The sequence below is a fragment of the Oryza brachyantha genome, chromosome 6, assembly GCF_000231095.2.
Source record: "Oryza brachyantha chromosome 6, ObraRS2, whole genome shotgun sequence".
NCBI classification, from domain to species: domain Eukaryota; kingdom Viridiplantae; phylum Streptophyta; class Magnoliopsida; order Poales; family Poaceae; genus Oryza; species Oryza brachyantha.
In genome coordinates this window covers 14,943,081-15,062,010 of record NC_023168.2, presented here as the reverse complement: position 1 = coordinate 15,062,010, position 118,930 = coordinate 14,943,081, and the positions used below count along the sequence as shown (strand labels likewise).

The following is a 118,930-nucleotide window of genomic DNA, read 5'->3' as shown; positions in this document are numbered from 1 at the left end:
GCTGAAATTCTACATAATTTTGAACTGAAAATTTTAAAAGTTAACTAAGGTAGTAAAATAACCTAAGGATTAGGTCCTTTATTACCACATCTCAATCAGTCATAATCATTCTTCATTTAATTTTCTTCAAATATCTATCTTCTGAACCAATCATTATTTTTCTCTAATTATTTTCACATACTTTCTTAATGTCCATGTCTAGTCCAAGAAATAGTTATATTCTGCGACAGGTAAGAATGAAACTTTAGTTTTCAGTAAGGGCTCATGAGAGAGAGTATCGTGCTTGTGCACGTATGGAACCATGCTGGGCACCGCTACTTCCTGCTATAGCTGAGAGCTAAAGGGTCTGTCTGAGAAGGTTTAGATTATGAGAAACAACTATAAGGTAGCCAGCTTTTTGAGAATCTGAATTACTAAACCCAACTCTTCCAGCCTCTGGATTATTAGTTCATTTTTCTAGAATCTTTAACTGCAGACTCTCAGAAGCAGTGAACCGTTTGGGATACCTTCTATCAGAAACAGCATTTAGAAAAAGCTGCAGCTAGAAGAAACTCCCTCAAACATGCCTATAGTCCGCCACTTGCCGAGTGGCATGACGTGGTGTCGCTCGTACACCATATTGGACATTTGAACTGGGCCGCTCCAGTTGTGGCCTTTGCCGGTCGCACCTTCCGCTTAGGCCTAGAGCAAGGCCGAGGGAAACAAGGCATCCGCTGCTACGATTACACGATGACGGTGGCGCCACTACTGTACGCGTTCTCAAGCATACATCAGGCAAACTATTTTCTCTTTTCTTTTCACGCGTATACTGCTAAACTGTGTATTTTTAGAAAAAATATATAAGTTATTTAAAAATCAGGTTAATCCATTTTTAAGTTTATAAAAGCTAATATTCAATTAATCATGAGCTAATTGGCTTTCTTGGTTTTACGTGGCCGATTAGATTTGTTGTCGCAAGCAGCCACGAACAAGCCTGTTCGCACTACAACTCTGGAATGCGGCCATGGAGTGATGCCGGAGGTGAGTGACACGCTTATATGAGAATATGGAGAGAGGGGGAGGGTGGGGGGTTTGAAGAAGAGAGATAGAAAAGTAGGAGCCACGAATAATAAGTGGAGTAGGATCGCCAAAATGATCCTGTTTAGTTCCTAAAATGTTTTCCAAAAACATCACAACATTCGTCTCAAAAGATGTATTGGATATGATTAGCCATAAGTGCTACAGTAATAACGTATTAATTAGACTCAAATGATTCGTCTCGTGGTTTTCAGGCGAAATCTGAAATTTGTTATGTAATTAGACTACGTTTAATATATCAAATATGTGATTGTATGCATCGATATGATGTTTTTGCAAAATGAACATATCCTTAGTCAATATGGAGAGGAGTTTAAAAGGCAGGAGTAATTGGCTTGGCTAGAGGCTAGCAGAGGATTATTTCTACTCAACCTTAGATTGAGGTTGTCATACAGATACAAGTCATACAGCCTCTACTCTAAATAAATTATTTTTTAGTTTTCGATAAAATGTTTGCCTCTTCGTCCTATTTAAATTTTTATGATTAATATTTTCATTATTATTAGATGATAAAATATGAATAGTAAATTATATGTGACTTATTTTTAAATTTTTTAAATAAAACAGATGGTCAAACGCTTAACAAATAAATCCAAAAATATTTTTTTCGAGCCATAGTAGTACTAACTATAAAACTAATGTCGCAGTAAACAAGTACACAAAACCGAGATACGCTTTGTGGAGCACAGTGCATGCACAGCCACTGCAGCAGAGCAGCCGCACGGAGCTTGTTTGTGTTACTGTTTTGCCCTTGTCGTCGGTCGGCCGGCCGGCCGGCCTGGGTTCACCGGGCCTCACCGGCCGTGGGTGTGGTTGGCACGTGGCCGCGGCCGGAAAGGGTTGTGCTCTGCTTTTCAGAGCTCGGCCATCACCAGCTACCACCACCACTCGGCCTCGTCGTAGGCGTCGCACGTGCTAGTGCCACCCACAACCAGAGAAGAGTTGGAGAGATATGTACAAGAAACCAGGGGAATTTATCTATTTATCGCTTTTAGGTTCGATAATTAGCTAAATACCCTTTTAGAATACACTTATTATTTTATCATTGTAGGGAGAAACTTTTCTATTTTTTCACTTTTGCACTCTACATTACCACATGTGCACGACAGCATAAAATCCACACGCGAAAATTACCACTTCACCGTAATTGTCATACCATGCAATTAGCTATAATATAGTGTTGAATAAAACATTATTAAAGGATTATTTACTATTTAATATCTAAAAAATTGCCAAATATGTCAGTGGGGACATTTTACCCTTCTATCGATGAGTTCAGAATGACAGTGAAGCATATACTATTGTTCATGAGTTTGAGTTAGTGACCGAAAAATCGGACAATGATACGTTTAGAGGGAAATGCAATTGTATGGGTTGCCCATGGATAATTAGAGCAAAAACCCATGCTAATAAGAGTGTTCCGGGTATTATACTAACCACTTAAATTTCATTTGCATTTTTACACTTTGTTTGCTGAAATCTGTTTGACAATTTTTGCATAGTCCTAATTTTGTTGGCTTTTGCAGCTCCAAATAAATAGAAATGCTCACAAGTGTGCTCATTTTTTTGATATTGGATATTAACTAATCCTTGAATATTGTTTTTGATTCAACCCTACATTGCAGCTAATTACATTGTATGACAATGAAGGTAGAGTGGTAATTTCGCGTGTCTATTCCATATTGGCATGCACATGGAGTGTAGAGTGTAAAAAGTGAAAAAAATAGAAAAACTTCTCTCTCCAATGATAAAATAATAAGTGCAATTCTAATGAGAGTATTTGGCTAATTGCCAAATCTAAAAGTAGCAAATAGTTAAATTCCCCTTGTTTTTCCGAAGTGAACAAAGGCGTAGCGGCTATCATGACTGCTACCGATATTATTAATAGGTGTCCCACCTATCATACACATATTTTGTTTTAGAGTTCGTGCTGCAGCTAGCTATAAATTTGTAGTTTGTTGCTCTTCTCTCTCTTCTCTTATCTTCTTAAAATATATTTATAGCTGGCTTATAGTATGTTATTGTACATGCTCTAATTAACCATGAATTTATATAGTTATACATTCACGTATTTCAATGGGTTGGAATTTCTCCAAAACAACCGGGCCCTAAAACTGTGCGGTAGCTTAATAGTACGGCTCATGGCTGGCTGGTCTGCTGCTACGATTTCTGATTTTTTTTAATGTTTAAACCTTTTATTTTTTTTTTGAGAACCAAACCTTTTATCTTTTGATTTTAAAACTAAACGCTTACCAAACTTATTTTTAGATCAGAACATTTCGGTCACGCTATGACTCTTAACATGACTATATAAGTCCATCATATTAATCTAAATGGTGTTAATTGTTTGACCGTGGAAAAAAAATACAATCACATCAATTACTCATAGCATGACTTTTTTTTCACATAAATGAGGTGGCATGGCCAAAGCATTTATCTATAAATAAGTACTGGTATGGTTTAGTTTTAATATTAGAAATAAAAAAGTTCAAAAAATAGTAAAAATTTCTGCCGGTTTCACGCACTGCTAATGTACAGAGGCCAAAATGGCTTGTTCCTAACAGTAGTACAACAGTTCAAGGGGTTTCGGACTTTCGGTTCCAGGGGACGAGCATGCTGCGAACTGCGTTTAATTGCAACGCACGTGGAAATTTTTTTATTTGTTAAATATTTTTAATAAATAATTTTATTACTAAATATCCGGAGAAAATATTTTCACCGTATGAACTTTTTAGGTCACGCCACCAATATTGAAGTAGCGAAACAGCTTGTCACATCATTATCGATGGTCTAACAGCATTGTCTTGCCACGCCATGACACACCGACCAGGTTGCGTGGCAGCGCTTTTTTGCCATACTACTAACACGGGTGTGGCCAAAAAATTCAGTTTTGAAAATATTTTGTTTGGTAGTTTAGTAATAAAATTATTTATGAAAAATATTTATTTAATAAAAATTTTCACGCACGTGTCATGTTTTTTTCATACATGCATCAACGAGTTTTAAACAAGAGGTGGTTATAATTTTTTATTGGTGTTTGTGTTAAGTCGAAGGGAGTAGCAACCATAAGAGGCCAGGTACAGATAAAATAATTACATATTAGAAAGCTTATTATTTGGTCTTGAAAAAGTCTTCAAAAAATACCAACAAATAAAAAACAGTTTTTTTTAAAGGAACAGTATAATTAGGAGTTTGAAAAAAGTAACCACACTGACCAAAATTTCGTAAGAGGAAAAAAAAACTTGGTAGGTTTTCTTATGTGTTGCTACGACTGCAAGGCATTTTTGAGCAATGCTTTGTCAAATTTGTAAGGAGCAAATTTATCATTCGGTTGCAAGTATAGTACATCGAGAAAATTTATATTGGTCCACATTTTCCTGGTCCGGAATCGAAAGCGAAGTGGCAGCCACCACATGCACCAGAGCATTAGTACGCCTTAAAAAGGACATTTCTGGGCTTTTCCTCCAAAGGCAGTACATAATCCACAGCATTATTTTATTCTCTTATCACCTTTTGAAAGATCCTATGTACTGCACACCAGTTTGTTAGTCAGTTTCACAAAAAAAAAAAGTATTGTCAGGTGGATATGTTATTCATAATTTGACATTATTTCTCGTCACCAGGTTTAATTGGGGTATTTAACTTTCGTCACTTTTAAAATCGGTTGATCACATATACGTCACTTGCTGAACATGACATGTGGATTCTCATACGTCTCTGACATATGGGTCTTTATGACCAAATATAATAATGGTAAAAAGTTAGTATATTGCAGCTAGCTATCTCCAAAGCGGTGATTAATGGGATTTTATCTTCAAAGAATAAAATGAGTGCATAATATGTTTCACGCTTGATACTGACTTTGTTTCCTATTATAAGTTGTTTTACGTTCATCATAAATAAAATATATTTGATTTGACTGAATTATAAAAAATATAGCAATATTTGTAAAAAATATAGTATAAAAATATATTCAATGATGAATTTAATAAAACATATTTGGTGTCATTGATATTAGTACAAATTAAAATGACTTACATTATGCTGTTAACAGTGAGGAACAGATCAAAGTAGTCCTTATTAATAAAGATAGATAGTGTTGTTAGATGTTAGGAAATAATTATCAAAGGGGGGAATTTCATTGTAAATCTTAAACTCTATAAATCAACTTATTTTAGGGCATATGGAGTACATTCTTTGACTGGATAGATCATAGTCTGTGCCAAACATTGGAGCTATTTGGAGTCTAACATGTCTGTCCTACTTATTTTATTTTGTTGGGTCAAGGATGACGGTAGCCGGGATAGATGACAGTCAATTTTGGCTCCGAGGTAAATGATGGTGTGGATGTAGGGTAATGATGGCGCACGGCCACATATCCACACCGAGGCCCTTTCTACATCTCCACTTTATCGAAAGAGAATACTGTTTCGATCATGAAATAAGATCATTTTTTAGTTTTTTATATAATGTTTTGACTTTTTGTTTTTTTAAAATTTTTTTAATTAATATTTTTATTTTTACTAGATAATAAAACATGAATAATATTTATGCGTGACTATTTTTTAAGTTTTTCTATAAATTTTTTAAATAAGACGAATGGTCAAACGTTGGACACGAACAAACAAAAAATAAAGTTATTATGAGAAAGAGGTAGTAATACATTAATTTTAAGGATCTTTTTTAACCGACGAAGAAGATTAATATATATTGTCTTGCTTATTAAAATCAAAGGTTGAATGCCGTAGAACCTGAATGACATAAGAAATTAACCGTTCTATGCCATGGAACCATGGTGTTCCCAGCCTGAGGCAAGTATTTTATTTTAAGTATAAGAAAATATAGACTTCAAGAGTCTATCAGAGCCATTTAGAACTATAAAAAGAATAAACTCATTTAGGACATCAGTCGTCATATAACCCTAGACAATTATTAGAGCTTATCCATCTGTAGTAACAAAATTATATGGTTAGCGTCGATCAACACCGACGAACATATTAGTCTTTGACTTCGCATTCGCATTGGCATTTAAAATTTTTGGTTCAGTCACTATGACAAAATCTTGTGGGTCACTATGACAAAGTAAATCTTGTGGTTTATTTTTAGAGGCAAGTAACCATCCTCCGATGCTAATTTTTGAGCTGAAAAAACCTCCCTGGTCACTCCACAGCGATAGGATTCGTGTTGCAATAATCCTAGGAGGAACAAAGGGCACTCACTAGACAGAGAAAGATCCATCGAGCCCAATAATTTGGAGGCACCCACCTACTTCTCCACAGAGCATCATGTCTTATTCAAAGGAGAAATTAAGTTAGTAATAATCATCTCCTTCTGCTTGCCCACAGAATCCGATGTCCTACGTCGCATGTGCACCACACGTCGCCGGGGAGAATCCCAAACAGCGGACATCACACTGACAATAATGTAGGAACCACCATCCAAGCATACAGTGTGCCCAGCTAGCTACTTGCTAACCCGGATAAAAATGTTATTGGAGCAAGGATTAATTAACAACACCTGATTATAGCTGATGTAATGCCGTATTGGATAGGACGTTTTATCAGTCGTTCGTCTAAAAAAACTATGGTAGTGTTATTTATTTTAGGCATTTTTTAAGAACATTATGACTTTATGGTTTTAGCTTTAGGATACGATAAAATCATTTTTTTAAAAAAAGACACTAAATTATATCAAAACATGTATATTTGGGCGGTCATCTTTTCTTTTTTTTTTACAAAAAAGCCAAATGACATATACGGAAAATAATTTGTAAATAAAACATTTATAGATGTGTACATAACGATCTAAAAGACAAAACTAAAAAATAAACCATGATAAAAAAATCTTAAAATCAACTTCAAATTTAGGATTAAAGTTTTAAATTTTTGCTTATAAGTATATTTAAAAGCCAAAAGATGAGGGTACAATGGATGTTGTGCTTATCACAATATTTATTACGAGAGGGAAATAGTGTGGAAAGTATGTTTATATTATATTTAACCAGAAATAAATATTCTAACATGCGTTAGGGGCGACAATGGATCAATATATATATATATATATATATATATATATATATATATGGGTCCTTTCACAATTATACATAGCCCTAGTAAATTTTTAGTTTAAAAATCTACAAAATTTCATTCTCACTCTTTTTTAAACCTAACACTTAAATTTTGCTGACAACAATGAAGAGCCCATTATCACTCATAAATAGACACGATGTTCACAAATAACCATATTTTGAAACTATATTATGCAAATAATTTCTTTTGTCATGTTCTATAACTAAAACCACAAAGTTATGATGTCCTATAGCACGATATCCCTCTCTTTTAATGTGACATTTTATTAATAAAGTTACATTGAATGTGACCTTTTATTATTAAAACAAAGAAATATGAATTACCCCCCCGGGCCAAATTACCCCCAAACAACGAAACAGGACATTTTACACATTTAAGTATTCATACAAGACAAATTACCCTCTGAGCACTTCTAAAGCAGTTTTAATCCTACGTGGCATACACGTGGCGCTGACATGGAAATCCAATCAACCAAAAAATTTAAAAAATTTAGGGCCCATAGTCCTGGCACCGGGCGGCGGACGGCGGCGCGTGGGGAAGGGGGTAGCCACTGCAGCCCCGACGTGTTCAAGCTCCCCGCCACCGCGACGGTGGGGAAGGATGTCGCCGCCGTTGCCACTGCCATCGGATTCCGCCGAGCTCGTCGACCCGCCACCGCCACCCACCACCCGTCCCCGCACAGCGCCGTGCACGCCAACCATGGGGTAGGCAGAGTGCATGCAGGGGTGGGGCGAGGGCAGCGGATGACGGTGTGCGGGGAAGGGTGGCCACCGCAGCCCTAGCATGTCCGAGCATTGCGCCACCGTGATGGTGGGGAGGGAGGTCTGCTGCCGCCGCTGCCACCGGAGCCAGCATAGCTCGTTGACCCACCGTCGCCACCCACCACCCGCCCCTGCACGGTGCCGTGCGCGGCGACCACCCGTGGCACTCAACCCATGCGCCCGACATCCCGAGAGAGAGGGGGGAGAGGCAGAGGTGATAGAGTATATATGCATGATAGGTGGGCCCCACCATAAAAAAGGAAATGCTGATTGAATTGCCGCGTGTACGTCACGCAGGATAAAACCGTTGTGGATTGGGTAAATGGGGTAATTTGTCCTTGGTAAATGATGTCTGGTTTTTGGGTTTATGGGGTAATTCAGCCGACCGGGATAATTCAGGGGGTAATTCGTACTTTTCCTTGTTAAAATTACTTCGAACAAACTTATATTTGTATGTATCAACGCTAAACTTTTCCATATAAAATATATTATGTCTAAAATCAATGAAGTCATTTATTTAAAACAAGCTGAGTAAAGTTTTTGAGGATCATGGCTCCCATTGTTTTGTTTTTTGGAAAAAAAGAAACATGTTTCTATAAATAAAAATTAATTTACAATCAAAACTTTCATGCACCCATCCATAATGATTCAAAAGCTAAAACTATAAAATAAACCACTATGAAAAACCATAAAATAAAATCCTAGACTATGTTTTAAATTTTAAATTTGATTTATATGATGTTACAAAAACGAAATGATGGGAGTCTATATCTTCCATGAAATTTCTGCGAAATTGTAGACAGTGCTCGTTCGCCTCTCCTACGTGGTGCTCCAATCCCTTACTCTACCATATCCACAGACCAAAGTAACAGACAAATAATCACTCACCCCCAAAGTTTAACCAACGCCACTAATCTTTTAATGAAGCGTCGCCGCATGAAACGCCGCGCGTAAGCTGCCCCCGAAATCGCATCAGGCGCCGCTCTGACGGGAGCTCGCGATTGATTAAGCCTCTAACCGAACGATCGATCGAGCGAGCAGGCGTCAATCGCTCATCTGATTAATTAATTAATTAAGGTGTGTGCCCATGGCGATCTCCATGTGAAGCCGGCGATTAATTAAGAGAGAAGGAGAGGGGGAGAAAAAGCAGAGAGGAAGGAGAAGAAACGACCAAACATGGATGCACGGCGTTCAGGCCTATGAACATGGTTGGAGAATTTTAGATTCTGAGAAACAGCTATTTGGTAGCTAGATTCTGAGAATCTAGAAAAGCTCCTAATTCTAGATTCTTAGTTCATTTTTCAGAATTTATAACTATATATTCTCAGAAATTGTGAACCTTTTGGAGCAGCTTTCGGCAGAAACAGCTTTTCCCAAAATCTACACTTGGTAGAAGCTCTCTCAACCAGGTCCTATATCAGTGTAAGTGGGGTCATCCGGATCCACCGCCCGGGCGGCTGTCTTCACTCATTAATCATTAACGAATTTGTGTCCATAGAATTATTCCCTCCGTCGCAGATTATAACACTTCTTAACGTATATGTTTTATATTTTTTATATATCTAAATTCGTTAATACACGTATAAATTTAAGCAAGATTAAAAAAGTCTCTAACCTGAAACGAAGAGATTATCTGATTATGTGTTATTGCGGAGATTAAAGACAGTTCTTGCAACGAACAATGAGCTCCCTCGCTTTCTCTTGAGCTTATAAGAACGGATTTATTTGTATCGGTTTTTATTAATCATTATTTATTTTCGAGCAATTCCTTTTACGGAGCTTAATATGATGGATCCTGCATGGCCGGTACGATTAATAATATTTTCGCGTGATTAACTAGTTTTTTAGATATAAGATATTAACAGCATTTTATAGCATATGCGGCAGTGGTACATCCCGGATGCCACTCGACCTACCGAGGAGCTAGCTTCACCATCATCACTAAAAATATATATGTAAAAAATTACAAATAAGTTATTACCACTGTTCCATAATATAATCATAACATAAGATATTTGTTTTTTTTCAACGTTTGATTATTCGCCTTATTCAAAAATTTAATACAAATATAAAAAATGATAAGTCATGTTTAAAGTTCTTTTGATAATAAAGTAAGTCACAAGTAAAATAAATAATATTTTCATAATTTTTTTAAATAAAATAATTGGTCAAACATTGCAAAAAAAATCAAGCATCTTACGTTATAAAACGGAGGGAGTATGTTTTATAGTTATAAATTATTAAGATTTATAATAGGTATAAACGAAGCGACGCGTCGAAATGATTTCATAGCTAGATTTATCCAGGCTAAAAACATTTGCTGGGTCCATACATCACTGTGTGGGGGTGCCGTGACAGTGACAATCAGAGGGCAATGCAAAGTATAAATACAAGTGATGCTGTGACAGTCAGTGAGTTGCCCTTGTCCGCACTTTCTAGAGAGATCCTACGGGATAACACCAAACAGCAGCAGTAGTTAAGAGGGGGGTTGATTATAATTTGATGAGTCCTTGTGCTTGCTGACTAGGCCTCATGTCGTATCTGTCCTAATATATTGTTACGGACAAACGTTTTGCTAATGACGACTTCGATCAGCCCAGACGACCTGTGCTTGCGCAATCTGTTCTTTTGCAAAATTATTGTGTCAAGATCTCATTAATTTTTTAAACTAAATAAGCAGCTGGAAGCTATCGATTACTTTAATATGTCCCAAAATATAGCTGCATTCGTGGCACTAAATACACTCGTTAGACTAAATAGTATCTTATCATGTAGGGAGTATTTCAGTAAGCATAAGTAATTATGCTCGATCGGTTTTGGCACCGAACAAAATTAGTATTATTTTTCGGCATTACATATAGCAGTGTCAAATATATATGAGGGAATAATGGTGGTGGCATTGGAAGAAAATTTCATTTACATGAACTTAATTACCAGACTACTTCCTCCTCTCCAAATCTCTTATCAGGATGGAAATTTTCACATGATATGGTGCTGCATTACACAAAGATTCTATCCAAAAACTCGGATGCTACGATTTTATACTACTAATACGCATTTCATGAAATGAACAAAAAAGAGAGAGAAAATAAATAAAATAAACCAAAAAAGGAAGAGATGGGGAGAAAGGAAGAAAGAAACTACTACCGTTTATCTCCTCTTCTTCCTCCTCCCTGTGCCTCTCTTCGTCTTCTTTTTATGAGCGGTTTTTTCTTTTCTTTTTTTTTTTTTTGCGGCGAGCCCCCTCGGGTTGCTCGGAATCGCGCGGGGTGGAGCACTAGTCGGTGGCCACGGCGGCGGCGTGGCCGCGGCGGAGCATGTCGCGGTGGCGGAGGTAGGAGTCGATGCGCTGGAGCTTCAGCTGGTGGCGGAAGTTGTTGATGAAGTCGTCGGCGCGGGCGTCCACCTCGCCGGCGGCGTCGTCCATTTCGTCCGGCTCCACCTCGTCGCCGGAGTCGGACTCCGGCTCCGAGGCGTCGGTCGCGCGGAGCCACACGCGCGGCTGGTCCCTCGTCGTCGCCGGGCGCCGCGCCTCCACCGCGTCGGCCCGCTCCTCGTTCTCGGCCTCGAAGTGCGCGAACGCCGACCTGTCGCTGGCCGACTTGCGCAGCCGCGCCGGCAGCCGCGGGAGCTCCGCCGCCGCCGCCTCCGACTTGCTCCTCTCCATGTGCGCGTGGTCCTCATGCTCCATCTCCCGCTCGCGCTCGCTCTCACCCACCTCCTTCACCGACGCCTCGTCGTGTGCCCCTGCCCCCAGATCCAGAACCCCGGCCACCACCGCCGGCTCGGGGGCAGCCGCGGCAAACCGGCCGGAGAGGTTGAACGAGCGGAGCCGGTCGAGCGCCATCGACGGGAAGCGGGAGAGCCTCCTGTGGTCCCCTCCCCCTCCCCCACCCCCAGCCCAAAACCCTCCCGCGCCGCCGCCCCCAGCAGCGTCCCCCTCCCCGGCGGAGGAGGAGGAGGAGGCGGCGACCTTGGAGGTGACCGCGATGGTGCCGATGACGATGTTGAGTACGAGGAACAGCACCGCGGGGGTGAACCAGCCGTGGACGGCGCTCCACACCGCGGGGATCACGGCCTCCAGCATTGTGCCTCCTCCTCTCGAGCGGCGGCGGGCGGAGGCGGAAGCGGCGGTGGTGGTGGAAGAGGTAGGGAGGGAGTGAGGAGGTTATTTAAAGGTGGAGAGGTGGTGGGGGCGTTTGGCGCACATGGGGGGAAGATGTGGAGGTCATGGGAACTGGACAAACAAAGGGGCACTTTTAGACTTTTTGTTTTACTATTTTTCTTCCACTACTTTTTTTTTCTTTTGTTTTTAAAAGATCCGTATATCTACTCTCTTTATCCATGATACAGAAACATGTATATGTTTGTACTATCTCTAAGAACTCTCCAAATGCTTATTTAGCATGGAGAAACATATGACAGTTTGCATCTTTCCCAGTGGGCGTGAGGGGATTGTTCATGTGATTATGATGTGGTTTGCAAAAACACAAAATGGAAGTAGATGGATAGTCATGGTTTTTTTTTCTTTTTGGTCCATGGAAGTGTCTTCGTCGTCGTCACTGCGTGATGGTAGGCTATGGATGTTTATTGTGAGCGGGTGTCGGCACGAGATTATGGCTTTTGAGTGGTAACGATGGCGTTTTTGTTGCAAGTGTTGCATTTGCCATATCTTTTTTTTTTTCCTAGATTTCATTTTTGGGCGATATCCTCTAGGTAACGGTACATGTGGATGGAAAACCACGAAATGTGTTTCGTGTAAGTTAAATGAGGACACACATAGTGACTTTTAATTGTAAGGGATGTATATCTGTTCAGGGTTTATTTTTTATGTTTTTTAGAACATGAGCTTACACTGTACCTATATAGTTTCTATGTGACATTACACATGAACACCACTGAACTGAAAAAGCGTGCTTCTCACAAATTGGAATGGATAAAAAATGAGAGCTTGAGTTTTTGTTGCTACCCATGTTCTTTATTGCAGATCATTGCTTTTGTTATCTTTCATAGAGGTGAGTTCACACTATACATCCACCGTTGCTTAGATGACACTACACGTGAACATCGATGAACTGACAAGTGTGCTTCCTACAAGCAAAATGAAACAAAAGGAGACTTTCAATTTTTGTTGATACTATGTTCATTATTGGAGTTAATTGTCTTTGTTATCTTTATTAGAGAAGACGAGTTCATATAATATGCGCCTATTGTCGCTACATGACAATACACGTGGAAGGTGAACTAGTTAGTGCATTCCACTAGGAGGTGGATTGATGAGAAAACAGCTGTAGTGTTCAGTCGTCAGTGATGAGTTTTGGAGATCATGATGGATGGAACGACTTTGAGTTGTGGTTTTAAAATTGACAACTGTGTGTCAAATTCACTGGATATAAAATATGTGATAGAATGTTTGTGTTGTGGTGTAAAAATTATGAAACATGATGTTTTTCAAATGAAAAGTAGTCGGCTATCTCACAAATCCTGTTTTTCAGAAAATAAACTTTATGATTGTAACATGCACTTCTATAATGAAGAACCAACACTGTCTTGGTCCCAAAATAAATCAATTTCTATCTACTTACCTTTCATCGGTCCATAAACGAGAAACTTTACACATTTAATATCTTTTATATGTCCACTCACTAATACTACTTTCCTATTCATTAGGGTACTTTCCACCTTTTCCTTAATCTTAATTGCATTTTGGGACGCTAGGACTTGACTTTTCTTTCTAGGGATAGAGTGTTTGTGGTTTTATATCGACAATATGCATATATCGTCAATGGGTAACAATCTATGTGAGGAAGGTGAACCGTAAGTGCACTCCAGTAAAAATTGTAGATTTTGGTCAATTGTGTTGCATCTTTTTTTTTTTTTGAGATTTTGATAGACGGGGACTTTAAATTCTAGCATGATTTTTGTGTGTGTAATTAACTATGTTTGTGTGAGCAGTGTTGAAATATAGCATTAATGAAGGGATCATGGAAAAAGGATGGTTCCCAAAACAAAACATTATTTTATTTAGAAAAGAAAACTTTGTCAACATAGCACTTCCAAAAATGGAACACCATTCTCTACTTAAAAAAGGAGAAATCATTAAAGTTCATATCATTATCCTTGCGCAAGTCTTTATGCATGTTTTTCTTCTCTTGGTGTGTGTACTTGCAGATGCATAGCCTACAATATAAAACAGAAAAAAAAGGTATGGTCGACCTTCTTCTAGGAACTATCACTACCTATATATTTTGATTACCATTAGATGATGCTACATTATGGATGGTGAACTAATAGGTTTGTTTTTCTTGTGGGGAGGGGTATGGATTTATGCTTTTTTGAGGATTCTATGGAAGGAAAGAACTTTTAAGGTGGTGTCTACTTCTAAAATTGCAGAAGAAAGATTGGAAATGTTTTCCATTTTTATTAGGAACTGATCATACAGTTGTGACGACTATCCTTAAAATGCAACATATGTGATAATGATGGTGACATTTGACACACCAATAATTCTCAACATGGTGATGGATGAGCCTTGAACGAAAAACAATTATTTGCAAATATTGTGAATAAAATGAAGCTTTGTATGCATAGCTCTTCCAAAATGGAAGTAGATATGCCTTGTATTATAGCACATTATCATTTCATAATGCATCCCTAGGTTAGCATGTTTTTTTTTGGGGGGGTGCAAAAGTTTAAACTTTTTATTTTCTAAAGAAACACTAACGCCGCATTCGTTGCCCCTGGTAAGATAACTTACCTCCTCGTTTTCTGCGCGCACGCTTCTCGAACTGCTAAACGGTGTATTTTTTGCAAAAAAATCTATAGAAAAGTTGTTTTAAAAATCATATTAGTTTATTTTATATTTTTTAATAATTAATAGTTAATTAATCATGTACTAATCTATTACTATGTTTTATGTTTTCCGTGCCAGGATAAGTTAACTTACCATATCAGCCTAAGTAATATTTTGGTCCTATACCAGGGGTTGAGGTCTACGTTGCACTGAACCTATATCTTTCCCGGTTGCCAAGAGCATGTTTGATTGCATGTATGATGCGTGCATATAAGCAATAGAACAACAATATTATTTGATTATGTAGTGTTGAAACTATGCTGAGCACACACAAATTTAGAAAATAGTCGAGTTATTATGGTTATAAATTATCCATGAGGTGAAAGATTGCATAGCAGCACATCCACACATTTTTTTGTGAAAGTGAAAGAAGACACTTTACACTTTAGTTACCACTCTCTGTTTGCTAATAAGCTAGAGTCAACTAGTAAGATGGCCCCTCATAACTTGGTTGCTATGCAGAACATCTCAATCATCCCATGGAAATCAAGACAGTAGTTGCTGTACTAGTAGTTTTGGTTGAGTGCATGTTACCCTACGCTATATATAACCTGCATTCTTAAAATTTGTGGTCCATCCAAATACATGGAGATAAAGTTGGGTTGTATAACTGTACCCATTATATAAGTATCCCCAGAAATTTGACACACATCCTTGAATAATAAATGAAATAAAATGTACATTCATATACTTGAATTACAATGAAAGAAAATGTGTAATGCTTGGTGTATTCCAAGAGTACTTCTACAATAATGGCTATATGAAATTACAGATCTAGCATGAAATTAAGCGCCGGTTACCTACTGATTGGGGATCATATTTGTCCAACAACCTCGGCAGCTTGTCCTTGTGAATTGGACAAGAATTATGACTGACCTTACACCCTCCGCACAATGGTACCCTTCTGCATAGATAATTTTTTCTTCAACGCAACACATATTATATTCGATAATAAATTTGACTATAATTATCCAAAAAAAATCTTCATCCTTAGATGTAAAAGATTCTAGGTTGTTTTGGAGATATTAAGGATATTGAAAAAAAGACGGTAATGCACCTCATTAACGTAGGGAGAGAGTGTAGGTTGTGGGTTGAATGGTGAAAAAATTGAATGGAAGATGATCGATGAAACAAATTAGTTAAGATTATTATACTTGAGAACAAAATTTTAAATGGATGGATCATTTATTTTCAGGGACTATATACACAATATCTATTAATACAAAATAAATAAGTATTCCACGTAGTGAAATATCACAAGAGATATGAGCAAATTAAATAGTCACTACAACATTTCCGTCACGTACGAAATGGTTTGGAAGTTAGGATCTTAATCTATTCCTTTAGTGAGACTCTATATGTGTAGTTTATATAGACTAGGTATAAAAATGTGGATAATTATAGAAGATTATTTCCTCTGTTTTTTTATATGACACAATTGACTTTTATGTTTATGTTAAATCATTTATTTTATTTAAAAATTTTATCCAAATATATGAAATTACAAGTCATACTTAAAGTTTTCATAATAATAAATCAAATTATAACAAAATAATTATATAATTATATAATTTTTTAAATAATATAAATGGTCAAACAAGTCAACCTAATCTCTGGGATTTGCCGGTCAGTTTTTAAAGGTGCTCATATGGATAAGGTTTACATGCATGCATTCTTAGGGAAGAGGGTGCATGTGTCGCGAGTGTCTCGTGTACTAAGAAAAGAGAGAGTTGAAAATATGCGGGAAGGAAATATAAAGACCGGTGCCGAACACGTATAAGATGTATCGATAGCCATTTCAGCTACGGGACTGGAAAATATAATAATGAGTCCCTCCGTCTGGCGATGATTGATGCAGTTGGCTTTTAAAATAACGTTTAATAATTTATCTTATTTACAAAAGTTATATAATTATTAATTATTTATTATTTATCAATAAATATATTTTAACAACAACTAATATTTCTTATACATTTGCACAAAAGTTTTAAATTAAACTAATGGTAAATTGAAAGAGGCAGTAGAAAATCTAGAAATGATGCCGCTGTAATTCTGTTGCAGGAGGCACTGTTTGACGTAAGCAGCCGACGCGCAAGATGACGCTAAAACGAGTAATTAAGATCGCGCAACGACGCGTACGACTGATGCATGCAGGGTGAAACGCTGGTCACTCCTACTCATATAATTAACGTCGCATCACGCGCGGTACGTGCCAATTAATCATTCGATAACAAGTTTTCTTAACAAAGAAAAAAAAAGGGTACATTTCGAATTTTAGATTAAAATAAAACGCTTAGATTGACCGTCAATCTACGATGGGTCTTTGCGAAAACAATTATTGTCGTACGATCTCATCTGGCACGGTTTTGTCTTAGTAGTAGGGTTTTAGGGTGCGTGCGTGCTTGCTTGACTTGATCCGATGAGTCTACGCGGGCTAATCTCTGATCTTTTTGTTCATAGTACTTCATCCGAAGCTTATAATCCTAAGCTTGAATTCTAAATTTTAATTGAAAGTTGATTTTGTGGATTTTTTTATTATAGTTTATTTTTCAGTATTCAATTTTACATCTCTAAAGATACCTATATATATATATATATATATATATATATATATATATATATATTTTACTCATAAAATATTTTTAATGGTAAGTAAACCGTCTCACTTGTATTGTATTTAATACAAGCCTATAGATTAGGCTGTTAAGCTCTAATTCTGTATTTTTTTTCTATTTTCTCTTTCAGCTGCTGGTAATGGCGGAACGTGCGTCTTGTGTCAACGCGTCGCGTCACGCGGGTTTGATTCGATCGATGATTACGGGACGATCTCTTTAATTTAATTAGAAAAAGTACAGTACACCTGAGGTGGCACGTCTCTCGCGTTCACACACGACCACTTGTTTTCTTTAAGAAAAATAAAAGGAAAATGGGATTTAATTAATTATACGTACCATTACAGCTCTTTTATTAATTTTTTTCCTCTAATCATACCGAATTGGAGTTCTAGGTGGCATAAACATAAAGATGAAGTTGACATTATTCACTTTCTTGTACTTGGATGAACTTGTTTATCACTTAGCTACGCGCTCCCTCCGTGCCGATCTTCACATGTGATAGGTGTGACGAATAATTGGCAAAAGCTATTCTTGTTTGAATTAGTGTGGATCAAGTTGAGAATAGTATGGTTTCCTTGTCTTTGATGCATAGGGGAAGTTAGGAGGTGAGGTGATTATGGTGAGCAACGATGGACTGAGACCAGGTTAGAGTCGGTCAGGAGCCGTCACTGGATAGTCATGCTATATATTGGTTGTGTATGAAGACGATGGACGATGTGGTACGGGGAGGTTCTGAGCCAATTGAGTTCGGCACTCAGACGTGATGGAATTGGATCAGTATTTGGGTTAGGGGTTTACCTCGTAATTGATTATGAGCTATCTGTCCATAGGCTATGTTCCGGCCAAGTCTTCTGGTTATTTTTTAGAGTGGCAGAGATAAAGATAGGGTAAATAGAAGAGAAAAATATTTTAGGGTTTGAGAGAACAAGAGTCGAAGAAATAGGGTACTTTTGTAGACACTTTTGAAACATGAATTGATCATATAATGTTTACGTATTAAATTCATCGTCAATTGCATTTTTAATTTGGATTTCATGCAGGATGAGTTTTGGTATGTTATTTTTTTACTGATTTTAGATTGCTAGTAAATTTTGATCAGACCATCGGATTTGAGGGCAGTTTTTTTACTAGTTTCCTAATGAAATCAGTTTATGCCTATTTATTTACTGTTTTGAGACTTTTGATTACTTGATGGATTGTTTTTTTGTATTATTTGAAAAAAATATTATTATTTGATATTATTTCCACTGCATTTTGTTTCATTAGTTTGAAAACCAAACCAACGATTATTTCCCTCTAATCAACACCATTCGATCCTATGCTCTTATCACAAATTATTAGAGGCAACAGTAAAAAAAAACTTTTTACTGCAGGTGAGAATGAACTTATTGTAAAAAGTTGTACGTAACAAATATTGAAATAATAAACTTCCCAATTTATATATATATAGAGAGAGAGTAGGTAAGAAGGTATAAAAACTACTTTTATTTGACAAGGTTTAGAGGTTAGGAGCATAGAATTAAAGTCTTTTTGGAATCCAAAATATAAGAGATTTTGGCAATACAAATATATGCCCAAAGTTATTTGTATTTAGAACACTGTGTGAAATAAAACAAAAGAATTTAACTATATGGTGGTAGGAATGTACAAAGAACTGCACAGCCCAGATCAACTGACTTGGGTTTTTCTTAATGAGCTCTTTTATAGCGATACAATTTGCATGCTACAAATTATATACAAGTAAAGGAGCCACGTTATCATTCCTGGAAGGATGGCTGGAAGCCCCTTGGAACCGATCGAAGTATCGAACCAGCATCTATTCAATCTCTCCTATTTTTTTTTCTTCTTATGAAAAATATATTATTTCTCTTTGAGTTGCAGACCGGAGGCATCTCAAATTCAAACTAAGAACTGAAAAAAGAGGCAAACAAATAAAGGAATCAAATGAAAGAAAAGACTTGGCTGTTTCGTCGTCCTCGACGAAAACGTGAAGCGAGCTCTGGCCGGCTATCAAATACCGCGCCGTGTGAGAACACTTGCCATGTGGAGTGTGGCCATGTTGATGTTTTTTTATGTATTGGTTGCCGCGTGCTACTTTAGATCTCATACTCGCACGTTCTTCTTTTCTCAACAATCTCTTGCATTTTGTTTTAGTCTTTGTAAGGAGCAGAGCAGAGCAGAGTAAAATAGAGAGGGTGTTACTTAATTTATTTTTTAATGCTTTGAACTATATTTAGACTGCTATGGGTGTCTGAATTTAGATTGAAACAATACATATATGGTGAAAATTGATAAACTCTAGCTAAGTTCTTTTTGAGCTAGAAACACCCCTTGATACAAGCAGCTCCACCCCTGGTCTTCGTGCGATACTAGAAAAAGTCCTGGATTTTTATTGTCTTTGCAAAATCACATAACTCTCGAGAGAAAAAAGAATGTTTTGATAGTCACTTGGGAGAATTATACGTACTGAAAAACCCATCAATCTGGCATTTTATTGCATCGCTGCGCAACCTCTTCTGGGCTCTAGCTGCCAAAATCTGTAACTCTGTGGACGAAGTCCTGAATCCACGACCGATCTTAAACTGCAAAAGCTGAGTTAATTAGATGGTAATCTAAAAAAAAATGTGGATGCAATCTTTTATCATGTGCAGTGAAATTTGCACCTTGGCATGTTAGTTGAGCCTCACTGGTCCAATCATTTGGATTGTCTCTTGTGTCTCCTCACCTTTGTAGAAGGCACTAGTAGCATGCAAGACATTCTTGGTAGTAGTTGGTACCTTCCATTTGTTGAAGATTTCCAAACACTGCAAATTATGGCACCAGTGATACTTCTTCATGTGGAATCAATCAGTTCGCATTGGATTTACTGGAGTATGCAGAGCTTGGGTTGGTCCCAAGCATTATAATTTGGAGCTTAGTTTGTTTAGGCAGGACAGCATCAAGCAGCAATGTCTTGATTGAAATCTTTGAGCTCATCTGCCTTCTCTGAATCACTTTGTTTAATTTTCCCTTTGAGGTACAATCTCATCACGTTCCTTCCTTCCCAGTGAGATGATCTGCAACATGTGAAATCTCAGAACAACACACAGTTCTCTATAAAGCAATCAAGCAAATTGTCATGCAGCACATGTACAACAGGGGGAGAACATGCACAAACAAAAGAAACCTGCACCACCGAAAACTGTTAGCTCACACGAGAAAGGTGTGCGTTTTTTTTTTTTTTTTTGCTCGCACTCGTCTTGTAAGCACTCTGGCTGCATGTTCAGAACAGGGAGCAGCATGTTGGCTCATGGATTTTACCCCAAACAGATGCGGCCGGTGAAATAAACCAGCCTTCAGATCTGTGTCCTGCGCCATGGAATCTGAAAGTCTGAAAATGGTTAAGCACTGGAATCTCACTTGGGTTCCAGCTGCTGTGCAGGAGCATCTTCTGACAGGGAAGGCTTAAGTCCAGGTCAAGCTTGTACCAATAGTCCAAGCCCTGGTTATCACTCTTGGTCACACATGTGAATGAATCAACCCAGTTCTTCTGGTTAAACTCCTATGTATCAAAAAGACTTCATTTTTAACTCACCTTATACAAATCGATATAAAACCATAAAGAATATAATGCTCTCGCTTCTTCAAATCCCAATGTATTTATTCCCTACTTTTTCAAACTTCAATATATTTGTCCTCCATTTTACCAAACTTCAACATAATAATTGCTCAAGAAATAAAGTATTTTAGGGATAAATGGAGAAAGCTAAAAATTAAGTCTTTTTGAAATAAAGATAATATATACTTGCTCTATCTCACAATATAAGCATTTCTAGAGTTGGAGCACAAGTATTGGTAAATTAGGTATAAATTATTAGAGGTACTTAATTGGCTTATAAGTTAGTTTACGAGTCAGCCACGTATACCCTAATTGGAGGGAGTTTGTAATTGGTTAAGAGAATGCAGATGGAAAATAAATGAAGAATGATTATGATTGTTTAAGTGAGTGGGTAGATAAAAATAACTACATTTTTTAAAAAAAATGGTAAGAACAGTTTTATTTTAGTATGGATGGAGTATCAACCTAGGAGAAGATAGCCTGCTAGCCAGCTAGACATGGAAAAAGGTAGTACTGGTAGTATTCAGTTGTATTAATTTCTCCTTTTTCAGATTATAAGAAGTTTTGATTTTTTTGTAAGTCAAGTTTGATGAAATTTATATAAAAACTGCAGCAACATTTTTAACACAATAATTATACTAAAAATATATTCAATTATGAAAACTATCTTGGGGTTATAGATTTGGTGTGTTTTCATTAAACTTGAAGAAGTTTAACTTACAATCAAATCGAAACGTCTTTATTCAGCAGGTAGCAAGCTAGCAGGCTCTGTTTCTATCAAAATTTGGTTTCTCATCAGCTTCCCATTGAGCACCTGGCATGCAGGTATATCATGCTCATTGAATTGAATCGAATACTCTGACAAATGCCATCCGCTGCACCACTGAGACCAACACTGTCTAAGAGTCATAGAGCACCTGCTGCTGCATATGACAAATGCAATTTGCTAGCCCCGTCACCTCAGGATCCAGGTCACACCAGTCATCACCTCATCGAGTGCAGAACTGCAGATTTCACTGGTGCATTTTAGGGCAGACTGCAGGTACAGCTATCAAGTCCAAAATTGCTCGATTGGCACAAGAGCAAAGCAAACATGTTAGTAAGCCCTAAGAAGAAAAATCTGAAGCTTAACTGCTTAAACAGTTGAACTTAAACATAATAAGGAGGATGGCTTGATTAACGGGATAAGCAGCTTCATGAAAACTTTCTTGTCCTACTGATAACCAGTAGAAGAACCTCAGAACCTAATCTTGTCGTAAACTCATAACCACATCAATATTTATTTTTTGACCCATCCTTATTTTTCTTGGAAGGTGATATGGCCAGTTTCAGGAGTCAAGACCAAATGCCATAAAAAAACTTAAAAATATTTGAATTGTTTTTTGCCGGGTCGGCCAAAGTAGCTCGATCAGAATTGAATTAAGAGTAGGGAATGTACAGTAGTTACAAAAGATCGACAGTATGCTGTCGAGTTAAATATTTGAATTGCCGAATCCATCTTTGAAAGAACTGGGTATCCCAGAGTGTTATGATGTTTGGCTGCCGCATTTCCAGCTGACACAGTGCTCTATTGTTATTTTGACAATTGGCTACCATATTCCCCCACGGGTAACCACTGAAAACTTTACATGCACATGCACTGCAGTCTGTAAAGACAGACCCTAAGGAAGAGAAAGAGATTGACTTTTAGTCTTGAAACATGTCTCAGCAAGTTGCTATAATCGGCAGACCACTGGCGTTTGTGTGCCAGGTTCTTCTGTCTTTAGTGGCAACCATATCATGCTGTCCCTGAATCCTGCCTTCAGATACTGGGTATCCGGATGCCTGAACAACTTATACTCTTATAATCCCATTGCATTATCTTCATTTTTTACTTCTATCTGTAGAAATCCATTGCCTCGTACAGTCGTACTCCTACACGACGACTTACGAAGAAAACGTTCGATACTTGATCACTTGCCATTGCACCTTGTAGTTCATTCACCTGGAAAAAGAAAAAAAAACTTTCAGAAGATATCCGGTTAACAATCTTATCAGGCTTTAGTGTCCCATGAAAAAGTGGTCAGCTATAACTTAATACAAAGAACTTAGACAGTCTGCAACTTTTAGTAACAATCAGCTATAATTTGTATTATTCACCAACACCATTTACCTGATGAACTAGGATGGTTTGAACTTTAGTGTCAATCAACTCTAACTTGTATTATCCACCAACACAGCATTTACCTGATGAACAAGAAGTTGCAACTTTAGTGTCAATCAGCTCTGAATTATATCATCCACTAACACAGAATTTACCTAGTGTATGACACAAGGTCACAAGGTCAGCTAACCTGCATTATCCACCAAAACTGCGTTTACCTGATGAACTGACAGTCTGCTATAGTGATTATTTATTTATGTCGAACTCGAAAACATATCTCCAGGTTTAGCCATGGCTGAAGGACCAACAAAGCTAATAACATCACTAGGACCTTATTTGTGGACAACAGATATGCCCCCCAGGCCCCAGGCTTTCCAGATTTGATATGCAGGGAAAATCTGGCACAAAAGATTGCCAAGGAATAGATGGAATCAGCATAAAGACAAAACCTCTTTCTTGATGGACGAGCTTCACGTGCCATTATTGATATCCTGCAATCAACAACGATCAATGACCACGGTATGAATCAGTATCTGTATCTATGGCTGTAAGATTTGCTTGGGAGAAATACAAGGGTTAATACATGGAATTCTCAACAGTTCAACAGCACAAAACATTCAATTACAGAAAATTGATGACACAGGTAGTAATCTAATCAAAATTCTACAGATGTTACAATTTACTACTAACTTGAATATATAATATATAAATGACACAAGTCTGATCTCAAAAGTAAGTGACAAGAGATATTTTTTTCGACACTTGTAGCAAAAATTATTAGGTGGGCCCTGGTAAACAAGAGCAAAATTTGACACCCATATAAAAAAGATTGTTATCAAGTAATCTCTAGCTAACTATAGTCAAATGAACAGAAAAACCTTGTATTGTACTAAGTTGAATTTTAACATCTGTGCTTACTGTAACTTCACTAATATAGCAGACCCTGCTAAGTATTTAGTAGTGATGAAAAATAATAATTGTGCAGGAGTAGTTTTGGTGGGTAAAACAACATAGAACCTTAAAATTGAAAGTAAAAGTAAATTTTCACGAGCTTGTAAGACAGATAAGATGTCATACGCACAATTAACATATAAATACATGAAGTGGATTACCTTCGTATACAAGTTGCCTAAGTATGAATGTAATTTTCCTTGGGCCTCAGCTCGTGAACATAAAAGATCATAAATAGTCTATTTAAATAAACCCCATTTTACTTGCTCATTTTCTGAACAACATGCAAAACACCATCAGCAATGAGCACCAAGATGGCGACATATTGTATTTTATTTTGAAATAACTCCACAGGGTAAAATAATACCAGAATAATGCACATCTATTCATAAATCAGTACAAGTAATACAACGTGGAGAACTCATACTTGATATATCTGAGTTCAAAAATACAAACAGTTTGCAACAGACACAATGCAAATATAAAACATGTCATCTTCCTTCAAAACTCCAAGCATCCTAGTGACAGCCAGTGACCTCACTTACCAGTCAAAGCAATATGGCAAGAAATACCTAAGCTGTTTATTTCACTACTCCAATATCCATATTGACTCATAAGTGAGATTGAAACCTTGTAACAAAAGGATTGCAAAGTCCTCTCATACATAACAATAGAAAGAAATGGACATGTGCAAAGTGGTTTGAACTCAAGAACTCTTTATTCCTCGAACTATAATCATCACTCTTGTCTATTCATCAGAATAAATCCCAATTAGGGACTTTGTTTTGTATGAATAAAAAGAGGGACTTGTATAACCCATCATCATGGAAAGAACGAATAAACAGAACAATGATAGAAAAGACGGAAGAACCCATCTTCCTCTAGAAGTACAAGCACCTAGGGAGAAACTCCTAGCACATTGCAAGCAGTTTCTCCCAAGTCTCATCTTACTTAAAGTCTACCCACTAAGCCCATAAGGCCAGGGCTGCCATGGCCATGGCCCCAAGAAACAGAGTTATATATGAGCCCACTTGAAGCCTTGGGTTGCAGCTCATCTTCCGGCTAAGAAAATCAGCAGCAATAAGATCCACTAATGCCATATAGATCAGTATACCGGCCGACATTGAGTCCAGAATTCCCTCCACCACCAAAGCCCTGGGGCTGTTGGGATTGTAAAACGATGCAATCGCTGCCCCCACACTGATCCCAGCAGGTGTTGTGATAGCAAAGAAGAAAGCCATCAGGAAAGCAGAGAAGTTCTTTAACTCAGCCTGCACTCATTTAATCACGGACAATAGACACCACATCACAATCATATTACATCCTTAGCATGGAAATGTCAACCACAAAGCATAAAGAGAACAGGTATTAACCTCAGAAATGCAGCCTCCCAACGCGAAACCCTCGAAGAACTGGTGGAATGAGAGGGCAGCAACAAGAGGTTTGATGGTACACGGGCTCTCAGAGACGCCCAACGATAGCCCGATGATGACCGAGTGAGAAACGATTCCCATCTCCAGAATCTTGATGATCATTGATAACACAACAAATCATTCCTCGGCATATATTAGATTTACAACATGTACAGAAGATATCGTACTTCATATCAATTGCAATTGCCAGCCTTTTCTCTGTAGATCTATAGCTGTGGTCATATAATATTTGTCTAATAAGCAGAAATGTGCTGAATTGGCGCACGTAATATTTAGTTAACTCAGCCGCAAGCATCTACAGTAATCAGTGATGTACCTCCTTCAGGAGAAAAAGTTTTATCCGCGGTAATCATGTGTTCAACTCTTCATATCATGATGGAAAATTGGCAGTGTGCGAACCTGCGAGACGACCACATGGCGAGCGGACGGGCCCTCCTCGTGGCCGTGGCCGTGGCCGTGGCCATGGCCATGCGCGTGGCCATCATGCACAGCTCCCCCATCGCACACGCCGTGGCCGTGCGCATGGCTGTGCCGGTGCGCGGCCGCATGCGCGTGAATCCCGACGATGTGCATGGCGTCCCGCTTGTCGCCTCCTCCTCCTCCTCCGTCCCTTCCTTCGCCGTCCCCGGCCGTGGCCATGGTTCCCGACAGCGCACCGTCCTCGAGCAGCGCCGCCGCCGCCTCTTGGGCGGTTGCGGCGGCCGCGGCCTCGGCCTTCTCGCGGTGCTTTCGCTCGTAGAAGTGGGTGCCGACGAAGTCGACGACGAGGGTGGCGAGCGCGGCGAGCATGGCGACGAACCCCGGGAACGGGAAGCGCCGCCAGGGGGATGCCGGGAGGCACGGGTTGGAGAGCGCGTGCTCCGCGTCGTGCAGCATGTGCACGAACCCCGTGGCGAGGATCACCCCCGCCGCGAACGCCTTGGCGAGCACGAACAGCCCACCGGACGACGCGCTCCCGCCCCCACCACCGCCCCGCCGCCTACTGCCGACGAGCGGGATAGCGACCCCAGCCGCGCCCGCGATGAGGATGGCCGCGACGGCCACCATCTTGAGCCGCAGGGCCGCCGGCTCGTCGCGGCACTCCTCGTCGCCGCCCGCCGCCGCGTCGCAGCTCGACGCCGGTACCGACGCTGCCACGCCATCATCCAAGGGTTTAGCCGACAAAAATCCAAAAAAAAAAGAAAAAATCCCCACCGATCGAGCCCTCAGCCCTACCTGCAATCTGGCGGAGGTAGACGACGTACCACGAATCCGTCACCATTTCCTGCGGATTACAGCAACACACGAGGAGAGATGATCAAAACACCAGCAACCAAAACCAAAACAACAAACCACACACACATGACGACATAACCAAAACCCTTCCATAAACAAACATGCAAAAGTTGCAAACCACACCACCCCCAACGCTCGCTGCAACAAGAGGAGAAGCAGAAAAAGCAGCCGCAGACGCAGCCTCATCGCCCTCACCTCGAAGAACGCCATTCCCGCCAACGTGTTGGATGGACGGATGGATGGATAGAATAGAGTAGAAAATTCCAACAATTCGCCGATCACCACCACCACCACCACCCCATCCAAACGAGCTCCCGCCCCGCCCGAGACGATGCGATGCGAGCGGCCCTCGCGTCACCGCTCGCCGCCCGCCGCCGCGCGCGCGTATATAGCCCTAGCTAGGCTGCCACGCGCGAGGAAGAGGAAGCGGACACATCGATCGGGAGGAGGGGTGGGGCCCGCGGTCAGAGGAGGATGTCGCCATGGGCGTACGGCCGCGCGGCGCTCAGCCATGGCTGCGCGGCGGCGGGGCCCACGAGGCAGCGGCTCCGGGCGGTTGGGGGGATTCAATTGGCTGATGCCTCCGTTGCGTCGGGGATCAGGTGGGGCCCGCGGTGGCCGTGTCGACACTATGGCGCGACCGAGCTGTGGACCCCATGCCCAGGGAGAGCGCGGGGGGACGTTGTTGCAATAGTACTACTACTGTACGACATCCAGCTTCATATAATATCATTTTTGTTTGTCTTCCAATGAATTTATTTATAATTAATTATTATATTTAAGCATGTGAAGTGAATGAATAAATAAGTTGATAATAGATCTAGTAGGATAGATAAGTACTTACATCCGTTTACATCCGTTTCACAGTGTAATATGTTTGATTTTTTTAGTTGCAACGTTCAATCATTCTTCTTATTTAAAAAATTTGTATAAATATAAAAAATAACAAGTCGTGCTTAAAGTTCTTTTGATAATAAAGTAAGTCACATGCAAAATAGATGATATTTCCATAATTTTTTAAATAAGAGAAATGATCAAATATATTTATATTATAAAACGGAGGGAGTAATAGATTTAGTAGGGATAGTTGTAATTGTATTTGATAAAGTTGAATGAAAATAAAATTATTTTAGTACAGAGATAATAGATTTGTTATCTTATTAGATTTGTTTAGTAGATCTATATATATTTTTTATACCCGACTTTATAATATATAGCATCTATATAAATATATAAATATAGAGGACTAGAACATCTCATAATTTGGAATAGAAATAATAACCATTTGCATGATTGCATCGCCAGGAGACATTGGAGTAATTTGCATTGCACGTGCCTCCAGCGGTCGATCTGCATCTGCTTGTCTTGGGGAATATTTGGGGCTTCTTTGCGACAGTTTTGATTTAGGACAAAATTGTCAAACAAGGATTTGAATGGTAATATTCTAAGTACGCGTATGTTTTTGGGTTGTTTGGCGTTTGCTAGGTAGGGTGTGGTAACTCAAAATTATGTCCTCAATACTTAAATTTAGAGTTAATTTTAGTATTTTATTATCGTAGTTTATTTTTTAATATTGGTTTTAGATCACTAAAAATATATATTATATAAAAGTTTTACTCATAAATTATTTTTTAAGTATTAATAAATGATTTTGCTTATGCTTATTAGGAGCAAAACGATGAGGCTGGGTGTATGTGTACCCCTGGTTCCAAAACGTAACAACCCAATCCAGTATACATTAGATACCTGCCAGTACTCTCCATTCTAAGATTATTTAAGCCCCGTATATGCATTTATTGATCACTTTATACAATGCATATAAATTTAGGAAGATATATAAATTTAGAAACAATCAGAATATTTTATAACTGAAAGAGAGGTAATACATTATATATATGGTACTAGGTTGAAAAATCTTAGTAGAGAGTACACCATGTCTTGTTCTTACGCATATATTTATATATAATTTGGATATTCCGTTGCTAATGCATGAGTACCTTGCTAGTTAATTATATATATAAAGAAACAAATTTATAGTGAAATACTCTAGCAAGGGCGTATATAATAGAGTTTGACCAATATTTAAACATGCACGCACTTTAAACTCACGGCAACCCAACCCTCAGAAATTACCATTCTACTCGATTTTATGACTTCATCACGTCCGGTTTTCGATTTCTGGCACTGCAGCGTATGACGTACTCATAGGTGATGAAGACATTCACCCCTAGCGTGCTAAAATTTAAATTTTCAACTATGAAGCTAGAGTTAATTTTGAATATTTTTTATCATAGTTTAATTTTTTAATTACTAAGAACACGTATATAAAACATTTATTTATAATTTTTTTCACAAACACTACTAATTGATATTTGAATTTAATGCTACTTATCTCTCATTATGCTTGATATTGTATAGAAAACATGTATGGTTTTTTTTTCATTTAATCATTTGTTACATCATATTATATCTTATATGACAACTCATTTAATTATATAGATATCATCCTAATCATTGCATTGTGAATCCTAGTAAGATGCATGGAGTACTTGCCTTTGATACTATTTTATACTCTCTATGTTTCAAAATAAGTTTTTTTAATATAATGTTCGACTCCGTTATTAAAAAATAGATGATAAAATATGAATAATAATTTACACGTGACTATTTTTTAAACTTTTTAATAGTTTTTAAAATAAAATGGATGGTCAATAAACTAGAAAACAAAGTTTTTTTGAACAGGGAGAGTATAAAACATTATGATGACTCGTCACTCTCGATGGATAGGGCACCTCCGGGGCTCCGGGTTTTGTATTTTCAGTATGAGGTCCATCTGGTCTAGGGACCTTTCTCGCTCCTATTTAAAAAGGAGCAACAGGTATCGAACCAATTCCTTATTCATCTAATCATACGTCCTAGCTTTTTGGCTTTTCACTTGTGCTTATAGCTAATATTTAGATTTTTAACCTTAAATTTTAAATTAATTTTAGAGCTTTTACCAAAGTTTATTTTCTAACCCTAATTTTTAGATAGCTAAAAATACATATATAAATTTTTTATTCATAAATTTTTTTACAAATATAACATTAAAAAACCAAACAATCAACCCCACAAACTGCATAGCCTCTTTGCAATTCTCGTTACCGTACAAAGTAAATATTAACTTCGTTTCATATTACTCCTCTGTTCCAAAATATATGGCGCAACTGCTTTTCATATTACTCCTCTGTTCCAAAATATATGGCGCAACTGCTTTACTCCTATGTTTCAAAATATAAGGCGCGCATTAATTACATATCTACATGCATTGGTAAATAATAAACTAAATAAAAAATAGATATCATGTATTAGCTAGTTTATACCAAGTAAATATATGATTAAGTGTTTTTTGTTCTTTGTATAAAATATGATTGTGCCTTATATTTTGGAACGGAGCAAGTATATGACTTTCTGATCCTCACCACGTTTATATGGATGAACCTAAATAGGAACGGACATGGTCGATTCAATAATTTCGAGGGCACTAGACGAACTCGGCACCATAGAAAATTTTGACTAAATTTTTTTTATTGGTAATTTATATTTTATAATTATTTGTCCTCTAAAATAACACAAATAAATATCACTAACATGATAAACCAAGTATAAACTCTTAAGAGTTAACTTGCAATATAGTATTGATTCTAAATTTTTATAAATAATGTTAACACTAATTGAAAATAAAATAAAGAAAATGAATGAAAAATGAACCGAATCAAAAAAATAATTGATGATTAATTCTTTTTATCTGTACTTTTAAGTATTTAAAAGAAAATGCTATAATCTATAGTAAGAACACCTTAAGATCAACTCTAAAAATAAGTTTTAAAATTTAAATTTTGGATACGGGCAAACAAGCTAACAAGTAAATGACAGAGCTACTAACCATTATGATCATCTTTTAGTTTCGTAGGTTGATTAATCATAAGAATAGCTAAGAAATATGAGTTTGGCTGCTCTCGTTCCATCATCGGTTTTGCAAAACACTCCCGTTTAATCTTCTCAGTTCCCTTGACAAATCCTAAAAATACTCTCTTATCTGTTTCCCCCACCTTCGAGCCAATCCTGACGTACGTGAGCACTGTTTATACATAATTTTCCTCCCTACCATTACCATATGGAGCAGGTGCTTAATTTCTTTTTCATGGTCGAAACTCAAAAAAAAAAAAATGGAGGCAAGGGCCTCTAGTTTTGCCATGGCAGTTTTCTTTTGTCTCCTTCACTAAACCAAAAACCTCAGTACTCCACAATTTCTTTCTTTTTTGTGACGCAAGGAAGTTTTTTCCTCGATCCGTTTGCGCTTTAAGCCTAGGTATTCAATCGCTTCCCAGGCATCCTCCACCATTATTCCCCATAATCATCATGTTTTCACCACATTTCTTCATATTGGAAACCTCTTCTTTGCCTTATCGATCTGAGCATCTGACAATAATAAACTCTTTTGTGTAAACTAATCTGGATTTCTATTTCTTGGTCCATGTAATTCGCCTGGGAATGTCTTAGCAGGAAGAACAATAAGCTCAGACAAAGGAACTGAATGGTCTATGCAGAGAGCGATGGTGAAATAACATATAGGCATTTCCTCGAGGGAAATGTAAATTTGAGCAGCATTTTCATAGTAGATTCAAATCTAGTGGAGCAAAGAACTTCCCTCCCACCCACCAGCCTGTTTGCAGATTTTGCGCAAGGAAATTCACGAGTACCTTCAAGCCCCATTTAAATTAGGCACTAGGAAGAAATAATACTGGTAATAAGATACTACAATTACTACTACAGATATTAATAACGAATAATTACAGCAGAGAGCCACAAAAAATTTAAGCAAAATTGCAGATATACATATATTGTCAGCTATCTAGAGAGGTTCTTCCAACTGAAAAGAGCTATACTTTTTACATGGCTGGCTTTGGAACTACTCGGGGAAATGCCACCAATCACAACCCCAATATTTCTTACACGAACGGAGAAAAAAAAATCCAATATGATCAGAAAATTAAGAGGGAAAAAAAGAGAGAGAATTTCGCTGTATAGCTGGGAGAAGCCAAAAACCGCTGCCTCGCACGAGAAAAGTAAGGTGAAAACTACTGTCGATATGCCGGTCAGATGACTCAGATGTCCTACGATACAGTATGGATAGTTAAGGATGGGGCCTTTTTATGCAACTTCCCCCTGATGTGCTTGATCTTCGCATCGACCCTCGCAGTGAAACCGATCTTTGTCCGCTGCCGAGCCTTCGACCGCTCCCTCTTCCACATTGTTTGGTCTTCGACATCTTTCTTCAGGTACTTGATCTCTTGAATCACATGGTGATCAAGTGGATTGCATGATCTCTGGTAGGATATGTGAATCAGGTAGGGGATGTTGCAAGCAGCAGTCACCAGAAGTGTTGCTGCCCAGTACAAGGGAGCAGGCCCAAGAACTTCCAATAGAATCTGGTAATTGTCACGGGATCTCAACGCTGAGCCATAGACAATTATGAACAGGTACCAAGTTCCTACGCTGCCCCAAACAAAGAGGTGTTGAATCCAGGTGAAATGGCTCATTGTCAGAGCAATTTGCATGTTAACAGCACAGATGATGCAGGTGAACATAGTAGTTCCCACTGCAGCCATGTCCGCAGTCTGTCCTCCAGAACGGATCGCCTGATCATAGAATATACAGATGTTGAGGAAGAAGATGGCCAGAGATGAGTAAAGGCCATTCGCCATCCATCCTAAAATCCGGTACCAATCAAAGAAAAGGTTATTTGGTCCTTGCTGATATAATGCTGGGAACTGCACAATGCAAAATTATGCCATGTTAGTGGATGACGTAAGGCGTAGTACCACCGATGGACATCCAGATAGCCCTGACCAGGTCCTAATGTGTGAAGGACCTGATGAAGGATTATGTGGTACCACCAGGATCAGAAAGTAAAAAGGAACAAATATTTACTGGCAGAAATGAAAGCTACCCATAGTTTAGCTTAGATAAGATTTACTTTATTACAATTGGCATCACCTAACCATTTTAGTATGGATCATATTGGTGTGCATTTGCATTTGGTTGAAATTTTGACAGAATTGTTTTGGAATAAATACAATAGTAAACAAGTACTATCATGTAAACGAAAATGAAACGAACTGAATATACTACCGTGAATATATAATCTTCTGTCTTTTAAAACTTAATAACTCTATTAATTACATACTTGTATTTTCGTCTATTTTCATAAGGAAACTAAGGACGAAAATTTGTGGTTTGCACTGACACATTTATTGGTGACTCAGTTGGAGAATTTTTAGTCAAATTCCCAGCATAACATTGGCAGCACAGATAATCTAAGACACATTTGTTAACGGTTGTTCAGTATTTATGATACTATTATGCAGTTCTTTCTACAAGAACTTTTGCTAGTTGCATATTTCAAACACATCATATTTTACAACCATAGATATTAAGGTACAACAAACTGACATAGACTTGTGCCTTCTATTTTGGACAATTGAATAACTGAACCAGATAATCCAACTATGACACCATTTTATTAAGTGCAGAATGAAGCAAAGTTGAAAGAAACAAGGTTTGATAAACCGTCTCATAAGCCATATATGATATATTCAAAATAAGTTGGCGATTCTATAACAAACCTGTAAGCAGATTTCAGATGAAACATCCTGCTCAAATACTCCAAGTGAGATAACAGGCAGTGAGGTAAGAACAACATTGAAGAGCAGCATAAACCAATCATCATAAACTGATTGACCAGAAAATCCAGCAAATGCCTCAAAGTAAAATATAGTAAGTCCAAAAGCAATATTCTTGTAGAAGAAGTAGCAGATCTGCAGTTGATAAAACAAGACATGGTAGTCAGTACACTAAACTCCAACTTTAATACAAATATAATCCAATAGGATGTTAAAAAAATGAAACAGTACCATTTGCGCAATTCTCTTATAGCACCAATGGCCATGGACAACAAGTAATCTCTCAAGGAACCGGAATTGAGATATAGAAAAATCACTAGCCATCACAGCCTAGCAAATAAAAGAAGCCATTGTCAGTAAAATCTAACTGGTATGACATATCCTTACTGCTATCTCAAAGAAGCACCACACTAGGATATGTAGAGGACCATAGCAATTTGGATGACAAACCTGCATGCCCTCTACCCCACTTATACCAACTCCTATATCAGCTTCTTGAATCATGCCTACATCGTTTGCACCATCACCTATTGCTAACGTAGTTTTTCCAATACCTTCTTTGACCAGTCGGGTCACCTGCAAAATGAATGCAAACATACTTAGCTTTGGCTTATAGAAAATCCAGATCACAGACTTAGATGAAATTACCAGTGCTTTCTGCTTCGGAGACACACGACAACATATGACAGAAGCACACTCTATTGCAAGATTCAGGAACATATGCTTCATGTCATCTTCCAAAGCAAATGTAAGAGCTTTTCCATCAATAACTAGAGCAAATGCTGCATCAGGATCCTTCTCTAGCTTGACCATTTGTGAACCATTGGCAATTTGCAACATGAGACTCTCCTTTGCAGCCTGATCAGTTGTTAAAGATGAAAGCAAACCCTAAAATAAAGAAAATTACTGTGTACTAGAGAAAAAATGCATACAAAGGTACCTTGTTTGCATCCTGGGCTACTTGGTCACCAGTGGCTATTGATAAACATATCTGTCTCATGCCTTGCCTCAATAAACTGCATGCGTATCTGCAAAGAAGATATGTACAAAACATTCAGAATAAACATATTATCATCCTTTAGAGATAAAAAGAGAGCATAAATGCAGTATCTGGATTTACAGATGGTATCATTGAGAACAAATCTTTTTTGGTCTGGAAAGGCTCCACCATGCAAGAACTTACCCAATGTTAATTGCAGTTTCCATCTTATCACCTGTCAGAACCCAGATCTTGAGACCTGCTTGTGCCAAACGATCTATGCACTGAGGAACCTGATAGAATGTGAGACATATCATGAAATAAGTCAAAAATGTTACTTGCATGACAGCAAGACCAAATAACATATCTTTCCCATTCTCGACACAAAAAATAAGACATCAAATCCCACCCCTTTTTGCAGTTTGTCCTCTACTGCAGTTGCACCAACAAGGATCAGGTCTTTTTCAATCAAATCTGAGACTCGCTCAAGTTGCAATTCTCTGTCAGGTCCAATAGTGGTCTTTGCTTTAAGAAATTCAGCATTCCAAGAGGAATATTCTGATTCATCGAGCACTCTGTATGATAGAGCCAGTGTCCGCAAGCCTGCCTCACCATAATCATTGAGATGCTTGCTCGTATCAGGTTCAAACACCCTTCCATTTTTCGCCAGTCTTTCAAATATGATACTGCAAAGTTGGGAAAAAAGAACAATGAAAGATAATCAAGCCAAAGCATAAATAACCAAGCATGTTATACAAGCAAGTTATTAACTATGCAAGTTCATCTTCAGCAACACTTTGTAAGTTACTATTTTGAGCTCCTGAATATCAAGATGAAGCACAAGTACCTATGCATGTTGACACCTAACATTAAGACACGAGCAACAGCAAAGAAAATATTTGGTACAAAATCGTACCTATCTGCTCCTTTGCAAAAAAGAAGAATTTGCCCATCTTCATCCTTCAGAATTACTGACATTCGTTTTCTTTTGCTGTTGAATTCCAATAGATTGAGGACCTTGAACTCCCTGAAAATCCGATCAAAGGACTAAGGAAAAAACATAGAGAATAGGACCAGTTAACAATATATGCAACAAGAAATGCTAATAGGCAACCTCTCGATTGGGCCATTAGAAGAGGCAAATTTCTCCCTGACAAAGACACTTGATTGTGTTCTCTTGAAAAATTCAAATCCGAATTCTCTGGCTGCCACAAGGAAAGCCCCCTCATCAGGTGATTCTGCTTCATACGTAAGAGTGCCAGTTGCCTCATTGACCTCGGGAATTGCAGTGTGACAAAGAGCAAGTATTCTGAAGAACAGAAGAACCATAGAAGAATTTGGCTCCTTAGTCCAGTTCCCTTCCATAAGACGGTCATCCTCAAAACTAAAACCTTTTATTGAGGACTTTCGGGTCTTTCCAACACTGAAGGTTACTCCTTCCACTAGCTGTATTTCATCCTCATTATTCTCCCACACGTCTTGTACATGAATATCTTGGTCATCATCGCCTGACGCCATCTGTTTTGCAGCTGCGATTTCAACTTCACTTGAACCCACGCCATATGAAACCCCAGCAATCGAACATTTCAAGAAATCCATCTGATTACAGGTCAAAGTGCCAGTCTTATCTGACAAAATTGTATGAACCTGGCCAAGCTCCTCATTCAAGTTTGACGTCCGCGCCTGAGCAGTATTGCCAGTATCCTCATCAAACATATGAATGTCCTGATTTATGAAATGTGCTTGCAATACCTTCACAAGTTCAATTGAGACATACAGCGAGATAGGAATCAAATACCCATAAAGAATGAGTGCTGTAATGAGATGGAATATCCCAGAAAGAGCAGGACGCGTTGGATCATCCAATTTATTGGACTTCTCTGGCTGCAAGTACCACCAGTTGGGCAAATCATACTTGATCCTCACTGCAAATCCTATCGAACTGATAAGTGATATCAGAACCAATACAGTAAACAAAATATATATGATAAAATCCATCTTCTTTTCGATTGTGCTCCTCTTGGATGGCGACTCAGTTGAGTTCTGCATCACCTTGCTGTCATGGCCAGTAAAAACGACCACTCCATAGATAAAGGATGTATTCCTCAGCTTCGAGTCCCTCAGAAGTATCTGAAACGGATCAATGGCATATATCTGCCTCTCATACTCAAGGTTACCAATGAAGGTGTACAAGCTTGGGTTTGGGTCCTCACACCTTATCACTCCACCGAAATCCTTAAATGACTCATCCTCTTCCAATGGCAGTGTAACCTCAAGTGACCTCTTTACCTTGAGGTTCGTCTCACCGTCAAGGTTCATAGTCTCAACATAGCAAATGCCATCCTCATAACTCGAGGACAACAGTAGTAGATCAGCAGGGAAGAACTGGTCCTTCTCAACCTTGACCACATCACCGACAGCAAGGTCCTCCCAGTGGCGGTACTCGAATTCACCGTCGCCCTTGTGGACGAAAACCTTGCGGTTGTTCACTTTCATGTCCTGCATGAATCGCCGCCAGTCCTCCACCCCTTCCTTGAGCATACTGAGGCCAACGACAAAGGCCAGCGGCGCGATCATGCTGACGGCGGAGAAGGGGCACACCGGGGTGAGCGAGAGGATGGCGGTGAGGAGGAAGTAGAGGTTGGCGACGCGGCGGAACTGCTCGAAGATGGCCTTGGGGAGGAAGGTGAGGACGTTGTACTTGGTGGTGGAGATGTAGTTGGTCGGGTACTTGAACGGCTTGCGGCGGTGCACGGCGGAGTCGTTGCAGTGGACGACGCGCGTGAACCCCGGGCCGCCCACGGCGCTGCCGCCGACGGCGGAGGGCCCCGCGGCCTCGGCGGTGGCCGAGGAGCGGAAGCAGTTGAAGGTGTAGAGCTTGCTCCATCGCAGGCGGTCGCGCCGCCGCCCGCCGGTACGGCCCATACCTCGACGCCCGGGCCTCCGATTCCGGCTAGGCGTAGCCCGGCATTGGCGCCTCGCCCCGGTCAAATCTTCGCCGGATTTGACGGGATCCCCACGGCGTGCGACTCGAATTCGACCTACCTGGGGAATGGGGAATCAGATTGTGATCTCGCGAGCTCAAAAATTTCAAAACAAGCAACCCCCCACAATAGATGGAGACATCTCGTCCCAATTTTTTCTTAAAAAAAATCCTCAAATATCCAAATCTCCCAATCCGCGAGACAATACCACGCCTAAATTGCACCCGCATTCCGCGCGAACCGTAATCACCTCCCAAATTCGCAAACGGAAGAGAACCCAAAAAAAACAAAAATGAGCACCATCAACAACCCCAAAACAGCTAAAAAAAAAAAAGAACCCCGCAAACGCGCGGAGAACCAAAACGCCAGAAGAAACCCGGAGAGAACCGAGCAACACCAGAGGCAGCAGCATCAGCAATCTCATCCTCCAGCCGAGGCGAGGAGAGGAGGAGGAGGAGGGGGAGTTCAGGGGGTGCGTGGCCGACCTGGGAAGGCGAGCCCGGCGGGTGGAGGCGGCCGTCCGATCCCTCCTCGGGACGCGCGACGCGACGCGCGCGCGGTGGCCGGCGACGCGGGCGTGGGGTCCGGGGCGGGAGGCGAGCTGGAGATTGGGGGGCGGAGCGAGAAGGGAGGAGGGAGGGAGGAGGAGAGGGAAGGAGGTGGGGAGCTACGCACCCAAACAGACAAGACTAAGTAAATTAAATTATAGTATTATATTAAATTAATTGAGTTTTGGGTTATCGATTTTTTTAATTAACTCCGCCACTTAGCGAGGTCGTGTTTATATTTAGGGGCATTGTAAATTTGCTATTGATTTAGCCTAAAGTGCAGGATGCCACTATGATATTTTTACAATTTTTCAGAACTAACTTTATAATAACAATATAAACCAAGAGGGTGTTTAGTTGGGAAAATGAAAATTTTTGGGTATCACACCAGATGTCTGACCGAATATCGGAAGGAGTTTTCGGACACGAATGAAAAAACAAATTTTACGGCTCATATAGAAACTGCGAGACAAAATCTTTTAAGCTTAAGTAATCCGTTATTAGCGTATGTGGGTTACTGTAGCACTTGTGGCTAATCATCATCTAATTGGGCTTAAAAGATTTATCTCACGATTTTTCACGCAACTGTACGATTAGTTCTTCGTTTCATCTATATTTAATGTTCTATTTAGATGTCAAAGATTCGATGTGATATTTTTGAGCGAAAATTTTTAGTATGGAAACAGGGCCTAGTAGTAAATTTGCAATTGTTCTTTACATTTAGTAGAGGTGACAGCTAGGCAGGTTTTATTTTGTTCCACTTTTCAAAACGTATTTCAAGATTATTTTTTTATTTTTGTCTCTAGCTGCATTTTCTCCGTTGAAAAAAAAGGAGAGTTTTGAATTATTATTATTATTATTATTATTGCTCCGATTTGGTGCGAGATACTAGTATTACCTGTCAATTTGCGCGTTAATTTGACTAAGCTGCTGCTATTGTTGTTGTACCGGTCTCCCGTAGACAAATGGAGGTAGCGGCAGGTAGAGGCCATGGAGAGCAGGCAGGACACACGAAGGAGAACCAATCGTCGGGTTTAGGCGTTTAGCTATCCGGCGTGTTAGGATTAGTAACCCAATTGCATTTGATTATTGGTTTGTTTATTTTAGCATAAAAAAAGGATGAGCCTTTTGAAATGTATTGTAACCTGCGAAATGTTAGAATATAAAAATATAGATTTTTGATAGGAATGCACGCCTAAAATAGAGGGTCGAAATAGATTGATTTGAATTGACCGTCGAACAGTTGAAGAAATTTCTGTAGAAATTATAATTGGTTTTTTTGTGAAATTTAAATAAACATTTTAATATCAAAATACTTGTTATACAACCAAAGCTTGAAAGTAGTACTCCCGTCATTTTTTTTATATGACGTCGTTGACTTTTAGATATACGTTTGATCATTCGTTTTATTTAAAAAAATATATAATTATTAAGTATTTTGTTATAATACAATTTATTTCTATAAAAACTTTAAGAGCGTCTTATAATTTTCCATATTTTGATATAAATTTTGAATAAAACGAATGGTGAACCGTAGATTTAAAAGTCAGTGCTGTAGATTTAAAAGTCAATGGTGTCATGTAAAAAATGTGGAGGAAGTTCATAACTATTTCTTTTTGCTTTTTTTTCACTGTGCTTTGGTAGTTCTTATTTAGTTGTACTGATATTTATCGTGTTTGATTACTCATAATGAAAATGTCGATGAAATCATAAAATTGCTATGTGAGAATAACTGAATAACAATGGTAGACCTAAATATCCTCCCCAGTTTTATATGCTGCTGCTTAGTTCAATTTTAACGTCTTATTAAAAAAATGGAGTATTATTGAATTTTATTGCTTCATGCGTATTCTTTATGTAACCCATATCGGTTTTTTTCACTTTTTGTATGATTGAAATGCTGTGAAATCATGGACTGTTGTCCTTTTAACAATAATACAACTTGATATCTTGTCAAATTAAGGAAAATTGCAAATAAGCAAATGCCAAACCTGACAGAATAATCATTCATGCTAATAGAGAAACAAAGGCTCTCATCGTTTCGTTTTTAGAGAAATAAGCGAAAATATATTTTTGCAAATGAAAAATAATTTGCAAGTAAATTTTTTATATACGTGTCGATAGCGACTCAAAAGCAAAATACGTAAAACAAACCATCTTGAAAAAACCACAAAATTAAGTTCTAAAAATCAAATTTTGGCTTATAAGCAGTTGCAACTACGAAACGATGGGTCTAAGTGCCCGAGGGTAATATCTTTGGTGGTACTAGTCCCTGTTTGAGACAAATCATTGATATTTTGAGAAATGCAATTAACAAATAGCTTAAACAGAATCTAAACAATACATACAGTAAAAAAATTCTAAAGAAAACATATTTGTAAAAACATAGAGTAAATAAGTAACAATTCAATAAAGTAGCTCTAAAGAACCGGGCCTAAAGTGTGCAAGAAAAGTGGTGACCTTCTTGTGCTAGAAAACCTACTTTTCTAGATTTCTTGCTGCAATTTTCACATTTTGGTCTTTTTAAAAAACTTATTTTATAAATAGACCCGTGAAAAAATTTATTGCACAAATAGACCTTTTTGACCGCGCCAACGTCATTGACGCCGTCGTTGTATAAGATGGCGCCAATGACATTGGCGCTGTCCTCCTACCACACGAACTCAACAAAATCATTTGGAGGACGGCGCCAATGTCATTGGCACGGTCAAAAAGGTATGTTTTTGCAATAAGTTTTTTCACGGGTCTATTTATAAAATAAGTTTTTCAAAAGAGCTAAAATATCAAAATTTCACAGATTTCTTGCTTACATGATTGGGTCAGGGCCATGTCAAAAGGTAGTACATTGGCCCTGATAGGTGGTCTACAATTTCTAGCCAATATCACATTGGATGCAGTAATCCAGAGCAAAGAGATAAAAGTAGCATCATAGCATTGAGTACTATTGGGTTGTAAATGATTGCTAATAGTTTGCATACACAAGCCAGCTGATTTGGCACCTTGTATCTATATTTGATGGCCAATGCACTAGAAATTCAGATCATGTCATCTTGCCGATTTCTTCTCTTTTTTTTTTACAATGGAAATGTAACTTTCTGCCTTTGCGCTAAATGAGGATGCACAAAATCATATCTACAAATATCAGGATTTAAATCTCGATGAATAGAGTCATCTTACCGAATTACATTGTTACAAAAAAAATAATAAATAAGAACTGATATCTAGTTTTTTTTTAAAAAAAAACTCAAGTCTCATACAAAACCATATAGAAATGCTATTTACAAATTCGTTTTGAAAATAATGAGACAACCATATAGACAAGAATAAGTAACCTATAATGCATGGAATTGTATTCTGTATGGTATAATACTTGCAAAACTTTTGTTTGAAGGTGCCTCTATCTTAGTTCCCTGAACTATGAAAAGCACACTATGCCATCTGTTTGCTTACTTTGGCCGCTGAAATGATACACTTACTTTTGCCTTCACCTTTAAATTGAGCCGATAGAAAGTGAAAGGGAACTTCCCAACACACACGGTTTGTGTGAGGAATATTACTGAACCACTTTTTCCACTGCTCATTTGTTGTGTCCATGCACACAGGTCCTTTTAAAATGCCAAAATCCTATGTATCCCTATATAAAAAAAGTGATATCTCCGAATTTTTTAAAAATTAACATACTTTATTTTTTAATCTATATTTGACTATTCAACTTACTAAAAAAATTTACATAATTATAAATTATTTTGTTGTTATTTGTTTTATGATTAAAGAAACTTTAAGTATGACTTATAATTTATATATTTGCACAAAAGAGTTTGATAAGATAAATGATCAAACACACATATATATATATATATATGTATACATATTAACGATATTTAAATAAAAAACCGAGTGAGCATATAGTGCTTCTAAACCACCCTCCCCCACCCCCCGCGCACACACACCCACCCCACTTACGTTAATGCTATTTCTCTCCGATCTCATTAAGTCACGTTATCTCAATTGTTTCTTGAATGATAAATCTATGCTCTAAGTTATATCCCATCATTTTCTTCTCTCGTAAAGCCACACCATCTAAGTTTTTTCCCATTAACATATTATTGATCTAAGTTTTCATCAAACATATCATCTCAATTATTTGCACATTTATCAAATATACAAATTATACAAGTATATAAAGCTGTAACATTTTCTTATTCATAAAAATAAAGTTACATCATTTAGCTACAAATCAAATTTATCTTACACTTCATTCCTACCATTATTACACAATATTCCTGTAGAACACGCAGAGTTTAATTTGGTTTCACAAAACTTTTACGAAGAACAGTTTAGTTCTCATAGGAATCATATCTTAAAAAAAAACACATTCCAAGATTATTTCATAATAATGCTGAAATGCAAGGGTAGGTATGCAAAAGAAAAAATTTCCATTTATTCTTTCCACACCCCAAGAATTCCATTTGGGATTGCTTGGATTGGAAGAATGTTCAGTTAATGTTATAAAAAATAAGTACAGGTGTTGGGGGACACTAATCAGATCAACCAGAAATTAGGTATTACCGGCACATTAGCAAAGGACAAAGTAGTAGGGCCTTGCTGGCTGGCTGGCTGTGAGTGCTTCAGACATAGTCCACAATTAATGTAATAATCACGTGCTGAGCTGGAGCAGAGATCTTCCTCTAGTTTACCTGGTCAGCGTGGCTCTCACGTGCCAAATCATACATACATACATACTCGAGATGGTCAGAAAAACTTTAGAGGGGAGAGACATGCAAGCATGAAATGGAACAGCTTAGGCCTTATTTAGTTGTCAAAATTTTTTGGCAAAACGGTCGTATCGAACATTTAACCGAATGTCGGAAAAGATTTTTTTATACAAATAAAAAAACGAATTTCACAGCTTGTCTAGAAACCGCGAGACGAATTTTTTGAGCCTAATTAATCTATCATTAGCACAGGTTGGGTACTGTAGCACGTATGCACTAATTAGGCTCAAAAGATTCATCTCATGATTTTCCCCATAACTATATAATTAGTTTTATTTTTATCTATGTTTAATGTTCCATTTAAATGTCCAAAGATTTAATGTGATGTTTTTAGGAAAAGTTTTGGGAATTAAACATGGCCTTAGACAATTGCTGGCTTAGCTATTTGATTGCATTTAAGAATTGATGGGTGTTTTTTTGTTTCCTTGTTTTTTTTTCTTTGCCTGCCTTTCCTTTTCTTTTTTTTGTCGGTGAGGTCGATAACTTAATTGGATTGTTATTTGCTACCTTAGCTAATTGCAACAATTAATTAAATTAGGGGTGCATTCAACCACATGTGCTACTGTTTTCAAAAATGGCATGTGCATGTGGGAAGTGCCGCGTTGTTTTGCTCATCTGAAGAAGAGTTCAAACCGTAGGAAATGGTCTGTGCAGAGTTAGTTGGGGAATCGGGGTGATTGAATGTATACTTCATGCGTGAAAAGAAATTAAAAATACAAAACTTTTTTCTTTTATTTTATATGTATATACACGTTCGGTAGACATGCTCATGCCATCGCACGCCACCCGCCATATTTTACTCATTCATTGTATATTGTCCCAGTCTATTCATCTAATTCTTTTGACTGATTCTCCTAAAAAAATACAATATTAATAACTTAGTTGTAAAATTCATCTATACTTTTTATGATTCTATTTCTATGTTAGGTTCATAGGAGTTTAGATGGTCTTTACAACTAAATTAGCACAATTATAATTTTTAATGGCCTTACAACTAAAATAATGGCACTATAACTTTTAGAGAACCAATTAAGAGAAGTAAGTGGATAGACTATCATGACCGGGAACTTTGTCACGCCCAGAAATTTCTCTCACGAATTTCTGAACTTAATTGTGTATTAAATCCCTGTCCAGGACCAGCCAGGGTACACAAAAAGACAATATTGATTACATAACCATCGTTCTTAGAAACAACTGAAAATTACACTTATTCTAGCGGAAATGCAGCGGAAAGAAAAGGTAGACTAGCTCCAGTCCACAGGCAAAGCTTCGATGGCGAATCAGCTCACTCCTGAGAGGCACCTTCATCGGACTCAACTTCTAGCTCTGGTGGGGAAAGTTAAGCAAGGCTGAGTACAAACCACCGTACTCAACAAGTAACACGGACAAGAGAGAAATAAATGATGCAAAGGGATTAACAAGGACAGGCTAGAGTTAGTTGCAATAAAGCAGCAGTTAAACAAATAACAGAGATTAAAAAGAATAAAAGTAATTGAATACAGTAAAGCATAAGTAAATAATAGTTGTAAAATACCACAACACTGTCCAACGTTACACCACGTTGCAGCAGGCCCAACCACTACTCAACGTTACACCACGCTGCAGTAGTCCCGAGTGAAAAACCAATTACTCAAGTTATTAAAGGTTCACTAATCACAGTGAGGCTGGGAGCTCGCCCGTAACCGTGGGCACGGCTATCCGAATAGTTTATACTCTGATCAGAGGTGTACTACTGTACCCACAAGACACGACTCCACTACACTTGAACGTGCGCCGACATACCACCATGGCATACCGGAAAGGAGACCGTGATAGGACCCGTCACATAACCCTCCCTATTTAATCGTACCACACTTCAGGTTTCACCCCCTCCTTTACACCAAGTTGGGCAGTCCCCTCTTGTGCCTTGGTAGATCCGGAAGCAGCAGATGCTTTCGTTACACCACGATTGCCCGTCCATACTCCATCACGCCTACCCTTGCCACGGTACGTCAAATAGTTCGAAGTCATGCTTCAAATCCCACCTTACCTATTTCGGCATGTGGTTAGCACTTAGTTACTTCCAGAGTTTCCCGTGAACCGATCCTTAATTGCCATGGGTGCGACTCTCAAAACCATGCACCCACAGCCCACCATTATCAATATTTTAGTTGACATTAACCCGAACCGGGTAATGAACCAATATCTCAGCTATTCAGAACTAAGCATGATTAAATGTGATCCCATGAGCTATTTGTTCTAACCACGGCTAATCATTAACCTAAGCCTAACTCTAATCAAGTTACCCCTGGTCCTTCAATGAATAAAGTTGGATAAACAACGACATAAAAATAGGGTTTACCCGAAAATATCATACAGTAAATACTTTAATTAAAACAATGCATCTTTGAATTAATAAAGCGGGGAATTTACAATAATGGGTTCAATATGATTAAGGATGCGTGTCACTTGCCTTGCTCTGGCCCCTGGGGAACTTCGGCGATGATCTCGAAGTAAACTGGCTCTTCGGCGGGGTCCGAATCTAAGCGACAAAGCACAAAAATAAATAAAACAGGCACAAACTCTACTGAAACAGGAAAAGAAACTATTTTTAATGGATTCTTGACAATTTTATGAATTTAATGAAATTTGAATGGACCTAAACGGAGACTAGATGAATTACTTATGAATTTTACAAGTTTTCTGGGTTTTTTAGCTAAACAGAAAAGTCCTAAATCAATTATTGCGCAATTAATGGGGCTGCTGATGTCAGCGAGGAGAGAGGAGGCTGACGGCTGATAGGTGGGGACCACCTGTCGGTGAGGGAGAGGGGGAGGGAGAGACTGACACGCGGGCCCGGGGAGGAGAGAGAGGAAGGGAGGGCGCGGTGGCAACTGACGAGTGGGGCCCGTTCATCAGCGAGACTAGAACAGAGAGGAGGGGAGCGGAGAGCGGGGCCGGCGGCGGGAGCTGGCGGCGGTGGGAGCGGCGTCGCACGGCGGCGGCGCACGGCACGGCGACGACGGCGCGACGGCGACGACCGGCGACCGGCGACGGCGGCGCAACCGAGCAAGGTGGCGGCAGCGGACTGGCGCGACGACGACGACCAGGTGACGAGCGCGGACGCGGACGGGCGCGGGCAGCGGCGGCTTGACGACGGCGTCGCGAAGGCGACGACGTCAGCAGCAGGCGGCGACGAGGACGTGCTTCGCACGCGTTTGGCGACGGCGTGCGGCTCGGCGGCGGTCGGCCGGGGAGGAAGAGAGAGAGGGGAGGAGGAAGGGGACTCTCACCGACGGCGGCGAACGAGCGGACGAGTCGGCGAGATCGAGGCGGAGGTGGCGACGCGGGTAGGAGCGGGAGATCGGCAGTGGCGGCGGAGATTGGTTGGCGACGGTGAGGAGGTCGGACGCGGCGGCGACCGGGCGGCGAAGGAATGCGCGGAACTGGGGATGTCCACCGGCGACGACGAGGGCGGCAGCCCGACGGCGACGGCGGCGCGGAGGCGGTGACGCAGCTGGACGGCGACGACCGGCTGGCGGCGAGATCAACCGGCGGCGGCGAACGACGACAGCGCGGCGGTGACTCGGGCGAAGGCGGAAAGTGGGCGACGGCGCGCGGTGACTCAGGATTTAAAGGGTGGCGGCGCCGGCTAGGGCGGGCGGAGGTTGGAGACCGAGTCGGGCACGACGCGGTCTCGGCGGCGGCCGTTGCGGTGGCGGCGGTTGTGGCGGCAGCGCGGACTCGGACTCGGCGCAGCGCGGCGCGGGCGCGCGGGCTGGCGGAGTTTCGGTCGCTGACAGGTGGGCCCCACCTGTCAGTGGCGCGAGGGAGGAGGGAGGCGGCGCGGCGAGCTGGGCCAGGGCAGCGGCCCAGGCGGAGGCGCGCGCGGAGAGGGGGAGGCCGGAGCCGGTCGGCTGGGCCGGCCGAGGGGGAAATGGGCCGGCTCGGCTGGGCCGGCCCGGGAAGGAAGAAAAAGAAAAAGAAAAAGAAAAAGAAAAAAAAGGAGGGAGGAAAATTGGACTTCGGCCCAATTTGGGAAGGAAGGGAAAAAGAAAGGAAAAAGGAGGGAAAAAGAAAAACCCCACTTTTGCCGAGTTTTAAATTAATTTGTTTGGCCAAATTTTATACTTCTGCAATTTGAATTTAAATCCAGTTAGTCGTTTTGCGAGCCTCGATTTAGTTGAATTAATTTCTTTTAGAGGGATTTTTCCTGAGTTAATTAAGCCAATTGTTATTTACGGATTTCTTGTTACAATTTTAGGCTTAGGACAAAACTCCGGGTGTGACAAACTTGTGCCGGTTCTATATCCGGTCTAGATACCTGAATACCCAATGACACTTTAGTACATAAAGGGGTTTTTGGTAGTGTGACCTTCTAAGTTACTAAGAACACAAATGTAAAAGTTTTTATTGAGAAAATTATTATTATTATTAGTTGTTAATATGCCATTTAACATATAATCCACTCTTGCCCAACCGATGGGAGCCGTAGCCACTTCATTTCAACTGTCATAATCATGTTCTCTGATATGCTTATTAGTATCTTGTAAAAAATTACCTGTCTCTTCCGTTGGCCTGCCAGCAGGGTTATAAATGGACCAGCATGTCAACCAGATTATAAGCTAATTAAGCGGGTTGACGGGCTAACCCACTTACTCCCCTACCCACCAGGCCTGGTGTTCAGTTAAATGGTAGCATGTGACAAGGTGAGGGTATTTTTACCCATTAATTTGGGTTATCTTAATATTTATCGTCGTCTTTGTTGACTTTTTAACAAACTAATTGAAAGAAGTGGTTGGCATAGGGGGAGATTTCCATCCTGATGCATTTTTATGTCTCTCTTTAATTATGTTGGTAGGGTATATAGGAGTTTTTTGTTGACTTCCCTCACCAGCTATTATTACTTTGTTTTTTTTGTGCATATAATATTTGTTAATGAACATAGATGTAACAATGTTCCACTCCTTTTGATTCTAGCGAGCACTAATGTTTATAATTTGGAAAATATCGCGAAAGAACTGGATACTGATATTCCACCTTTGCTCCATATTGTTTTAGACTGAGGCCTTGTTCAGTTTGCAAAATTTCTCTGCAAAAACATCACATCGGACATACAAACACATATTTGAAGTATTAAACGTGCTCTAATTATAAAATAAATTATAGATTCTGCTAAGAAACCGCGAGACAAATCTTTTGAGCCTAATTAATCTATCATTAGCACATGGTGGACTGTAGCACTTATGACTAATCACGTACTAATTAGGCTTAAAAGATTCATCTCACGATTTTCCCCATAATTGTGTAATTAGTTTTAATGTTCACGTATATTTAATGCTCTATTTAGGTGTCTAAAATTCGATTTGATATTTTTAGGAAAACTTTTTTGGGACTAAACGGGGCCTGAGCATCATTTTAGGTCTTATGAGCTCAATAAATTCTTGTCATAAAGCATACTTCGTATCTGTCCAGAAATCATAAATCTGTACCCATATAAAGTGTAGTGGATACATCATACACTGTCCTTCTAGTAACACATTCTTGTTTTCAAGGAATCTAAAAGTTGAGCATCCAGGGGGGGTTCAATCTTTTCGTTTTTTCAAAAAAAAAAGGCAAACAACATATCTACAAATAAAAAATAATTTATAAATAAAAACTTTTATAGTGTGTTTTTAGGGGTCTAAAAGCCTAGGCTAAAAAATAAACTGCGATGAAAAACTTAAAAATGAATTTTAAATTTAAGATTAAAAAATTAAATTTTGACTTATACGAATAAATAGAAGCGAAAAGATGTGATGCAAATCAAAATGTCTAACCATTGGAGAAGAAGACAATTGGCATTGTGTTCGCAAAACTGACCATCCATCACGGTTTAAATTCTAGTGACCATAAATATTAAATATAGTGTATAATTCTAGTGACCTGAAAAAAGGCTTCACTATTTTGTAAATAGTTCAGTACTTGTGCTTAGGCAAAAGTGGGCACGCTGAATGCAAACCTTTTATTTGAGATGGAAGCATATTTTGATATGAAACAGTTTTGGAAACAGGACAACACTTGATCTCCAATGAGCTCCTGAACTTTTTGTTTAGTTAAGTCGCAATCACCTTTACCAACAAGGGTTTGGAAGGTGCAGTTATTAGTTGGTTGATGCAAATCATCTTTTCAGAGAGATGGTGACACTCACTAGCTTAGCTAGCTCAGCTCTCCACTAATTTTTGTTGCTTGGAGAAAAGTTTCTAGAAACAGTATGAAACGGGTAAAGTGAGACAAAAGGATCGTGAATTCACTCAAATTAGGGGTAACTTTAGAATGCGCTACATATAATTCGTGTGGTAACTTAGTTATTAGTATCGTCACACACAAAACATGGGTAATTAAAACGCGTTACCATTATGTAAATAAAATGAAAAATGCATTAAAATGGATCATTTAGTTCATAAAAAAATTGTGTGGGTTTATAAGAAGATATAATCTATAATCAATGATGATCAATTTTACGTTTCTGAAAAGAAGGTACCAGTTTTTAAAGGACGAACAAAAAAGATGATACTTCCTTTTCATACCTAAGTCACGATTAACAACCAAACAAGGTAATTCCTTAGGGACATAAAGGTCCTTTTTGTTTATGCTTACGGTTATAAGCTAAATTTTAAATTTTAGAACTTAATTTTGAGGGTTTTACTGTAATTTATTTCTCAGTTTTTGTTTTTAGATTGCTAAGAATATATATATATATATACACTTTCTGTTGGGTGGAAGCAGAAACAGTTATGAAAATATTTTTCATTATGAACGTGCAGGGAGTAGCTACACATGTTAGTAGGATCTAATTTTCATATATATATATATATATATATATATATATATATATATATATATATATATTATATATATATATGCACCCACTTAGAATAAGCTATTCTATGTCATCTCCCCTCTCAAGGCCCAAACCCACCTCAACCCCTTCCAAGGGCCCAAAAGCTCTCTCCTGGACTGGTCAAACCTCTTTCCCACCGGTCAAACAAAAATACAGTAACATGTCTTGTAAAATACAATAACAACTTCAAAATATAGTCATGACAGATCTAGTTTTTTAAATCATATTTTTTTAACCAATGTGGTGAAAACGATTTTGAAAAATAATGTAAAACACATGAGATATTGCTCTCTAAAGATTAAGAATACAATCTTTTTAGCTTTCTCACATGCATTAGTTGTACTGTAGCAACAATATACAGTCATGATGTTATTATACTTTTATCGTGATGTTACTGTACTTCTATCGTGACTTTACTGTAATTGTGCAACACACATGTTACTGCATGTATATCGCAATGTTACTGCACTTCTATCATGATACTGTAATTGTGTAATAACAATACATATATTTTATAGCAAAATAGCGTTATGACTACATAAAAGGCGCATCGTTACTACAGTTATAGATATTTCTTAAGATTTTAAACTTTAAACAATTTATCTTTCATCTCATATATTATTTTTTAAAAACTTTTGTACCATATTGTTTGAAAAAATTATTTTAAAAAAGTAGATCCCTCATGGGTAGTGTTACTGTATTTTTATCATCGTATTACTGTACAATTCCTGTGAGGCGAGTGATAAACTTAGATAGACAAGGGGGAAGCCTATAAGTAGGTTGACCACGGGGTTAACTATTTGACCAGCCTTTAAATAAGGTGGGAGTGGTTTTTGGGCCTTTGGAGAAGGGTGGGAGGTGGGATAGACCTTGGGAATAGATTATAACAAGGGTGCACGCATTAATCTTTATATATATATATATATACCAATTTCCCTGAAAGACCTTAACAAATGGAGTGGTTTTTAATATCTATCCTATCAAATCATATATACATGTACTCTACTGGGGAATGTTTTGAATTCGATTCTGAGTTCTATTGCAAAAGTGTGAAGATAACATACGGTCATACACGGATGATGTAGCACGTTTCTTGCTGTTATCTAGAGATGATAGTCGTGCAACATTTTGCCAAATATGGATATAAATTTACTAATAGAATTTACTTTCAATAATATCTTTTCATTAGTTTCAGTTAGTTTCAGTTTGTTTTGTGATGCAGACAATATAATAATTTGGCTCTAGTTTCGGATGAAACGAAAGGCAGAAACTCTTTGTCGTTATCTTTAAAGATAAAAAAGATGCTCACTCTAGTTCGTAACCATTTTGCTTTCAGCGACACATTGGGGTTGTGTTTTTCCCACTAGGGATATTGATTTGTGTCGACGTGTTTTTCAAACTCCTAAATAATGTATTTCATGCAAAAAAATTCTATATCAAAAATTCTTATATGATCTTTACAAAGTAAGAATGTACTTTTTATTAGTTTAATTTAGTCATTTATACCCACAAATAATTATAGAAAAATTAGATAATCATTTGTCCCTTTAGCCGTAGCCATCTCAAACACCAACTAGGCCATTAGAGGCGGTATTTGTCCCTAGTTCAAATGTGTGCAGTCATGTCCACTCTAGTGCTTTCTTTCGCCTAGACCTTTTGACAGAGCCACAGTTAGAACGTAATATAAGGGTACTCAATTGTGTTTTCATGTTTTGAATTGGACTTAGGCTGTTCTAGGTGTTTGAATTTGATTGAGGCCACGTTTGTTTGCCGGTAAGATACCCCATATTTCCTCGTTTCCACGCGCACGTTTTTCGAACTGTTAAACGGTGTGTATTTTCCGAAAATTTTCTACATGAAAGTTGCTTAGAAATTCATATAATCTATTTTTCTATTTTTATAATTAATAATTAATTAATCATGTAATAATATATTACTATGTTTTCCACGCCGGTTAACATCCTCTACGCCGAACGTAACCTGAGAGGGTGTATATATGGTAAAAATAGATAAACTCTAATTTTTTTTTAACCGAGCTCTTGGAAACCCACATCAAGCAGCTCCGCCCCTGTTTGGAGGTGTATGGTCTTTCTTTGGCTTGCAATATATGTATCTCAGCTAAAATTTTAGTTTTGAACCTTAAATTTGAGATGATTTTAGAGGTATTTTGTCATAGTTCATTTTTTATACTTATTTTTGATTGTTTGAGAACACATGCATTATTTATAAACTATTTTTTATATATAAATACTCTCTCCGTTTTATAATGTAAGAATTTCTAGCCTTGCCTAGATTTATATAGATGCTAATAAATCTAGACATATATATAAATTATATATATTTATCAATTGATGAATTTAGATAAGATTAGAAAATATTATAATAGGAAACGGAGGTAGTACAGAATACGAGCCTGCTAACCTCCATACCGCACCGGCGTATTCGTGGCCCCCCAAAAACGAGTATATAATTTCGATCATTAATCCTTAGTCCTCGAAAACAGGAATCACGTCATGGGTTCGTCTATACGTGTAATCACATCCGTGCATGTGTAGACCACCGACCCTTCAGCAAGACTCCATCAGACCGAGCTATATATTTATAAGCATTATAAGGACCAATTTCCTATGGGTGCATGTAAGTTCCTTCGACCTTGTACGTCCCGAGATTTGTTTAATTTTTTTATACCCATGAGTTTGTATTTAGATCTATTATATGTCTATTTCATTAGTTGACCATTGGTTTGCCTGTTAAGTATCGTATAAATGACTTTAGTGCCCTTGGTATATTGCTAAAGTCTATAAATGTTTGATTTGTAAATTATTTGGGTTCTGAATAATAATAAGAGATAAATTACTAAATATTTTAAAATAAAACATAATTCCATTAATAATTAAAAAAATATTTATTGTAAACAAATCGAGCTCCCATCAAATTTAAAAATTACTTTTCAATGAATACGCAATGAAAAAAGATTCATTGTAAAAAAACAAAGGGGTGAAATTATTTCATTGGAAACTATAAAAACATATTTAAAATTAATGTGTGGATTTAATCATATTTTTTAAAATTTTATTTTTAAAAAATAAGTTTATTTTTTTAAGTTTGGCATTAGTTCATTATATCCCTTTTATTTTAGTATAAGTTATTTTTTACACATAAAAATTTATCGAGTAGGTAGTAAATATGTATAAAAGGGGTAATATAGTCATTTGAAAAATATTTAACGGTCAACTAACGGTCAACTAACGAAAATGTATAGAGGAAATTAAAATAGAAACTTAAGGGTATACAAGGAATGAGGTAAAATTCAGGTGTATAGAGTGGATTGAGTAAATTTTTATGGGTATGTTAGGAATTTTTCCATAAAGAAAATATAATTCATGAATAAAACTTTTATACACTTTTATATACAGTTCTTAGATTGAAAAATAAACTATATATAAAAGACTCTAAAGTCAACCTTTAAACTTTAAAATTTTAAGTTTTAAGAAACGAAAAGTCGACACGTACCCATAGCGAATTGACGGGTGCACCGGAACGGAAAGCAGCAGCAGCAGCAGCTTCGTGTGACGTGAGCCGTTGGCACGCACAAGCCATAGGCCGGGCGATGTGATGCTGCGTGTTCAGTGCTCACACGCATGGTGTGGTTATTGTTGGGTTGGGTATGGATAAAGCTTAGCAAGATAGTTACGCTCACAAACTGCTCACTGATCGTATATGGTATGTCACTAGATTAATTATATTCTTGGCTAGCACAGATATATCATCCACTGATTTATTTTTTAACGAGAACACAGTACCACGTCTTCTCGCACTGAAAGCACAAAGCCGTTAGAATCCTGGAAAATTCGCTCCAACAATAAGGAGTCGAACCCAGGATCTCAGATGCTACTAAGACCTTATATAACCACTAAGCTACAGACCCTTTCGATATCATCCACTGATTTATATTCCCTAGAAAATAATAAAGGGGTCCAGTAATCATTTCATAGGTGGCAGTAAAAACAGTTGATCGAACCATATCTCAGAGTAGGTACAATAGCGGGCTATAAGCTAGCTGTAAACATGTTTTAAAGAAAGAAGAATAGTGTACTACAAATATGCAGCGTGTGTATGATATGCGGAACCATATATTAATGCTTTGTATGTAACTATTATATGAATTGGCTATTAGATTGACTATAGATGAAATAGAGCTAATAGTTGGCTATATGGTTGAACTTGCTCTCAGTGTACGTAGTTGATAATGAAAGCATATTTATCAGTTTGGTGGTGCTCAATAAAAGGTTTACCATGTTTATCTGGATCAAAATTTTCTTCGATGCATCATGCATCAAACACCTCAAATATCTTGCGAAATTTCATAGGAATAGTCCATCCGTTTAAAATTTATAAGTATTTCTAGGTTTTTGAAAGATGTTTCACGATACCAGCACTATTCACAATACCGATGCTTCCATTAATCATTTCATATTCAACTTCTTCACATCCGACCCCGATTGAATCTACCATTCCCTACATTTATGGGAGTACTCCTGGTTTATTAAGGAATAAAAAAAATACGAATAGTCCTTGAACTTAGACCTAAATGTCATACAGGTTCATTAACTAAAAATGCACATTTAGATTTTTTGATTTGGTTTAATATATAACCGAGGTCCAAAATACGGATGATACAGGTCCGACGCTGATGATGTCATCCACAGAGATCAGAATTGTGCATTTAGGCTTTCCTAATGCAATATGCCCTCCAAATCGACTCATACTGCAACCAAGATCAATAAATATGTATTTCTCGGCAACCGAAAAATAAACATTTTAAGTCATGCGCCAAAAAGTTTGGGTGTGGTGGTAGGTTATTTTGAGGCATACTATAGCGGGGGTTTAATGGCCTTCATGGATGGCTACGTCGGTGCCAAAGCTACGTCATTAGTAGTTATGACCTAAGGTGATACGTTAAATCAATATTAGAGACACTTCATCTGTTCTAAAATACAAACAATTCTAGTTTATTTAAAAAATAATAAGGTTGGGTTAAAAGATACATCCTCTGTATTGAAATATTTAATAAATAATGTTATTGACTTTTTATCATACATTTGACTTCACCATATGGTTTGTACGAAAGATACGTAGTTATCAATTATGCTGCTATGATTGGATTTACTTCTAAATCAATTTTAAGTATAAGTTACATTTTTTTACATATTTGTTCAAAAATTTTCAATAACATGAATGGTCAAACATGTGGTAAATAAATCAATGTCATCTATGAAAATACAAAGAAGTATTATTTTAGCCACTTTAGTGATCAAATTTTTTTATTTCGGTCCAAGCTTCTGATTGGTTAGGGAATCATTGATGTGATAAGAATTACAGAAATCAATGCATAAATTCTTGAATTGTAGTACAAAATGTAAACTCTAAAAATGTTTGCGTTTTGGAATAGACGGAGTATTTGACAAGTTTATGGAACTAAATGACATCCCTGTCAAAGTTTAAGGACCAAAATTAAGGTATATTTTACTTGTTATTGAGTGACATCATATTCTTTTACTTAACCTTAAAAATATGTCTCAAACAATTTAGAAATGTTTATAACTTGGTATCAATGTTGAGTAGTTTAGGGGATTATTCGCCTTGTTCCACAATAAATGCATCATGTTAGTTAGTAGTGAACTTGCGCCCTAGGAGTGTCTTTTGGTTTCAAGGTTCGGTCAGGTTGAAATAGAGCCAACCATTTGTGTGGTTGTTTGATTTAAGAGATGAATGAGATGGGTTGGATTTAGGAGATGAATATTTCTCCTAGATCTGGGTTCAGCTTGTCCACCAAATTTGGCTAGATTAAGGGCATATTTGGATTCAGAGACTTTTAGTAGTCCGTAGACTTTTTTCTAGTTGTCTGTATGACTTTTTTTTTAGTCCCTCGTGTTTGGAAAGAGAGACTAAAAGTGTCTTGGTATAGGGTATAAGTACTATAGTACCCCTGATATGCTACCCCTGGGCTCCAAATTGTGTTGCTGCTACTTGCGCTTGCAGCTGTTTGTGCTTGTTGTTGCTGCTGCTGCCGGCATCTTCCAAGCCGTGATCGGGTTCTTCGGAATCTGGAGGATCTTCATAAGGTTCTTGCTCTCTTGCTCTGCGGCGATTTGATTTTTTTCCTCGCTGCTTCTTGCTCCTGCGGTGCGCTGATGATGATGCCCTTCGTGGCAGTTCCGTTCGTGACGCTATCCACGCTTGGCCTCTTCTACTTCGCCTTCCTGGGAGTGAGTTCTCGTCCTCCTCGTTTCGGCTTCTCTCCTCTCCCATGGTGGTTTGGAATCTGAAACGCTCAACTGCAGGTCGCCAAGTGTATCGAGGTTGCCCTCCCGGCGAGCAGGCGGGGGCAGCGCCGGCGGGCGGGCGGGCGGGGATAGCGCTCATCGAGAGATTGGCTTGGCGTCGGCAAGGGGAGAGAATGAGGGGCAACACATGGAAAGAGGGAGAAAAAGTCCCTAAATGTCTCTCCCAAGGGACTACTGATTTTTGACAGACTTCTAGAAAAAAGTCCCTAAAAAAGTCCCTCCTGTTTGGAAGAAGAGGGACTTTTTCCTAGAAGTCCCAGGGACTTTTTTGGATCCAAACAGGGTCTAACCCTACCTATCCGTGTCAAGTGATGTCGTTTGCCCACCATCGCCGAATACTACTCTTGTGCATACACCCGTTGTTGTCGAGCGTCACTACTCCGCACGCACCTGTCGTCGCCAAGCTCCTATGTGTGTGCATGTTGCTGGTCGAGCTCCTCTGCTCCTTCATGCTCCTGCCACTAGCAGACCATGATCGAGCTCCCTGATCCACCATGTGTGCGCCTACGAGGATGGAGAGGAGGATGAGCTCCTCTGCGTACTCCCACTGTCGGTCGAGCTAGCTCCTCCGTGTGACAGATCTAGGAGAGGAGGATGACAAATGTGGTTGCCGCTCCTCCGTGCACATGCCTACCATTGGCCGAGCTCCTCTACGCACTCTCGCTGTCGACGTGTGATGGTATGCAAACATCATGCATCACATCACATCCATATTTCTTCTACCAAACAAAAAATACGGTTCAACCCATTTCTCAAATGAAATGCCAAACTAGAATCAACCCATCCGAAAAAATAGGGATGGATCTAAGGGCATTCATATTGTGGGATCATGGCGAGTGCTCTCACCATGCCACATCATTCACCAGTCACGTGGAGGAGAAAGATGGTGAGGGTGAGTAGCCTTTCCAGGACTCTCATGCCTTATGCAGACCATGGGTGGCTTCAGTAGAAATTAAAGCTGCGAAGATAGGGGTGATACATGCATCGGGCAAACGAGGAGCTCTACCATGGATTGTACCAAACCTAGAGAGAGAGGGGGGAATACTAGTGGCTGGATTTGGAGTAGTTGTCACCATCACCAAGCTCATGCCCTCACTACCTCCGTCGAGCTTGCTCTGGAGGGGGATCGAGAGCCAGCATAGTTGGGAAGGAGGGACGAACCCAGAGTTCCTTCACATCGGCGAGCCTCTACACATGCGTTGTCTCGTCAAGCTCATCACCTCTTCCGCTCTATGACTGAACCTCATGCCCCCAAGATAGGCAGATGTCATCGTTGTATAGGGTTGGAGTTGTTGGATCTGTGGTAGCCGACGAAGGTGGAGAAGTAGAAGGGACGGTGACGGATTTGGATGGGCTCATTGGTGTAAATCCCATGGAGAGCTCGAAGGCAGAACTATAGGGAGGAGAAATGTTGTCGGATGGGAACGAGGCTCACTAACCTCGCTTTGATCTCTGTCTGCTATCGGGAGGTCATTGATCACACTACTACCTCGATCTGTCAAGGAGAAGGGGACTAGGGAAGGAAACGAGACATGATACCTTAATCTGGCCAACGGGGTGGGAGGGCTCGAGTACACAATGATGGCAAGAGAAGAGGAGACGGGAGAGATCACCGGCGGGGGAGCTCTTCGCAATAGCGGGGAGAGATCGACATGAGGGATGGGGAGAGAACGACGTGAGAGAGGAGGAATGCTGAGTTTGTATTTGTTTTCGATTTAGGAAACTGATCTCTAAAATATTAGACTTGATGTAAATTAAAAAATATTAAAGCTTAAATTGAACATACCATAGGCGAACATATATAAATTTAAATGTAAAGCTACAACTAAAGCCACATTACACAGTAAAAACATTTTCTTTCATAAATACCGTAACCTATACTACAATTATAAACCTAAATTTAAAGCTACAGTAAAAAAATGTTTACATTACAAATACCCTAACCTACAATGCGTCATCCTCCCACCAAAAGCATCCTAGAGTGGCTGAATCGGTCGTCCCATCGGCAGGTAGCAACAGATTCCGTTGAACAAACAGTAAGTTAAGGCCCATTCAGTTGGAAAAAATTTTTTTTGGAGAGAGGTTATATCGATACGTACGGTCATATATTTTAAGTATTAATTATAAAACAAATCTCACATTCCGCCTAAAAACCGCGAGACGAATTTTTTAAATCTAATTAATTCCTCATAAGCATATATACATAATCTATCATTAGTACGTAAACATGCCTCTGCTACGTGCCCTGCACATGCGCGTCACGTCGAGCTACACGCGCGGCCGCGGGGCCGCTTGTCATCCAAAGCATGGACACCAGAGAGGGTCGTGGTGTTGAATTGAAAGGCACCGTTATGTAGTGGGTCGAGTAACTGACACACGATAAGATTAATTAATTATTAACTATAAAAAATTTAAAAAGTTAATTGATATGATTTTAGAAATCAATTTTTTATATAAAATTTCAAAAAAGACATGTCATTCAACGTGCGCGTGAAAAATAAATATTTATGTTAGTTAGGGCATGTTTAGTTCCCAAAAACTTTAACCAAACCATCACGTCAAATCTTTAGACACCTAAATAAAGTATTAATATATATGAACATTAAAATTAATTACACAGTTACGGAGGAAATCGTGAGACGAATCTTTAAGCCTAATCAGGACATGATTAGCTATACGTGCTACAGTAACCAACATGTGCTAATTATGGATTAATTAGTCTCAAAAGATTCGTCTCGTGGTTTTCATGCGAAATCTATAATTTATTTTATAATTAGACTACGTTTAATAATTTAAATATATGTCTAAAAATTCGATAAAATATTTTTACGAAAAATTTTTGCAAGCCGAACGAGGCCTTGGGAGAAAAAACTGGGCCAAAGGCAACGACGACGCTGTATGGATGGATTAAAGTGGTGGCCGTCATGTCATATCTGCGTACTAGTATGCAAAAAGACCCAACCAAATTTGTTACTCCTGGGGGCCACTACGTCACAACAAAAACCATAATGATCAACTACCATCCGGGAAATTGATAGGGCTTGGAGAAAAAGACTCGAGACTCGTGAGCACCCGTGCTCTCTTATTATGGTCGTCGTCTATGGATGGATGGCCGGGTTAGTTGTAAAGTTCACGTCGACGGGCTGTTGAACATAGTATCCTGGTTCTCTAAGGTCTCTTCAGGGGAAATATGCTCCTATTCCTTTGTTTTTATTATATGTACATTTTTCAAATGATTAAATCAAACAAATTCAGTTTTCTGAAATATTCTACCCCCACAACCTGGGGATTTCTTTAAATTACCTTTTTGGATTTCTACAAAGTGCTGCAAGACAGGTATGTTCAAGGTTTGAATGTACCTAAAATGTGTCTGTGTCTATAACATGCATCACCTTCGTTTTATATTATACAAAATTAAGTTTTTAGTAGAGATTCAAGAATACTACTGATTTTATTTTTAGAGGAATAATGAGGTTATAGATTCACACACACGGATATACACATAGAATGCAGTGGTGGTACCGTGGTGTCTTCTGCATGTGCGTAAAATGATCGAAATCTTAAAAGTTCCCATAAGCGCGAAAACGCTGTACAGGCTCGGGCCTCGAATGCCAAAATCGGCCCGGCCCAATTGCACGGCGTCACGGCCCACAGCAGCACAGCACAAGCAAGCCCTGGACACGCGTCCTCCCACTCCTCTCCCCGGCGACCGGCGCCATGGAGCTGGCGCTCGAAGCAGCCGGCGGCGGGAGCCGAGCGGCGTCGGTGTCCCTCTCGGCAGACTCCCCCGAGGCCGTGCTCGGCCGCGGCGACCTCGGCGGAGAAGCCGACCGGCAAGTCTCGCGCCGCCACGTGTCCCTCCGCCTCCTCCTCGGCGGCGGCGGCGGCGTCGCGGAAGAGGAGGAGGAGGGGGAGCCCAGGGTCGCCTTCGAGGTCGTCGGGAGGAACCCCGTGGTCGTCCGCTCGCGCGGCGGCGGGAGCAGGGTGTACCGGCGCGGCGAGGCCGGGGAGCTCCTGGACGGGGACGGGGTCGCGCTGTCGCTGAGGGCGCCGTCGTTCTGGGCGGTGCGGAGGAGGAGGAGGAGGGGGAGCAAGGGCGGGGATGTGGAGGCGGAGGTCCTGGACGCGGTGGAGAGGCGCACGAGGGAGCGGAAGGAGAGGGAGAGGCGGGCGGCGGAGGAAGCCATGGAGGTCACCGCCGACGAGGAGGCTGCTGCGGCGGATGCCGATGCGGCGATCGGTGGGGAATTGGATGCGGAAGCGGAGGATTCGAAATTTGATCCAGCAGGCATCGACCCGATTCGAGGTGAGCTTTGGCCTGTGAGTTGTTCTAATATTGTTCTTCCTTTTAGAGGGGAAAAAGAAAAATTCCCCCAAAAAATACAATCTAGGCCAATGCGAATCAAAGTTAAATTTTGGTTGTGACAATACTGTAGAGATGAGTTGATAACACCTCTTTTAGAGGGAAAAAAAAATCCCCCTCCCCCCCCCCCCCCCCCCCCCCCCCCCTCAAAAAAATACAATCTAGGCCATTGCGAATCAAAGTTAAATTTTGGTTGTGACAATGCTGTAGAAATGAGTTGATAAGAATACCTCAGTTCATGCTAGTACATTGGGGTGATTAGTTTACTAACCATTGCATTTGATTTTGATCTTGCAGTTGGGCCTTTTTGTAATATGCAGTTAGCTCGTGTTGGTTAGATGCCAAACTGCCAAGTATAAAACAGTAGAAAACGATTGCTGATTTCTGTGAAAATACCTAAAGTATGTTCATGTAGATGTAGGAAATGAAGAAGAATACAAAAATAGTAGTACATTGCTATAGGTTCGTTATAGTACATTTTCTGTTTCATTGGCAAAATCAGGGTGCTGCTGCAGTGATAAATGTTGTCCTATTGTTTGCTAAATATTTCAGTCTTGATGTTTACATGGGTCATTCATTCCTCTAAAATCTACACAATGTGAAAAAAAAATCCATCCTGTTAAATCACACAATAGTTTTTTGGCTGCAGAATTCGGGTTCTTATCAATGGGCCATGAATTTGACAACTATCCGAAAGGAAGAATCCGTCCCCCAAAGGATTGGAATTGGTTTCTGGAGGAATTAAGAAAGAGTTCCGATGATGAAGATGATGAGGGAGGTAAATCAAAGGGTAGAGTCGCTAAGAAGAAGAATGAGGGACAGCGTGAAGATGATGACTGGACAGGCGAGAGTGAGAATGAAAAAGCCTCCCTGTCAAGAGGTCCTAGTGTGAAGAGATCAAAGTATGTGACAAGATCAAAAGAACCAAAGAAACCTCGCAACGAAAAATCTGAGATCAAAGGGAAAAATAAGAACGTTGGGGATGAAGTGGATGAGGAAGATGAAGAGGATGATGAAGATGAAACACTTGGAGGTTTTATAGTTAATGAAGAGGACGGCCCAATGGAAGAGGTGAGTGAGGAAGAGGGGGACGAGTTCGATGATGATGATGATGACGACGACGATGACTAAAAACAATGCCAAGATAGCTTCTGTACCTTTCTCCTGATGAAGGTGCAACGTTAGCGCTGACAAGCAGGGGTCATATGCTTCTGTGTTGTAACAAATACAGTTAGTTAGCTTTCGTCGGACAGGAGTTGTGAACTTGTGATGATGTTTGTTCAGTTAATGACTAACACATTTGTCTCTGTTCCCAAGAGGTTTGGGTTTTTGCATGCTTGGGCCCTCTTTGGTTTGGAGGAATCGAACTGTTTCCTGTGAAAATCCCGTTTATCTGTAAAGTGGATGTATGCGTACCTACCAATTTTGGCATCTGGACAGTGCAGGTTCATGCTGAATAACGCTATTTTTGCTCAACAGTGACCTGCCGTAATCAAGAATCAAGATAAGACACTGTTGCATGAAATTCGTGAGAACATTGAATAGAACAGCAAATACGGGTGATACTGATGTTGGTTCATGTTCATGAAAGCAACCATTTGGTCATCGATCACCACTTCACCAGTGAAATAGAATGTGTGCCTTCTAACAAGTCTCATGAAAAGGCTATATGGGCGACATTATTCGCTTTCACCAGGAGCTGCCTAGATATGAATCAATCATCCATGCATTCCTTCCTGGCATGCCGCCCTATTGAGAAAAGAAATGCTTATCACACAGAGGGAAAAAGACAAATTCTCTTTGAACAAGTAGTACGTATATATGAGTGGAGATTTAGAAAGTACCAGGAGGTGAAAAAAGTGGTACCTTCAATTAATTTGTATCTCGATATACTAAAATTTGAATATAAAGATAAATTTTGGTATATAAAGTTAGATGATAAAATTGTCCGGAGATGAATATGCATATGAATTACCAGTATTGAAGTGTTGATACATAACCTTATACATCAATCCATGAAGCAGATAAGATACCACATCCATCCACTTCCTGCATTCCATCATAGCCATCACTGGATCCTGCAAGAGCAAACGCAGAATCCGAATTATAATCAACCAAATCACCAAACCATTTCACAAACATAACTAAGCACTAACCGCACCGCAATCACACAGCAGATCGAAATGCTAACACGCCACGCAACAATATAGTAGTATGTCGTAGCTCACGGCTTAGCTCCGCTCCATGGCTACTCTGCCTAATGCAACACTGCAAGCCTTGCAACCGCGCCGCCGTGAAGCTCTCCTGCACCGGTCAAGATTCAAGAACTCGGCGAGGCCAAGAAGTCAATCTGCTGCACCAGCTCCTGCACCTCCTCATCGCCCATCTCCTCCCATGGATCCGACGCCGGTACCGTGTCGGCGGCGGCGGAGGTGGAGGCGACGAGCTCGTCCACCTCGACGTCGATCTCCGCCTGCTCCTCGCCGAGCAGCTCGTACCATATCATGTCCGTGGTGACCGCGCCCGTGCCGTGGGTGTTGGAGCCGGACGACGGGACGGCCGCCGCAGCGGCAGCCAGCACCAGCGCCTCCAAGGTGAGGCCGTCGTCGTCCGCGCCCGCGCCGAGCATCCGCCGCTTCTTTCCTCCTTCCACCGCCAGCGACGCGGCGTGGTGGCGCGCGATTTTGTCGAGGACGTCGGGGTTCCTGAGCGCTCGCGCGAGGAACGCCGTGCACTGCTCCTGCCGCCTCTCGGTGCCCCGCACCCGGAGCTCCATGTCGAGCAGATGCGCCCGCGCCTCCCCCTGCTGCCGCCGCAGCCGCGCCAGCTCCCTCGCCAGCGCCTCCTTGTCCCTCCTCAGCCTGTCCACCTCCCCTTCTCCTCCGCCGCCTCCTCCTGTCCCCGCGCGCGGCGTTGTCGTCGTCGACGCCGCGCCCGTGCCCGTGGCGCGGCGGCGGCGGATGTTGGCGAGGAGGTGGCGCTGCCCGCCGAGGAAGTCCTCGTTGGCGAACTCCCACCTGTCGGCGCTCACCTTCCGGAACCCCTGCAAGCTACCCAACAATGAATCAGTGAAACAGGAAAGCGCACGAACACAACTGATTACAACTCGACTCGCCACGAACGCCATTGACGTGACGGCGAGCTCGAGCAACTCACGTAGGTGTTGAGCTGGCGGAGGAAGCTGGAGAAGTTGGCGTGCTTGAAGTGGAGCGGGAGGAGGCGGGCGGCGAAGGCGTGCGGGTCCCACACCACGAAGCTGTTCCTCGACGCGCCCCACGACACCACCGCGTCCGTCGCCGGGTCCTCCACCATCTCGAACGTCTTCACCAGGAACGGCGCCACCGCCACCCCCACCGGCAACGGCACCGGCGCCTCCTCCCCATCCAGCACCACCACCTCCGCCTCCTCCTTCACCGTCGTCGTGTAGTCGTCCATCCTACGCGAGACGCGCTCCTCCTCCGGTCGATCGGCGTGATTTTTGGCGGGAGAATTAGGTGGGGGTGGAGTGATTTATAGAAGGGGAAATGGAACATTCTGGAAGGTACTAGAGGAGGAGGAGGAGGAGGAGGAGGAGGGGCGATGCGTTTGGGCGCGGGGATATTTTTTCTGTTTGGAAGGTTCTCATGTGCGCTAGAAACTCGAAAGAAAGACGAGATGGGGTCGCGCAGGGGAAGGAGGAGGCCCGAACTTTCCCGTGATTTTGATTTGATGTGGCCGCGAGCAAGCGAACCAGCTTCCTTGGTTGGGCCGGGCCGCTGGACACCGAAATTAAGGCCGACGAGTTTGGCCCAGGATGACTTGCAAAATTTTGAGTCTGGATTGGCCCAGCATCAGCATTTTCTAGTTTGCCAATATATATGTTTCGTATTTATACAATTACATATAATATAACCATCTGTAAATTAAATTTAACTGAAGGTATTCTAAAGTGTTAAATTGAGAAGAACAAAGGAAGCATCATGTTAACAAAACCACTTGGGGCAAGTACAATTAGATGCCATAGCTATTTGCTCATAGTGGTTTCCAAGTCTTCTTCTTTTTCTCCCATGCACTCTTGTTTAACAAAAAGAATTCCCGGGCATTGTTCTTCCCCACTTGGGAGGAATGTGGGCGACAATGGCCGTCCAATCCATCAGCTCCAGTCTCCCCATCTCTTTGACAGCACTGAAAACACATTGAGACCCTCCAGTCTCCCCATCTCTTTGACAGCACTGAAAACACATTGAGACCATGTTTAGTTTCCAAAAATTGAGCATTAAACATAAATAAAACGAAAAACTAATTGTACAGTTATATGAAAAATCGTGAGACAAATTTTTTAAGTCTATGATTAGCTATAAGCGCTACAGTAACCCATATACGTTAATAACGGATTAATTAGGCTCAAAAGATTCATCTAGCGGTTTTTAGGCAAACTGTGAAATTCGTTTTTTTATTTATATCCTAAAATCGCTTGTGACATCCGGTGAAACGTGTGGCAATTTTTTCCCACATAAAAAATGCCAGCAGGATCACACCACGAGCTACCACTACGGACGGTCGGTGCAACTGCAAATCAGCAGCAGTGGCGATCACTCGTGAGAAGCACAAGTGATCAAGCTGGTCTCAGGCTCTCAGCTCACCTCATCTGCTCCGATCGATGGACCAGCCATGGCTGCCGCCGTGGTGCGCGCCTTCAACGCTGTGGTACTCCTGCCTCGCCGGCGCCGCCGCCGTCGCGCTGCTCGTCTACTCCTACGCGCCGTCGTGGGGCGTCAGGCGGGTGCCGGGGCCGGCCGCCTTCCCCGTCGTCGGCCACCTCCCGCTGCTCGCCGCCCATGGCCCCGACGTGTTCGGCGTCCTCGCCAAGAAGTACGGCCCCATCTTCAGGTAACAAAAAATTAAGTTCGCAGCTGCAAAATAGATTCAATTTTATGTACTGCTCTTCTTGGTGATCGGTTTTGATCTTGTGTGAGGTTATAATTTGGTGATGGGTTTCATGGATGGATGTGGTTTAATTTAGGTTCCATCTGGGGAGGCAGCCGCTGGTGATGGTGGCGGAGGCGGAGCTGTGCAAGGAGGTCGGGATCCGGCAGTTCAAGAGCATCGCCAACCGGAGCTTGCCGTCGCCGATCGCCGGCTCCACTCTCCACCAGAAGGGCCTCTTCTTCACAAGGTAGAAGAAAACAAACACACCTCTTTAAATTCAAGGATGGTATAATGTAGAGATTGTTTTTGGCTGGGTAGAATGATTTTAACAGGGTAAATATGTCTTTGTTTTTGTGCTATTGAACTTTCTCAAACGATTTTAACAGATAGGTAATGATGATCCACGAACGTGTCTATGGTCTATTGGGATTTGGAGACAGTGCGGTTCTAGTGTGACTGTAACATAAACCGTCACACTAGAGTGCTTGATGTAAACTTAAGAGTCTAAATATTACATACCACTATTTATACATGGGAGATAATATAGTAGTAGCAGCTGTAGCAACAAAACTATAGCATCCGATCTTAGTTGTTCATTGGAAAAATGGATAGTCATGCTGTCCCTAACGTGTAGTTCTAACTATGACTATATGCCCTAGGTTTCAATTCATTCAATTGGTTAAAGTGGAACCTCCACTTTTTCCGTCTAAAATTATTTTGTTTTTAGCCAACCTCAATTTAATTGTTTCTTATTTTTCAAATTCTAAAATATTTATCTACCACTTTACCAAACAATAATTGCTTAAAAATAAAATCTACGTGGGACAAACAACATATCCCAAAGATTAATTCATTGTGGGACGGAAGGATTAGCTTTTGTGTTTGACTCATCTCGAGAGCATTTTTTAGAGATTGGTATAAGAATATCAACAAAGCTATATCGACTGGAGTAATATCAGTTTGTATGTGTGTTCTCTTCTGTTCCAGACGCAGGGATTCTATATAAATTTTTGCATGAAATGTTTCAAAATACCTCGTGATTCTTGAAAATTTTGAACAGTACAAGAATGGTTGCACTAAATCGCAGGGATGCGAGGTGGTCAGCGATGAGGAACACGATCATCTCGCTGTACCAGCCGTCGCACCTCGCCGGCCTCATCCCCACCATGCAGAGCTGCGTCGTGCGCGCGGCGGACGCCATAGCGGCCGCGGCGGCGGAGCAGCGCGACGTCGACTTCTCCGACCTGTCCCTCAAGCTGGCCACCGACGTCATCGGCCAGGCGGCGTTCGGCGTCGACTTCGGCCTGACGGCGGCGAAGGCGGCAGCAGCGCACGCCGACGCCGGCGGCGGCGAGGCCGCTGAGTTCATCAGGGAGCACGTCCACTCCACCACCTCCCTAAAGATGGACCTCACCGGCTCGCTCTCCATCGTGCTCGGCCTCGTCGCGCCGGCGTTGCAGGAGCCGGCGCGGCGGCTGCTCGGCCGCGTCCCGGGGACGGCGGACTGGCGGATCGCGCGCACCAACGAGCGGCTGCGGGCGCGGGTGGAGGCGATCGTGGCGGGGCGGGAGCGCGCCGGGGGCGAGGCGAGGAGGGAGCGGCGGGATTTCCTCTCCGCCGTGCTCAACGCCCGCGACGGCAGCGACAAGATGCGGGCGCTGCTCACGCCGGACTACGTCGGCGCGCTCACCTACGAGCACCTCCTCGCCGGCTCCGCCACCACGGCCTTCACGCTCTCCTCCGCCGTGTACCTCGTCGCCGGCCACCCGGAGGTGGAGTCGAAGCTGCTCGACGAGGTCGACCGGTTCGGCCCGCTCGACGCCGTCCCGACGGCCGACGACCTGGAGCACAAGTTCCCCTACCTCGACCAGGTAAGTTCCGGAAAAAAAGATAATCACTAGTACTAAAAAAACATCTACTTACTTAATAGTCTCTTCATTATATATATTATAAGATGTTTTTTTCTCCTTAGATTTATCCATAAATAAATATATATATTTTATATACGTGTTTAGATTTATTAACATTCATATGATAACCCCATCTTTTGGCTTTTGTTTATGCTTATAAGTCAAAATTTAAATTTTTAAACTTAAATTTAAAATTGATTTTGAGGTTTTCTTTATTATAGTTTATTTTTCAGTTTTGACTTTTAGATAACACCGGGAAAGAGTCGGATCATTTTATAATATGAAGCATAGGCAATAATTGCTTGAGTAAATACACATTTGTTTTTTCACCCTTTAGTTCTAGTTGAAGTAAAATTTTCATGGTGAACTGTAAGATCGATTGGTTATTTTCCAACCTTAAATCAGTTGGTTCATTTCGCTTATGCTAATTATAAGTCTTAATGGTTTTTCCGCATAAAAATTTAATTTTATAAGTGAAGCTTTTATACATGCCCTTAGCGATATTTGAGTAAATATTAAAAATAAACTATAATGATAGAACTCTAATATCCACTCTAGCTAAGTTTTAAAATTTAAATTGAGTTATAGCTGAAGTGTGAGTGGTAGAGCTACTTATGCGCACAGTGGGTTGATTGATAATATAATATTTTTTCACTACCATGACCTTCAGTTAGGTACATTTTTATTGTCGTAGACGTAATGAAGTAATAATATGCACCTATAAAATATTCATAATAAAGCTGCGACGTAGAAATCATGTTTACTTGAGAGAACTACTAAAGAAAAGTCCAAGCGTATCCTTCGTCTGGTTTTGGAAGGTAGGGACAGAAAAAAGTCCATTTCACTCCACTTACCGACAAAACAAATTTTTTTGGCTTATTTTACCCACCGAATTATTCAAAACGGTTCATACGGTTTACACCCCGAACTTCAAACAAAGTTCAAGTGCTAAAAATCATTATATATATATATTTTTTTAAAAATGTGCAGGTGATAAAGGAGGCGATGCGATTCTACACGGTGTCGCCGCTCATCGCGAGGGAGACCTCGGAGCAAGTAGTCGTCGGAGGCTACACACTCCCAAAGGTGAAAAAAAAAGACCAAAAAAAAAACGAACAAATTAGTCTCCTCTAAAAGACCAAAAAAAACCGAACAAATTAGTCTCCTCTAATCTCACCGTTAAAAGCCGCATTAGAGCATCTCCGAGAGGATGCTAATATTTTACTTTCTAAAAACATGTATTATGTTCATCCCAAAAAATATTAGGCATAAAAATTATGTACCCCTCCAACAGATATTTAAAACTGAATAAATTGTATTTTTATCTTAAATTTAGAATACAAGAGAGTTAATTTTGAGAACGTGTAAATATTAGAATATATTTGGTAACCTGTTTGAGATATATTTTCTAGCCCATTTCTAAAATTCAGTTTTAGAAATCAATTTTAAACATCTCTCGAAGATACTCTTAAATCTCTAAGCACGCAGTTAAAACGGCAACTAATTATACCTCAGGGGACGTGGGTGTGGATGGCGCCGGGGGTCCTGGCGCGCGACGAGGCGCAGTTCCCGGACCCCGGCGAGTTCCGGCCGGAGAGGTTCGACGCCGGGGGCGACGAGGAGCGGCGGCGGCACCCCTACGCGCACCTACCGTTCGGGCTGGGGCCCCGGGCGTGCCCTGGGCGGCGGTTCGCGCTGCAGGAGGTGAAGCTGGCCATGGTGCACCTCTACCGCCGCTTCGTGTTCCGGCGGTCGCCGCGGATGGAGTCGCCGCCGGAGCTCCAGTTCGGGATGGTGCTCAGCTTCCGGCGCGGCGTCAAGCTCGTCGCCGTCCACAGGCCCCATCGCATCGCAGCCTAAGCGAACAAAAAAAAAAATCACTTTTCAATGTAAGAATCAACCGGTTTAGAGATCGGTCATATATACGAGGAGAAAGATAGTTTTTGAAGTGTCTGAAATAGTATCAGTATAATCAGACGTTTCAGAACGACAGAATGCAAGGAACTGAGAACAATATCATCTGTATTTTTTATGTTACCTGATGTAAAATACTAGTGCATGTTGAATCATCATGTAAGAAAATGGAATCTCTGTTACAATGAGTACGAAAAATGAATGAATCGTACAGCCATTGGCTCTACAATCTGCAATAGTCAAAATTGCAATCTTTCTTGGGAAAAATAATAAATGATTTGGGAACAACACTACAATACAAAAAGCTTATGTGCAAAAAGATCTACGTAACAGAGAATACCAAGTCATATCTATTGTGAGACTATGTTACTTTTCTTTGTTTATGACTAATCACTCAAAAAAAAAATTGCCTGAGACTGCGACAAGATCTTGTCTAGAAAAACCGCTTCTCGGCTCTATCATGTTTTGAAGCCTGCAGTACTCTAAAAGATCACCTCTTCACCAAAATATTGTTGAACCTCTTCCAAAAAATGTACAGCCAAATTATTCTTCTTTTCTAAAAAAATTGTTAGTATCATCCCCAGTTCCGAGATTATTGTCAGCAAATGCATTTCCTCTGCATACTGGTAGCACCACCTCTTTAAATTAGTTGAACAGAATGCCCTGGTCAAGTAGAAGATTGCATTGGTAAGGTGCATTACAATAACTTAAGGCCATGTTTGATTTAGATTATTGAGCAGATCATTACCATGGATTATCTACTTCATTATAGGAATAAATCAAATATTATAAGATATAAACTTAATCAGTAGCTTAAACAAGTGGACTAGTAATGCAATACAAGAAAGTATTTTGAAGAGAACATAGCTTTCGAAGCATGGAGCAAATAGTCCAAGTTAATAATCCAATGAATAATCTGAAAAGAAGGGAGCCAATATAAACTAAATAAAACTACGGGGGGCAGTAACAATTGAATGTATTCATTCTCCAACGTTGATTCTCACCTGATGACTGGCAGGATAGAATGCTTATCCTGAATTGAACACACCTCAGTTATAACCAACATCAAGTTGAAACCTGAAGCCAGTCAGTTGCAGCCATTACGATGTTCTTCCTAGGTCCTAGTAGGTCCTTTTGTAGCAAACAATGAATCTTAACCTCAAACTGTTTGGTTATTGCATCACTGTGGCTGATAGCAGTATCAAGAAACCAGTACACATAGCAGATGGAAAAACTTGCAGCGATAACATCAGATATCAGACACATCTGCAGTCTGATACTATTCTGCAGTTATTGAAGAACAGACTATAGCAAAACACACTGTAATTTTCCAGCTCTGTGGTGTTTCTTTCTCATGCTGCTTCCATCAATTCCATTTTATATCTCATTCCCTGAAGGATGGGCAGGCGATATGAGATAAGGAGGTGCAACACCTACTGCCTCCTTATGGTTAAGTGAGACCCCTGTAGTAACATAATGAAAAGGACTATTTTGCCATTTCAAAAGACAAGAATCAGTCCATTAATCCTCTGGCACTTGTGGCTTGGACAAAATGATTATGCCCATGGGAAACCTGAAATAACAACTAGGTAGTTATGTGATGGACTTCTTGGTGAAAAAATGTATTGATTTATTGGTTTTCAATAACAGAAGGATGAAGACATTACACTATGAGAGCCAGATTGCAGACTAGAAATGCTGGGATTTTCAATACATTTTTTTAGGTTTCTAGTAAGATGAGACACTGAAAATAAAATGCTGATGCTGCATTGTTTCGTCCTGCTACCAAGAAACTGCAGACACCATTCTTCTTGAGACATGAACTCTAGATAGTATTTAGTTGAGCAAAGCTAATTTCTCTGGCTTGTGCAGATGTCCAGTAAGATAAGAAAAACATGAATGAGGAAGGGAAAAAACAGAATTTGCTTGATTACCCTTCTTTCATTTTTCTTTTCTTTTCTTTTGAGATGTGATTGTTTAATGCTTATCCATTACCGGCAGCATATTAAAGATTTCAAAATAAAGACACCTATCTTCTTATGCCAATAAACACCAATAGTTGCATAAACAAAACAGATCCAAACAATATCTATCAACTAAAGATTAATAAAATTATAAAGAGAACGTACTGGATCATGAGAAAAGGCCTGCACCTACATGCTTGCTTGACAGTTCATACATAACTGATCTGTTACTGGCATATGCAACAGCTGAAGTATAATAGGTGATATCTGCAACCTGTATCAAACATAAACAGCAGCGTTACATATCAAAGGAAATGACGTAGATGTCTTTTGGGAATGAAAATAACTGCCAAATATTTTCTGCAAACACACGCATGGCTTGTTCTAAACAGCTAAAGGGGTTTAGCTACTTCTCGATTTCCGTTAGCACGATTTTCAAACTGCTAAACAGTTCATTTCGTGCAAAACCTTTTTATGTAGAAGTTGTTTTTAAAAGTCAGATAAATCCATTTTTTAGTTTTTAGTAATTAATACTCAATTAATCATATGTTAATCACGTTTCTTGTTTTGTGTGCAGCTAATTAGCCAAAGTTTGCAGCTGAAAAGAACACAGCCGCAGTGATGCAGCATTATCTAGATAGCTAGAAATATATGCAACCAAGCTATCATGCTTGCTCGAGCAATACATACCACAAGGAAAAGCAATTAGTGAGTCACTGAAGAATGGTCAGATAGCATATTGATTCTAAATATCGAATGAACCATTTCTTTAACTTTAGTTGTCCTTTGTATCCTTACCTAGTAGAGAAGCAGGACACTTGTGTTTGCTGGGGTGCATTCCGAGGCTAACAGGAAATTTTCATGTGCCTTTTAAAATTTGGCACCTAATTCAGTTTGTTGAGCAACTTGAGCCAGCCGAAAAATATCAGGATAATTATACTGAATCAGTGGAATATGCTGCACAAAAAAAAATCAGCAGAGTGGCACTGATGCTTACACAGTTTCAGTTCCAGAAGTGATATGATTACACGAGCTCAAGTTTTACCATCAGATGCAGTATCACTATCTGTACAAGATGGTAAAGCTCTTTCCATTTCATTCTGAAGATCAATTGCCTCCTCCAAGTTCCCTAATTTCTGGTATTTGCTTATTAGACAGCTGTAAACTGCCTTATCAGGAGCAATACCATGTCCAATCATTTCTGAAAAAACTTCTCTAGCTTCTTGCATCATGTTTAGATTACAGAAACCTGATATAAAACAAGTGTAGCAAAAGAGATCAAGTTGCAAACCACTATCAATCATCTTGGCCTTGAGGGCAAAGGCGTCATGGAGGTTTCCCTGCTTCAGGTACCCATCCAGAAGAGCTGTGTACACAACTTTGTCCAAAGACATGCCTTTCTCAACCATTTCATTAAACAACTGTACAGCCTTGTTCAAACAACCATTCTTGCATAAACCATCAACCAAAGCAGTGTAAGCCTGAACATTAGGATCTAGTCCTATGTCTCTCATTTTCTTAAAATGGGAGACTGCCTCATCAACCGATCCTGCTTTACACAATCCATCAATCAATGCACAATACGTTATTACATTAGGCTGGACTCCAGAATCCAGAATTTTGTGCAGCATGGCAATGGCTTCTGACACCTTTCCTGATTTAAAACACACATCCATCATAGTTGTATATATGATATAATTGGGTTCCAGGCCAGACTCGTCCATTTTATTTAACAAACTCATAGCCTCATCCAACTTGTGCACATTACAAAGCCCCTGAATGAGTGCACCATAGAGTGAAACATCAAGTTCCAATCCTTTATTCTTCATCTCATTTAGCAAATCAAGTGCTTTCTCACTGTTCTTTTTCATGAAATGGCCATGGATTAATGTAGTGTAAAGCAATTCATTGGCTCTGACACCAGCCTTCTCCATCATCCTCAAAACATCCTCTGCTTCCACAACCTTCCCTTCTTTGCATAGGCCATCAACCAACACAGTGTATGTTACCACATTCAACGGCACCCCTTGCTGTACCATTTCATCAAGCAACACAATAGCATCGTCAAGCCTCCCTGCCTTGCATGTTCCATCAATCAAACACGTATACGTAAACTCATTCAGCATCATCCCCCTCACCCTCATCTGCGCGAACAACTTCATTGCCTCTTGCACCAATCCCTCCTTGCAGAATGCATCAACAAAGGTGCTAAAGGTTACTACATTTGCTACCACCCCCACCCTCTTCATCTCAGCAAAGTAGCTGTATGCTCTCTCCATCCTCCCAAACTTGGAAAAGCAATTGATCAATGCATTGTATGTCACAACATCAGCTTTACAACCAGACCTCCTCATCTCCTCCAGAAGCTGCTCCACCACTTCCAGCTCCCCACATTTCCCATACCCATCAATCAAAGAATTGTAAGTTACAACATCTGGCGAGCATCCCATCTCCTTCATCCTCGAGAACAGAGACCTCGCCTCCGCGAGCTCCCCCTCCTTGCAGAGGAAATCGATCACGATGTTGAACGTGAATACGTTGGGCGCGGGCAGCTGCTCGAAGAGCCGCCGGACGAGCCGGCCGCTGCGGTCTCGGGCAAGGCGGAGGAGGATGTGGTTGCAGGTGCGGGTGTTGGGGGGCACGCGCAGCTCGCGGACGCGGGCGACGGCGCAGACGGCGTCGTCGAGGAGGCCGCGGTCGGCGAGGACGGAGAGGAGCGTGTCGAGCACAGAGGCGAGCGCGCTGCGGCGGGGGCCGAGGGCGTGGGCCGCGCGGTGGAGGAGGTCGACGAGCGAGGCGGCGAGGTGGGGGCGGTGGCAGCCGGGCGCGAGGAGGCGGGAGAGGAGGCGGCGGGAGTGGGCGTAGAGGCGGTCGCGGGCGAGGAGGTGGGCGGCGACGCAGACGTGCGCGGAGGACGGGAGAGGGTGGGAGAGGAGGCGGTCGGCGGGGACGGCCTGGAGGGAGCGGAGGAGGCGGAGGCGGTGGGAGATGGGGGCGGCGGCGGCGTCGTCGCCGGCGGAGGTGGTGGTGGTGGTGGTCGGGAGGGTGGAGAGGGCGGCGGTGGCGGCCGGAACGGAGAGCGGGAGGAGGGCAGGGCGCCGGCGGCGCGAGCAGTGGAGGAAGAGGAGGTGGCGGCGCGGGGGGAGGGATAGCATCGTTTGACCGCCTCCGGCGGCGGCGAGGCGGAAGGAATCAGGCCATGGACGGGGGGCCGGAGTAGTAGGGTTTTGAGGGGTTTTGTTTCCCACAACGGTTTTACTTTATTACAGTAATTGTGCTGATTTGTAATAATAGCCTATTGTAATCCACTAATTTGGGTCAAATTCAAATATCACCTGAGTTTTGTAGAGTAAAAATTTGGACATGATTATGGATGGTGATAAACATAGGGTTGGAGTTTTGTACTGTTAAATCACTTTTAAGGAAAAATATTGTAGGAGAGTACTTTTATATATCTCAATGAAAGTAAGGCCATGCTTGGCAATTGGTTCAGTAAACCGTGCTAAAAATGTAACAATGAATCAATATGATTAATTAATTATTAACTAAAAAATTTAAAAATATACTGATATGGTTTTTAAAACACCTCTCTTATATAATATTTGTTGGCAAAACACCTCGTTTAACATATTAGTAGAATATGGATTGGAAAGAAGGGGCAAAGAATATGGCCTAAACTGCAATTTTTACCATTGTAAACATGTTTCATCTTACATTGGGTTTATTCCATAGTTTCCTTCTACACCAAAGCATACCAAAAATAAGTTTTACTTTGCACTAAGTTAAATATATCTAATGAAAATATTGTAAAACATGGGCAGAACTTATGGCGGTTCTCGAATTTAAAAAGTTTCAGTCAGATTTTATGAAATTTCATTAAAATTTCATAGGTTTGATGATGTATCTTGATGTTTAGTGAAACTTATTTTAATACACCTTCGTGTAGAAGTAAAAGTATGTATGGAATCTAATTCAAGTTAAAACACAATGCATTTTAACAAAGTTCAGGTTAAGGTAGCTAACGTGGTTTACGGTAATTGTAAATTTACCACTGCTTTTAATTGATAATACAAAATTGATACTATAAAGTTATAAGAAATATCATCATAGCTACTACCTCCGTTTCGTAACGTAAAATGTTTGACTTTTTTTTGCTAACGTTTGACTATTCGTCTTATTCAAAATTTTAGAACAAATATAAAAAATGACAAGTTTTACTTAGAGTTCTTTTGATAATAAAGTAAGTCACAAGCAAAATAAATTATATTTCTATAATTTTTTAAATAAGACAAATGATCAAACATTACAAGCAAAAAAGTCAAACATCTTACGTTATGAAACGGAGGGAGTATTATTCAAGCGGTTTTTTTTTGTAAAATAGAAAAAAAAAGAGTGGATAATTTGGTTTTCATGTCTGGAATTAGCTTTCGTTTGTTGCAGATATGGTAAATTGGAAGCAATGCTTGTTGGTAACATATTTGCTCAGACAAGTCCCGTTAACCCACAATTTTCATTTCATCATAGTATCAAACATTTACTTCAACTTGTTGTACTGTATTTATGACCAAGTCAAACATTTACTTTAATTTGTTATACCTTTAGTTGGTGCACTTTTCTTCCACTACTACAAATTTATTCAATATGGTCTATTGCACAATATAATATTCTAACAAAGAGTAGATTTCAGATAACAACAATTTCTATTAAAATTATCAGCTTAAGTGACACACCTTTAGCTTGATATTTTAGAAAAATGCAACGATAATATATGTTTTTATCACAAAGCTATAATTTTTGTTGTTTGATAAGTTTTGGTCCACTTTTCATACACATGGAATACTCATCTAGTATAAGTTGGGCCAACATGCCCTGCCCATATAATGGATAAAGTTATAATTTGGGATAAATCATTGCTATTATTACATTTTTGAAAAATCCACATTTAAAATCATAGCAAAGTGATACTTTCTATGAAACAATAATGTGCGCGGACATCACCTAATCCATAGGAATACCCATCACTACATAGGATTTGACCCTGGCCACGGGGATTGGCATGGGATTACAACCACACATACTTTGTCCCAAAAACAACACGAATTTCTTGAAAAATAGGATCATTTAAATGGAATATCACAAAAATAAGGGTTGAATATCAAAAATTACAAAATAAAGACTATATTGAACTAGGTTGGGTCGACATGAGGCATATCAACATGGTCAAATTTGACAGGGACCTTGTGAGGTGGGGAGACAACTTGGCGAACTTGAACTTTCGATAGGTTTGGCGTGGAGGGAGTTTGTCGATAGGGTCCTTCACTTCGATAGGGCCTTGTTGTTCGTCCTTTGTTTGATAGAAGTGCTGCCAACCATATAGTTTGATAGGGTCGTATTTTTATATATTTTTTTTGTGACATAGCATATATTTTTGCAAATTTTCATTTAAATGGTACTATTATTTAAAAAAATCAAAAATAACACATGCATAGCATTTCAGCAAGGAATTAAGGGGGGAGGACAAAATACCCTGTATTAATAGTAGAATAGATGGATAGCTTAGGGTATGGAAGGAATAAAATTTCTTTATTTACGAACCAATGGCACGTAACAAAAGGCAGAATAACAAGCTCAAACCTAAAGAGTTGATTTATTAGAATTTTTGAATTTTAAATTTTATATATTAAATAATTTACAAATGTAATTTTTCATTTTCGAAATTGACAAAATTAACCTGCTGCCGCCTCATAGAGGGTGGAAAGGTAACGTGGCAGAGGGCGGAGAGGGAGCCAAAGACGGACAATAATGGCGAAGTGGCAATTTTGCACTTTGTCCCTCCCCGCCCTTACAGAGGACGGCAAGGGGCAAAGTGCAAAATCGCCACGTGCGCTCAAGAATTTTTTCGATTAAACCGAGGTTTCATACATATATATATATATCACGTATGTCATTATTAAATCACAAGCATCATCTTGGCTTGGTGGTCACAACTGCTCTCTTCTTTCCTCAAGATGAAGACTAGAGGTTGAACCCTCAAATGAGCATATTTTCTTTGATTTTTTTTGCTTTGTTGGCAAAAATAGAAAGAAATATGCTAGGTATTGCTTGTGATTAAATATCAAACCGCGGTCCAATCGAGAATTTTCGGACGCACACGACAATTTTACATTGTGCCCCTTACCCTTATAGAGGGCGACGAGGGGGCAAAGCGCAAAATTGCCACCACGTCGTCATCGCCCGTCTCCGCCGTACCTTTCCGCCCTGAGGTTAGTTTTGTTAATTTTCGAAATGAAAATTTACATTTGTAAATTATTTAATAAGTAAAATTAAAAATTCAAAAATTCTGATTTATGTTGGGTAGACCCTCGTTTTGTGCTGGGCCAAACGGAAGCCCAACTCGGTATAGAAAAACCGGAGAAAGCCTTAACGTGGAAGCCCGTACTGTCGGGCCGTATCTGGCTCGGAAGCCCAATACAACCCAATATAAGCGCGCTAGTGTGGGCCTAACTGAGGCCGAGCAGTCCGTTCCTTTCGGCCTCAAATTATGGCTCGAAAAGGCCTTAAGCTGGCCCAAGTGTCTGCGCTGTGCTATACAGACAAAAATCTAGTAGTTATTATTATATCAACAGAAATTTTCGTTTGGTTTGTACTGTAGCCAAACTCAATAAAGAAAAATGAATAAGAAATGCCAAAATATTAGCCGTAAGATTGTCTTTTTTGATATAAAATTTGTAAGGCTGAATCATTTGTAATGCCGAAATGTTCGTTTAGCCTTTTTTTTTTCTAAAATTTTTGGCAATGACCGGTCCTTCTCTGTCGCAAAGAAATAGAAAAGATTAGAAACGTCAATGAACAACATAAGCCCCAAGTATTTGATAGTACCTTTTATTATTTAAACTTTATAATTTTGAAACTAAAAACTCCAACAACTTATCTTTGGATCTAAATTTGTTCGCCACACCCACCAGATCAACCGGGCGTACGTACCTGAAATAACACCGTGGCACCGTGAGGAGTGGGTTTGCCACACCAATCTAATTGATGCAGTACGACTTTTGTGTAGCAAAAATGTTTATATCTGAAAATTAATTGTGGGTTTAGTTTTAAAATTAAAAAAAGAGTCAAATAATAAAAAAAAATCCAATATATATATGGCGTATTGAGCTAGTTAAGTGCCTCACACAATTGGGCAGATTAATTAGGGGCTCCTACATGCATACACTTTCCGAGTTTCTCACAGTAGAGTGATGAAATGACCTTCCTAAACAAAAGCTGATGACTGTCTCAAAACAAATAAAACTACGGCTACTAAAAATCATTTTTTTCGCTGATACCATTATTTTATATATGGAGAGATGTTATTAGTTAGTAAGAGGAGGAAACCAGTCTAGCAACGTTTCCGGTAAGTGAAGAGAGGCATTATTGCATATGCTTTACGAGAACATGTTCGTTGACAATGGTTAGGTACGTACTTAGGTAATTAATTACATTAATGTAGCATGTAAGTCGGAACATTCTCCTCCTTTGCAAATTAACGAAGCGTGCATGAGCTAGCTATTATACTGACAGATTTAGTTTCTTATTATATATAAGAAATGGCAAATTGGGATGTTAATTATTTTATTTAACACTTGCCTATACCTACAAAGATGAAGATCATTACTAAAAACAGCAAATGATATGTGAATGATTGCATCATTGATCGAGCACCGGCAGTTAGAGATGGATCCACCGCCAAAAGAAAAAAAGTAGTAATTAGATGAATAATTCATATATACTTGTGCACATACGTATCCTTCACATATACTCCGTATAATCTTAAAGCCTTGGTGCATGAACTTTGATGAAGCAAAGCTCTGACCAGACGGGTTCGATCGAATTTTCTTTAATTTGGATGACACATGCATGTTTATGTTACCGCACAAGCAAATTAGAACTAATTAAACTAAACATTCTTAGGAAACGACGGGCAAATAAACTATGAACATAGTAGATCAATCACATAAGACACGGGATTTAACTTAAAAAAACCTCCTAAAGCAGGAGAAAAATATCTTTATTATTTCGAGATAAGGTTACAATACCATGGGAAAATATCTTTACTATTTCGAGATAAGGTTACAATACCATAGGCGGCTTACAAGAGGTATATATAGTGAAATCCTAAAACCATAGAGTCCGTGCCGCGGGGGCTCCGCGCCCACACTCCCCGGGCGTCCCCGAGCACACGGCCCAATAGGCCGACATTCACTCCAGCCCAAGCTTCCCGGCAACGGGCCTCTGCTTCGCTCCATCAAAGTCGGCCCTTCTACTAGAGATTTGGATTATAACTCAACAAACATGAGACCGGTGATTATATCATATTTATCAAGTCAAATAAAGAAAATAAATATAGCGTGCATCGTTTTCCTCTTTATCATTTATTTCTCTCTCAATTTATTGATTAGGGACACTTAAAATTTTGGCATAGCAACACAAAGCTCGTGTTTTTTTGTTAGACAAAGATAAAATATTATTTAACTTTTGTGGTATATATTTCATTGTATAAACAATAGAATTAATTACTACAATGTTGAAAAATCTACTTTAGAAATATGAGATGATCAACTTATGCGTGTGTGTATATATATATATTATTTTGCAAAATATATACCATTTAATAGTTTGGAAAGCGTACATATAAAAAAACCGAGGAATAATCTGGGCAAAAGAATGGAGCCAACATACACCAAAAACTGTAACGACTTATTAGAACATACTTAACCTATAAAGATATTATATTATTTCAGAGATATTACTCCAACATCACATTGGTCGAAAATCCCCTGTTGGATAAATATGAGATTCAAAATAGATAATAATTAACTTTCAGTTCAAGATTAATATTGTATCGTTGAAACAAACAAAATGAAATACTATAATCATAAATTATATGAAATGAACCTGTTAATAAATGAAATTCTAAATTAAGTTTTTAAATCGTGAAGCTTTTTATCTGCATTTTGCACGAGCAATAGGACGGAGATATATATATATAGTTCTTTTCTCATCGTTTTCCATATTCTTTTTAGAAATGCTACCACCATTCTCAAAGCGATGACATTCATTATTATTACGTGTGCAAATGAAATCTTAAAACGTACTTTATACGCTAATACACACATAACTATATATTAAGACTTGTCAAGTGGAAATGACAATATAGATTAAATATTTTCCATCATTATTTTTATAAATATTTCATAAACATGTGGTAGAAAAAAGTAATGGTCGCATATGCGAAAAGGCTTTGCAACTGTGTCTAAATTTGCAGATGCATTGCATTGCGTGTTCATGTGCCTTATATTGACTATGATTATAGAGTTTATGTTTAAACCAAAATGTTGCTTCTGTTTATGTTTAAACCAAAATGTTGCTTCTGTTTATGTTTAAACCAAAATTATATCTTTAATTTTAAATTTAAAGTTAATTTTGGGATATTTTTTATCATAGTTTATTTTTAGTTTTTTCTTTTAGATTCATAAGAATATGTATATAAAAAATTTATCCACAAATTATTTTTCAGCGAAAATGCCAAAACGATCACCCCACCTAATTTCTACGATGTCAGCTCTAGCTAAGAAACGTAGTAAAAGCTAATCCTGGTTAAATATAAAAACTAAAAAGGCAGTGTTATTATATACTTTGCACATAAGCATATACAATTAATGAAACAAGATTATTTATTATAGTATTATTTTATAATTAAATTTCACCAATTGAGCAGGATAGTATATGAATATGATGAAACAGTATCGGAAAGAAAGTTGCCTTTTTTCCCTTGCATTTGCCATTTATCGGCATATATAACAGTAGAAGTCATGTTCCTTGTTGAAAATTAGAGGTGACACCATCGATATAATCCTTGCTCCGCCCTTGCCATAGCATATTTCTATATTCTTGTGCAATACTATATATTAATTCCAAGTCGTTTCTCAAAAAAAAAATTAATTCCAAGTCATATATAGAATTTGATTATTGTAAAATTATTATAGATTTATAGTAGTTGACATTGAATAGTTCAATTGATAAATATAGTTGATTAATTTCTAATCGACCGATCGAGCGTCATTTTCATAGACAATATTCTGGTGAGTCCGACCGTTTCACCCCTAATTTCAATTCCAACCATAGCTGCAAACTGGATAATATTATTGCTACAGGGAAGCTTGTATATATATATATACCCAGCAAAAATGCTACAGCTATAGCGACACTCGCATATATTCGAGCCAAACCCTAGCGTTAATTGCTGCCCAGTGCTCGCTCTTGGTAGTCCATATATATATATATATACATATATATATATAGCGCTGGCTCGTGCTGGGGTAGGGCCTCTTCAGAGAGGCCGCACCATTTTTTCGATCGCCACACTGCAGCTAGCGTTAAGTGACCTAGAGCACTACCACACTTTGGAGCAAGGCTGTGGGCCCCTATAATATTTTCTGTAGGTCCTACAGATAACCTACAGAATAACAAATATTTTTTGAAGGTGCAACTTGAACCCACGGAAAATAGAATAATTATGTGGGTTATGAAATGGACTCACAGAAAAAAAATATTTCCGCGTGGGTCACCGTCTTCCTACAGAAATTGCAAACCATTTGGCGTGAGGGGAAACAGATATGGCGCTAAATTTTCATCTACGCGGTAGACCAATATGTGTCGACGGGAAAAAAACTGTGTGAAGTGAACATTTCTCTGAAGGTAATGGGCTTTTGGCCCACAGGGAAAAAGGAGGTAACCCTAAAACCCATCCCCCATATCCAGATCGTAGCAGGCAGAGAGAGCGTCGTTGCCATCTTTCCATCTCTCCAGCGCTGTCGTCCCCATCCCTACCCCCAGCACCGCCTTGCTTCATCCCAGCCCCAACTCACGCCCTCTCCACTAGAGACCCACGCATGCGCTAGGGCATGGCCGCAGTGCCGCCACTCAACGGCGCGACTTGACCGGCCCCGCCGTCGATGGTATGGTGCGACCCCTAGTGCCCCTCCGCCGGTGCTAGGGCATGGCTCCCAGTGCTCCGCCGCCGGCGCTAGGACGAGGCTCCAGTAGCCCATCCGATGGCCACTAGAGCCAGCCCGACCGGTGCCTGCAACACCAAAATCAACGACGCATACCATATTGAACCACACATAGAAAGATATGTTTCTGCCATTGTTTGCCTCCTCTTACTAAGCAACCATACTCTTCATCTATATGAATATGATGAAACATTCTTGAAATAAAGTTGCCCTTGATTTTGCAATTTTTCTGCATATATAGTTGTACGAGGCATATTCATCGATATAAAATTTTGGCCGCCCTTGCTGTTACATATATGCTTTGATTTTTATATTGAAGGAATATGGACATGTTTACAGATCTGCACATTATTTGTCAAGAAAGCCCTGGTTTGTGAAGCCCCAAGTTGTTGACCAATTCATACAACAAATATTTATCATGCTGGCCTTGTTAATTTAACAAAATCGGGTAAGCTCTAGTTCACATGGTTTTTCTACTTCTGCAAGCTTGTGCTTACTGAATTTAGATAGCTATCTTTTGATTTTTTTTTATTTGTATGTGATCTGAATATTGAGCAAACCTACTTTATTTACTAATTTTGGTTTAAACACAGAACAATATTATGGCAGAACGGGATTGGATGTATAGTGGTTAGCGTCATGGTTCTGCACCCTCTAATGAGTGGATTGAACAGACCAATCTGTTTCTAGATTTTGCCTTCTTTTTAACGGATTTAGTTGAACACGGGGCTATTAAGTGTCCATGTGCTAGGTGTCGCAACTATATGCGACATTCGCGGGATATTATAGAGGTACACCTATGTAAGTATGGGTTTAAGGATAATTATGAGACATGGACGGAACATGCGGAGAGATATATTAGAAATAATGAGTTTGGTTCTACCATGGGCCACGATGGGGTTGATCAACATGATAACATGGATGAGATGCTACTTGAACTAGGGGCTGCCCAACCACCAGTACATGATGAAGAGCCGACTCCTTCTGCTAGTGCTTTCTATAGAATGGTGGATAGTGCTAATGAGTCGGTCCATGAAAACACAATGCACTCTAAACTATCTGCTATTGCTCGTTTGCTTGCTCTAAAGTCAGAGTACAATATGTCAATAGCGCACTATGATGATACCTTGCAACTAATCCATGAACTTCTTCCTCCGGAATCTAATTTGGCTAGGGATTTCTACCATTCAAAGAAATTATTGCAGGGCCTAGGTATGACATATATTAAAATTGATGTCTGCTACAATAATTGCATGTTGTACTATAAGGAAAATGAACATAAAGATAAGTGTGACTTTTGTAACACCCCTCGATTTGAGGATGGACAAAATAAGGTCCCACGCAAAGTTTTGCGCTACCTCCCCATAGCTGATAGGCTGCAAAGGCTTTATGCACATGAGGACACTGCAAAGGCTATGCAATCACATAAAAAATCCACGACTAGTAAGTTGGTGCACCCTTGTGATGGTGAAGCATGGCAGCAATTTGACATAGATTTTCCGGACTTTGGTAGAGATCCAAGAAATGTTCGACTTGTTATTTCAACCGATGGCTTCACACCTTTCAATATTATTGTTGCTTCGTACTCTTGTTGGCCAGTTTTTATTTCTCCACTAAATTTGCCCCGTGGAATACTCTTGAGAGCAGAATATATATTCCTTGCACTAGTTATCTCCGGTCCTGAACACCCAGGGAAAAAGTTGAGTATTCTTATGCAACCGTTAGTTGATGATCTTCTCAAGTTGTGGGAGGGGGTTGAAACATGGGATGCTACACGCAAGGAAAGATTTAACATGAGAGTAGCCTTTTTGTGGTCTGTCCATGATTGTCCTGCTTATGGAAATTTTGCTGCCTGGAGCACCCATGGTATCCTTGGATGCCCAATATGTCTATGTAATACACAAGCATTTCGTCTCCGTAATGGTGGCAAAGCATGCTGGTTTGATTGTCATAGGCGTTTTTTTTCCTAGAGACCATGAGTTTAGATTTCAATCCAACGCATTTCGAAAGAATACCATAGTATTGGATGAAGCACCAAGGATTTTAACAGGAGAGGAAGTAAGAGAACAAATGTATGCACATGTAGATGATAGAAGTAACTATGGTAAAACTCACAATTGGACCCACCTGAACTGTTTTTGGCAGCTTCCATACTTTCATAAATTACTCCTCCCACACAATATTGATGTCATGCACAATGAGAAAAATGTAGCCGAAGCTATATGGAACACATGCTTTAATATACCTAATAATTCAAAGGACAATGTGAAGGCAAGACAGGATATACTTGACATTTGCAACCGCCCGTCATTGCACTTGGAGTTGAAGGGCAATGGCAAGTGGCACAAGCCAAGGGCAACTTTCTGCATTGATAGGAATGACAAAAAAATCATTCTAAAGTGGTTTCAAGATCTAAAATTCCCTAATGGATATGCAGCCAACATTAGAAGAGGGGTCAACTTATTGAGAAGGAGGGTTTTTGGCCTAAAAAGTCATGACTACCACATATTTATTGAGAGATTGCTTCCTGTAGCTTTTCGTGGATTCCTTCCTGAAAATATATGGGTTTGTTTGGCTGAGCTTAGTTTTTTCTATAGACAATTATGTGCTAAAGAACTAAGCAAGGATGTCGTGCAATCTCTTGAACAGAACATTGCTGTTCTTCTGTGCAAACTAGAGAATATATTCCCACCAGGATTTTTCAATCTGATGCAACATCTAATTGTACATCTACCTCGTGAGGCACGCCTTGGTGGTCCTGTTCTAGCCCGTTGGATGTATCCATATGAGAGGTAAAATATTAATTAACACAAACCTGAAAAAATTAAGTTTTTGGCTAGTCCTTACAACTATTTATTTTTGACTTATCATGTTCAACAATATAGGTGCATCGGAAAACTTAGAAAAAAAGTTAGAAATAAAGCTCGTGTTGAGGGATCCATTGTCGAAGCTTATTTAGTGGAGGAAAATACAAATTTCCTCTCACTTTATTTTAGCAACAATGTGAGATCGACTAGAAATAAAATCCCTCGATACGATGACGGTACCTCTACATTTGAGAGTTCCTGTAACCTTCATATTTTTCAATACCCTGGTCGGTGTTTTAATCATCGTGCATGTCGTGATCTTACAAGCGAGGAGTACAAGGCTGCTTTCTTGTATATATTAACTAACATATTTGAGATGGATTCTTCCTTTGAGTAAGTGTTTGAAACAAAACATTTTTAACTTTCTAGCATTTCTTGTATTTTCCCTAAATTATACCCTACATGTAGACAATTTGATAAGGAACAATGGAAGAGTAGAATTGCACCTACAGATAAGCAACATCGTGACCTAAGATTAAATGGTTGGAAATATTACCGTGGGACCAGACATGGACCTAATTTCTTTGATTGGTTCAAAAAACAAGTAATTCTTTCAAACTAATCTACTGTTTCATTCTTTCTTTTAACTTATTCAACTAATAACTTATTATATTTATGCAGTGCATGATAAAGTCTAGTATTGACAGTACCTTGTGGCATATTTCTTATGGATTTTCTAAAAGAGTAACCTCTTATGGATGCTATGATGTGAATGGATGTAGATTTCGTTCGGAGAAGTATGAGAGTGCAAAACCAGGATTAAGTACTATCAATACTGGTGTTTGTATGTCTTGCGTCGATGATGATGACAATGTTATTGACTACTTTGGTGTCATCGAGGACATCATCAAAATTACTTGGGAAGGCAGCATGAACCTAGAGTTGGTTTTGTTTGATTGCCGTTGGTTTGATCCAACACCGGAAGGTGTTAGGCGCACTGAAAATTTAGGTTTGGTTGAAGTTAAGCACACATCTAGGCTTTCAAACTTTGAATCATTTGTTCTTGCAAGTCAAGTTACTCAAGTTTATTTCCTGCCTTACCCATGTGATTCCAGGACATATTTAAAAGATTGGTGGGTCGTATATCATGTTACCCCTCATGTTTATTTACCTCCTAGTAGCAGAGATGAATATGTTCCTATTGATGATCAGCCGCAAATTGACTCATTCTATCAAGAGGACGGGTTAGAAGGTCATTTTATCATTGATTTAGGGGATGACATTGAAATAGCAACTTCTTACACATCTGATGAGATAACTAATGAGAGAGATTTGGACTATCTTGCCAAACATAATGCCTCAAGACAGGAAGATGAAGAATTTGATGATGAATATGATGATGATGATGATGATGATGATGATGATGATGATGATGATGATGATGATGATGAAGCTGACGAAGATCATGAGCTAGAAGGCCCAATTTATGATCCTAAAGATTTTTAATTATAAATTAAGTCTTGTTTTTTTTGTTGTGTATGATGTGGACAAGACTTGTGTGAAATATGCTATATATTGTTGTCATGTTATTAAGTAATTGCTGCGTATGCATTGATGCATTTTAATACCATTCAGCTCATATATTTCTTCATTAGTAACTATATATATATATATATATATATGTATGTAATATATATATATATATATATATATATATATATATATATATATATATATATATGTATGTATGTATGTATGTATGTATGTATGTATGTATATAAGCAATAATAATTATATTTTCTTGTGTAGATCATGAACAACCTTCGTCATCGGGCTCTTGCCTCAAAGAAGCGTCCAGACAGTCATTCCTCTAGTACTAGCAACACTAATGGTGCAAGCTCACAAAGGAGTGTGCCTTCTACGAATGGCACTCAAGTGAACCCTGCTAACTCTACTGCTGAAGGTCAGAACCATGAAAGTCACCGTGTTACTGGTACGCAAGATAGACAACCTCCTGCACAAAGGGGACGAAAGGAGAGGTCAGGGACCAACCTTGCTGTACCTCGACGGGGTCGGAAGGTGGGCCTTATACCTAGGGGTGAAATGTAAGTATACATTTCAATATATTTTTAGCTTTCCTATTAAAATCAGAATTGCTAGCCTTCTATGAGAATTCATAAATGGTACTCATTCAACCATTTCATAATACATGCATTCTGCAATCTAGTTAAGAAACTTATGCCACAGTACAAATATATTCTTTTAGGCCGCTAGTAAATATTAACTTGTCAACCATGCTAGCTTTCAAAAAAAATCAGTCCTATCATTCAGTCATTTGCTAATAGTTGGCTGCAACTTTTTAGGCTGAAAATAAAGTAGTTTTATTTATATACAGGCAATTCAAGTATGTGAATTATCAAGCTGCAGAGTACAAGTACACCACACAACTTGGTGTTATTTTGAAACGTGAATACCCAGGCACTGTGGAGGACCTTGACAATGATGGTAGGATCATTCGGAGCCGTCCTGCACTCCATTGGGCAGATTATTACTTGAAGAGAAGAGAGGGAGATGGAGAGACTTGTGCAGATCGAGTGATCAATGAATTTTGGGTAAAGTACTTATTTCCCTGCCTACATTTCATATGTTCTCTGTGTTTTACAACTTATTTTGTATCTTGAACAACACTATGCAGCGTTTGTTTACTAGAAGAGAAGAACTGAAGGATGCTGCAGACCGTGTCCTAGAAAACTATGCATATAAGCGCGTCAATGATATGATGTATCAACACGAATGATATGATGTATCAACTTCGTGTTGATGCTGTTAAGCTCTACTTTCATATAGTGCGTGGTGAGGGAATTAAAAACAACGTAGCTTGTGCAATTGAACTTCCAAAGGAGGAACACTTGCAGGCTCGCGTAGAATGGGTTAGTGAAGATGATTGGCCATCTCTCTGCCATCATTGGGAAACTAAACAATATCTTGAGAAGCGGCAGAAAGCCCGAGAATCAAGGCTACAATCTAAAAATGATACTCGGAATAGAGGAGGATCAAGACCATTTACTGAAACACAACAATGACTGGTACTAAATCTGTCCATCAACCAATTATCCTTAAGCACTACTTTTTATTAGACCATTGGTTGGTTCACAATTTATTGGTTGCATTTGTAGGAGCATGACTTCGGACCTGAGAAGACTACTGGATTAAACACATTTGTTGTTATGAAATCAGGTGCTAAAAATATGGATAGTTCTGGAAGTCATGGACCAATTAACAACTCAAAGGCAGAACAAATTATGGTATATTGTCATTGTGACCTCTTCCAAACTTTTGAACAGATCTGTTGCTATCTTATTTCCATCATTGCTGCACAATCTCAGGATATATTTTTGCAATGTAGGCTGATTATAGTGCAATTACTGCCTTAGAAACTCAAGAAGATTTAGGTGGGAATGAATTAGATCCAAAGGCACTTTACACCATTTGCAATGGCCTGCCACATGGACGCCTTCACATTGGTAATGACGCCGTGTCTAAGGCTGCTGTCATTGCAGCTGGCAAAGAGAGAATACCTAGGCCATCTACCTCATCATCTAATCAAAATTTGCGAAACCAAAATTTACAACTAATGCATGAAAATGCACAACTTCAACGCCGACTACAATCTAATTCACGGATGTTCAAGGTGATATTTGAAATATAAGTATACAAATATATATTTTTGGCATTCCTGTCCTGCTAATCCCTATTATGTTTGAATTGTAGTTTATTTTTGACAAGATGGGAGTGGAACCACCATCTGAGGAAGATCTAATGCCACCTATTAATGAAGATCTAATGTCCCCGATGCATCATCAGTTGGTAATAATAGAAATAATATTAATTTGTCTATGTAGAATATTAACCCTACCAATCATTGTTCCTTTTTTCTATTTCTTTCATTCATATAGAGAACTAATTATTTTTGGTAGCAGAATGAACACACATGCAGTAGTTCACAAGCATCATGTTGATCACTTTAACACATGGGCACCACCTTATTCTTAGTTCTAAATTATGGTAAGGTAGCAATGAATGCCACCCCTTTTAATGTTAGGAATATATTGGTGCCTGAAACTTCTGACATGGTCATCTATGGTTATAGTAGCTAGTCACTAATTTTCCTTGTTGCCATCCTCACAAAACTAAGGTTTTACGCTGTAAAATATGATTGGTTATCTTACTATTGGTACTTGCTTATTGCAGCGAACTGACTCTTCTCATGTGGGGTCCCATCACGAAGCTCAAATTGATGGAACCAGTGGCACCAACATGGATAGTGAGGAGAACCTCATCTCTGAGCTGAACACCAGGTACGAGGGACAAATGGGATGCAACAACACCCCCGCCTAGTTGCAACGCGATGGCTGACACAACATAGCATCTTGCATTTGGAAGATACATCAGTGAAGTGGACTGTCTTTTGTTTCTCACAACAACACCTCACCTAATTATTTTTTTTGGTAGCAACATAGATAGAATAGGACTTTAACGATACTTCATTATCTTTTGGTCGCAATTCAATTATAGGAGGTTGTTGGCATATGTGTTGATATTTTGGTAGGAACTAAGTTAAAGACTGAAGACATTCTTTTGTACACACCTCACTGATGGTTTGAGGTGTTGTCTCTAAGCAATGGCTTGAGATGAAACTAATTAACTGTGTTGTTTCGTTCAGTAACTGAAGGTGGTGCTAATGGATGATGCAATTCAAGTGTGGCTCTAAAATATGGGTTTTTTTTTTATGGATGTGAATGTGGCACTATTTGAATGATTTGTGGGTGTATTATCATAAACATGTGATTGTTTCACTTATGGATGCCTGATGTGCACATTGGGCGTACTATTTTAGTGTTTGGGTGTACTATTTGTGAATACATAGTTATTTCACATTTTTGTGTATTATGTGTGAATCTTTATCATAAGTTTGACGGTTTTAGCCCACAGAAATATTCTTATTACATAATGAAACATTATTGTTCTGTGCTACTGCACATTGTATTTTTCTGTAGGCTGTCTCACAGATTTTAAATTTCTGACATTATTTTCTGTCGGTGCCACGTTAGAATTTAGAGAGCAAAAACCTGACGCCATTGAACTTTTTCTGTGGTCCACGCACAAAATAAACCCGTCACTAAACAATTCTATGTAGGTAAACCTTCAGAACAATTAAATATTTCTGTGGTAATTTTTGTGTCGGATATTTCTGTGGGTGCACCTACAGGAATGCTTTTTCTGGAGAACATATTTTTCTGTCGGTTTTGCACCTACAGTATTGATGCTGAGTCTGGTAGTGGAGCATATATATATATATATATAGCTATATGTGGAATCGTATCTCCTCGCGCGCCGCTCCGTCCTCCACGGCGAGATGGCGATGCATCACCACCTGTCTGGAGCTGGAGCTGCAGCCGGTGGGGCTGCCCCGCCGATCGTTCGCTTCCCTCGTTGGACGGCGGGACGACCCGGCCTCCTCGCCGCCGGCGTCCGTCCCATTCGTCGGCTGAAGTTGGCTGCACGGCCGCCTGCTGCGACGACGACGACTGCTGGCTCCCCAGGTCCGTGGTTCGAACCGAACGACGACACCAAGGTGAGAGTCAGACCAGCATGCTTGAACTGTACTCTTTTTTCGTTGTCGTTCATAATTAGCTGCATGCATCTGTACGTGTGTATATAGACAGTACCACGTCATAGGTTCAGATTAACGAAGTCATCAGCACTCCTATCAAATCTGCTCCATCCATTTTATATTATAAAACTAGATTTATCTATTTATCAATATATATGTTATATATATATATGTCTAGATTTATTAGCACACAAATAAATCTAGACAAAACCAGAAAATTTTATAATGTGGAGTAGAGGAAATATATAATTAAAACTCACATGAACCTATCTAGTTAGACGTATGATGTCGTCCTTCGCACACAATTTATCGGTGATATATACGTAGGGGCAAATCCTACGTGGGTGCTGGGGGCTTAAGCTCCTTAGCCGCTGAATCCCCTTAAAAGATAAGAGGATTGGGGAGAGGAATAATATAAATTACTTTTTATAATATATGTAACTTAATTTTAGATTTGACTAAATTGCTTTTTAAGCATATAAAAGTAAATTTAATAAAGTATAAAAGCAACTTATAAAGGTAACATAAACCAAAATGAAGTAAGCTGTCACGATATTAAGAGTAAATATATTGTGGGGGTAAAAGCATGAGTCTATTTTCAAATTAAATTATTAGCAAAGATTTTAGAACTAACTGGTAAAATAAACTATGTGATAAGAGTAATTTTCACATATAATGTTATTTAATCAAATATAAAAATAACTTACATAACACGGGCACAAAATAAATTACGTCTATCACATATAATAGAGTAAGATGAAATTTAACCAGATATTAAAATAATTTACATATATGATAAGAGTAATTTTCACATATAATAAAAGTAATTTTACACTATATATGTATATTTGTTTTTTATGAAAGGTATAATAATGTAAGATCATGCTATAAAGATTTAATTGCTACAAACATAATGATGTTAACGGATTGTAGATTGTATAAGTAATTTAAAAGAAAATTATTTGAATATTAGTTGTTAGGAATTTTAGATGGTAGTTATTAGTTAAGGCTAATTAGTGCATATATGTTGTCTAGTTCCGTTCAAAAAGGAGAGGGGATTGTGCTCTCTCGTCCAGAGGGATCGAGGAGGCCAAGAGGGGATAGTTCTCTCGAGGGAAAAAAATCAAGAAAAATAAAGAGGGAGGGGATCGTTCTCTTGAGGCAGAGAGATGGGAGAGATAGAGGAAAAATAAGAAGGAGATAGAGGCCATGGAGGAGACGCGGGAGTGTCCGCGAGGGAGTGGCTCGAGAAGGGAGGGAGGCACACGCTAGAGAGGGCAATACTGCAATAGTTATTCTATAGAGGAGGTGTAGCATGTATAGAAGTACATAACTGTGTGTGTCTCTCTCTGTGTGTTATATATATATACACACACACACTAGCAAATTGTCCGTACGTTGCAACGAGATTTTATATTTTAAAAATATCTTTAAGTTGGAGTGATTGACACATGTAATTCACGGTCATTTTTTTCTTAAAAAACCAGAGTACAAATAAAAAAAACATCCATTATAAACTTTGAATCTATATATGGCCCAGTAAAAATAGCCCATGTAACCTTTAAAAAAGGCCATTTGAAAATCCTAATCCTAACCCTACTCTCACTCTCCCTCACTCCCTCACTCCCTCTCCCATGTTTCTAGCGGCGGCGGTGCAGCAGGCGTGGTCGCGGGCGCAAGGTGGTCGGCGGCGGGCTGGCAGCGGCGGCGGTGCAGCAGGAGCGGGCGCGCGGTGGCGGGCTGGTGACGGCGCCCCGGTGGCGCAACGGCAGGGCTGCGCGACGAGCTGAGGCCGGTGGCGTCCGGCCTCGTCACCTTGGGCGAACTGGAGTGGGGGTCGGTGACTCAGCGTCGGGGCGGAGGGCGACGACAGGTGGCATCGGGCCTCACCGGCGAATGGGAGAGGCGGTCGCCACTCGGCGTCGGGGGAAGGGGTGACAGATTCACTACCACCACCACTAAAGTCTTTTTAGTATGGTATAGATATGTAGGAAGTGGATGTTTAGAACATATGTTTATGTACACACACTATCTTAGCCATTCATATATCCTTAAGATGTGTGCACCATATTAGATGAATACTATGTTCTATTACATAATTCATACATATGTACATATATGTATATGTATGTGTATGTGTATATGTATATGTATATGTATATATGCATGTATACACATATATATATGTATGTATATATCTAAAGATGTATGTATATATACATATGTGTGGATGATGGATGGATGATAGAGATTGCTTGAGTTGGTGAACATATGTTTTATTATGGATGATAGAGATGATGTATGTATATATACATATTGAGATTGCTTGAGTGTGTGTATATATAATAGAAAATAGTTATAAAGTTGTTTTTAAGAATGTGTTATCATCTAAAATGCTAATTGTATGGAACCAAAGAGGGTATATATGTTAACAACAATGCATGTATGTCAGGTGAATGTCTTCAAGATCATCTACCATTCAGCGAGTGAGGCGTTGGAGTTGATGGAGCAGAACACACCACGGCCACGCCCACCACTGGACGTGGCGCAGATGAGGAAGCTGTTCAAGGATCAACTTGTGCAGTCAGCTAGCGCCAACGCCACAGTCAGTATAATACATAGCCTCCTCCTCAGCCATTGGCATATGTGGAATACCTACGCCAATGTGCCTATCAAGGAGTACAATGGCCGTGACATGTTCCTTCGTGACTGCGCCAAGTCTGCATATGGCAACGATGGGCGCATACGAGATGAGCTCCTCAGTACCTTTGACCTCTCCATGGACTCTATGCCTACAGATGACTTCGACAAGGTAAATATATATACTCCTATATAGCTTCGAATTTGAATGAATTATTGCATGGATGGTCTAATTAATATAATTGTTATTTACTCTTGTTTGGTTGGTTTTTTTGTAGGATCTGATAGCGGCCATCCTCTACGTGTCCAAGGTCACTTGGAAGTATGTCGGCGAGTACCGGGAAAGGCTTCTGGAGCAACAGCCGTGGAATATTTATATGGATAAGGTGACCGAGGAGAGTGAGGATGATGAAGATGTGGATTTTCCTGAGCTTGGAGCAGGAGGCATCTAGATTCTTATCACTATTTGCAGACTTCCGGATGCCTTACTTTATTTAGTTCACTTGCAGGCGACCTGGTATGTGTCGTATGTGTGGAAAATATGGAATAAGGAGAAATCCTATATTATGTTAAGTATTGTACTGATCCTAATGGGTATATATAGCGTATATATGAGACATGGACTTGGAGTACAAGACAAACATTCTATCATATTTCTCTAGAATTTTATTTTTATCCTTAATTAGATATTCTATTGGACTATGTTATCTCTAATTGTAGATATTTTATCTCTAACATGGAGCTGAGCTTCATAGTCGGAATTTGTTTCACTCAGATAGTTTCATAGTCAGAGAATCAATTGTGGTAGTGAGGTGGGTAAAATAAAATATTACTCGGGTAAGAAGAAAATAAGATTTAGTTGTTCAATGCTCCCCGAGTCACCACTTGGTGGTGGCGATGACGACTGATATGAGTATTAGGTCACCAACCGCTGGCAAGATCAGTGACCGATGTGAGGATGCGTCCGACATGGGGCAATATCCCCACTCAGCGACGACAGCCAATATGAAGGCGATGAAAAAAATAACCGATGTGTGGACAAGGCCACCACTCGGCGACGGCAATGGATAGGGCCAACATGGTGACAAGGTTACCACTTAGCAACAACAAAGGCAACTGACCGTGGGATGGTGAATGTTCGATGGCTACGATGATGGCTAGAGTTGACGTGGCGCGGTCACCTCTCGGCGGCGAATACATCGTGGTGACAAGGTTGCCTCTCGACAATAGTGAATGCGACTAGTGTGACGGTGAAGTCAACACTCGACGGTGACGAAGGTGGGACGATGATGAAGTTTGATGGCGACGGTGATGAGTTCGTAGCTCGGCGGTGGTGAAGGCGACCGACCATGCGACAGTTGATGTCCGATGACACTGGTAAAGGCAGTTGACCGTGGAGCGTTGAATGTCCATTAGCGACAGTGGAAGCCCACTTGACAGCGGCGAAAGCAACCGTTTATACAACGGTAGAAATTTGTGAACAAATATGACCGATGTGACGACAAGGTTGGTACTCGGCGGTGATGAAGGTGGCTAACGTGGGACATCATGCCCACTCGGTAATGACAAAATACGTGATTGGGATGACATCACCACTTGCTGGTAGAGAAGGTCGTCGGCATGATGATGAGATCACTACTCAGCAGCGGCGAATGTGTCATGTGTAAGGACAAGGTCACCACTTGGCGGTGGTGATGGATGTAGTTGACGTGGTTATGAGATCACAACCTGGCTGCATTGATTACTGTAGCCAGTGCGGTGCTGAGATCACCACTAGGTGGTGACAATTTCAGTGGTGAAAAGGAATGCGACTGACTGGTGATGAGATCGCCACTCGGCGACGACAATGGATGTGGCCGAATACAAAGATAACCGCTTAGGGCAACAATGACCGCTCCATATGAGGGTGATGGAGTTCAATACTAGTAATAGATGCAGCAAGTGTGGCGACAATGTCATCACTTGGCGGTGGAGACACTTTAGTTGGTGCACTTTTCTTCCACTTTGGTTCAATATGGTTTATTGCACAATGTAATGTTATAACAAAGAGTAGATTTCAGATAACAACAATTATTCTATTAAAATTATCAGCTTAATTAACACACCTTTATCTTGATACTTTTGAAAAATGCAACGATAATGTATGTTTTTATCATAAAGCTACAGTTTTAGTTGTTTGATGAGATTTGATCCACTTTTCTTACACATGGGATACTCTTCTAGTGTAAGTTGGGTCGATATGCCTTACCCATATAATTGATAGCTATAATTTTGGGATAAATCAATGCTATCATTGCATTTTTTTTGAAAAATCCACATTTAAAATTATGGCAAAGTGATAGTTTATATTAAACAATTATGTGTGGGGACATCACCTAGTCCATAGGTATACCCATGCACTACATAGGGTTCGATGGGATGACGACCACATAAACTTTGTGCCAAAAATAACACGATTTTTTTAAAATAGTATCATTTAAAGGGAAAATCCCAAAAATAAGGGTTGGATATCTAAAATTACAAAATAAGGACTCCGTCAAATTGGATTGGGTCGACATGAGACCTATCAACACGGACCCCCTGAGGTGGGGAGACAACTAGTTGAACACCAACTTTTGATAGATGTGGTGTGGAGGGAGCATGTAAAATTGGGGGAGTTCGACAGGGTCTAACATAGACTTAGTGTAGTTCAGTTCGACAGGGTCGTACCATTGATCCTCTGTTTGGTAGGAGCCCTGTTAACCACATTTAATTCAATAGGGTTCAATTTTATATTCTTTTTGTCACATGGCATGTTTTTAAAATTTTCATTTAAATAGTACCATTTAAAAAAAATCAAAATAACACTCGCATAGCCTTTCAGCAAGGAATTAGCGGGGAGGACAAAATACTCTGTTATTATCAGTAGAGTAGATGGATAGATTAGGCGTATAGAAAGAATAAAATTTCTTAATTTACGAACCAATGGCATGTAGCCAAAAGTAGAAGTCGATTTTATTTTATAACAAGCTCAAACCTAAGCAGTTGATTTATTTTGGGTAGACCCTCGTTTTGTGCTGGGCCTAACGGAGGCCCAACTCGGTATAGAAAAACGGGAGAGGCTTTACGTGGAAGCCCGTAATGTCGGGCCGTATCTGGTCCGGAAGCTCAATACGACCCAATCTGAGCGTTCTCAGGCGCTAGCGTGGGCCTAACTGAGGCCCAGCAGTCCGTTCCTTCCGGCCTCAAATTATTGTCTCGAAAAGGCCTTAAGCTGGCCCAAGTGTCTACACTCTGCTGTACAGACGAAAATCCAGTTATTATTATATCGACAGAAATTTTTTTTTCGTTTGGTTTGTATTGTAGCCAAACTCAATAAAGAAAAAAAATGAGCAATGCCAAAATATTAGCTCTCAGGCCCGCACTCTCTGGCAATTTGGATGTGCTTTACGTGAACATGTTCGTTGACAATGGTTAGGTAATTAATTACATTAATGTAGCGTGTAAGTCGGAACATTCTCCTTCTTTGCAAAGGAAGCGTGCATGAGCTAGCTATTATACTGACAGATTTTGTTTCTTATATATAAGAAATGACAATTTGGTATGTTAATTATTTCAGCACTTGCATGCCTATACCTACAAGGATGAAGATCATTACTAAAAACAGCAAATGACATGTGAATGATTGCATCACTGAGCACCGCCAAAAGAAAAAAAGTAATTAGATGGATAATTCATATATACTTGTGCACATACGTATCCGCCATACATAATCTTAAAGCCTTGGTGCATGAACTTTGATGAAGCAAATTAAGCTCTGACCAGAAGGGTTTGCTCGAATTTTCTTTAATTTGGAGGACAAATGTTTATGTTACCGCACAAGCAAATTAGTACTAAACTAAACATGAGACCGATGATAATGCACCATTGGTTAACATGTATTACGTGCACGACTTCAAGGATTATATCACATTTATCAAGTCAAATAAAAAAAATATAGCGTGCATCATTTTCCTCTTTATCATTTATTTCTCTCTCATTTTGTTGATTAGGGGCACCCAAAATTTTGGCACAGCAACACGACGGCTCTGTTCTTTTGTTAGATATTTCATGAACATTAAAACTAATTACACAGTTATGGAGAAATCGTAAGACGAATCTGTTGAGTCTAATTAGTACATAATTAGCCATAAGTGCTACAGTAACCAATATACTCTAATGATGAATTAATTAAACTTAAAAGATTTGTCTCGCGGTTTCCAGACGGAATATGAAATTTGCTTTGTAATTAGAGTACATTTAATACTTTAAATGTGGGGACTGTACATGTCGATGTGACCTCTCCTACAAAATTTTCCCAACTGGACAGGGGTCTTAGGCACCTTTCTCACCTCTTATTCTTTGTTTACCCTCGTCAAATCAATCTTTTTTTTTTTTGCAGAGTTGTCAAGTCAATTCTAAACCTCTCAAAAATAAATAAGTCGTCTCTTCTTTTTTAATATCGTTAAGTTGTTTTAAAGTTCTTGTGCACATCTCTAAAACAGTTTATATTTTGGAAGCCAAAGGTTCTACGTAATAATGGTAAAACTACGGTTGTCCAAAATACGTCAAACATTTGCATGCACATGGATGGAGTATGATCAAGTTGGGGAGAAAAAGGGATATCATACATCATTATTATAGTTAAAATCGCAATTGGCTCTCAAACTAATGACTTGGAAGCTATTTTTACTGCATTGGCTTATAAGCTGAATTACATGTAATTTTAACCTAAAACTTTTGCACTAGTACTCGTGGTGGAAAAGCCAATACTAAAAATAGAACTAAATAAAGAAATATCTAAATTAATTTCAAAATTAACTTCTAAAATTCAATTGGTTGCGCAACTCAATCATGGTGCATTGAATTCCTTGCCGCTTGGTGTTTTCGATAATGAATACTACCTCCCATTTCAAAAAGACTTCTTGTTTGACTCCTCTTGTTTATCCTACGAAGATTTAGTTTATGAGTAATTAGTATATTAGCTTTGATAAAGTAGTGGACAAATACATTGAGATTTAAGGTTGAAGTTTGAAAAAGTAAAGGATGATCTAGTCTTCGTAATTTTGTGCATGTATATATGAGGTAGGTTGAAAATACGATCATTTTGGGAATAACGTAGTAATTTTAATACTTAGTGTCATATGGCTTATAAATTAATGTGTATACGTAATGCCCCGGGTTTTAACCAACTTGAAGTGGTGCACAAAACACACAAAAAACCACTGGACCTGAAACTCTACAGAGTCATATATATGAGATCATCTTATAACTATATAATTTGTCATAATATATTGAAACTAAATTCAAGTTAGAGATGTTTGTAAGGAACAAGTAATAGGGTGCTACTTCCCACCTATGTATGCTGAGGTTACTTGGTTCCTAAACACCAAATAAAACACAAGAAAAACACAAGAGTAAGTATAAAATACTCAGCAAGTATAATATAGAATTGAAAACATACACTATATATTTGAAAATATAGAGCAACAACAATCAATTTCCTTCTTTAAAAAGGAACTCAATATTTAATTTAACGGCAGTTCCCATCCTGGGTAGACATAAATAAACGTTAAATTTCATTAATTCAATGAAATAGTAGTTCCTCTCCCAAATAAACATGTACATCCTTTTAGCATTACTAGTAAGCCGATAAGTGGGACCAGTACATACTACAAGGATCATGAATGAAAAATCAACCAAAAAACTATATGGCTGCAAATGGTACTTGATTGAGTTAACCAAAAAAGAACCCGATTTATGAAACTTGAAAACGATATAAGGAACGTGATTGTCAACCAAAAACATGACTAGATTTAATTTAAATAATAATATAAAATTAGATAGGTTTCAATAACAAAATATAAAATTAGGTTTAGTAATATGCACGACCAAATAACAAAATATATATATCAGATAATAATAATTGCATAGCATTTCAATCATCACATATCAATCATATAAGTTTATAATACACTTACCGTAAACATTGACATTAAATTTAGCTCGATCAACACCTACCAAGTTTGAATCCTCCACACCCTTTATAGGAAAACCCAAGATCGAAAATCACAAACTTTAGGAACCACCTAAATCCCCAATTCCTTCTCTTCTTCCTCCTTCCCTTCCCTTCATCTTCCTTCTATCTGTATCCCCTGTTCTCAGCCATACAAGGAGCAGCAATGGCCGCATGCAGCAAGCAATGCATCGGTGAGCAGCAGCAGCGGCAAAGGATGTGGCGACTAGGCCTGGGTGTTTGTTTTTTGGTTCGGTCTCGGTTTTCGGTCTCCAGAGAAAATCGGTCTTTCAGAACTCGAGTCCGATCGGTCTCGAAAAAAACACAAGACCGAAAAATTCGGTCTTGGTCTCGATCTCGAAGTGCCCGAAATTTCAGTGAAGTTCAAAAATCACAGGAATTTTGGGCAACACCACAATTTTTGGGACATATTTTCACAATGAAAATGACATATTTCGTAAGATAAAGAAATATCATGCACTAGAAATAAGAGGAACTAAGCATAGACTACATAAGTGCATAGTTCCATATTCCACAACACAATTCATAGTTCGGTCTCGGTCTCACGGGACACACACTATTAGTTCGGTCTATTCAGGTATTTTGGTTACCCGAGCCCTCTACTTGAAGACCAGACCGAATTTTTCGGCTTTCACCTCCTCCACCCGAGACCGGGACCGAATTTCTCGGTCTCGGTCTTTTCGGTCTCGGTCTCGGTCTATTTGGTTTGGTCTCTTGGTCTCGTTCTTTTTGTGCTCAGGCCTAGTGGCGACCTATCACGGCAGCGGCGACAACGTGGCGGTGGCTAGGGCATGGAGACGATGGCGCTGTAGACATGAGGATGAACAGATCGGCTAATCGATCTGTGTGTTTTCTTTTTATAGCTAGGTTTTACCAATCTGTTCAGTCTCTTATCTTATTTATTATTTTTTAATCTTTTTCTAGTTTTAATGAAAAATCGGACGATCCAAATTAATTCAACCACACTTTTAATTCATCCAGATTCCAATCAGCACAAACTTATACTCTATTTTGTTCTACTCGCCAAAGGCTATGTGTCCGGTCTCCGATCGTCGATACGAGGAATGATATAAAAGTTGAATTTTCACACCCCCTTTTAATTGTTACTGAACAAAAACCTATTTGAATCGTGTGGTACCGCTATCCCTCTTCTGCCTCACGCAAATAGTTGTAGTAAAATCTTTACTGGAAGAGAAAATACGCTAAATTTGTAGGTAGACCAATACTTTTATGTGTAGATCAATACCCTATGAGTTATTTATTTACTAAGAGTGTTATGTAATTTATTTACTACAAGAGAGAAGAGAGAAACCATATGTGCGGGATGAAACAGAAAATCCATGAAAAAACACACTTGTGATGGGACGCTCTCTATTAAATACATGCTTATGGCGTGGTTGAGCGCATCCCCATATATATAAATATCACAAATTGGCTACATGCCACATGCCATTTTGTCAAACCTGAAATCAAAAAATGCCATCAAAATTTGGTCGATCGTACGTATTAAATTAAGTGCCCCCTGTGATACTACTAATATTTAATTTCCCTTTCCCTCCGAAAGGATAACCCTTATGTATTTCCTTAATTCCTACTATACAAATATGAAAATTCTCACAAATATCGCAATTTGATATCGCTAGCTAAGAGCATCTCCAAGAGAATGACTAAATTTTGACTATATATCCAAATCGAATTTAGCCATTCATTTTAGTTTTGCCAACTCGAATTCTGAGAACATCTCCAAGAGACTATCCATCCCCACTCTATAAATCCTAGCAAGAGGAGGATAACAAGAGGTCCCACCCACATGGGACCTACGGATAACAATTTTGCTAGTGTGGAAAGGAGTTGCTAGATTTGTTAATTGAGGACTCAAGTTTAACCATTCAAATGATATGACAAGTCAAATAGCCACGTTCTTAGAGGATATTTTTTGTGCAAATTGCTAAATTTAAATATGACAAGTGAGATAATCATTCTCTTGGAGATGCTCTAACATCTCTCCACTACTGTGGCCACCTTCTTCCCCTCTAACCTAGATTCCATCATTTTTTGCGTTTACGTTTCCCGAACTACTAAACAGTGTGTTTTTTCGAAAATTTTCTATAATGAAGTTGTTTTTTTAAAATATATTAATCTATTTTATATTTTTTATAACTAATAATTAATTAGTCATGTACGTTTTTTACGCCAAATAAATAATCTACCCCAAACACGGCCTGCCTAGTATAGTACTTCCGTCTACTAGATAAAACTATTGTTTTTACAAAAGAGAATTTCTAAGAAAGCAAATAATATATATATATATATAGTACGTCGTCTCCAGTGTTCTTCGTTATTGTTTCTTCACTATCTTCTTGGTACGTCACTGGTACTCTTGCTACTATTTTATGCTGGATGAAGGGTTGAATACAGAAGCAATGCTAGTTCTTTCTGTATATGTATAGTTGTCGACGGGTGATCGAGGTTCCAATTACCGTACGTTGATACATATATATGGGCCGTCTGGTATCAAGATACATGAAAATATATATGTAAAAAGAAAGCAAGACTTGCACACGTATATTTTTATATATGTCTGGAAAAAAGATAATCACAGGACTTTTGTTACTTTGAGATCCTTTTTATCTATATTTTCTCTGCAGAATGATGAAAAATATGCTGAAAACAAGTGCTCAATTTTGTATAGTGATTGTTACAAATATGCCTTAGAGGTAATAATAGAGATGATCATATTTCGTTGTATCCATGACACTTATTTATCTAGTGAATATCTATGAAAGACAACTTGTATTGATTGGCAATTATGTGAATTGTTTGTGAAACTCCTTACTTGTATGGTTATTCTAAAGTTGTCCCTAGTCGGAGTTGATGACTAGCATATATATTAGTTGATGGCTATGTTTCACAAGTCATAGACATAGAAATGTAAAATTAATAATGTGCATGTATATATGACATGATGCTAGACCAACCCAACGTGAGATATTGTAATGTTGTTCTCTCTTTACACAACATGTATACTTTGTCCTTAGACCTAAGGCTGTCATATGTTCTCAAGATGTGAACTAACCTATTGAAGGGCTACCAAACACTATTCAATAACTAGGTAGTTATAAAGGTAGCTCTCGGGTTTGCCATGAAGCATGCGGTGAGGCATGGTCAGTCAAGATGTGATTTGCATCTCTCTATGTGAGAGAGATATCTTTGGGTCCCTCGAGTGATCAGATCAAGAAATGCATGGCAGTGCTAGGTTAAGTGTTAACCTATTCAAAGATCTGACTCACAACATCAAGAAAGAGAGGTCAACTTGGAGCTGGACCAAATAACGCGGGGCAAAGGGAATAACTTGTGCATGACGTTATGATGGTTTGTCTGATATGATCTTTACATACGCATAAGAGTTGACCCATCTTGCTAGAGGCCGCTATCAACTATTGGTGACTAGGAGTACCTGGCCAATGACTATGTGTGCGTGAACCCGACCCATAGGGTCGCACGCTTAAGGGGCTAGAAGAGTATTTCGGGTAGGATCTGAGTTAGAGAAGGCTTAGGGGCTAATGGGTCTCGGGATTAGAAGCCCATTAGGACGCCTATATAATGAGAAGTGTGACGCATGGATTAGGGTAATCCATACTAGCCACCAATCTCCCCACGCCCATGCCTTATTACTCTCGTGGACTTAGCAGTCTGGGGTGCGACCGCTTCCTTCCTATACGTGTAGATACCTCGAAAGTGCTGCATCTACAGCATAAGGATGAGCCACACATGAAGAAGTGATCAAGGGCGTGACATGATCAACTGCATGACAGTGCTACCTTGGCACGCTTCGTCTACATCGAGACGGTTCCGTTGCATCTGCGCGTCTAATGGTAATCTCGTGATCTATAACAACAGTAGTTCCTGTTTTATGGGGTAGAAAATTTTAATTTGCGCTAGTGTAGCCTTCCCCATATCCCTTGGCCTCTCTTGCCAGCAGAACTTAAAGGCTACAAAGTTATTGCTGTAATGCCTATTGAATATTCGACAGACAAAAGCAAAATGCTAATGGAGTATTTGGCTAGTAAAGTATATACTTTGACCGGTAAATAAGGTATTTGTGTGCACATTGGCAAGTGTAGGAAAGATATGTATACCTTAGAGCATCCCAGCAGCTCATCTAAATTTGGCCATCCGTATCTTCATTTGAATGATCATCTAAAATTGTTTCATCCTTCAAATCTCTTTGTACTCCAACAAATAATTCATATATGACATCCTTCGTATCTCTTTGGAGGATGGAGAGAGAACATCTAAATATGGCCTTTTGTCTCTCCTAATATAGATGACATCCAAAAATAGAAGATGGGATAGATGCTATATTAAAACTCAACTTTTACCGTCCATCCTCTATTTTCAGAATGAATGATGGGATAGTTGATCTGCTAGGAATGCTCTTATCAAGAAGAAAAACTCATCTATAAAGACTGTCACCACGGAACCTTTGGAAAACACTGTACTTTCAGATAATAATATGTAGATACCATTACCGTACCCCAGTGCAAAATTACCACAACTGAATGTCACATATAGAGCGAGTAAAATAGGACGATATAAGCAGGCTATAGGGATTAACACATGAGATTTGTGCACACGTGAAGGACATATAGTAAAGGATAGAAGAAAAATAAACTATAGATTTTTAGTTAGCATCAACACGAGCTCCAAGACACTACATGAGAGAGGTAGACCATGTAATAAAATTGTAGTGTGAATCTATAACTAACTATTGTATGAATTGACTACTAAACTGACTATAGATGATGCTCCTAGTCACACAATTTGGGGGCGAATATGACTGTTTCGAAACAAAAATTTTAGAGGCATTTAAATCTATTATTAACTATGAAATGAAGATAGTAAGAAGTAAGAAAGACATATGAATAGCGAAGAAGTTGGCCAAGGGGGAGGGGTTGCTCATTGGCATTTCTTCGGGTAGGTCTATTGAGCGAGCGTTTGTGGTCCACTAATGCTCCTGCCAACCTAGTTCATCTCCTTTCGTTCCCACTCTTCATATTATGTTCTACTCTCTCTCTCCAAGTTATCTCTCATTCTTCCTATCCACCTATCCATGCAAGCGAGCAACCACGACGACTCTGACGGCCTTTCTCCGGTGAGCCCTTCCTCCTTTCTTTAGTGAGCTTCCTCCAATAGAGAAGCGAATGGTGAAGGCCTTTCTCCAACTTGCCCCCTTCTTTTCTCCCTTTGGCGAGCTTCCTCCGACAAAGAAGAGGAGATGCCAGGGGTGAAGCTAGAGCGAAATAGAGGGGGGGTGCCATGGGTATCTGAATTTGGATCGGAGGAATAAATATATGATGAAAATTTGTAAACTTTAGTTAAAATTTTTTTCGAAAGAGGGTTCCTAGGAACCCTCCTTCCTTTAAGAAGCTTCGCCACTGGGAGATGCAAATGAGTGGCCTCCCTCTAGCGATGGAGATGGCGAAGGCCTCTCTCGGGCGAACTTTACCACTAGGTCACTAAGGTTTAACACTGAAAGTACTGCATATATAACATATGTAGAAAATATAAGCATATTCTAAACTCCCGAGGAATGTCCTCTGGTATATTACTTGTAATCTAAATAAGAAAAATTCCCTACGTGTCCTTGTAAATTGGCTCAATTCCTTTCATGCCCATTAATTTTGCGTCATGCGTGCCTTACATGCCCATGCGTTTTCATCTTAGTTTCTTATATGCCTATTCCGTCAATGGACTGATATTTTTTTGCTAAATTATTCCTCTCATACTTAATGTGTTACCAACTTCTTTCATAAATTCAGAGTGAGTTACATTTTTTTAAGGAAATGACGAGTGTCATTTTCATTGAATTAAGAAAGTGAGCTGTAAAAGTGTGTGAAAAAAGGGAAAAAAGAGTGAATTACATTTATAATAATATAAATTGATAAAAGCTACAGCACTACAGCGACACTCGCATTGGAGCCAAACCCTAGCTAGCGTACGTTGCTGCCCAAACTCTTGGTCCATATATAGCTATAGCGCTCGAGCTGGACGTTCGGCCTCTTCACGCTGGCTGCACTCTCTTTCTTCGCCACACCAGCTAGCTAGTAAGCAACCTAGAGCGAGCGAGCGAGCATATAATTATGGAGTCGTATCTCCTCGCGCGCTGCGTCCTCCGCTGCGAGATGCATCGCCTATCTGGAGCCGGCGGTGGTGGTGCTGGCCGCGGCAGCGCCGCCGGCGGCCGTGTTGTCCTCCCGCCGACCGTTCGCTTCCCTCGCCGGACGGCGGGAGGTGCGGGCCTCGCCGCCGCCGTCGCGCGCCGTCCACTTCGGCTGACGGTGGCACGGCCGCCTGCTGCGACGTCTGCTGGCTCCCCAGGTCCGTGGATCGAGCCGAACGACGACGACACCAAGGTGAGACGCGATGCAAGAACGAAAGGTACCTACGTACGTGTGGGTTATTTTAATTAGCGAGATTATTACTCGATTTTTACACGGACACTTTCCAAACAGCTAAGCAGTCCGTTGTTTGTAAAAATCTCTCACATTTGTAGAGGAGTTTTTTTTTCATTTTTATTATTTTATTTAATTGTTCATACTATTCCGTATTAAATAACTATAAAAATTTCGAATAATCTTTTTATGTTTCAATTTTCCTCGGGAAAAGAACGGGCCTACTTACTCTTCCCATTAGCTGCATGCACGTGTGTACGCGTGTATGGATGTGTATATGTGTCTCGATCGTTATGTGTCTCCTCTTTGCAGATGGCGCGTCGTGTTGTGTTAAGAAAAAAAAATTGATCGAGTTAGTGCTTTTGTTGACTCGCGTTTTATGTAAGAGCATTTTAATACGAGGCTAAAAATTAGCTCCTAAAAATCTTAGATCGGGGGCTAGCCAATAAATTTTAGGGTAAAAAGCATCCTCATCTCCAACAGTGGCCCTATAATTGGTTCCTAATATTTTTAAAATAGGTCACGTTAATCTTTTGTCTTATTTAAAACCATTATTCTACTTCAGAGTAAAATACTGGATATAATTATTCTGCTTGTGTGCACAAAAACTTTATGGGCTAGTATATATTTGTTATAATACTTCGGTGTGCTACATCAATATATTTTTCAGATTGCAATCCACGCTGAGCTACATCATAGAACCCCTATTTAGATACATCAATTAGCAAAATCTGTCAACAAGCCATGAAGCTAACCGGGGGAGAGACGGTGGCAGCAGCCGGCCGGGATCGTTCCCAAGGGTGACGAATTGTTGTATTGGGAACCCCAGTAGAAAGCCAAAATTTAGCTCAAAAAGTACATGTGCTTGGAGAAGGCAAACGTTTGGGAGTGCTTTTGGACATCCATTGGAGTGTGTTTTTAGTCTCTAATGCCAAAATTTAATTTTTGAGACTCATATTAGCCTCTTGTTGGAGATGCTCTAATCATGGCAAAAGAAAAAACAAAACTTGCTAGTTAATTTAATTTCTTGTTGAGATATGTGTTGAGATTGGTTGCAGAGATACGGAATAAGGAGAAAGAACGTCTAAATATGAAGTATCTCTTTCCAATATAGATAATGCTCTACTTTTGAAATATGAGATTAAGTATCCGTTGGAATATTTTTCTCTCTATACTCTATTTTTAAGACGTAGTATCTGTTGACAATGTTCTTAGAGCATCCCCAACAGCTCATCTATTCCATCCTCTACCCTAAAAATAAAATAGAGGATGAAGCCTACAAATTGAGCTCCAACAGAACGGCTATCCTATCATCTATTTTTAGATGTCATCCATATTAAGAGAAAGAAACTTCATATTTGGATAATCTCTCTCCATCCTCTAAAGAAATATAGAGTATGTCATAGATGGATGATCTAGTGGAGTACAAAGAGATATCAAGGATGAAACTAGTTTAGATAATCATCAAAATGAAGATATGGATGACCAAATATAGATGAGCTGTTGGGGATGCTCTTATAAGCCAAAATTTGTTTCCAACCTTAAATTTAGAGCTGATCTTAGATTTTTTATTATAGTTTATTTTTTATACTTGCTTTTAGATCACTGAGAATTCACTTTTAATCATAATATTATAGCAGAAGCTGCATCTTGGATTAGGGGGGAGGGGGGGGGGATGGGTGCTCAAGACTTTCTTTTCATGAAGATATGTTGCTTGCTACTACTAGTAGTATATATTGGCCATGTTGATGAGTGTATACATGGCCAGATGGGTCGGCCCAGGCACGATCGGGCACATGCCGAAATCCGTTTGACGCGACCTGACCAACGAGCTAGGCTATGGAGTGTACACCCACGGACTATAGCGAAGGCCTAGGCACGACCTCATAACACTTGGGCTGACTCGAAGGCACGATGGCCTATTGTGCTTATATAGTAAATAAGTCTATAATTCTTCCCTTCCCTCTTTGGGCTATGTGAATAAGTCTATTTTTCATCCATGTTCTTTAGGTTATGTCTTGTATTACTAGAATAAGTCTATTTTACGTACCTCTTCTTTTTGGGCTAAGCCTTATATGACTGAATTAAGTCTATTTTAGATCCCTAAATTATTTTTTCTTCCCTACTAATTGGACCGAATCAACCCAGGCATGACCCAACTATCGAGCTAGGCTGGCACGGGTCCATCACTAGTCATGTTGTGCCGTGGTGTGGGCTAGGTCGTTGGGCCTCGGGCCTTATGTCCATCTATAAATGAGTGTGTGTTACAAACTAGCTCCGAAATCACTAGGTGTATACAATAGAAGAACCAAACTTGGTAACAATAGCGAGTGACTATTGGTGGTGATATTCAGCCATATCCTACATCTCCGGGGCACTGACTATCGGTACTTCTTTCGATCTATTATATACAATGTATCAAGGATTCATGACCATTGACCGGCAATGACATAGAATAGTTATATCCACACCGGTGTTACAACTTCAAGTCCTAAACTGTAAAAGATTACATACATATATATATTAAACACAAACTCTAACACACAATTCACATTATTGCGAATAAAACAAACCAACCTGAATTTGCTCCATGTGTGAACCCCGTGTACCTGAACTTGCGTTGGTTACTTCTCCGCTCATGTTGAGCGACCTGAAAAAACTATGCTAGGCCCGCTACCTTCAGGAATGTACATCGCAATACTAGCATACTCGTCTTTCATAACTCCACCTTCAATAACACTTCATTGTAGATTATACAAACACAAGCCCATCCTCTCACCTATCATAATAGTCTTCTTATACTTCATGATATTTATGATCTTTTCATCAAAATTAACCTAATACAAACATCCTTGCTCATGTAGACCCCTAAGCAAAACAAAACTCCTCCTTAGTCGTGACACGTGTCTCACATCACAAAGTATCATCTCATTATCATCCTATATATTGAACTTGACATCACCCACTCTAACAATACGTAACTCGTCTCATCCAAATGAACACCACTAAACTCACTAGCTTTATATGAAGAGAATCACTCTCATTTTGATCTCACATTATAGGAACTAGCTGACTTCAATATCTCATGACAACTACGATCTCAGTCATAACTAACTGTTGTAAACTTGCACTTATATTTCTCTTCTTCATTAGCAGAACTTTTCTGTTAGATGGTTGTTTGGAATTAGTCTTGTTCTGAAGCTTATACCTAGTGTTGTCAATAGTTGTTTTTTTTTTGGAATAACCTAATTTCAGTAAGGAGGAGTTATATAACCGCCTCCCCCACCATTCTTGCCTAAAAGTAAAAAACTGAAGACAGGTTGCAAAATTTCACATGCGCGGCACAAATCACAAAATCCATTTTTTTAAGTCTACAAATTTACATTCTCTGTGTGGTGGTGAATTCACATATAAGATTCATTTAAGATCTTGCCTAAAAGTAAAAAAACTGAAGACATGTTGCAAAATTTCACATGCGCGACACAAATCACAAAATCCATTTTCTTAAATCTACAAATTTGCATTCTCTGTGTGGTGGTGAATTCACATATAAGATTCATCTAAGGCTACAAGAAGTGTACACTAACTAGGAACACAATATCAAAACAGGATGCTAAAGTAAAAAAAAATGAAAAAAAAACTACTACAGAATTTCACATCGCAGCACATCTTTGATCTCCACCGGTTCTAGCTCCTACAGCAGCCGCAAGAGCAAATATTAGATCGTCACTAAAAACCTAATCTTTTAAAGCACGAACTATCGCCCCCTAGGCCCCAGCAAGTCTCGCAAAATTCCCCACCAAGCGAGAGAGAGAGAGGGATCTCACCAGCTCCTTCAGCTGGCAGGTCTCGCAGTTCATCGCGACCGATCTCCTCCTTCCTCCCCGCGGCGGCGGTGGCGGCAGGCACTCTCGGTCGCGGGCGGAAACCTCGCTGGAGGAGAAGACGAACCCGCCTCCGCTTTCGGTTGCGGCAGAGTCCTTCGCGCACCTATTGGATCGGAGGACAAGCGAAGCAAACCAGGCACTGGCAGGTGGGCCCAGGCCTCATAGGCAGGACCCACCGCACAGACGCTCTGACATGCGAGGCCCACGCGGTGGTAGGCTGGTTGGTTAGCAGGTGGGAGGGGCAGTTTGGGAAATTCCGAAGCGAATGAAAAGCGCGTGCTCACGGCTAGGGTTGGTGCCAAATAATCCCATGGCGGCGCACCTCCCTCGAGTCTCACTGCCCTGCCATCTCGCCCATCTGCTGCTGGTCTCCGCGACTTTGGTTTCGTCGCGCGGCGCCATCTCGAGTAAGGGACTGAACTATTCCTCATTTTGTTTTTTTTTCCGGTTTGAACTCCGTTTGTTTGGTTGATTCGCTGAGAAAATCACTCAGGCAGTAACCTGTATTCGCCTAGGGTTACAAGCGATTGCTTATGATTGGATCGTTGGGTGGGAATAGTATTCGATGGAAGCTATGTGTTGTGTTGTTGACTTGTTTCTCCTTTAATCGTTCGTATTCGGTCACCAAGCGCCCATGTAGAATTTGGGAATGAACAGTTGATATGGAAAGGATCATTCAGGTTCAGTCAGGGAAAATTTGATAGCAAATTTTTTGGTTAATTTCGAACTGTAAAAATAGAGGAAAGGTTCTAGTTAAAATACTAGTGGAGTAGTGGTAAGTGGAACGTAGCAAGTGTAAATATGGTTTAGTACATTTTGACATGTTTCATCTTCACGAAACAGGTATGATATCTCCTCTTTCGCCGGCATGATCGGGTTGGTCTTTTAGCACACCTAGGGGATGCGAGTTCTTTTACTTGAGCCTGTTTGGTAGGTATTCTCATCAGGAGAATTGGTAAAATTCAATTCAAACTTTAAAAAACGATTCAGGTTGTGTTTGGAAGGGATTCTCATCAGGAGAATCGGTAAAATCCAATTCAAACACTAAAAAATGATTCAGGTTCTCATATGAATTTGAAGAAACAGTTCTGGTCCTTTACACAGCAAAAGTGAATCACTCAAAAACAAATTTCTCGCATAAATCCCACCAACCAAATATGCCACCGGTATACTTATTTTCCACGGCCCCTCTCCTCCCCAGCATAACAGATCGTGCCCGTGGGTTAGTTTTGGGAAAAGGGCGCCGCCGCCGCCTCTGTTCTTACCTAGCGCCGGCGCCCCAAGCGCCACCGCTGTCCCCGACCGCCGGCACCGCCACCAGCCCGGACCTCCACCCGACCACCCCCATTCCCGTGTGCCCTTGTCCTCGTCGACACCAAGCGGAACCCCCGCCCCGAGCATCATTGTCGGCGCAGCCCCCGACGGTCGGCCCCATTCCAGAGCGCCGTCGCCGCCGCCCCCGCCCCTGAGCGTCATCGTTGGCGCCGCCGCGGCGTCCTTGACGGCTGGACCTGCTGTTCCAACTAGACCTGTGGTTTATTGTTTGAAGGTAGCATGTGAACTACAAGAAGATATTTTTGTTTGTTGTTGTTCTGAATGTTGCTCAAATCCTCCAGCTATCCTAGCAGCTTAGCTACATCTTTCTTCTGAATGTTCTGGATGCTTAGAATAATGAAGGCTTGCTATTATTACAGCGATACTATCGTTATGTTTTCTTCAGCTTAGAAGCTTATTTTGTTCATTAATATAAGTTCTCAGTGCATCAAGTGGTTAACCGGAAAATAAATCACTAAGGATCTAAATGGTAATCCCAGATATAGTTTTCCCTCAAGTTGTATTAGGCTGTAGATGTATTGGCAGTCTGTATCTGTATATTCTCTGTATTTAACATGGATCTTTCTAGCACTTATAATTATTAATGTAATAGCCACACTTGCACCTCCTCAACCTGTAAGGCTGCTAATTTAATTTTGCATATATGGAAAATGTGTCTGCAAGTTTAATTTTACCTGATTAGCTGTTCAGACACATGGTCACTGATGACAGCTATTGTGGCGGTGCATAAATATTATTCAGCTGAATGTTTTTTACAGTTATAGCAAACACAAACTTTCTAGAGGTACAGAAACATTGATTAGTAATTAGTGTCCACATGAAGAAATATATAAAAAACAAACTCTCTTGCTATGCCAGGGTAGTATTGTTTATCTCGAAAACTCATATTAGAATCCAAGATTATTGTTTCTAGCCAAACGCCTAATCAAACTGATTCTAATTCTGTCCGAAATCTGATTCATGGTGAATCAGAATCAGAAACACTAAATCCCAGAATCAGGATCAATATCAATTCTGATTCCAAAGGTTTTTAGGCGTGTTTCAATTCCCTAATCACTTTGGGGATATGGCTGCCTTGGAAGCATTGAAATGATTGTGTATTCAATGGAGCCTCTCCTTATGTGCAGATGGTTGTTCGACGCATCTTGGAGGAAGGGCATCTTTGGTGCTTTTGAAGGTTTATGTCAGCTAGATGTTTCGGGTGGTTATAGTTGACTTGGTAGTTCGTTATTCTTTTCTTTCCTGTGACCATGGCAGTGGGCATCATTGATTATTTCATTTGTTCTTAATGAAGTGATATGCCATTATCTTGCGTTTTAGATTTAAAATGTGGTTTAGAAGCTATAGCTAGTAACTGTCAGCCTGGAGGAATAAAAGAAAAAATATTTCTAATATGATGAACTTCTACTAGTCCTGAAATGTTTAGTAGGGAAATTTTCTTCCTTTTAGTTGTTAGATTTGTTAGAGTAATTTTGATTGGTACAATCAGTAGCAGCAATCATTTTACCTCTTTGTTTCATGTTAGCTCGTTCCTCTCTGGTCGAGATGTTACTATGTTAGCATCAAAGGTACTCAAAATAGGAGCCAACATTTCTATCCTATGCATCAGTAATGAGCGCATGTTAAGTACACCACCTATATTAAGTAGAAGTACTCTCACCTGACATGGTTTTTGTAATGTTTTCTTTTGTCTGTTATATTATGTTTTATATTTCTATTCCTCAAAAAATATGCAGAATGTAATCCGGAATTATAGTAGGTGATGGGTAGTCACATTTCCTCAGTGATTTCTAAAGGCCAGTGATTCTTGTAGGTGATGGGTAGTCACATTTCCTCTTATTTGGTTAGAATGTATGAAGTCTTAAATTCTTTACATGTTTTCCATAGTGTTCTTTAAGATTGGATCTCAATATTATAAATCTTCTTTTTTGCACTGCTATGCTGGATTCTTTCTCATTTGTTGCTTTCTTATTTTCAGGCCACAAAAATTTTCAGCAAGAGTGGTGTCCCAGTTTTGAGATTCCAAAGTCATAAATATCTTGAATTGAGGAAAAAGGTTAAAATTTCCTGCTTTTACCAATCTCAAGCAATAGCCATGTCTACCGATGTTACCAACGTCAGTTCAAAGGGCAATGTTCAGACAAGATATCAAGTTGTGGTTGCTGCTACTCGTGACATGGGCATTGGGAAGGACGGGGTACTGCCATGGAAAGTGCCGAGTGACCTAAAATTTTTTAAGGACATTACAATGACTACTTCAAATCCTTCGAAGAAAAACGCTGTTGTAATGGGAAGGAAAACATGGGAAAGCATACCCATTCAGTTTAGACCTCTCCCTGGTCGTCTGAATATAATATTGACTCGCTCTGGGAGTTTTGATTTTGCAACTGCAGAAAATGTTGTTACCTGTGGAAGTTTGGATTCTGCCTTAGAATTGCTATCAACAACTCCATACTGTTCAACAGTCGAGAAGATTTTTGTAATAGGGGGTGGCGAGGTTCTGAGGTGAGTCACCATCATTTTATATGAATACATTTGTGCACAACATTACTTGAATATTCTGTCATCATATTCAATATTAACTTAAGACCAAGTTCTGTTGTAGGCAATCTCTAAATGCGCCTGCTTGTGAGGCCATTCATCTTACCGACATAGAGTCCAGCGTTGAATGTGATACTTTCATTCCTCCAATTGATCTCTCTGTATTCCACCCATGGTATTCATCATATCCAGTGGTTGAAAATAGCATAAGACATTCATTCATTACCTTTGTTCGTGTTACAAAATCAATTGCAGAAGCTAATGATTCAAGTGGCAAGGAATTGACTGGAAATGATTCTAAGAAGAATAAGTTTGAAATTGAGAATTTTTCATTTTTACCTAAAGTGATATTTGAAAGGCATGAGGAGTATCAATATCTCAATCTTGTTCAAGACATAATAAGAAATGGTGCCAAGAAAAATGACAGAACAGGGACAGGGACAATATCAAAATTTGGTTGCCAGGTACTTTCTCATCATATTTTTATTGGAATTATACTTGATCTATGGAAAGCTATATGTATTTTTTTCCTTATCAGATGCGGTTCAACTTAAGGAGGAGCTTTCCATTGCTCACAACAAAGGTATTTTATACTGTCTTTTGATTTGATACCTTGGACTACTTTTGATTAATAAAACATTCTCTGTGTTTTCTTTGCCTTTACCAGAGGGTATTTTGGCGTGGTGTTCTTGAAGAACTATTGTGGTTCATCAGTGGCTCAACAAATGCAAAGGTGCCTTCTTTAATATATACAGCAACTAATTACTTGAGATATTATGAGACAAATTTATTTTTAGTTTGTTGTGCTACATTAGTGTTAAAAAGACTAGTGCTCTTTTCACTAACAAGGGGATATGCTCCCATGGACACTGAAATAGTTGAGGCTGATAGTATTAAGTATGGTGCATCTTTGAAAGTTATTCAGAGCTTGTTGTATTTTCAAACTATCTTGATGGCACTTGGTCCATTCATCTGTTTTTAAATGCCACCTTATATATGCATTTCCAACAAGATATTATGTTGTTTTCATGATATCATATGCCAGTTTTATTACTCTTATATAACTACCAAGCATGGTCATATCCCAGTTACTTAAAGCATCTCCAAGACTAGCCTAATCACACTAGCCTAGCTAGATACACAATTTGCTAGCCATACTTCATATGCATTCCAAGAGACTAGCAAAAATATACACTAAATATTCTAATGGCTAGCCAAATCAAGTGAGAGAATATATGGGAAAGACAGAGTGGACATGGGATGGCTAGCCAAACGTAGCTAGTCATGTTGGTCTTTTGGCTAGCCTAGCTGGATGGGTAGTGTCCTGGAGCTACATTTTTGAAGATGCTAGCTAAAATTTGGTATAGAGGATGGTTTGCCTAGTCTCTTGGAGATGCTCTGAATCTGCCTTTTATGACATAGTTTCTGGTTCTGTTGTTACTGTAATGCTCCTTAGGACCGTGGCCACTGACAATTTCATGGAAGAGGCAACACCTGAAGTTCACGGGCTAGGCAGTAGGCACTTGTTTATTCATCAAGCGCGCACTTATATAGACAGTGGCCCCTTAAGAAACTAAATTATAACTCAATCTATAATTCTATCTCTAAACTAACTCGCTGCTAAACTAGCGTTGATAGTGTTCACCCACGTGAGCAATGTTCCTGCACATAACAGCTAATGATGCTATTACTATTACTACATTCAAATTGTTGGCTGTTTTGTCATACGTACTGAATTTCGTAACCCATGTTGACCTGCTGTGTTCAATTGATATTTGATAGCTTCTTTTAACTCATCCAATCTATATTCCATATGGGCACTATGTGCGGAAATTTAATTTTTTTTATTCAATTATTTGTTATTTTATTTGTTGAAGTATAAACAAGTTATCATTCACAGGTTTTACAGGAGAAAGGTATTCACATATGGGATGGCAATGCTTCAAGGCAGTATCTTGACAGGTGCATCTCTTGTAGTTGTATAGGAGTATCTTTATGACAGAAACATAATTGAGCATCCAGAATCTGATTTTTCTGGGAACTTTTTTTAGTATTGGTTTATCACAAAGGGAAGTGGGAGACTTGGGACCAGTTTATGGATTTCAGTGGAGACATTTTGGTGCGGAGTAAGTTACATTACTTTGGAACTTCTCTCTCTCTCTCTCTCTACATATTTCCTTAACAGTGCCTGTCTGACCGGATTATAATTTATTTGTTATATTCCATAGATATATTGACATGCATGCTGACTACACGGGAAAAGGTTTTGATCAGTTAATGGACGTCATTAACAAGATCAAGAACAATCCCGATGATAGAAGAATCATTTTATCTGCATGGAATCCAACAGATCTGAACAAGATGGCGCTGCCACCATGCCACATGTTTGCACAGGTTAGTATGGATTATAATCTTTTTTCTTTATCAGGCTTCAGTCTTTCCTATTTAAAGAATTTAATGTTGCCTAATCTTCCATGTAATCTTAACATTGTAAATAACTGAAGCAGTGGAAGCTATGTTAAAAAATTTCAATTTATATCTAAATTGAAAACTACTCCTAAGATCTTTTGCAGAGTCCACATAGTTTCCAATGTTACATATTAATGATACACCGATAGTCTCATGGTACATACTTATGATCAGACAATTTATTTAAAAAGACAGGCAAGGCCTCTGCCGAATGCATCAGCACAGGGGGCAAGCATAATTTTCAAAGATAGTTTACAGTGTCCACTTTGATTTTGAAGGCTGTCTTTTGGAGCTTGGAACACTTCTATCTCCCCCCTTCTGACTGTTCCAACAAATGTAGATCATGAGGCTTTTGAATTTCCTCATTTGTTTTCTCATATTGTGTTAGCTTCATGCCACCATCCTGCAAGCTATGAAAGACATTTCTTAATTTGAACGTTCTATATTTTTTTAATGCTCCACCTTGAAGAGGTTAGGCACAGTTTGTTTGGGTGCCATGATGACCAACCATTGCCAAGGGTCCATTTCATGGAGAGAATGAAGAGCTGTTTGTACAGTTCTTCACATTGTTCTGCTTATCCAACCATTTCTTTTCACTGCTTTTCTATTCATGCAAAGCCACTGGAAGCAGAGCACGATCAAAACTTTTCAAAATTCTAATTCACAGACATTCCTAAATCTTTTCGTTGTTCATATTTATCCCATTTAACAAGGCAGTGACCTCACTTGCACTATCTGTATCCATGAAGAGAAAAGGTGTTATGATACCTAATCTCTTAATTGCCCAATCAGCAAAGATTGTTAGGTGATAGATTGGCATAGTGGAGCGAACCAAATTAAAAGAGTGAATCTTCTGGATGGAGAGAACAGACAAGTTCTCCATGACTTTAAGCTTTTAACAAAATTGTTTAGATGTTCTTGGATGTGTATTTTGAAGAAGCAATGTTATGCTTTTCTCATTTGACTAGCTTATCTAACCTCTGTAATGTACTGAAATCCACAGTTTTATGTTGAGAATGGGGAGTTATCATGCCAGATGTATCAACGCTCTGCTGACATGGGGCTTGGTGTACCATTCAACATCGCATCATATTCTCTTCTGACCTGTATGATTGCACAAGTGTGTGGTATGTTCTCACTTGCTCATATTTTTACACCGCTTTTTTTGTTTCTCCTAGAGTCCAAACGTCGAATTAAAATCCGTTGCGCATGCTAATTTTCGTAACAAGTTAGTTTATTATATTTTTCTGTTTCTTTGAGCGAAATCACAATAGATGTGGCACCTGTGGTTAAATAGTTTATTGTTGATTCTGGATTACATATTGGTTGCTATATATATAGCGATTTGTCATATTAACCTATATGCTGGAACTGTTTAATTGGAAACAATTATTTTAAGGCTATCCGTTTCCTGGCAGAAAAACTGTTTTGAACCATCAATCATTCATTAATGTTAATATGGAACAAAATATTAATATTCTTGATTTATTGCATCCCATTTCATAGCTAATATAAAAATAGAGTATGATAAACAGTTGCAGAACTACCTGATCCCAACTCTATGTCCCTTCTATTTCAATCTGAGCAGATCTTACTCCTGGAGATTTTGTCCATGTCATAGGCGATGCTCATGTTTACCGTACACATGTTCAAGCATTAGAAGAACAAATGCAGAAGCAGCCTAAACCGTTCCCTGTAAGAAATTATTGATTAATTATTGCATAAATATACCAATTTATGCAAAGCACTTCATTATTTGAGTTTTTCTGTCACATTTTACCAACTTTTTTTGAGGTTTGGATCCCATGTGCAGATTTTGAAGATAAATCCTCTGAAGAAAGATATTGATTCATTTGTCACATCAGACTTCAAACTGGTTCGCTATGACCCTCACCAGAAGATAGAAATGAAGATGGCAGTCTGAGACTGAGTAGGTCGCTTCTAGCATTTTGATTAGCATATGATCTTTCTCTTGTGCCAAAGAGCAAATGTTTTGTTTTGTTGCCGACATATGTTGTATATTTGATGGTAAACTGATGTTTTACTGGATCAGTTGGTATCCATACTAGTGGTACCGGTGGGTGATGAATTCACCACCCCACGGCAACTTCATGTTTGAAAGAAATTGACAATATAAGATTAGAGTGCCCACGTGTTAATCTGCACATCAACTATCTACTTTTTGTGGGAAAATTTATAAATTTCATTTTCAAATATAGATGCCAATATTATATTGTATATTTGGTAATGTAAACTATCTCAAATAAAATACTCACAATTATAATCATGTAGGTCTACTTGACCTCTACAACTTTCATACATGGTGAGAAACACTTAGGGGTCTTCTGGCTAGCTCTGCGAGAGACTGGTTAACCAGCCTGGGTTCGAAGCCTCACTTCTACCTATTTAATTGATATATTAGGTCATTCCCTAATATTTGAGTTTTTTTCACTCAAAAAAACTTTCATACATGGCTTAGCTCCATCTGAGGTGACTTGAGAAATTCAAAAAAAAATTAGAAAATATCTCATCAGTTTTAGGTATCAAATAAAACTAATATTCATTATAAAGTTTTAGGTATCACTTAGATCTACAATTTTGATATAGGAAACATGTGTCTACCCAAGATCTTTTACAAAATTTCAACTTTCAAACTTTTTATTTGCATTGATGGGTCATTACTAAAATTAACCAGTGGTAAATATTACCTCTAAATGATCACAACTAAAATCCCATAAAATCCCATAGAAATATCATTACCTGCGACATATCATACCATTACATTGTACCCATCGTAGATAATGTGTTATATCATACCATTACATTGTACCCATCGTAGATAATGTGTTATTGGTGAAGGGTGATGGCTGTGACCTGTCATAGATGATCTTCGTTTACCTATATTGGGTGGAGATGACGACCCGTCACAAACA

At 39.5% G+C, this 118,930-nt stretch overlaps 9 protein-coding genes across 19 annotated transcripts; 4 read left to right on the top strand and 5 right to left on the bottom strand.

Moving 5' to 3' along the window:
* Positions 1-11,120: 11,120 nt before the first annotated feature.
* On the bottom strand, positions 11,121-12,085 carry LOC121054754 (eukaryotic translation initiation factor 4B2-like). Its single transcript, XM_040525349.1, has one exon. The coding sequence runs from the start codon at positions 12,012-12,014 to the stop codon at positions 11,205-11,207; it is 810 nt and encodes a 269-aa protein (XP_040381283.1). The 5' UTR covers positions 12,015-12,085; the 3' UTR covers positions 11,121-11,204.
* Positions 12,086-22,532: 10,447 nt separating this feature from the next.
* LOC102718373 (zinc transporter 10-like) lies at positions 22,533-27,362 on the bottom strand. Of its 3 annotated transcripts, none has more exons than XM_040525343.1 (8): positions 26,991-27,362; positions 26,736-26,784; positions 25,920-26,650; positions 25,461-25,610; positions 24,249-25,358; positions 23,292-23,627; positions 23,146-23,219; positions 22,533-22,977 (listed from the first exon to the last, which is right to left on the bottom strand). In XM_040525343.1, exons 1-5 carry the CDS (start codon positions 27,003-27,005, stop codon positions 25,053-25,055), a joined length of 1,251 nt encoding a protein of 416 aa, XP_040381277.1. In that variant the 5' UTR covers positions 27,006-27,362; the 3' UTR covers positions 22,533-22,977; positions 23,146-23,219; positions 23,292-23,627; positions 24,249-25,052. The 3 variants fall into 3 exon arrangements, with proteins under 3 accessions (XP_040381277.1, XP_040381276.1, XP_040381275.1); XM_040525342.1 differs by having other exon boundaries at positions 23,327-23,627; XM_040525341.1 differs by having other exon boundaries at positions 23,146-23,627.
* A 4,187-nt stretch (positions 27,363-31,549) lies between these two features.
* On the bottom strand, positions 31,550-38,091 carry LOC102718093 (probable phospholipid-transporting ATPase 4). The gene is made up of 11 exons (XM_040524999.1): positions 37,969-38,091; positions 35,614-37,544; positions 35,416-35,526; positions 34,909-35,185; positions 34,704-34,792; positions 34,461-34,548; positions 34,169-34,378; positions 33,971-34,096; positions 33,752-33,850; positions 33,464-33,655; positions 31,550-32,608 (listed from the first exon to the last, which is right to left on the bottom strand). The coding sequence occupies exons 2-11, from the start codon at positions 37,422-37,424 to the stop codon at positions 31,952-31,954; spliced, it is 3,660 nt and encodes a 1,219-aa protein (XP_040380933.1). The 5' UTR covers positions 37,425-37,544; positions 37,969-38,091; the 3' UTR covers positions 31,550-31,951.
* Positions 38,092-59,731: 21,640 nt separating this feature from the next.
* Positions 59,732-61,859, top strand: LOC102717811 (sarcoplasmic reticulum histidine-rich calcium-binding protein). The gene is made up of 2 exons (XM_006657000.3): positions 59,732-60,321; positions 61,028-61,859. The coding sequence occupies exons 1-2, from the start codon at positions 59,733-59,735 to the stop codon at positions 61,507-61,509; spliced, it is 1,071 nt and encodes a 356-aa protein (XP_006657063.2). The 5' UTR covers position 59,732; the 3' UTR covers positions 61,510-61,859.
* A 184-nt stretch (positions 61,860-62,043) lies between these two features.
* On the bottom strand, positions 62,044-63,813 carry LOC102717536 (putative heat stress transcription factor A-6a). Its single transcript, XM_040525176.1, has 3 exons — positions 63,535-63,813; positions 62,354-63,421; positions 62,044-62,127 (listed from the first exon to the last, which is right to left on the bottom strand). Exons 1-2 carry the CDS (start codon positions 63,811-63,813, stop codon positions 62,699-62,701), a joined length of 1,002 nt encoding a protein of 333 aa, XP_040381110.1. The 3' UTR covers positions 62,044-62,127; positions 62,354-62,698.
* Positions 63,814-64,982: 1,169 nt separating this feature from the next.
* LOC102717261 (cytochrome P450 711A1-like) lies at positions 64,983-69,239 on the top strand. The gene is made up of 5 exons (XM_040525454.1): positions 64,983-65,247; positions 65,381-65,533; positions 66,374-67,157; positions 68,187-68,282; positions 68,712-69,239. The coding sequence occupies exons 1-5, from the start codon at positions 65,018-65,020 to the stop codon at positions 69,054-69,056; spliced, it is 1,608 nt and encodes a 535-aa protein (XP_040381388.1). The 5' UTR covers positions 64,983-65,017; the 3' UTR covers positions 69,057-69,239.
* On the bottom strand, positions 68,974-73,590 carry LOC102716981 (putative pentatricopeptide repeat-containing protein At2g02150). Of its 6 annotated transcripts, XM_040525458.1 has the most exons (6): positions 72,120-73,590; positions 71,873-72,031; positions 71,240-71,348; positions 70,115-70,683; positions 69,605-69,773; positions 68,974-69,052 (listed from the first exon to the last, which is right to left on the bottom strand). In XM_040525458.1, exons 1-2 carry the CDS (start codon positions 73,531-73,533, stop codon positions 72,009-72,011), a joined length of 1,437 nt encoding a protein of 478 aa, XP_040381392.1. In that variant the 5' UTR covers positions 73,534-73,590; the 3' UTR covers positions 68,974-69,052; positions 69,605-69,773; positions 70,115-70,683; positions 71,240-71,348; positions 71,873-72,008. The 6 variants fall into 6 exon arrangements, with proteins under 6 accessions (XP_040381392.1, XP_040381393.1, XP_040381389.1 ...); XM_040525459.1 differs by lacking the exon at positions 68,974-69,052 and having other exon boundaries at positions 69,354-69,773; positions 71,873-71,979; positions 72,072-73,590; XM_040525455.1 differs by lacking the exon at positions 68,974-69,052 and having other exon boundaries at positions 69,354-69,773.
* Positions 73,591-83,018: 9,428 nt separating this feature from the next.
* LOC107304359 lies at positions 83,019-87,738 on the top strand. Its single transcript, XM_040525174.1, has 8 exons — positions 83,019-84,000; positions 84,089-84,192; positions 84,280-84,926; positions 85,410-85,545; positions 85,623-86,015; positions 86,751-87,046; positions 87,337-87,553; positions 87,637-87,738. The coding sequence occupies exons 1-8, from the start codon at positions 83,019-83,021 to the stop codon at positions 87,736-87,738; spliced, it is 2,877 nt and encodes a 958-aa protein (XP_040381108.1).
* Positions 87,739-110,867: 23,129 nt separating this feature from the next.
* LOC102699594 (putative bifunctional dihydrofolate reductase-thymidylate synthase) lies at positions 110,868-118,215 on the top strand. 4 transcript variants are annotated; one of them, XM_040525626.1, is made up of 12 exons: positions 111,175-111,201; positions 112,115-112,206; positions 112,966-113,492; positions 113,593-113,992; positions 114,067-114,111; positions 114,196-114,261; positions 115,429-115,490; positions 115,580-115,654; positions 115,757-115,922; positions 117,001-117,124; positions 117,586-117,692; positions 117,811-118,215. In XM_040525626.1, the coding sequence occupies exons 2-12, from the start codon at positions 112,180-112,182 to the stop codon at positions 117,919-117,921; spliced, it is 1,710 nt and encodes a 569-aa protein (XP_040381560.1). In that variant the 5' UTR covers positions 111,175-111,201; positions 112,115-112,179; the 3' UTR covers positions 117,922-118,215. The 4 variants fall into 4 exon arrangements, with proteins under 4 accessions (XP_006656172.2, XP_040381560.1, XP_040381559.1 ...); XM_040525625.1 differs by having other exon boundaries at positions 112,115-112,209; XM_040525627.1 differs by having other exon boundaries at positions 111,176-111,201; positions 112,115-112,188.
* Positions 118,216-118,930: the final 715 nt, after the last annotated feature.

What these genes read in the sequence shown, in the direction of transcription:
- LOC121054754 (XM_040525349.1), bottom strand. Translation starts at nt 12,014, where the DNA reads ATGCTGGAGGCCGTGATCCCCGCGGTGTGGAGCGCCGTCCACGGCTGG.
- LOC102718373 (XM_040525341.1), bottom strand. An exon ending in GCCATGTGGTCGTCTCGCAG is followed by an intron (nt 25,611 to 25,919) that starts GTTCGCACACTG and finishes ATGATCATCAAG; the next exon opens with ATTCTGGAGATGGGAATCGT. An exon ending in TGGGAGGCTGCATTTCTGAG is followed by an intron (nt 25,359 to 25,460) that starts GTTAATACCTGT and finishes AAATGAGTGCAG; the next exon opens with GCTGAGTTAAAGAACTTCTC.
- LOC102718093 (XM_040524999.1), bottom strand. Translation starts at nt 37,424, where the DNA reads ATGGGCCGTACCGGCGGGCGGCGGCGCGACCGCCTGCGATGGAGCAAG. An exon ending in TAGCCCAGGATGCAAACAAG is followed by an intron (nt 34,379 to 34,460) that starts GTACCTTTGTAT and finishes ACAACTGATCAG; the next exon opens with GCTGCAAAGGAGAGTCTCAT. An exon ending in GTGGGGTAGAGGGCATGCAG is followed by an intron (nt 33,851 to 33,970) that starts GTTTGTCATCCA and finishes TTTATTTGCTAG; the next exon opens with GCTGTGATGGCTAGTGATTT.
- LOC102717811 (XM_006657000.3), top strand. Translation starts at nt 59,733, where the DNA reads ATGGAGCTGGCGCTCGAAGCAGCCGGCGGCGGGAGCCGAGCGGCGTCG. An exon ending in AGGCATCGACCCGATTCGAG is followed by an intron (nt 60,322 to 61,027) that starts GTGAGCTTTGGC and finishes TTTTGGCTGCAG; the next exon opens with AATTCGGGTTCTTATCAATG.
- LOC102717536 (XM_040525176.1), bottom strand. Translation starts at nt 63,813, where the DNA reads ATGGACGACTACACGACGACGGTGAAGGAGGAGGCGGAGGTGGTGGTG. An exon ending in TCCGCCAGCTCAACACCTAC is followed by an intron (nt 63,422 to 63,534) that starts GTGAGTTGCTCG and finishes GGTAGCTTGCAG; the next exon opens with GGGTTCCGGAAGGTGAGCGC.
- LOC102717261 (XM_040525454.1), top strand. Translation starts at nt 65,018, where the DNA reads ATGGACCAGCCATGGCTGCCGCCGTGGTGCGCGCCTTCAACGCTGTGG. An exon ending in AAGGGCCTCTTCTTCACAAG is followed by an intron (nt 65,534 to 66,373) that starts GTAGAAGAAAAC and finishes ACTAAATCGCAG; the next exon opens with GGATGCGAGGTGGTCAGCGA. An exon ending in GAGGCTACACACTCCCAAAG is followed by an intron (nt 68,283 to 68,711) that starts GTGAAAAAAAAA and finishes ATTATACCTCAG; the next exon opens with GGGACGTGGGTGTGGATGGC.
- LOC102716981 (XM_040525458.1), bottom strand. Translation starts at nt 73,533, where the DNA reads ATGAAGGAGATGGGATGCTCGCCAGATGTTGTAACTTACAATTCTTTG. An exon ending in TAGTGATACTGCATCTGATG is followed by an intron (nt 72,032 to 72,119) that starts GTAAAACTTGAG and finishes TTTTTTGTGCAG; the next exon opens with CATATTCCACTGATTCAGTA.
- LOC107304359 (XM_040525174.1), top strand. Translation starts at nt 83,019, where the DNA reads ATGGGCCACGATGGGGTTGATCAACATGATAACATGGATGAGATGCTA. An exon ending in GGATTTTAACAGGAGAGGAA is followed by an intron (nt 84,193 to 84,279) that starts GTAAGAGAACAA and finishes TGTTTTTGGCAG; the next exon opens with CTTCCATACTTTCATAAATT. An exon ending in TGGATGTATCCATATGAGAG is followed by an intron (nt 84,927 to 85,409) that starts GTAAAATATTAA and finishes CCCTACATGTAG; the next exon opens with ACAATTTGATAAGGAACAAT.
- LOC102699594 (XM_040525625.1), top strand. Translation starts at nt 112,180, where the DNA reads ATGTTTCGGGTGGTTATAGTTGACTTGGTA. An exon ending in TATCAAAATTTGGTTGCCAG is followed by an intron (nt 113,993 to 114,066) that starts GTACTTTCTCAT and finishes TTTCCTTATCAG; the next exon opens with ATGCGGTTCAACTTAAGGAG. An exon ending in GTGGCTCAACAAATGCAAAG is followed by an intron (nt 114,262 to 115,428) that starts GTGCCTTCTTTA and finishes TATCATTCACAG; the next exon opens with GTTTTACAGGAGAAAGGTAT.